The sequence below is a fragment of the Silene latifolia genome, chromosome 3 (assembly GCF_048544455.1).
Source record: "Silene latifolia isolate original U9 population chromosome 3, ASM4854445v1, whole genome shotgun sequence".
Lineage (NCBI taxonomy): Eukaryota > Viridiplantae > Streptophyta > Magnoliopsida > Caryophyllales > Caryophyllaceae > Silene > Silene latifolia.
This window is the reverse complement of record NC_133528.1, coordinates 21443796-21554256: the sequence shown is the minus strand read 5'-3', so window position 1 is coordinate 21554256 and position 110461 is coordinate 21443796. Positions and strand designations below refer to the sequence as shown.

General features: G+C 35.9%; 6 protein-coding genes and 1 pseudogene across 7 annotated transcripts; 5 read left to right on the top strand and 2 right to left on the bottom strand.

Annotated features, from left to right (window-relative positions):
• Positions 1 to 2010: 2010 nt before the first annotated feature.
• Positions 2011 to 3024, top strand: LOC141648818 (uncharacterized; annotated as a pseudogene).
• A 12886-nt stretch (positions 3025 to 15910) lies between these two features.
• Positions 15911 to 24623, top strand: LOC141647373 (NAD-dependent protein deacylase SRT2). Of its 2 annotated transcripts, none has more exons than XM_074455517.1 (12): positions 15911 to 16139; positions 17549 to 17591; positions 17689 to 17920; positions 18072 to 18137; positions 19352 to 19397; positions 19851 to 20011; positions 20104 to 20233; positions 20693 to 20857; positions 23199 to 23326; positions 23624 to 23723; positions 23812 to 23921; positions 24311 to 24623. In XM_074455517.1, the coding sequence occupies exons 1-11, from the start codon at positions 16104 to 16106 to the stop codon at positions 23866 to 23868; spliced, it is 1164 nt and encodes a 387-aa protein (XP_074311618.1). In that variant the 5' UTR covers positions 15911 to 16103; the 3' UTR covers positions 23869 to 23921; positions 24311 to 24623. The 2 variants fall into 2 exon arrangements, with proteins under 2 accessions (XP_074311618.1, XP_074311619.1); XM_074455518.1 differs by lacking the exon at positions 24311 to 24623 and adding an exon at positions 24151 to 24277.
• A 3951-nt stretch (positions 24624 to 28574) lies between these two features.
• LOC141648817 (uncharacterized) lies at positions 28575 to 30440 on the top strand. The gene has a single exon (XM_074457532.1). The coding sequence runs from the start codon at positions 28575 to 28577 to the stop codon at positions 30438 to 30440; it is 1866 nt and encodes a 621-aa protein (XP_074313633.1).
• A 529-nt stretch (positions 30441 to 30969) lies between these two features.
• LOC141648816 (uncharacterized) lies at positions 30970 to 31881 on the bottom strand. Its single transcript, XM_074457531.1, has one exon. The coding sequence runs from the start codon at positions 31879 to 31881 to the stop codon at positions 30970 to 30972; it is 912 nt and encodes a 303-aa protein (XP_074313632.1).
• A 7908-nt stretch (positions 31882 to 39789) lies between these two features.
• On the top strand, positions 39790 to 55208 carry LOC141648815 (uncharacterized). Its single transcript, XM_074457530.1, has 6 exons — positions 39790 to 40020; positions 40080 to 40183; positions 54421 to 54547; positions 54636 to 54765; positions 54873 to 55030; positions 55140 to 55208. The coding sequence occupies exons 1-6, from the start codon at positions 39790 to 39792 to the stop codon at positions 55206 to 55208; spliced, it is 819 nt and encodes a 272-aa protein (XP_074313631.1).
• A 14312-nt stretch (positions 55209 to 69520) lies between these two features.
• Positions 69521 to 70864, top strand: LOC141648814 (uncharacterized). The gene has a single exon (XM_074457529.1). The coding sequence runs from the start codon at positions 69521 to 69523 to the stop codon at positions 70862 to 70864; it is 1344 nt and encodes a 447-aa protein (XP_074313630.1).
• A 26558-nt stretch (positions 70865 to 97422) lies between these two features.
• Positions 97423 to 98268, bottom strand: LOC141648813 (uncharacterized). The gene is made up of 2 exons (XM_074457528.1): positions 98068 to 98268; positions 97423 to 97923 (listed from the first exon to the last, which is right to left on the bottom strand). Exons 1-2 carry the CDS (start codon positions 98266 to 98268, stop codon positions 97423 to 97425), a joined length of 702 nt encoding a protein of 233 aa, XP_074313629.1.
• Between the last annotated feature and the right edge of the window lie 12193 nt (positions 98269 to 110461).

Genomic DNA, 110461 nt, shown 5'->3' with positions numbered 1-110461 from the left:
TGTACTTTTGCCATCTTATCATCAAAGCAACAATAAGATAACAAAATCAAATGTGTCCTATCTGATCTCATTAGTATTCAAATCATAAGAAACATATAGATTTACCCATCTAACCAACTTAATTAAATATATAGAGAATACTATATTTACACCAACTTGCCCTAGTCATATTTGTAATTTGTTGTTAATATCAATCTTAATAAATTTATTACACATTAACAATGATGAATATATTAAAAACATCCGCAAAACAATCTATCACTATTGAAAAGAGATTAAAAAAACTAAATTTACATTATATTACTGCGAAAACGCGGGTTACTCAGCAATAACCTTTTTCCGTCAGTAATTCACTGATGATTTCCTTCACCAAAGTTTGACCACCATTCGCTGACGATTATATTCAATCGTCGACGATCTCAAGTATCTTTATATACATTCGACAATGCCTAAAGCAAACTATATAATACAAGTGCTTGCCGAATTCTCCACTTTTCTTGTACTTCTCTCTTATCTCTGCATTTATTGTCCATTTGATTCCTACACACAACAAAGTAAAGATATGAGAATTGTTGAAAAATAAATCAAATAAAATAATTAGGTGAAAATAAACAAACTTTTTCATTAATTTGTTTTTGCTAGGAATGTGCTAGAATTTTTATCAATTTATTTTCTTTTATAGGTGAAATATTTTCATAACGGTAGAATATAAAAAGATTAGCACTAAATAATGATTATTAAGTGGAATAATGTGTTATAATGAAAGTGTTTAAATAAGATGAGTAATTAGTCTATTGATTATTACTTTGCCTTTTCATTTTCTATTTTTACTTTTTTTTTTAAATAAAAAATAAAAAATTGTTCAAACATGTAAATGTAGCTCGTCATGTGTCATTCTAGTAATTACTCAATCTAGGCTTTTTATGTTACTTTTCATTAATTTTTCATTAATTTGTTTTTGCTAGGAATATGCTAGAATATTATCAATTTATTTTACTTTATAGGTGAAATTTTTTCATAACGGTAGAATATAAAAAGATTATCACTAAATAATGATTATTAAGTGGAATAATGCATGGTAAATGAAAGTGTTTAAAGAAGATGAATAATTAGTCTATTGATTACTACTTTACTTTTTCATTTTCTATTTTTATTTTTTTTTAAATAAAAAATAAAAAATTGATCTAACATATAAATGTTGCGCGCCGTGTGTCATTCTACTAACTACTCAATCTAGGCTTTTTATGTTATTATATAGATATCTTGAAATTATTAACTTATAGTTAATGCGTATTTTTTTATTGTAGTTTTTTTTTAGTTAATTAAATTTAAAGCTAATGGAATATGGATGGATTTTTAAAAGAAATAAGTGAATTAAATTATTGCAATATAATAATAAATTGATAATTCATGTCATTTCGTTTGCCAAGTCACATAGTTATTGTGTACGTGGCTTTTTTCATCCCATGTGGCATTGTCTACGTGGCATTTTTAGGTTAGGCTTTTAATAATATTTTATAGATTACTCTCTCTCTCTCTCTCTCTCTCTCTCTCTCTCTCTCTCTCTAAATCCCAAAATCTTTTTTTATTCTAAAATTTCGAGGGTTCTTCAATTGTCTAATCGTCTCTACTGCTCAGTTGTTCATCGACTTTTGTTCAACCGTTCACCTCATCTTCGGTCGCCGATCTGCCCTATTGGAAACATTAAAAGGAATCAGGGTATTCTAATCCTATTTTTTTGCTTCCATTTTTATTAATTTCAATTTTAGTTATTTAATATTGATTGTACCGCTGCGGACGTTTGGTGCTGCTGTTATATGATTTTCTTTTTCTTTTTCTGATTTTTAGCCTCTATTGTTAAATGCTTATTTGTTATCTTTGTTTGTGAATTATCGATTATCAATGTTGCCTAAAAAACACTTATCTGGATGTGAGAAAAGAAAAAAAAAAAACTTGTTGAGGATTTAATAAAATCACAATAAAGTGTTATTCATAAATTTATAGTTAGAAATGTTGTCACTGGAAATTTATCTCACCCAAATGAAAGTTTGCACGATTTCTATTAATGAAAATTTGCCAATTGATGTTAATGACAATAATGTTGAAAATGAGTCTAACTTGCCACATGATGTATCAATGGATGTTAATGAAGATAATGTTGGAAATGAATCTAACTTGTCAAATGATGTGCCAAATACTTTTACTGATATTTATGATCCTATAAATTGGATTAATCCTGATAACAAGACAAGAGATGTTATAGTTGAAAAGGGACCTATATGAGAATTGAATATTGACTTTCCTCTTGATGATAATAATAAAAATTTTAAATATGCTTATTTTTCTAGAAAGATGAACAATGATGAGATTAGTGATAGAAAATGGTTAGTTTATCCTAAACATGTTGACAAAGTATTTTGTTTTTGCTGCAAGTTGTATAAATCAATTACTAGTAAAAGTTTGTTGGCAAATGATGGTTTATGTGATTGGAAGCATATTAGTGAAAGACTAATGCCACGTGAAAATAGTAAGGAGCATATGAATAATATGATTATTTGGAATGAAACGAGAGTAAGGCTAGATAAGTATGAAATAACTGATAAAAACTTGCAGGAAATAATTATGAAAGAGAAAAATCGATGGAGGCAAGTATTACTTTGAATTTTTTCAGCCGTAAAGTGTCTTGCTACTCATAACTTGGCATTTAGAGGATCTAATGAAAAATTATATCAAGATAATAATGGTAATTTCTTAGGTTTGATTAAAATGATTGGTGAATTTTATGTGGTAATGCAAGATCATGTTAGACAGATTCAAAATCATGATATTCATCATCATTACCTTGGACGTAAAATTCAAAATGAACTTGTATCTCTCTTGGCTTATAATGTGAAAAGTTCTATAATCAAAATTATCAAAGAGGCAAAATATTTTTCTATAATTCTTGATTGTACTCCTGATATTTCTCATCAAGAACAAATGATTTTAATAGTACGATGCGTGAATATGTCAATGAAAAAATAAAAATTGAGTACTTTTTAGAATTTTTGGAGGTGAATGATACAATGAGATTAAGACTTTTTATTGAATTACAAAAGGTTTTAAAGTCTCTTGATCTTAATATTGATGATATAAAAGATCAAAGTTATGATAATGGTTTCAATATGAAAGGGAAGCACAAAGGCGTACAAAAACGTTTACTTGAAGTGAACCCAAGTGCATTATATATCCCTTGTACTTGTCATAATTTAAATTTTGCTCTAGTGATATGGCACATTCTTGTACTAGAGATGCTTTATTTTTTGGTGTTGTACAACGCATATATGCATTGTTTTCTAGTTCGTCAAAAAGATGAAAAATTTTGCTTGATAATGTTCCCGAACTTACTTTAAAATTTTTATCTAATACTCGTTGGGAGAGTCGAACTAAAAGTGTTAAAACTATTAGATTTCAAGCACCCGAGTTAAGGGCGGCTTTGTCAGTTTTATATTATTCGTGTGATAATGATACAATCTCAAAGAGTGAGCTGAAAGTTTGTATAATTCACCTGGGAGTTTTGATTTTTTGCTTGGCATGATTATTTGGTATGAAATTTTATTTGTCATAAACAAGGTAAGTTAGAAATTGCAATCTAAGTCCATGTGTATTGACACCACAATAGTACATGGTGAAGGTATAGTATCATATTTTGAGAAGTTTAGAGTTGATGGATTTCTTTCTTGTACTAATATTGCTAAAAATATTGCTCTTGATATGGATGTAGAATCTACACTTCCGACAAAGCGTCGCATTATTAGAAAAAAGACATTTTGATAAAACTAATGAAGAAGACCAAAATCAATCGCCTGAAGAAGTATTTAGACTTGAGTATTTTTTGGTGATTGTTGATATGACAATTACTTCTTTGAAAAGTAGATTTTAGCAACTAAAAACTTTTGAAAGTATTTTTGAATTTTTTTTATTCAAAAAAGTTAAAAGTCATTAGATGAAAATGATTTGAGAGAATGTTGTGTAACTTTTCACTATACATATACATCCGATGTTGATTTAAATGATCTTTACTCAGAATTGAAAGTTTTACAATCTACTTTGCCAAATACATTATTGTACGCCACTGAAATTCTCGAGTTTGTCAAATGTGTAGATTGTTATCCAAATGTTTTAATCGCATACATAATCTTTCTAACAGTATCGGTAACTGTGGCATCAGCCAAAAGACGTTTTTCGAAGTTAAAGTTGATTAAGGTGTTATTTGGCCTAATTTTTGTGAAATAGCTTTTACTTTCTAGAATGAGTTTTTTCATAAACTACTTTTTGAAAAAGTTGTGGTTGTTTGGCCTAAATGTAGTTTCTTAACAAATTGATGTGTTTGGCCTACTACTGCTTTTTAGTTTTTTTTTTTTTTTAGTTTCAAAAGTAGTTTTTTATCTCCCTAAATTATAGTGTTTGGCCCTGCTTCTACTTTTACAATTAGAAAAGCACTTAGAAAACTTGGTCAAACACCCACTAAATCCTACTTGAGGTCGTCAATGTCGGAAGAACGCTTGAATGTTCTTGCAATGTTGTCAATCGAGAAAGAACTTTTGGAAAATATTAATGTCGATGTTATTATTAATGATTTTGCATTTCAAAATGCTCGTAGGCAAAAAAATATATCATGTATTAATAATGACACGTGAATTTTTTGATTTAATCGAAGTAAATTTTCTAAAGGGCCCCGTTTTATTATTTTGCCGAGGGCCTTCCGCTATCATATTTCTGAAGTAAGAGTTGTTTCCACGCTTCAAATACCTAAAATCATCTACCATTTCTTGCATAAAAGTCACTCCTACTGGATCATCGGAGATATTATGACAGAAGAATATATCGGATCATTCGACGACTTTCAAAATACGTAATAGTAATGGAACTTATCTAAAAAAATCATTGAGATCAGCCTCAAATTAAAAATGAGATTAAAGAAAAAAAACACACCTAAAAACTTATTCAGATTCCATAGTGCCTAACATAAGATTACTGAACAAAGAAAAAAAAATAGAATTAAAGAGTTCTTCATCTTCGAGTGTTACTATCATAGACGATCCACTACATGACCTCTGTTCTATCCTCCGCGAATACATCCTCGATGTTGCCTTCCCTCGTTTAGTAGTTAGTTAATTGTTTCTTATTTTCCCGGGGCTTACCTATATCAAAAAAATGAACAAAGGAAAAATATAGTCAGGTTATCGATGAATTCGACTCGACAACAATACAATAATACTCACATAAAAATTGCATTGACTCGTAAAAGTACAAAGAGAGATTATGGATGTCTTGACTATTAGTGAGTCATAGTGACCTCCCATGTACCTTTCATTGTTGTAGTTGCACCAATACCACATTCGAAAATCAACACTTCGAATTTCAAAGCCACCCAAGCAAAATTCCAGGAGAAACCAGATGTTAGTAAGAAAGGAGAAAAAGGATTGTACATCGGATGTACTACATCATATTTAATGACTTTTTGAGTTTTTGTGTATTTTTTTCGAGTATTATAAAGTTTATAAATTACATTTTAGTTTTATGATGTCAAAAATCAAATCTTTTTGAACTTATATGTAATTTTTTTGAGTTATAACTTTTTGAGATTAAAGTTTAAGTAAATAAACTCAAAAACTTTAAAATAAAACTCAAAAATTTTAGATTAAAACTCAAAAACTTTATATTAATGCTCAAAAACTATAATCCACTTACTAGTAAGAAAGCTTGGCTTTGAAGCATATAAAATCGGAACAAAGACAATTGGTACAATCAATATTGGAGTCTTAAAGTGATACGGAGTATATTTGATTAAAGACAATATCAAAATAAAAAAGTAATAGGAGAAAAGGAGCACCGAAAGGAAAAATGTATACTTTGTACCAATTACTTATATTTACCATGTTCTCTGTGGAAGCAATTGAAACCAGCTAGACATAGACTTCATTTATCGAGAGAGCAGCCAAAGAATGGAAAAAAGATAACCATGTCTAATTGGTCACCATAATCATTTTCTTAGTTACGATCCCATATTCATGAAGTAGGAGTTTTTCTTATAATGGCAATTACCTGGTACTCCCATTTTTTAGGAATCCTGAAATCATTTCAGATAAACATAGAATGATAATAAGAATCATGTGGTAACCACTTGGCCAGACTATAACATGATTTGTTCATAAAACTTTCATCGACCTCAACCTCTTCTAGTTTAGTGTCACTCATCTCGTTTTATCCATGAAATCTCCAATATAAAAGAGTTTAATTTATTCATTGAAGAATTGTTTGCATATATAAATCCGCCTGTTTAACTTCAGAAAATATAAATACTAACACAAACAGTAATACAATGGCGATACTGGTACTTAGGGGTCGATCAATTCCAACAAAAGGGAAGAAGAATACCATGAATTAACTTGATAGCTCTATGCTCTAAATACTCTTATACGGAGTATGACCTTTGGTAAATATCATTTTTGCCATCGACAAATCTGTATGCCACCGAAATCTATAATAAGTTAAATGGAGTAATGAGAGCGAATAATATTGCGTGATTCCATCGTATTCGAGTTTAGCAAAGACAACATTTAATATAAAAAAAACACTACCGCAACTCCGGAAGGAATACAACATCTATATATCAGCTGGTTTGATTACGTTACACTAACTAAACCAAAACGATACCCAAAATCAGCCATATACAGCATCACTGAAAGGTTCAAGCCATTAACATAGTTAAATAAGGAATGCAATTAATTAAATTTCATCTTCTAAACAATTGCACTATTCTAAACAAATCACATCTATATATATATATATATATATATATATGTATATATATATATATATATGTATATATATATATACATATATATATATATATACATATATATATATATATATATATATGTATATATACATTCTAGACTACCGAGTATGAAAAAGATCAAATATATTAAATCGAAAAAAAGATCAACAAACATAGCGAAAAATCAAACCTCAAACTAAAACCTTCGAGAATAAAATATTATGCACCAACTTTTATTGCTCTCATCCCGAACCCGAGTTTCGCCTTCTCGACCTTAAAAATCAGAAACCATCAATTTGCTTAGATCAGAGACCATCAATTACTAAATGATTAGATTGGTAACCTTTATAATGCAAGACATTTTTTTACTTAAATAGGGAAAAGATGAAGAGGAGAATGAGTAAAGACAGAGTAAAGATGATTCTTTGCGTTGAGGAATTAAAGATGATCGAGGAGAATACGAAACGATGCTGAACCGCTGAAGTAATGGCGGGATTGGCGACTGACTACTATTATTTCTGTTGATTTTTTTTCCATCGAGTATGCGAGAAACAAGGAGATGCTTTCTTTGAGTATTGTATATATTAGTTATAGTGACACGTGGATTTGGCTGTTTTGCCTTTTAATCATATTTATAGATTTATAGATATATCGTCAAAGTATAATTATTTTACGTACTTATGTATATGACCACAATTTACTAAATTTTTGCCACGGATTATTAGTATTTTGTCATGAATATTGTTACGTTATTACTTATTAGTGTTTTGCCACGATTATTGTTATTATTGTAGTTGTTGTATCCGAATTTTTCGTCTTGTTTATTATACTTCCTCCATCCCGGTCATTTGTATATTAAAAAGTCAATTTTATATAACTTTTATAATATTTAATAATAAAATTATTATTACAAAAGCTTTATTTTAATAATAATGTCAATATAATTAATGTAAACATTAAATATGATTAGAATATTAATTTTAAATATGCTTTACATTTCTGATTAAAAAAGGCGTTAGAAATTATTTCTTGACCTTTATTCTGACCCTAACCGGACTCGAGACCCGTATCTGACCCGACCTGTATTCAACCCGACCCATATTATCTATTAGACCACGGCTATCAAACCCACCACTACCACCACCACCACCATGAAACCTACCACCACCACCACAAAACCCACTACCATTAGCTAATACGAATGCAAGTCGTCTAATCAAACAAGAACAGTAATAAGCGACCTACTCCCCAACCCCCTCCACCGTAACGACCTATGCCACATCACCTTCACCACAACCATTGACATCCCCACCACCTCCACAACCTCCAGCTCCAGTTCCAACAATACAAATCGATTACTATCGAGCTGTATTGTGGTGGGTTACAGCTGCGTGTTTTCCCCGTTTATGTCCGTTTTTACATGGTGGTTCAGATCGGTTCTTGATGCATGGCATCTGGCCGGTTGGTCGTAACGGTGAAAGTCTTGAAAACTGCCATAGGGCACCGTATGAAGAACCAAATTCAATAGGTCAATTGAAGAGGTGTTGGCCTGGTCTTACAAGACCCAATGAAGAATTTTGGATCCATGAATGAACCAAACACGGGTCCTGTTCAGGCATGAGTGTAAAAGAGTATTTTGATGCTGGTTTGGTTCTATGTAGAAGATATTCAACAAGACTTCACAACTTTCTCAGCGAATACAGTAAGTTTTTGTTTTGATTTAAGTTAAGACCTTTCATAACCTCCTTTTATTTTCAATTCTATTCTAATCGAGTGTGTAACACCCCTTTCTTACCCGGCCAAGATAATTGGGAAATGTTACAATCTCGGTTTGCCAAGGCGTTTAAATCGAAAATAAAATCAAGAAACATTTAATATAAATAAAGTATTTAATGGATTACATAACCATAAATGAATAAATGAAAGAATACAATTCACGACTACTATCTAGGTTATCTACCAACTATCCAAGTACTTGACTCCAAGCCTAAAGCGCGTCCCGTATCCCACGTAACACCAAACAATGTGTACTCAATCTGCTCCCCCATATGATCGAAAATATCATATGGATCGACACAGGCCATCCCGGAAATAGGTGACAATTACACAGAGACACAACACGCCAGTTTCAATAAATAAATAAAGTGTGACACGACTCAAAGTGTGTGAGTATGCAATATGACTATAACATGAATGAAATGCTAACAAACAACCACAACTCCGATACCGGGACACGCCCAGACGTACCCACAACCACCACGGTACCGGGACACGCCCAGAAATACCGATAACCACACTATTACCGGGACACGCCCATACATACCAATAATCACAAATAGGTACCGGGACACGCCCAGACGTACCGGATCCGAAAGCCAACCGGATCCGCTGCCAGACATCGTGTCTCAACCACACGAGTCCCTACGTAATTCAAGCCATTAATGTGCACATCTCTCTTGGAGTGGAAAGCTCCAAAAGGCGACTCAAGCGTAAGACGATCTCCCAACCGTCTTACGTCTCCTCAATAACCAAGTAACACCACCAATGATCTGCAACACAACACAATAATGACCAAACATGGAAAATGCAACACAACACCAATTATATGACTTTTCATGAACTCAATCCCAACATATCATGGATAAAACTTCCTCAAATACCAACATGTTATCCCAATCGACTCATACCTAAAAATGATGATCCAAGACACACAAATAGGCACACAAAATATTGAAACCGAGTAGGATAAACCTACCTTTTAACATTCTTCAAAATCAACTCAAATCCCGCATGATTCCGTCTCGCAAGACCGTCTTAATCCTATACAAATCATGTAATACTATCATAAATACATCCTACACTATTATACACTACAAAACCCTAATTACTCATATATACCTACTAATTACTAATTAAACAACCCAATTAACCCCCCCCCCCCCCCACACAAAAAAAAAAAAATTAGGGTTCATACTAATTAGAGAAAGATAGATCTCAACTTACAAGATGGATGAAATTAAGAACAAGGTGAGAAATTCCTTAAACCAAGCTTGAATCCCATATAAATGGTGTTTGTGAGGGTTTTAGAGAGAAGGGAGAGAGTTTGGAGAGATAAGGAAGAATATAGAATGAATGGGGATACGGGGATAAGACTTTCTTATCCCATGTTCTGATTCAGTGCCACTCGGTCGAGTGACCTTCACTCGGTCGAGTGCAACTCAATTCTCAGCAATGACCAGTTTTTGTAAAATAGCCATATCTCACTCGTTTTTTTATCATTTTGAGCGTGTGACCTATTGTTGAATCGTAAGAGAACAAGCTATCACCTCCAATTGTAATCACATCAATAACACGTCTATATCTCAAGTTATGACAGTTTTAAGACGGCCCTTCTATAAACGGACATTATAACAACTCTACTAAGTCTAGTATAGGTTATACTTGGCCCACTTTATAGTCATGCTTCACTCCCGAGTGATCTCTAGTCTGTTCTAAGGTTCTCTCTTTTCATAATTATTCCTTAATCTTCTCTCAAGTCTCATTACCGGTTCTCATGTATTCTCTCGCCGTTTTACTCTATGATAAGGTCCGTCAAGATTCTTATTGTCATTATCATTCTTATTAATCACACATGTTTATCATACTTATCTCAAGGTTCTTTGCTCAATTCTTTACTTCCTCACTTGTCGTACTCTTTCTTTCCTTAATTTCCGAATTCTTACATTCACTCCCCCTAAAAGAGAACTTCGTCCCGAAGTTCAATTGTCAAGCCTCATAATGTGCTCTCATATGAACTCAATAACTCTATAGTAAAATTCAAAAACCTTAAAACAATACCCGAAAACTTTATTATAATGCTCCAAAACTACATAATTGGTGGTTATACATCAGATGTATAATCCACTTACTGAGTATAGTGCATCCTACTCCCTATCCAATTTTTTTTTTTTTTTAAAAAAAAGAAAAAAGAACTAAATCCGTAAAATATGAAAACCACATCCCCACTACTCATTTGACTTTTCAGTTTCAACAAAACATCTCAAATACTACTATACAACCAGTTGTATAATAAGCATTGTACAACCATATACATTAATCCGAGCTTGTGTGTAATTTTTCTGAGTTTTATAAGAGTTTATTTTTTTATGTTTAAGTGTGTGAGTTCAGAAACTTTACAGCATAGCTCACATTCTTTTAAACAAAACTCGAAAACTTTATTACACAGCTCAGATTCTACACCGTACAATTGGTTGTATAATCTAGTAATTGACAAAACAGTTACCTAAAGAACAAAAAAAATCTTTTCTTCTTCATTTCAAGCCTTTCCTCCTATATTCACAACAACCAAACAATCATGCATTTGTGCTCGTTTTTAATCGGCTAATCAGGTATGTTCTAAAACTTCATTTACCCCCTAAAGTTAATTGAATTAAGTTTATGTGATTTTAATCTGCTATTCGGCTAATTAAATTAGGTGATTTTAATTTGCAGTTCGGCTAATACAACACATATATTTGTGAATATTCAACAACAAGCATGTATGATTGAAAAACCTTGTGAGTTTGTTGTTAGGTGATAAAGTACTCTTGACGTTTTTTGAATACGGCGTATAATTATTGTGAATATCAGATGTGAATATGTTACATATATGTTGTGAATATTGAGCAACTGTGAATATAAATGACAATAGGTATGAATATGTCATCAACCTATTTTTAGGTGACCAAGTATTGAGACTGATAGGTCTTTGGTGTCGGTGATTTTTCGTAAATCGACGGTTTTATTAGTGATTTGGTCAAATCGCCAAGATGCCTTGTTTAAAAAAAGTAGCAATAGTAGTGAATACAAGGTCTGATAGACCTAAGTGGCGATATGAGACAAAAATGTTTTGAATATCGCACAATTGTGATGAATGATATACGGGGTGAATATGTCATCAACGAACTGTGAATTACATGATCAAAATCTATGGGGTTTTTCTACATGGTAACCCAGTATTTTCTCTGATTTTACATGGTAACCTTCCCTTTCAAAAACACACACGGAGTAGCCCTCAACTCTATTAATACGTATTAGCATGACCTTGAAATTGTATCTCATGCATCAAGTACCTAACAGAATCTGACGTGACTAATTTAACTTTGAGTTTTTTCTACATGGTAACCTTGTATTTTAAAAAATTCTACACGATAACCCTATTTTTGTACAAAACACATACACCCGCTTACAAAAATACTCATTCAATTAATCATTTTTTTTCTCTCATTTTCACTCGATTACTGTAATACTACGGTTTTCCATGTCTATGGGTACTCTATCGAGTGGGACTTACTCTGTCGAGTAAGTAGTTTTTGACACAAAACAGCAGACTGCCTGTAGGGTACTCAATCGAGTAAGTTGGGGACTCGATTGATTAAGGGGCACTCGATCGAGTAAGTCACTTACTCGCTTACTCGATCGAGTAAGTGTGTTTTACGGGCTGAGTTTGACGGGTTTTGTTAATGATGCGAGATTAATATAAAAGGGTTTGTTATTATTTCTTAAACACTTTTTCAACATCATAAACTTTTCAAGTGACGATTAGAAGTTACGTACTTTGCTTCTCTCGCATCATTGGCAAATCCCTAAGCTACGTTCGTCGGATCATCTTGTTCTTTACATCATTGCGATCGTCGTGTTGAGGGTAATTCCTTGTATAATTTATGTTAGGTTTCGTTGAGTTTCTTTAAAACCCTAATTGGGTATTGTTTGGGGTTTTGGGTGATTTGTATGATTATGGTAGTAATTGTATGTATGCATGTGATAGGAGGAGGATTCATAGAGGAGACTTTCTGATTAGCTGCTAGACCGTCTGTGGTGTTTGCGTTCTAGGTAGGGTTTCCCTACTCAGTATTGGCTACATAAGTATTGTTGGTGATTGTTGTTGTGATTGTTGATTAATTATAATATTGGTTTGGTTTTGGTGATTGAAGTTAGTATATTGTTGATTGGTTGTGTAACTGTCTGTGATCTTCGGGATGCGTCCCTGGCTGAGTGGAGTCACTTGCGGGAGTGGCTTCACGCCCTTGATTAGCATTTTGTGGAACCCGCCACAGAAGGGATGTGCACATTAATGAACATGAGTTTATTGCTCGATGGAGATGAGCGGGGCTTAGGTGGGAACGGCTGCGGTCCTCCACTGGTGGCGATGAGTACTTGTTGCGATGGGTACTCTGGCAGGGCTACACACTTTAGTGTGTAGTCATATGTGTGGAGTTGGAGATGGAGTTGTGGAGATTGGTTTGAGCTGTTTGTGATATTGTTTCATTGTGGCTATTGTTTTTATGTGATCAGTACTGACCCCGTTAATTGTTTTAAAAAATGTGGTGATCCATTCGAGGATGGTGAGTAGTTGTTCAGCAGGTATGATGGCTTATGCGAGGGATAGCTGGGATGGAGTCACCACCGGTCTTAGAGTCTTCCGCTGTGTTTGGATTAGTTGTTTAGTCTTTTGGTTTTGAGAACAACTGTATTTCTTTTAACAGTTTTGGAGTTTGGTTGTATCACTTAAACGTTATTATCATTTAAGTATGTTTCGTTATTGTCTATTTGATTATCATTGCCTCGGGTAACCGAGATGGTGGCGTTCTCATACCTTAAGTGGTCCTGGTAAGGCACTTGGAGTATGGGAGTGTCACAATTACACCAAATACTGTCTAATATTTTACATCTCCTTCCCTTCGCTCCTAGGGGCGGTGTTTACTTTGGAATTAGAATGATCTAGTTAAGGCTTTATCAATATCGAAAGAAGATATTTCAATACTCGGTTATATGAAGGATATTGGAGGAATGTGTTTAATAGAATTATTTTTCTTCGGACGACTCACTTTATATATCTCTTTTTGTCTACAAGGTGAATAACTTAGTTTCCTCCTTGAGCTCCTCCATTTGTTGGCTGAGAGCGAGACTTTGATCGAGTGAATAGGCCTCCGACAAAAAGATGCAATGATCCATCGTTTGGGCGTTGGAAACAATTTAAATAATGAAATTAATAATATCAAGGATGTGGAGGTGGAAACAATTCGTTAACATGCATCGACCCCCCCCCCCCCCGCCAAAGATGAGCATATAAAAAACAGATAGAGTAATCGAGTGAAAATGAGAAAAAAATGACAATTGAATGAGTATTTTGTATGCGTGCGTGTTTTGTACAAAAATAGGGTTATCATGTAGAATTTTTTTAAACACAAGGTTATCATGTAGAAAAAAAATTCAAAATTAAAATAGCCACCTCACTTTTCGTGAAGTATTAACGGAATACAAGTTCAGGGTCATGTCTATACGTACTGATAAAGTTTAGGGTTACCACGTGTGTATTTTGGAAAGAGAAGGTTACCATGTAGAATTGGAAAAAAAAAAACACAAGGTTACCATGTAGAATAACCCAAATCTGTGACTATGAACGTTCGCTAGCGTGGATATGATATACATATGCTGAGAATATTAGACAAATATGAATATGCATGATACAAGGTATGAATATGTGATAAACCTTATGTGTGCGAGGTACTCAAGTTCTTTGACTAAGCTATGATAGTTATTTACGAATATGGCACCCATATTGTGTTAATATCTATCATTTGAGAATATGAATGCAGAATGATACAAGGTGTGTGGTTTGAATATGAATAGTAGGGTTTTCATGAATGAATAAGTTGAAGATTTTTAATATGATAGTTGTGTATTGTGAATATGAGATCAATTTCCATGTGAATACAACAGCTGTACCGTGTGAATATTTGATTTTTTTATGATTTATGATGCAATGTTGGTGCCAGAAACAACGATAGTGATGAAGAATGTAGAACTAAAAATGTCCGGCGCAAAACAAGAGAATATTCGATTGTGAATATGAAGTCTAATAGTACCGTTGATGTCTTAAGAGATAAAGAAGTTGTTGGGAAAAATACGAAAAAAGGATAAACGATACAATTATATACACTTTTAATTTAGTGATGATAATGATAATGTAATTTGATGAATATGTACTACCATGTAGTGTGATATTCACCATATGATAATATTGCATTGACTTTTAATTAAGTGAAAATGGTAGTGTAATTTAACGATTACGAATTATAAACTTGATAAATTCGAGTACAAATAGAAGAATTTTTTTTTGGATTTGATAGAATTTTAAATTTGATAAATCGAGTAATTTGGAAAAAAGAAAAAGAAGAAACATCCAGTGATGTAGTAGGTAGTTAATTTTGTCTTTTTTTTAACTACTATGAGTGTATAATACTACTTACTCCTGGGAGTAGGATATAATTTGCCGTTAAATAGTATGTTGATTGTTGCTCCTAGATTAACTTATTTTTAGTGTGGCTGCTGGGTAGGTGATTATCTCAAGATTGACATCAACTTGATTTTAGTAGGAAACTTTTCAATCGGAAAAACAAATACTCCGAATTAGCTAGCGCAAACGCAATGGGTGGTTTACATCCAATCTTCACTCAGGAAGGTTCCTCAGATTGTCGTATGATTATATACGTACAACTTCTAGGCTCTATCAGTGAATTCATTTTCCCCAATATTGTATTTTCGTGTTATGTGTTTGGGATTATTTGTTGGGAATTTGTTTTGGCAGAACTCAGTTCACAATTTCATTTGTGATGCTGCTGATTTAGCAAATCAGAGGATTTTTTGTTACTCATATTACCAAGAGTTGAACACATAAAAGGGAAGCAAATGAATTGAGGAGTGAGAAGTAAATGAATTTGGGAAATTTATTATATGAATTTGGGAATTTAGGGTTCCTTAATTAAATTGGGGAAAAAGTTGTGTTATTTGGGTGATTAGTTGGGGAAATTGTTGTGTTAGTGTGATTAAATGAGGACAATTTTGGTATTTCGCGTAAATCGTCACTTAACAAGTCGGAAAAGAGGAAAAATCATGCTCGGGGTTAAAATACGGTGGTGATTGGGAATATACAGTGAAGTTGAGGATTATTTGAGCAAATACGTGGTGATCATTTATAAAAAAGACAAATACGTGATGATTATTTCTAATTTTTTCAAATATATAAGGTATACTTAGTAGAAAAATGATGATAATTTTTGGCGGCTGAGAAACGGCCAACAATTGAAGATGAAATGAAATTAAAGAAGAACGTAGCAGATGTATTGTTGATATACCCAAGTAACCCAACCCCCAAATCCTTGTGAATTTCGCCCAAATTCTAAGAACCCTAAACAATAACAATTAAACCTAATTGCCATCAATCAACTGAAATCACAACATGTCTTATGCATTGCAATCTTACCATTTCCTTTCTGTGAGTTATCCTTTCTTCTTCTTTTCTAATTATTTGCCAAGAACACAGCTTTAATTCATTTCATGTATGTTAATGTGTTAATTAATTATGTTTAATCATGGGTTTCATGATTTGATTTAGTTTATTTTGTTGATTGTTATGTGGGTTCAGTAAATGTAGCATTGTAGAGTTATTAAAACCCTAATGGGTTCATATGATCTTTTGTATTTGCAATGCCTGTTGAATGTACTGATAGTTTGATTATTAAACCCTAATGCATTTCATTAATTTTATCCGGCTCCTCCTTACCTCGCAATTTGCTGGAGCCCTTGAAGTACTGGGGAAAATGTTAATGTTGTCGTTGCTTCGAACATTTGTGTCGTATTTAGAATGTTGAGCATTGTTTTTGTATCAAATATTGGTGATGGTAGTATATGCTAGTTTGAAACTATAAGAGTGTTGTGCTCTAGGGTGTGGAGATGGGTTAGCTTAGCTAAACTTAGCTTATTAGCCACTTTGCTTATCGATTTAGGTGTTTTACTAGCTCACTACTACGAAAATGCTTTTTTATACTACTCGAGTGTGGAGGTATACTGTATACACAAGGAACTTGTGATGGGAGTGGGTGATCATATCAGGATGGATTTTCTTTCTTGGAAAATAAGGGCTATTGACCTTTTGATGGTCTTACCATTGATTTAGGCTTACAGACATGTAAATTGATTTAGTGGATATCAATTTAGATGCGCATGGTTCCAAGTGAATGCTAGTAGCAGAAGATTCAATTATGGTTTTTTGTACGCCCATTGAACAGTTTTGATTGTTGGATTTTGGCTTCAGTCACTTTTATTCACTCGTTTTCAAGATTTTTATTTGGACACCATCGCATGGATTAGTTTATATACGCAATGTGGCAAGAGTTTTTATTCTGAACACCACAACTTGGCTCATTTTTACTTGTGAACTCATTACTAGGGAAAACAGTCAACTATATCTAGGGTTTTATGAAGAAATGTAAATTTTTTCACCGTCTTTTGGAAGTCATATGAGTTTTTAACTATCTTTAAAGAAGCGGTTTTTTGTTTCCCGTAGAACCAAAAACTCACATTTTCCACAGCTTTGCAACATGGTGGAATAAAGTAAATCAGATCATTAAACTTGTGCCGCTTTTATATTGCGGAGTCGTAGTCCATTTATCCAATTTTCCACGTAAATTTGTTACGGGTCATTAAAAAACAACCTTGTTATGTTTTCAAGAAACAGGTAAGATGGTGCTCCCTTATCCCTTACCCCAACCATATACGGTAGCCGTCAAGTCAATCTGATAATTTAGTTTTCGTACCTGAAAAATTGTGAAGCGATTATGTTCATGTTGAAGATTATCAATTGTATGTCTTAGCATGACTTAAAGTTGTTCTTTGAAATTTCAGAGTTTAAGGAATGGGAGAATGTTTTTCAGTCTTTCACTGGCAGGCAAGTATCCTGTTGCTGTATTTTGTTTGAATATTCATTATGGCTTTGCTGTGCTTTTCTAGTTTGACTCGGCATAATATTATGTTTCTGATCATAGACGCAGTTTCGTCAAGTAGCAAAAGATGCCTGTCATCAAATAGGGCAAGAAATTCCTTATCCTTCAAAAGGCAAGTCAGAGCTGTGCACACCACATTCCGGATGTCAGTTCCAGGAACTTCAGCTGTAAGAAAGGAAAATAAGGATTATCTTAGGGATAAAAAGATGGTTCCTGAAGCATCTCCTCCCAGCATCAAGGACATTGACCTTTTGTATCAGTTTTTTGATAAGAGGTCAGTGGCTTTCTCATATTTGTGATTTAGCGTTATATAGATACCATATTTAATAACCTAAACATGTACTGAGTGAAATCCATTAAGTATGGGCGTATGGCACTGGTAAAGATTTTTTTGTCTCACGTCATTCCTGCTGTGCAAATTGCAGCAACAAGCTAGTTGTATTAACTGGAGCAGGAATGAGTACAGAGTGTGGCATTCCAGATTATAGAAGGTGATAAGTGTTTTCTGTCTTCATTGTACTAGTTTCTTCCTATCCTTCCTTTACCTTATCCTGCTTGTTTTGGATGGAACTCTCTTTTGTTTCAAATTCCAAGGATAAGCCTGCATATTTTTGGAGCTCCTACAAAGTAAAGTGCACTGATCATGGGGTATCCAGAGTTTTTTTTTTTTTTTTTTTTTTTTTTTTTTTTTTTTTTTTTTTTTTTTTGCTCATAAGCTCTACGATTAATGCTTCTAACTTGTGTCTGTGACATCACACGCTTAAAATCTATGACCAAGTATGGCGTTAGCCGTTCTGTATATATGTTTGTAAGTCTGTAGATATAGTAGTTTCATCAAGTGAGGCACTAGCCAAAACGCCTCGGTGCACCATAAGTGCGCCTTATAGACAAGGCGCAGTACTATGGAATTTTAATATATTTGTTCCTCTCTTCATTTATTATTCGCTTCTCTTTGGCACATTATCCCTAAACCCTCCTTGAAATCCAAAAACATAAATCTTGCACAAAACAATGTCTAAAATTTACTAATTTGTTTGTAAAACTGTACCCCTCGTGTCCATAAGGCACACACCTTGCCATTTGTCACATGGGGTCCTCCTCGCCTTGGTGCACCTCGTGCCTTTTCAAACAAAGATCACAAGGGTGCTTTAAATGACAAAATGCAAAATTAGCAGAGGGTTTGTCATAATAATGAATGATCCAACTAATTGCCACGCAAGTGATGATTAATATTAACAAGAAACTTGTTAGTGTGGAAGTTGAGTTTCTGGAATGAGATTATGAATGAGCTCGTAGTATATACTAGTACATCTTCCGATACAGCATCTAAGTATGTTCGTTTAGAGAATCCTGACTTGTGCACCATCTTTATTTTCTACATTATGTGGGGAGTTCTTGGGATCTCAATCTGCGAAGGTCGCCTTATAGTAGGAGATGGATGAGTTAATATTATTAGGTGTGCATGGTTTGAGTGTTATTTCATATTTTCAGGGGTTAGACTTGTGATTTAATTTGGTTAAGGGTTGTTTTTAGAGCTTCTTTATGGGTTAAAGCTAACGGTATTCCAGTTAGGTTTGTACAATAGAATTAGGCATCTTTGTATTTTGTAATGTTACCCCATGTCCCTTTTTTACTTCATTGTTGATCTAATAACTCTTGTATATAAAAACAGAAACAAAAAATGACTCTGGATTTGTTGTTGCAGCCCTAATGGAGCATATAGTTCTGGTTTCAAACCGATGACCCACCAGGTGATCTGAAGGCATGTGCTGTTATTTGGGTACTAGAAGTTCTTGCTTGTCACATAGAAGTTCTTGCAGGTGGTTTGAACTTCTTTTGTGACTCGTTTTGAGCCTCTTTTCCCCAGCGTGTGTGTGCATAAGGAAATATGGACGTTTGTCTTATTTTAAAAGAAATTCAAACCACCTGCTGTCAGTTTTCTTGGTCTCTCTATAGCTTTAGTAGCTTAAGTGTAAGGCTAATATTGTAGTGGATGCATCCTGCACTTTGTCTGAAAGTTCTAACTGTAATCAACCTCTGATGAAGAACAGACTACGGAGATAGGCATCACGTTCAAAGCATATCTTCTGCATTTATATTGTATACTAGTTTGATATTCATTTACTATATTGTGTTTCTTTGGTTATCTTAGATATATGTATTTATGTGTTTTTCCTTTTTTGTGTATCCCTTTTTGTTAGTAGGAGTTTGTTCGCTCAGCCAAGGCCCGCAAGCGTTACTGGGCCAGAAGCTATGCTGGATGGAGACGTTTTACTGCTGCACAACCCGGTGCTGGTCATTTTGCATTAGCCGCCTTAGAAAAAGCTGGAAGGATAAGTTTTATGATAACACAAAATGTTGACAGGTATTCTGACCTTGCATTCGCATCCAATACCAAGTGTCAATCTGACAAGTTGTTTATTCAGCCATTTAGCGCGCTTATAATTTATCTTTCAGACTGCATCATCGTGCTGGCAGCAATCCTCTGGAGTTACATGGAACTGTGTACAGTGTGGGTTGTATTGAATGTGGTTTTTCAATTGGTCGGCAATCATTCCAGGACCTACTGAAGGATCTTAACCCTAAGGTTAGTTGCTTCATTTTAATGTCTTGATGGATACAGTTAGAGATGTGATTTATATACATCAAAGTTAACCTGAGATCAACATTTCATATACGGAGTACTTCAGTAATGTCTGCAAAAGGTTATATTTTATGAATTTTACCCATGTCCTCCTTTTTGGCATAAGAGGGACTAATGGATTTGTGTTTGGCTATTTCATTTATTAGTTTTTCACATTTGGTATTTATTTAATGACTTGAAAGCGATTGTCTATATCCATCCAAGTTGAGGCTGTGAGGATGAAATAATGTCCACATTAAATTATGAAAAGTTTTCTAGATAAGGACCATATTACGGAGTATATGGGAATTTTATTTTAATGGCTTGTGCTAAATTCTTCTGTTGTCAGCTTTTAGATTGACCCATATATGCCATATTATGTTCATTCTTCATGCCGACTAATATGTTGACATGTCCTTGCAGTGGGCAGAAGCACTTGATATATTGACTTTCGACAGTCCTGGGTCAGACAAAACATTTGGCATGAAGATGAGGCCCGATGGTGATCTTGACATTGATGAGAAATATTGGGAAGAAGATTTGATTATTCCTGCTTGCCCTAAATGTGATGGAGTGCTCAAGCCTGAGGTAAGATGCTTTCCATGCCAAGGAGTTGTATCCTCTTGCTAGTCACCTTCACCTGGTAGGCTGATTCCATGCTCCAGTTTTTGTGGCATGTTACATTGCCATTTTCCAGATGGATAATTTTCTCCCTCCATCTCATATGTATCGTCTTTGACTCTCGTGGTCATTCAACCGCAGCTTTTTACTGATTATGTCTCAGAAAATACAAATTAGGACTTTTAGAAATTGACAATTTTAAAGTAGTAGTTTTGGTAAATGTCACAAATCTCGCATTGTGAATTTACATATATCTGGTGAAATTATGTGTTAAAGTTTGATATCGTTCGACCATCGAAGTCAGATAGTGACAATATAAATGAGATGGAGATAATTGTTATCTTTGCTAGTTTGGTAATGTCTTTGGCAAGATCCTTGATTGTTGTTCATCATGAAGTCCTCAATTTAAAGTAGAATCTGACTTAGGCTGCCTTGAAAATTATTTTTTTATTTTTTTATTGTCACATTCAGAAGATGAGTGTGGCGGAGATGCGCATGTTGAGGTGGATGTGCGGACATACAAGGAAAGATCGGTTAAGGAATGAGGTGATTAGGGAAAAGGTAAAAGTGGCGCCAATAGAGGACAAGATGATGGAAAACCGACTAAGATGGTTTGGCCATGTGAGAAGGAGACCTATGGACGCACCAGTTAGGAGGCTGGAGACTTGGAGAACAGAAAAGGTCCCTAGAGGCAGAGGAAGACCGAGACAGACATGGTTGAGAGTGATAGAGCACGATTGAGAGTTCTGGGGCTTGAGGAGAGTATGGTGACAGAGAGGGCACAATGGAGGGAAAGGATACATGTGGATTTTTAGTATTTGATATTTTTTTGACTGATTTAGTGTTTTTGTATTTATTTGATTTAAAGAAATTTATTTATTTATTTTTCTCTCCTTTATTACACACTTTTTCAACAACCACTTTCTTATAGATTTTACCTGGTTCATTCCGGATCCTTAACTCTATTTCGGTTTTTAAAAATCGCTTTAATCTTTTCCCTCGATTTAAATTTTAAGTTTTTATAAAAAAAAGACGGAATTCGATTTTAAAACCCCTTAGTTCACCTTGACTTTACATTACATTTTCGTTCTCCCTTTTTGTTTTTCATCTTCCCTTTTTTTAGTCGCATTTTGAGGCGTGCGTTCACCCATGGACGGTTCGAAAGGATGATTCATGTCAGCCGACCCCAAATCATTTTGGGATTAAGGCTCTGATGTTGTTGTTGTTGTTGTATTTTTTTATTTTTTTGGCAACTGACAATAAAGACTGCCTTGAAAGTTGAAATATGGGATTCTGATGCATATCTTGATATAAGCGGGATTATTATCTCCAAGTTTTCGAACACATAGTAAGTACAACCACAAAGGAGGTTGGTTAGGATCAAAGTTGTAATACTAAGAATAAAGAGTAGAACAAGAAGTTGTAAAGCTAGAACTTATATTAGGAACAAGAGTTAAGAGAATTTTGATGTGAAGTGTTTTTTAATTTCAACTTAGCTTGTGTTTGTAAGGTCACAAGCCTCTCTATTTATACTACTCAAGGAGGTTACATGATAAGCATGCCACATACACTTGGCACACCTTGGTGTTACACCTGGCACTACACCTAAGACACTTTGCTAGCTTATTTATTTTACACTTAACACTTATGTAGTGCTTACACCTAGCATACATGATTAGTACAAACAATTTACCTTAATGGTAAATTTGGATTATTTATTTACATTTACATTTCCTTGTCTTATTAACCAATTTTGAAGCGCTCGCTTATCATTCCGAAGATCTTTAAGTTGCTGTAAGCCAACTAGTAATGTAAATATCAAGAGACATTTTACATTTGGTGTAGCCCAATCTGGTTTAGCTTGTGCGAAACAGTTTTGTTTGTGCTTTGAAGGCTCGCCATATGTTTTTTTTTTGGTCAAACTATCCGGTAATCCGAACCACATTGGGCCGACTAATCCGGATTTCGGGGCGTGTCCAAGGATTACGGTATTTAAACCCCTCCCAATCGCAGTTGTGGGGGATCGATCCGCAGACCTCCCTACCAAGCGCAGCCCCATGCTACCACTGCGCCAACCAACGATTGGTTGAAGGCTCGCCATATGTGACATGCAGTATTTTTGAAGTCATTGAAGTACTAAACAAAACATCATTGTGTTCTGAGACACTGGGATATGAAATCATTGGTGTAAAACTAGGGATGAAACCAGTTCTTTTTTCATTGGTGGGGAGGGGGAGGGGGGTGTTCTCACTTCAAAATGGATTATATTTGTAGTTCTCTCTTTTTAACGTCGTTTTTCGTTTTGAAGGTTGTCTTCTTTGGAGACAATGTTCCGAAGGATCAAGCTGATAGAGCAATGGAAGCTGCAAAAACTTGTGATGCTTTTCTAGTTGTTGGATCATCTGTGATGACGATGTCTGCCTTCAGATTGGTTAGGTACTACTGGTTCTATATCCGGGTACAACTTAACTAGCTTAGAAAGAATGACATAGTTTTTCCCGTTATATATGACCTAGTTTTATAATGGCTAAACTTGTTTTCTATAGGAATTATTTTTCTGAAATTTAGTTATCTAAAATTGACCCTTTACGGAACTTCAATCAATTTCTCTGGTCTTTTCTGAATTTTTCAAAAGAAACTAGGCGAAAATATAGAGAACTCGCTCTTAACATCATTACTCTTAAAGCAATCAATTGAATGAAAAGATAAGTGGGTTCCATATGGATATTGCAGAGCGGCTCATGAGGCAGGTGCAGCTACAGCAATTATAAACATCGGTCAAACTAGGGCAGATGGTATTGTGCCCTTGAAGATTAGTGCTCGGTGTGGCGAGGTATTGTTAATTCCAATATTATCACTGATTATCCTCACACTTCATTTGCAAGAACTACAAAATTTGTACTTGGCACTTAATCTTACAGGTACTGCCTAGATTGCTTCATACAGGATCTTTGAGCATCCCGGTTTCTCAATCATGACGCTTGGATGACTTGATACAAACATTATTTGGCTGTCAATAACCCATAATAAGGTAAGTATATCTATCCCCACTGGAATGCGAGGTCACTCTTTGTTTTCATCAAATTGCCATTATGCTTGTTCACTAGTGGATCTTTAGCATGTCGTGCAGCCGTTAGAGATTTCATTGATCTAAGGTCAATAGTATCATATAAGCTGGTTTACTCAGACTACGTTGCTAGTGTCGATCATAGCTAATTATGAAAAATCCATTGTGACATTACATCTCTACTTTCTTATAGAATGTGCCAATGTGGACATGTCGGCTAGGAGTTACTAATCGAGATGTGGTACTAATTATCTGGACAACATTAAATTGCTCTTGTGGCTCCCTTACAAAAACAAAATGATTGTGCTAATGTCGGTAATTAGCTGACAGTCGACTCCATCGTCATTTTGCAGATAAACTGTAGATCGACTTGTATATGACAGTTATGTTGATTCTGTCAACATCCTCAAGCCATTTTACTGGTGAGGCTGTATGTTGGATGCTGTACGATTTCATTAGACTAGCGAAACCCCATATGTTAAGGTTATGTATCATTATTCATTTGTATTCGTCACTCAAAACTCGTCCGTAGGACTACATATAGCAAAATGAGATTGTAATAGGTGAAAATAGTTCTTGTATTTGTTCTTACATTACAGATGTAAAGTATACATTTGTCTAAAACTGCATTCTGCATTCATTTATACAGAAAATTCCCGTATTGAATTGGAATTTCGTGTGAGTTATAGTATTCCTTAGAAATCAAATAAGCCTTATTTAAAATGACTGACCCCTGACACTAAAAAGAATGATACAGCAAAATCAAATAAAATCGTTCTTTATCGGACACAATAAATGTATACAAATCACAAAAATCGAGTAAAATATATAAGTTTAAATCTTTCTAGCAATATACGGAGTAATAGTTTCTGTACACCAACCAATCACCAATAGTCCTAAGCTCTTTGTATCGATGCTCCAATTTCTTACCTTGATTGAAGCCGGATTTAGTTGCCTGCCTTGTCTTCAAGATTTTTCTTAGTATGCAACTAACTGATTGTGACATTTTCTCAATATCGAGAAGTTGCAAGATTGTCGCCTATTCCCGAGTTTTACCCGACGTGCAGCTAAGATACCAACTGCGTTTTCCTTCGTCTGTTAAAGAATAAATCAAAATGAAGTTGCAAGATTGTCGACGGTCTATTTTAGGCCATCGACAATCTTAGCGGTGTTTCACTATCGTGGGAATGCCTCGACACTGACGATGAAGAAGATGATGAGCGTGACAAAACTTCTGGGCTCCCCTCATGTTCAACGGGGTTAGCATTGTCGGTTTCTCCTATAATCACTACCCCTCCAAAGCGAACTCGCCTTGGACCCGTTGTCTCCGTTTCTTCATTCCCAATATCACCATCATTGTCACCGTGGCCATTATCGTTACCTCCTCCAGCACCATCGCCATTGACCGTACCATCCTGAACAACGGGAACAACAGCAACATCATCCAAGTTGTTGACCACAATAGAACTCATGACAGGACCATTTTTATCACCAATATCATTATTATTATTATTATTATTATTATTATTATTATTATAATTATTATTCGGATACCCGGATCCATATGGACCAAAACAAATCATCCTGAACCCACAATAACGAGAAATAACCCGATAAAAGAAGGTAAGAAACCAAAATACCCAAGGCAAGAAAACCAAAGTGACACCAATACAAGCGAACAATGTTGTTGCTTTTGACGCAGGTTGAGTGACGTATAATAGCAAGAAGACAGCTCCGGATATCGTAAACACAAAGAGTAGGAAGGAGATGAACCATATGTAACACCCGCCTACTTTCGGGTTTTCAGGTGCCGGCATTGCCAATTTACAATACTACAATTTATGAAGAAGTTACAATGAGTTAAGATTGTGAAAATTGAATTGAATGAATGAATGAATGAAGGAATGAAGTTGTTGAGAGGTTGACTTATGTTTCAAGTAGGCATCGTGGTCTCGCATTTTCTGGTTTTTAAATTGATTTTTATTTGGATACCATTAACTCAGCAACCGTTTCCATCAGCCATGTCTTGATGTCTTAGTAACCAACATTTGGTGGGTCCCATACTTTATACTCGATTACTCTGTATTAAATCTCGGATTCAGTCTTAGAAATCGTCCAACTCGACCAGACCGGTCTTTTTTTACTGGCTGTCACTAGAATGAGGTTTGTGTCGTCTAGTTTGCAATAATGTTCAAAAATCGAACCATTATAAAACATTATTCAACACTTGAGACTCGTGCTAGTCGTTTGAAGTGGCAACTAACAGATTGAAGACTCGTATAACAAATTGCTTAATAGTGATAATCCAAAATGAACTAGATCAAGTCGATTTTCGAGAAGTCTACTCACCTATTCGTGGGGAATGGAGTGTAGCTTATAAATGTGTTTGATTGGTTGTGTCTTCAATCATTAGCTTAAGCTATTTATGTCAATACTCAATACATGCTAAACCTCACTTGTAAGCGGATCACCTAACTCTAACACGAAACAATAAGTCTTGAGTGAGACGGTTTTATACCAGGTATTGCCCACCTATAGTCCTCTTCTACTCTAATACGAAACAAGAAGTCTTGAGTAAGACGGTTTTATACAAGGCATCGCCAACCTATAGTCCTCTTCTACTCTCAATAAAGCTCTTGCTGGTCTAACCAACATCTTGTCTTGTGTATTTATGATCAACAAGGTCCAGGCCCATTAGAGCATCTCTAATGGTTAAGCAAAAGGACTTGCTTGCAAATAAAAAAGTTTGCAAGCTACTTGTTTAACCATTGGAAAGACTTTACATGTATCTTAAAGCAAATTGAAATTGAGTAGCTCCAAATCCATGGAGCTAGTAGCTCAAATGGGCCCACAAGAAAAAATCTACCAATTAAAACAACACTTAAATATTTTTAATTTTTATTTTCTAGGTAAAATAAGTAAATGTATTAATTAAAAGAGTGTTGTGGAAGGTAGTTGACATATGGTGCATTTAAGCCACCACACTAAGCTAGTAGCTTACCATTGTAGTAGTTTGTAGCTTAAAAATATTCTAGCTTGAAAATCTTATGTGGCAAAGGTAAGCTAGTAGCAACTAGCTTACCATTGTGGATGCTTAGCCCATACGAAGAACTATTGTGAACTGAATCATGGGCTCATGGCAAAGTGTTTAACCTCATAAACTGAGCAACTTTCATCAATCAGAATTGTTTTTTTCACATACAAACTTTACTTTTTCATTAACTTTCCATCAAATACCCCTCTTAGTCACAACCTAAGAAAATCAAGTCTTTATCAACGTTTTCTAAAACCTAATCTAATTGCTCCAAAAACTTGAATAATAAATTCTAATTTTTCAATTAATGAAGTAATAATTTAAGTTTTTATCAACTATTAATATTATTTATTGAGTTTTATTCAATTAATTAAATTTTATTCGTTTGTTAAAGGATGAAATTAGGGTTTGTTGAGTTTTATTTGATTAATCAAATTTGTGTTCATGAATCATGAGGGCTGGCGCGATGAATGGTGCGTTTTCGTGATGACTGAGGACGAGGGAGAAGAAGCGGGTGCAAGAGGGAAGGGGTTTGAGGAGCAGATGGCTTTCGGTGTTGCGTTGACCTCATAATGACTGGTGTTCAGATCTCATAATGTTCCACACACTGCAAAATTTCCATACATTCAATCATATGTCTATAATCAATAAGTAACATAGAATATAAAATGCCAATAAGTGAAATTATTATTAAAAAGCATAAAACATTTAAATTTATACACGCTTGTCGGATTGGAATGAGGGAGGAGAAGGGGCTGTGAGAGAGAAGAGATGAGTGACTGATATTGAGTGAGGGAGATGAGAAAAAATGACAAGTATAAAATTGTAAAGAACGTATGTAAAAGAGTAAAATCTATATGTGAAAAAGCAGAAACCTATCATATTTATTCAATTGTTTGAGTGACTCCGTTGGATCTGGACAGAATCGAGGGTCCATTGGTATCCCTAGGTTTTTGTTGAACAATGTAAATAAAGTTAGGTTGATAAGTTGATTATCGAATGTAGCCCAACATCACATATGGCGCATCACATTAGGTAAGTTTCGGATGCTCTAGTGTAACAACCCAACCAGTTTGGCGGGAAGAAATGAGCCACGTCATCAAAAGTTTGTTAAGGGGAGTCAAAGTCGGTTAAAGCAAAGTCAAAGTAGTTAATCACTATAAATAATTAGCTGAAATAATTAGTTACATTCATTCATCATAATTCTATTACAACAAAACAATTCATCTTCTCTTACAATTCTCTGTAATTCTACATTCATTGAATAGTTTACATTTGTAAGCAATTGACATTTTTAATCTTTCATTGATAATAAAACTCCATTAATTCAACATCCGAGCTTTGTTCTTCATTACTTCGAAGCTCCTGTGTTTGAATTGCCGATTTGTGACATTCTTCCGGAATTAATTCCCTGAGATTGTTACAGTTGGTATCAGAGACAGTTCATCCTGTCTTCTGTTTTACTTCCGCCATTGTTATACCTTGAAGTTCTTAAAGAGTTGAGTTGAAGCTTTGAGTTCATCCGCCATTAAAGAACAAGATTAAAGCTGGCAAAGTTAACAATTGTCCAACTACGAGCACAAATGGAGGAACGAATGAAATTGATTGAGGATTCCATGGGTATGATGAGGGAACAAAATCAGAGGATTGAGCAGCTTCTTCAGGGTTTTCAGAATAATGCAATGAATAATAGAATCAATGAGGAACCTGGAAATCGTGAAGGTATACATACAAACCCTAGAAATTTCAATTTTAACCCTAAGATTGAATTTCCCCAATTTGATGGTAAAAATGCTAGGAATTGGATTAAGAAATGCAACAGATATTTTTATTTGTGTAAAGTACCAAATAACCAAAAAGCAGACCTAGCCTCATTATATGTGATTGGAAAGGCTGAACCTTGGGTTCAATCTTATATGTCAATTAGAGCAAATGTGGATTGGAATGATTTTGCCATGGATTTGTGTATCAGATTTAAAGAAGCCATTGATAGTAATGTGGTGGAAGAATTCAATAAATTGTCACAAACTGGTTCTTTAGAGGATTATCTAGATTCATTTGAACATCTTAAAGGGTTGATGTTACAAAGAAATAGATTATTACCTGATCAGTACTTTTTAGACAGTTTTGTTGGAGGTTTAAAACCTGCTGTTAAACCCTTTGTTAAGGCTTTTAAACCTGAAACATTATCAGAAGCAGTAGAGTATGCTAGGTTGCAGGAAGAAACCATTTCTGCAACCAAGATTAACAAACCCGTGCTTGATAAACCACCTCAACCCAGACCTAATTACACCAATTTTCAGACACAGTACAGACCAGGCCAAACTTACCAGAAAAATGACCCTAAAAATACCCCTGCAGGCCACAACTATCAAAAACAAAACACCCAAATGACCCCTTATAGACCTAACTACAGAAACAGACCCCCCTTGCCTGTAGATGTAGAAGAAAGAAGGAGGAAGAACCTTTGTTTTTATTGTGATGAACAATACACTGCAGGACATGTGTGTAAAGGGAAATTGTATAAGATTCAGGTGATCCCAATTGAGGAATATGAGGACACTGAGGGAGAAAGTGAGGAGATGGAAGAAGAGTGTGAAATGAATATAGAACCTAACATCACTGAAGGAGTAGTGGAGGAACAACCCTTGATTTCTTTAAATGCTATGGCTGGACATAACTCTTTTCAGACCATGAGGGTGACAGGGAAGGTGAGAACACATTCAGTGCACATTTTAATAGATTCGGGGAGTACTCATAATTTCTTGGATGAAGGAGTTGCAAGAAAATTAGGGTGTAGGTTGGTGAATACTTGCCCATTGGAAGTTAGTGTAGCAAATGGAGACAAAATCATTACAACCAAAATGTGTAAGAAATTCACTTGGAAGTTGCATGATGTGGAATTCTTTACTGATGTGATGATTGTGCCTCTAGGAGGGTGTGAGATGGTTCTAGGAGTACAATGGTTGGCTTCTTTGGGACCAGTAAGTTGGGATTTTGACAAGTTAAGAATATATTTTAATTTTAGAGGGACAAAGGTGGTGTTGAGGGGAATTAAAAAGGGAGAGTTACAGTGGATAAGGGGTGATAAACTGTCCCAAGCATGTAAGGGAGGACAGCTATTTGCCTTAGATGTGCAGTACAAGGAGGAAGAAGGAATTGGAGAGGAAGTTAACAGCATTCCTGAGTGCATTAAGGCTGTGTTGGGTGAATTTACTGATGTTTTTGCTGAACCAGATTCCCTACCCCCTCACAGAAGTCATGATCATAAAATCCATTTAAATCCTGGAACCTTACCAATCAATGTGAGACCATATAGATACCCCATCATTCAAAAGAATGCTATTGAACAAATAACCAAAGAAATGTTGGACAGTGGAGTTGTGAGGCATAGCCAGAGTCCTTTCTCCTGCCCTGTGGTTTTGGTTAAAAAGAAGGATGGATCATAGAGACTGTGTGTTGATTATAGAGAGTTGAATAAAAATACAGTGAAAGACAAATTTCCAATTCCTATAATAGATGAGCTTTTAGATGAATTACATGGTTCTACTGTTTTTTCTAAAATAGACTTTAGAGCTGGCTATTGGCAGATAAGAATGCATTCTGAAGATGTTCAAAAAACTGCTTTTAGGACACATGAGGGGCATTATGAGTTTCTAGTAATGCCATTTGGTCTTACTAATGCTCCTTCCACTTTTCAAAGCTTAATGAATGAAATTTTCAGACCACATTTGAGGAAGTTTATTCTAGTATTCTTTGATGACATCTTAATATACAGTCCAAATATTCAAACCCATAAAGAGCATTTAAGAGTGACCCTGAATATTTTGAGGCAAAATACTTTTTTTTTTTTTTTTTGGTTTAAATGTAAGTAATATATTAAAACTTTTCCCAAGGGGAAAAAAATCACCAATTACAACCTACCATTTATTCCTCCTTATATGTATTCAGGAGAACAAAACAAAAAAAACAAGACTATTACATTAATCCTCTAGATATGCACCACTCCCTATCATTTTGCGACATATGATAATATTGATATTTTAGCAATGCTAGTCTGCCATCTTCGATAACTGTTTTAACTAGAAAACTTGGGTGTATCACCTTGTACTCCACACGGCAAGCATTACGAGCGAACCAAATATGATAATGCATAGCAATCACCAACGAGCATAAGAGCTTCCTCAGGAATCCAGAGCAATGCCTGATCTTCATCATTTGTTCAGTGGACCCAAAACCATTGCCCAATGCGCCAATCCATGCCCGCATCCTTTCATAACATCTGCGAGTATAACTACATTTTTCAATCAAATGAGCATGATCCTCATCATGCGTTCCACACAAGTAACAAGTCATACGATCAGTGATACCCATTTTATGCAGCCTATCCATAGTAAGGAGCCTGCCATGTTTGATAAGCCACGCATTGAAGACATGTTTGGGAGTGTTAAGTCTACTCCAGACACTGCTGAACCATGGTACTTTCGTCAGATTATCTTGCCTCAACCAATTATATCCATTCCCAATGGAATAATGACCATTCTGAAGCTGCCATTGTCCATTCCTGTAACCTGATGCAAATTTATCCTTCACCATGCATACCTGTCGCCATGCCCAGGAACTGTTAGCATTTGGCTGGTAGTCAAACCACTCTCTCCCCTTCAAATAGATCTTATCAATCCATTTAATCCAGAGAAGGTCCTTCTTTGAAGCTATCCACCATACTAATTTCCCCACAGCTGCAATATTCCAAATCCTGCTGTCTATGACACCCAAACCACCAGCCTTAGTAGGAAGGCAAATAATCTTCCAAGAGACAAGAGGTGCCTTAGAGTAGCTTTCAGATCCCTCCCATAGGAAATTTCTGCATAGAGCTTGTATCCTATCCATCACTCCTGCCGGTAGCACAAAGATTTGTGCCCAGTAATTATGTAAAGTGGCCAGGACAGATTTAACCAGGCAAAATACTTTGTATGCCAAAGAAAGCAAATGTTCTTTTGGAGTCCCTAGAGTTGATTATTTAGGACATGTTATCTCTGCACAAGGAGTTGCTACTGACCCTTCTAAGGTCAAAGGAATGATGAATTGGCCTGTACCAAGGAATATCAAAGAATTAAGAGGTTTTCTAGGCTTGACTGGTTATTATAGAAAATTTGTGAGGAATTATGGCCTCATAAGCAAGCCTTTGACAAATCTGTTGAAGAAAAATGGTTTCAACTGGAGTGAGGAGGCTACTGAAGCTTTTGAGACACTGAAAACAGCTATGAGTCAGGCTCCAGTCCTGGCATTACCTGATTTTTCTGAAATGTTTATGGTAGAAACTGATGCCTCTGATTTAGGCATTGGAGCAGTGTTGTCTCAGAGGGGACATCCCATAGCTTTCCTTAGCAAGGCTCTTGCCCTTAAACACAGATCCTTGTCTACTTATGAGAAGAAGTTACTAGCTATGGTGATGGCAGTGGATAAATGGAGACCCTATCTAATTGGAAGGCACTTTGTGGTGAAGACTGACCATTTCAGTCTGAAATACTTGCTAGAACAGAAGATTACAAGTTCATTTCAGGCTAAATGTTTACCTAAATTCTTGGGCCTGGATTATGAAGTGGTGTACAGAAAAGGGAAGGAAAATGTAGTGGCAGATGCTTTATCTAGGGTAACAGGAGGGGAACTCATGAACATGGTCATTACGCAAATCAGGTCTGATCTGATGCACAGAGTTCAGGAAAGTTGGAAATTAGAGGAGTGCCAACAACTCATACAATCACTTGTTGCTGGCTCAGTTTCTCACAGTAAGTATAAATGGGAGAATGATCAGCTTTATAGAAAGGGGAAGCTAGTTGTGGGCCCTGACACATCTCTAAGGCAAGAATTATTGGCCTTATTGCATGAAACAGCAGTGGGAGGTCATTCAGGAGTGCATGGAACTTATATGAGAATCTCTGCAATTTTTTACTGGAAAGGCATGAAGAAGGAGATTAGAAGTTTAATAAGACAATGTAGGGTATGCCAGCAAAACAAACCTCTACAACAAGCACCTGCTGGGTTATTGCAACCTCTCCCTATTCCTGAAGCAATTTGGGTAAATATATCAATGGATTTCATTGAAGGCCTTCCTAAGTCACATGGGAAAGACACTATACTGGTAATAGTGGACAGACTCAGTAAGAATGCTCATTTTTTGCTGCTGTCTCACCCTTTTGATGCTGTGACAGTGGCCAAGGTCTATTTTGAACAAGTATTCAGGTTACATGGCGTGCCAAAGACCATTACCAGTGACAGAGACAAGGTGTTTTTGAGTAAGTTTTGGCAAGAACTGTTCAAAATGTTACAGGTGGAATTACTGCTGTCTACTGCTTACCATCCTCAGACAGATGGTCAAACAGAGATTGTGAACAAATGTTTGGAGACATATCTAAGGTGTATGACTGGTGAAAGGCCTAAAGATTGGGCAAATTGGATTCCCCTTGCTGAATGGTGGTACAACAGTAATTTTCATTCAGCTATTGGCACTACTCCTTTTGAAGTGGTCTATGGACAGCCTCCCCATATCCACATCCCTTACTTTAGTGGAGATTGTTCAGTAGCAGCTGTGGACAAGAGCTTAGCAGCCAGGGAAGAGTGTATAAACATGCTGAAGTTTCATCTCAAGAGGGCTCAAGATAGGATGAAACAACAAAGTGACAGACACAGATCAGACAAGCAGTTTGCTGTAGATGACTGGGTGTATGTGAAATTGCCGCCTTACAGACAACAATCATTGGTATATAGACCTTATCACAAATTGGCTCCCAAATACTTTGGTCCTTTTCAAGTGATAGCAAGACAAGGAGAAGTGGCTTATGTGCTTAAATTGCCTGCTCATGCCAAAATTCATCCAGTTTTTCATATCTCTCAGCTGAAGAAACATCATGGACCTCTTCCTGTAACAGTATCAATTCCTGAAATGGACAGCAACATGCAGATACAGGCTGAGCCTATTGCTGTGCTGGAAAGAAAGATGATGAAGAAGGGAAACAGGGCTGTGGTATATGTTCTGATCCACTGGTCTAATGGATCTGAAAATGATGCTACTTGGGAATCATATGAAGAAATTGAAAAGAGGTTTCCTGAGTTCAATTTAAATGGAACTTGAGGTCAAGTTTTTGAAAGGAGGATGGATTGTAACAACCCAACCAGTTTGGCGGGAAGAAATGAGCCACGTCATCAAAAGTTTGTTAAGGGGAGTCAAAGTCGGTTAAAGCAAAGTCAAAGTAGTTAATCACTATAAATAATTAGCTGAAATAATTAGTTACATTCATTCATCATAATTCTGTTATAACAAAACAATTCATCTTCTCTTACAATTCTCTGTAATTCTACATTCATTGAATAATTTACATTTGTAAGCAATTGACATTTGTAATCTTTCATTGATAATAAAACTCCATTAATTCAACATCCGAGCTTTGTTCTCCATTACTTCGAAGCTCCTGTGTTTGAATTGCTGATTTGTGACATTCTTCCGGAATTAATTCCCTGAGATTGTTACATCTAGTTTTCTTACACTCACGCTCAATTGTCAGGTTAGCCAAACATTGATCAAGTCAGATCAAATTTCTTAAACCATGTTTTGGAAGTTGCATATTGCTTGTATTATAATTTGAAGTAGTTTAACCTAGTTGGCCATATCTAGGGTGACCATACCAGCGAGCTAGGTACGTTTTCTTAAGGATTTTGCTGGCAGGCTGAATATTAAACACTGTGTTCTACTTATTGATAAGGTAATTGCAAGAATTAGGGGATTTGGTGCAAAAAACAATTATACAATGGCAGGTTAATTATTGTCCTCTCTTTTTTGACATCCTTATATAGTTATTGGGCTACTATTTTTGTGATTCCCAAGGATATTCTAAGGAGAATTGATGCCATATGTAGAAATTACCTTTGGGATTGATCCAATGAGTATATTAGATCCCTTATATGGTTAGTTGGAAAAAGGTTTGTGCACCAAAAAATGGAGGTGGTCTGGGCATGCGATATGTGGAACATAGCAACCATAGGAAAATTGGTTTGGTGGATTTATTTCAAACTTGACAGCCTGTTGGTCAAATAGATAAGCCACATGGACATAAAAGATGAAGACTGGCCTTCCTATACTCCCTGACACTTCTTGGTTTTGGAAGGCTATTTGTAAGGTTAAATATAAATTTGCTCGGGGGTATTCTACTAGCCAACTGATCCCTCAGAATCTATACAATATAGTTTAAAAGACTATATAAAACATTAAATTTTATTCCATGAGCCATTTTTATAATTAATTTGTATTTTGTATTTGATTATATAATATTTGCTTAGTGACAAATTACAATACAATATTGACATCTTGACGGATAATTCTTACTAAAAAAACACACATTGAATGATAATTGAGTTAGCGCCCCGCCAAAAAAAAAGTAAAAGCCTATTTGGGGAGGTGTATATCAATTATAAATAATTTTCTATAATAAAAAAAATACCACATGAACACCGAAACTTTGACTATTTCTAATATAACACTGTTTATTTTGAATGAGACCATTACAAGTAACTAAATTACCCTAGAAAGTAATATTTACAACTTTTTGGGATCAACTTAAAAATAGTTAAGTATTTGTGATTTCGAAATTGAGAAAATATCATACAAAAGAACGGTCTCACAAAAAAAAGATTTTTATGTGGAATTTATAACATAATCAACACAAATATTTATTATAATATTTATGTCATAATAATGAAAAAAATGATGCTCAAAAGTCATGAACTTTGCTCCATATTTATGTCTATATTAAATTTGAAAATAATGAAAATGGATGTTCAAAAGTCATAAAAAATATCCTCAATTTTTTATATATTTTTGATGAATGACAAAATTTGTGAGACAAAAAAATCTAAAACATTAAATACAAATAGCATAACAAACATTAAAATTTGGCCTTTTTAATTTGTAGATAAATTTAACAACAATTAAAAATCAAATAAAATTCATACTAAATTTTAAATTTCTACTTTATTGTTAGAATATTCTAAGCAACACATAAATATCACATAATTCTAATTTTACGCCGTTTATAAAATAATAAAGAGAATTTATAAAGATTAACGGCAAATAATAAAATACTTAACATTAAACATTGACCTTTTAATTTTTCAAACTATAATAGGTTAAACGACAAATAAAAATTTACATCACTCTAATTTTAAACTGTTTATATGTGCAATTCTCTCTTAAATCTTATTGCAATAAACTTGCTCAATTTCATTAATTTGATATATATATAAATCTCTAAATATAATTTATTAATAAAAAACAAGGCAAAATATCTGCCATCTTTTAGTTTTGTAAGATAACTCCCTAAATAATTCTCATGCAATATGAATTTTTTTTAAAATAAAAATAAAATATTAAAGCAAACCTTTTACATTTTATTTCTCCGTACTCTATATTTATGTCTATATTAAATTTACTAATAATAAAAAGTAATGCTCAAAAGTCATAAACCTTTGCTACATATTTATGTATATACAGTATTAAATTTGATAATAATAAAAAGAGACGCCAAAAGTCATAAAACACATCCTCATTTGGCTATAAATATTTGATGGAAGACAATATTTGTGAGCCAAAATAAGCCAATATCCTATTGCCCCCATCGCCAAAAGAATTGTAACTATGTGTCAATAATTGTTCTTATCATTTTATCAGCATCAAGGTAAGTGTATTAAGGTTTTAAATTAATAATTTATTTATTTATTTTTAAGTTCCATTGGTTATGAATTATTCTTCACATTTTTAACCTTCTCATATATGTTGTTTTGTTCCATTTAGGGCCTATCAAAATTTGTGGATTTGTGATATTCAAAGGTAAATACACTTACATTTTTATGATTCAATGCCCTCTTTTTTTCATTATTTATGGGAAAACTTAAATTATTAACGATAAGGTTAATATTAAATAAATCAAATTCCAATATTTTTTTGTTGTTAATCACTCAATGGGTTTTTGTTTTTGTTTTTGTAGGGATATTTCATTGGAGAAAGAAGACTATATGAAGAAGAAAATACTAGAATTGCATAAATAAATACTCCCTCCATTCCACTCAATACTATATTATAAACTAACTACAAGATTGACAACACGAATTGAATATGAATGACTAATTGTTTTTAGGTTCATAATTTTTTTTTAGGATTTCATAAACTTTCAAAAGTATGTTTTATTTGGGTATGTGTTGCTTTTTTATTCATTATTTTTCCTTTGAATAATAGATCTCATAGAATGAAATTGGAGTTGCGAGAATCTCAATCTTATTAACAAGTTAGACAAAGAAATCTATTGACATGGATAAGGGCTAAATGTAAATTATTATCTAATATTTATGCATACATGTCATATTATCTATCTAAGTATATATACAAAACATATAATGAGATTGCAATGAAATTTGTAGTAGGCTACTATATATTTAACTCATTTTATCATTTACGCAAAAATTTAAAATTTAGAATTTTTGACAAATTGATATAGATGATATACTAAGACTATGATTTATTAAACTTCATAACTATGTTACTATAAAAAAAAATATAATTTATGAGAATTAAAATATTGAGAATATAAAACCTATAATCATATATGTTTTAAACTCCTTACATTGTGAGATTTATCATTTTCAAAAAAAAAAAAGAAAAAAAAAAGAGAAAATAATTCAACATTATGCATTGATTTGTCCTTTCATCTTCACTTACTAACTTTATTTATCCTAAATGACAAAAGGACGTTAAAACTTTCACATAGAAATTTTAGTACAAAATATATACAATGTAATTAAAACGTAACCTTAATTTTTTTTTTACATGGGTGCCATGAATTACTAAACTCATTGATGATTTGAAGGTATTTTTTGTTTTTTTTTAAAACCAAATGTTATTAGTATATTAATCAAAACAACAACTAAAGTACAATATATAGTCTATAAATAATATAAAAGGCAAGCTTATAGTATAATAACACACCATTTACTTTTTGGAGAGTTCTAAGCAAACCATGTCATCACCTATTATTTAGAAAAAAGAAAAAAAAGATGAATTTCATAATTAAATTTTAAACTGAGTTAAACACCAATAGTATAATTGTTAAATTTTTCAATATCTATATCAAAGAAACCGTGTATAAACTATTTTGTAATAACACAATCATCAAATTTGGCTTTTCATTCTAAAAGTAAAACTAAATAGTCATTAAACATCAAAATAAATACTAATTAAATTTTGGAATTTTATTATTATAAAAAATTGGCTGACAAAATCATCATTTATTTTTTTCAACGTTTATATTTCTCACGTATTCTTTCAAAACAATGTTAACCATTCAATCTATTATGAATTATAGTTCGTGAATAAAAATATAGAAGTTTTTATTTTGAAATTTTTCTTTTATGTTGAATCATTACATAAATCAACTGTTTTAAATGAAATAATAATAAAAGGTAGAAAAATGACTGACACGAATGAAGTATAATAAAAAAAATAGAAAACAATAACAACAATAATCGTTGTAAAAACACTAACAAATGTAGCAATATCCGTGGCAAAATACTAATAATCGTGGGCAAAAGTTTAGTAAATTGTGGTCATATACATAACAATAAATATATGCGTATTGATTAATATTTTTTTCCTTACGAGTCTATTTTGTCCTTAAGGTCCAGTGCGATCGCAAATTCGGGTTTGCATGATACTATCGACAACATAGCTAGTCTCATGAATTTCATGGGTATGTGATTAGGGTTTTGTTGTTTATTGATGTAGTGTGTTAATCATGTTTGGATTCTTATATGTTCTTGTTTCCTTAGATGACTGTTACTGGCCGCATGAAGAAGAATGATCTTTCCAAAATGAGGAGACTTGCTGAGAAGTCTGTTACTTGCATTCTATGTGATCCCTGGAGGAAAATTTCATCCAACTCCCTAAAGCATCACGCGAGGGTATTTTTCATTCATGATGTTAAATTGGTTACTTCCTAAATTAAATAGTAAATGATTTTTTTTAATTTTTTTGTTTGTTTGGTAGATCGATCACTCTGACCAGGAGTACAAGATCTGTGGGGAAGTCTAGGTGCTCCAAGCTCGTTTACCTGATCAGGGATGGATATAAGTGTGAGAAAAAGACTTCAACTACTGCTTTCACCTCCACAGCTGCTCCTAGCACATCTGCCAGTGCTTTCTGTAGCTTTGAAAGTTTGGTAATTCGTTGAAAAGATTTTGAAATCTCATTTTGCACGGTGTTTAAAGAAGCAACCCCTAGTTTCTTGGAATAAGAAATACAAAAGCACACTTTTACCAACTGGTTGATTGTCATAGAGGCTCTTCTGCTAATGTTGGAATTATAGAAAATAAATCTCCTTGATTTTAACTCAATGTAAAGTTTGTTAGGCAGTTATAAGTTTGTTACACTCTTTGTATATAAATACATGAGACCCCTTGTAAATTAAATTAATTAATTCATTCAATATAATACGCCCTTATTTACCTTTGCTTCTTTCTCTGGAATTCTCCAGAATTCTCTGCAACTCTCTATTCAAGCTTCATACATACAGCAATGGCGATCTCAATTTCTTACTCATCTTCATCAAACTTTCATGGTATCAGAGCAGGAAACTGCTTCTGATTACTTCGTTCTTTCCGCTGCTCGATTTTTACCTTAAAATTCAACCATTTTCGTTTTCATTTTTTTTTTCAAAACCCTAAAAAAAAAATCGCAAAACCTAAAATCGCAAAAACATGCCGAATTCTGATTCGATTGCTGATGATACTTTTCAGACTACTAATTCCGATCTGATTCTAACAAAACTCGTCTCAAATGTCTTCGACGGAACTTCTTTCAATGGCTGGAAGCGTGGAATGCTGATTGCTCTTTCAACGAAGAACAAGCTAGGGTTCGTCGATGGAAGTGTTCCAAAACCTGCTGCAAATTCTGCAAATTCCAAGGCTTGGCAACGATGTAACGATCTGGTTTTCTCATAGATTCTGCACTCTTGTTCTGACGAAATTTCTGCATCAATCATGTACAGCGATTCCGCCAAAACAGCATGGGATTAATTGGAAGAACGTTTTGGTCAATCAAATGGAGCACAATTGTATGGAACTCAGAAGAAACTTTCAGATTTTGCGCAAGGTACTGATAATATCACAACCTATTTTACTAAGATCAAGCAAGTTTGGGATGAAATTGATGCGATGAAATTGAATCCTCCTTGTTCTTGCAACTGTACTTGTGGTGTGAGTGCTAAGCAAAAGAAATTCAAGCAAGATCAAAGAGTAGTTCAGTTTTTAATGGGACTCAATAAATCATATTATGTGATTAGAGGCACGATATTGATGCAAAATCCTCTACCTTCCCTTGGTAATGTGTATAATACCCTGATTCAAGAAGAAAAACAGTGCGAAATTCAGAATGCTACACATTTTCACCGAGTTTATGTGATATAAAAGTAAGGAATTGTCGAGATGTATGATACTATCGTGAGGATTTGAGTTAACGGTTACATAGGAGTTCCAGGACGACATGATAATCATGAGTTTCGAGAAATTAAGTAAAAAAACGTTGGGTAAAGAAGTTGTACGATATGAGATCCTGGTGGTGAGTCGAGTGACGATACAATTAAGGATGGAATTGGAAATAGTGTTGAGGTGATTTTTGCTGATGTATTTGATGTTCGATATTTGGGATGATAACCAAATATAGGAAAGAAACTGTGATGTTTAGAGATGAGTGTAAGAAGTTTGATGTACGAACGGTGGTAGTGTGGAGGTGTTGTCACTGGTGGTTAAGGGTGATGATAAATAGGAAGAATGACAATTCTAAAGAGGTTGATTTTGTAGAGACCGAACTGATATATATGGTTGTAAGGAAGTATAAGATATGGTTAGATGGGGCGGGTACTAATAGTTGAATAGTAATGGTATGGTTATATTTGGCATGAGGTGATGGTTATGCGAATGGGAGAATGTTATGAGGGGCATACGAGTTAAGCTCGGGTGAAAGGTAACCTTTATCAGGTGGTAACTTACGTGATCAGGATTGACTAGTTGGATGTCATTATGGGTCTAAGATGTATATAAATGTTGGTGTGAGGTTCTGACCTCACGAGAAGCGGTATTGTGTGATAGTTATAAAGTTGTTATCTGAATGCTCTGTAATATATATGTGGGATACGGTAAACTTAATGGAATGATGATCAAAAGTGATAGTTTGGGTGGTCTGACATGACTGGTTATACTTGCATGTGTATTCATGATATATGTTTATTCCGTGAAAAGGTATGGATGGTATGCATGAGATTCTTGTCTGTTTATTCCGTATAATATATGGTGTTGTGATCTAGTAAAGCAGTCTTGAGTAAGTTTCATTGTCCGGAAAGTTATTCCGAGTCAGTGCTTATGGGAATTGTATGTAGTTGTGATGTCTATTTATGTGGTTGTTGTGCCTCGGGTGGTGATCCGGGCACGGTACTTAGTGTTGTGATGCGGGTATTTTCGCACTGCGGTGTGGCTGTGGGTGGCGGTGTTGCGATGCCGTCACTGGTTGTGGTGGAGTAGGCGGGATGATTATGATATGAGTTTCGAAAGTACATACCAGTTATACGTAGATTATTGTTTTGTTTGATGTTGCTTCCTGTGAGTTTCGGTTGTACAGATAGACAGTTGTTTTGTTTATTGATGTTTCTTACCAGTTTAAGTTCGGGAATGAGGGTAGAGTATGATATGAAAGAAGTTGTATATGTTTTCGTTTTTGTCATGGTATAATAATATTTTGTTTATAGGCCACAGTTGTGAGAAGTTGTTATAGTAATTTTGATCTTGTTTTAAGACGAGGAATCGATAGTCATAGTCATACCAAGTAATTTGTGAAGCATGTGCTGTACTGATATGGACACTGCAGGTGGTTCATAATCAGATTTTGGGACAGCGAGAGTAGGGTGTTGGGAACTAGTGTCATGTTAAGTTATGTGTGAGTTTTGCGGTAGTGAAAGAAAAGAACTTGAGGATCTAGTGTGAGTGTATGTAATAATTGTGGATCGTGAGTTATGAGTATGGAGATAGGTGCAGGTATAGAGGATTATGTCGTTTTGTCATTTATAGGGAACAATTGAAGTTTTGGTTAAGCTAAAGATTTTGAGGTATAGGTTAGGGGGTGTGACGAGTGAATTGAAGTATGAGAATTGTTTAAGTAAGAGAGCCTTAGATATATGCATGGCGAGTGTTTAGATTTTAGGTGGTTATCTTTGACATGTGGTGGTGATAAGGATAATCAGAAGATATAGCTAGGATTTTGTATTAGTGAGTTACGAGGACGTAACATTTATCTTAAGAGGAGTAGGATGCGATAAAAGAGATTTTGATGGTTGTGCATATGGTAGTATATTTGGAAGTAGAGTGTTGGTGTAGCAGAAAGGACCGTGCTTGTAGTAGTTCGATGTTTAGGAAGGGGAGAATGTTTCAATAGTGTTGACAGTTGGATGATGATGTTATGAGTGTAAGTAAACTTCGAGGACGAAGTTCCTTTTAAGGGTGGTAGAATGTAATATTCCGTTTGATGTTATGAGTATCTTGATATTGGATTATCTAGTGGATGATATGTTACGGAGCTAGCAGCGTTTGTGTTGGTAGTGTATGGAGTTAGTGTCGAGAGAGATATAATATAGTTGATACGATATCGTGAGACATGTTGTGGAGGTAGGCGTGGTTGGTGGAGTTGGTGTTAAGAGCTCATGTTTTATAGGATGAGGTTTTGTTTTGAGTTCTTAGTTGCGTTGTTGTGTTTTATGTATGGGTTGAACTTCGGGGACAAAGTTCTTTTTAAGGAGGGAAGACTGTAATACTACGGTTTTATGAGTTTATGGGTACTCTATCGAGTGGGGCTTACTCTGTCGAGTAAGTATGTTTTGAGTTACGAAACAGGAGTCTGCATGTAGGGTGCTCGATCGAGTAGCCTTGGCACTCGATCGAGTATGAGACTTACTCGATCAAGTAGCTCGGTTTACGGATAATGTTTTATCGGGTTTTGTTAATAATGCGAATTAGTATATATAACTTTATGTCATCTTTCCTAAACATTTTTATAAACCTAATACACTCAAAATGGAGATTGCAAATTACGTTCTTCGCATTGTTCGCATTATTGGCAAATCCCGGGGTTAGAGAGGCCGGATTTCGTTGTTCTTTGCATCCTTGTGATACTTGCGTCAAGGGTAAGTCTTACGTACCATTTTTATAGCGTTTGGGTAGTTTTGGTTAAACCCTAATTTTGGGAATTGGGGATTTTATGGTTGTATTGTTGTGATAGTGATTGTATGATTATGTGTATAGGAGGAGGGTTCGTAGAAGAAAGGTTTTAAGACAACTGCTTGATCGTCTGAGTTGTGATTGCTTTTCAGGTAGGGTCTCCCTACTCAGTATTAGTTACATGATGTGTGTGGTGATTGTGCTGTAGATAGTAATTGTTGATTGTTTCAGACGGTTGTGATATTGTATTGTTGATTGTTTCAGACGGTTGTGATATTGTATTGTTGGAAGTTTCAGACGGTTGTTGAGGTTGTGTTGTGATTATCTTGTTTAACCGTCTGTGATCTTCGGGTGCGTCCCTGGTGAGTGGAGTCACTTGCGGGAGTGGCTTCACGCCCTTGATTCGCCTTACATGGAACCCGCCACGAAGGGATGTGCACATTAAGGAACATGGGTTTATCGCTCGGATGAGATGAGCGGGGCTTAGGTGGGAACGGCTGCGGTCCCCCACTGGCGGTGTGGAGTATCTGTTGCGATGGGTACTCTGGCAGGGCTACACACTTTAGTGTGTAGTCAGTTGTGCGAAGATTGATTATGGAGGCCGGGGTTTGATGTGGCAATTGAACTGGTTGGCATTTGTTTTATCGTGATTTGTATTGTGTAATTAGTACTGACCCCGTTTAAATGTTTTAAAAACTGTAGTGATCCATTCGGGGATGGTGAGCAGTTATTGACCAGGTATGATATGACGCATATGGGATAGCTGGGATGAGTCATCACTTGCAGTTAGAAGAGTCTTCCGCTGTGTCAGACGATGTCCTTTAGTTGTTCGGTTTTATTAGTAGACAGTTTTGGTTTGGTTGTATTCCTTTTGACAGTTTTGGTTTGAGACATGTAATCACTTAAATTATATTTACTTTTAAAGTACGTTTCTTTATTGTCTTATGATTATCATTGCCTCGGGTAACCGAGATGGTAGCACTTACATGCCTTAAGTGGTCCTGGTAAGGCATTTGGAGTATGAGGGTGTTACAAAGTGGTATCAGAGCGACGATCCTGAAACCTGTAACCAATTAACCTAATGAACATAGGGAGTCAAATTAAAATGAACCGGGGTAGAAGTTGTAGGAGCTAATGCAAAGACTTGGGAGACGTTCTAAAGTCGCGAACTCGCCCTACAATTTTGAACCGGTCACCATGGGATATGAGTCGGGATCACTATGTGTTTATCTTGTAAATTGTGTACCTATATGGTGATGTATGGCATGAATCAGTGGATGTATGTATGTGGAGAATGGGGAATGCGTAGAAAAGATGGTGATGATGTGATTTCGTAAGTTATTGATTGAAAGCATGATAGTTGTTTTACGAGATGGCATTATAGAAATACGGAAATGAATTTTGTTTGGGTTGAGTTATACATAAAGTTATGTATATATATATGTGTGGTTCGTAGTGTTGTACGAGTTTATATGGCTGAAAGTTTGAGTAAGAGCATGAGTAATTGGTGGAAAAAGATGAATAATTGTTGCATGATAATATGATTTATGATTAAGCATGTTATATGATGGAAGTTATTTTATAATGTTGTTATGCTAGTAACATGTGAATAGGATACTTGATGTCAGATAATTGTGATTTTGTTTACGTAAAGTTATATAATAAAAACATGTGAGTAATATGTGATTGGTAAGTTGAATGATATATGTGCATTGAGTTATTTGTTGCTTGACTTTTGAAGATAGTAACATGTGGTTAGGGATACTGGTTTTATGAGCATTGAATTGTTTTTGTCTACCTTGTTGTTGTTTAAGTTGTTTAGAAGTAAAATCAAGTAGTTATGTTTTATGATTATAGAGAGGTTGTCTTTAAACTGTTATAACTTGAGATTTATATATGATTTTGATGTGATTCTAATTGGAGGTGATAGCTTGTTCTTTTATGATTCTAACGATAGGTCGCACGCCCAAAACGACCAAGAAACGAGTGAGTTACGACCGTTTTATGAAAACTGGACAGTGCTGAGAAATGCGTAGGGTACTCGATCGAGTGGCCCTCACTCGATCGAGTACACCTCTTGGTACTCGATCGAGTAGCCCTTACTCGATCGAGTAGCCCTGATAATTTGTTTTACATGCTTCTGACCTTCACCTACTCGATCGAGTAAGTCACTTACTCGATTGAGTGGCCAGTACTCGATCTAGTGACCCATGTTTCGGGTCATATGCTTATCTTTTGAATTCGTTGCATATTATGTTTAATTCAAAGGTGTTATTTTGCTTCTTTATGCATTATTTTACATGTATATTGGTCCTGATGCGTAAGTTACCCAATCTTATGATGTAAGGAGTGGCTCTTGTGGTGAGTATGAGTTTGGTGGGGAGGACATGAGTTATATGTGGTTGTGATAGATAGTGGAAAAAGAAAAGAAAGATTGTTAAGGCTTATTGAGGCATGGAGCATGTTTGAGATGACATGAGTGATATGATTTTGTGTTGAGTAATGTAAAAGTAAGTAAATATGGGCAAGGGATGATGTGAGTCTAAGGAACGTGAGAATGAAAAGATCGAAAGGAAGGATGTGGATGGTGGCAACTTGAGATGTGTAAGGAATTATGGAGGGAGATGGTTAGGAATTGTGTGGGTTAAGAATATATGTAGTGAAAGGTCGTTTTAGAGGAATTGAGAAGAGTGGTATATAATGAACTTAATGGAGACATGTCGCGACGTGGATTTGCATATAGGGAGTGGGTTCGGGAACTTGTGTTATCAAGAGGTGAAACTAATGTGTGATTTCCTTGGGTAAGTAAAGTTGTGAAATGAGTTTTGGGATTCAAAAAAAAAAAAAAAGGTGATTGGAGATCAGTGTGAGTGATAGCATGAGACGGTCTGGACTGGTTGGTGATAAGTGTGAGTGACGACATGATAAGAGAGGATCCGTGGTAAGAAAGAGGGAGATGATACTTATATGAAATAATGAGAGGGGAGTTTTGGAGCAATGAGAAGGTAACCGGGGCACTAAAGAGTTAGGTAGAAGTAATAAGGAGTTGATTGGTTAATTGATTTTGTCGAGTGTAAAAGAAAAGAATGAGGGAAGTAAAACTAGGAAAATGTTCACCGAGTTTATGTGATATAAAAGTAAGGAATCGTCGAGATGTATGATACTATCGTGAGGATTTGAGTTAACGGTTACATAGGAGTTCCAGGACGACATGATAATCATGAGTTTCGAGGAATTAAGTAAAGAAAAAGTTGGGTAAAGAAGTTGCACGATATGAGATCTTGGTGGTGAGTCGAGTGACGATACAATTAAGGATGAAATTGGAAATAGTGTTGAGGTGATTTTTGCTGATGTATTTGATGTTCGATATTTGGGATGATAACCAAAGATAGGAAAGAAACTGTGATGTTTAGAGATGAGTGTAAGAAGTTTGATGTACGAACGGTGGTAGTGTGGAGGTGTTGTCACTAGTGGTTAAGGGTGATGATAAATTGGAAGAATGGCAATTCTAAAGAGGTTGATTTTGTAGAGACCGAATTGATATGTATGGTTGTAAGGAAGTATAAGATGTGGTTAGATGGGGCGGGTACTAATAGTTGAATAGTAATGGTATGGTTATATTTGGCATGAGGTGATGGTTATGCGAATGGGAGAATGTTATGAGGGGCATATGAGTTAAGCTCGGGTGAAAGGTAACCTTTATCAGGTGGTAACTTACGTGATCAGGATTGACTAGTTGGATGTCATTATGGGTCTAAGATGTATATAAATGTTGGTGTGAGGTTCTGACCTCACGAGAAACGGTATTGTGTGATAGTTATAAAGTTGTTATCTGAATGCTCTGTAATATCTATGTGGGATACGGTAAACTTAATGGAATGATGATCAAAAGTGATAGTTTGGGTGGTCTGACATGACTGGTTATACTTGCATGTGTATTCATGATATATGTTTATTCCGTGAAAAGGTATGGATGGTATGCATGAGATTCTTGTCTGTTTATTCCGTATAATATATGGTGTTAAGATCTAGTAAAGCAGTCTTGAGTAAGTTTCATTGTCCGGAAAGTTATTCTGAGTCAGTGCTTATGGGAATTGTATGTAGTTGTGATGTCTATTTATGTGGTTGTTATGCCTCGGGTGGTGATCCGGGCACGATACTTAGTGTTGTGATGCGGGTATTTTCGCACTGCGGTGTGGCTGTGGGTGGCAGTGTTGCGATGCCGTCACTTGTTGTGGTGGAGTAGGCGGGATGATTATGATATGAGTTTCGAAAGTACATACCAGTTATACGTAGATTGTTGTTTTGTTTGATGTTGCTTCCTGTGAGTTTCGGTTGTACAGATAGACAGTTGTTTTGTTTATTGATGTTTCTTACCAGTTTAAGTTCGGGAATGAGAGTAGAGTATGATATGAAAGAAGTTGTATATGTTTTCGTTGTTGTCATGGTATAATAATATTTTGTTGATAGGCCATAGTTGTGAGAAGTTGTTATAGTAATTTTGATCTTGTTTTAAGACGAGGAATCGATAGTCATAGTCATACCAAGTAATTTGTGAAGCATGTGCTGTACTGATATGGACGCTGCAGGTGGTTCATAATCAGATTTTGGGACAGTGAGAGAAGGGTGTTGGGAACTAGTGTCATGTTAAGTTATGTGTGAGTTTTGCGGTAGTGAAAGAAAAGAACTTGAGGATCTAGTGTGAGTGTATGTAATAATTGTGGATCGTGAGTTATGAGTATGGAGATAGGTGCAAGTATAGAGGATTATGTCGTTTTGTCAGTTATAGGGAACAATTGAAGTTTGGTTAAACTAAAGATTTTGAGGTATAGGTTAGGGGGTGTGACGAGTGAATTGAAGTATGAGAATTGTTTAAGTAAGAGAGCCTTATATATATGCATGGCGAGTGTTTAGATTTTAGGTGGTTATCTTTGACATGCGGTGGTGATGAGGATAATGAGAAGATATAGCTAGGATTTAGTATTAGTGAGTTACGAGGACGTAACATTTATCTTAAGAGGAGTAGGATGCGATAAAAGAGATTTTGATGGTTGTTCATATGGTAGTATATTTGGAAGTAGAGTGTTGGTGTAGCATAAAGGACCGTGCTTATAGTAGTTCGATGTTTAGGAAGGGGAGAATATTTCAATAGTGTTGACAGTTGGATGATGATGTTATGAGTGTGAGTAAACTTCAAGGACGAAGTTCCTTTTAAGGGTGGTAGAATGTAACATTCCGTTTGATGTTATGAGTATCTTGATATTGGATTATCTAGTGGATGATATATTACGGAGCTAGCAGCGTTTGTGTTGGTAGTGTATGGAGTTAGTGTCGAGAGAGAGATAATATAGTTTATACGATATCGTGAGACAAGTTGTGGAGGTAGGCGTGGTTGGTGGAGTTGGTGTTAAGAGCTCATGTTTTATAGGATGAGGTTTTGTTTTGAGTTCTTAGTTGCGTTGTTGTGTTTTATGTATGGGTTGAACTTCGGGGACGAAGTTCTTTTTAAGGAGGGAAGACTGTAATACTACGGTTTTATGAGTCTATGGGTACTCTATCGAGTGGGGCTTACTCTGTCGAGTAAGTACGTTTTGAGTTACGAAACAGAAGTCTGCCTGTAGGGTGCTCGATCGAGTAGCCTTGGCACTCAATCGAGTAAGTGGCACTCGATCGAGTACGAGACTTACTCGATCGAGCAGCTCGGTTTACGGGTAATGTTTTATCGGGTTTTGTTAATAATGCGAATTAGTATATATAACTTTCCGTCATCTTTCCTAAACATTTTTATAAACCTAATACACTCAAAAAGGAGATTGCAAATTACGTTCTTCACATTGTTCGCATTATTGGCAAATCCCGGGGTTAGAGAGGTCGGATTTCATTGTTCTTTGCATCCTTGTGATCCTTGCGTCAAGGGTAAGTCTTACGTACCATTTTTATAGCGTTTGGGTAGTTTTGGTTAAACCTTAATTTTGGGAATTGGGGATTTTATGGTTGTATTGTTGTGATAGTGATTGTATGATTATGTGTATAGGAGGAGGGTTCGTAGAAGAAAGGTTTTGAGACAGCTGCTTGATCGTCTGAGTTGTGATTGCTTTTCAGGTAGAGTTTCCCTACTCAGTATTAGTTACATGATGTGTGTGGTGATTGTGCTGTAGATAGTAATTGTTGATTGTTTCAGACGGTTGTGATATTGTATTGTTGATTGTTTCAGACGGTTGTGATTTTATATTGTTGGAAGTTTCAGACGGTTTTTGAGGTTGTGTTGTGATTACTGTTTAACAGTCTGTGATCTTCGGGGTGCGTCCCTGGCTGAGTGGAGTCACTTGCGGGAGTGGCTTCACGCCCTTGATTCGCATTCTGTGGAATCCGCCACAGAAGGGATGTGCACATTAAGGAACATGGGTTTATCGCTCGGATGAGATGAGCGAGGCTTAGGTGGGAACGACTGCGGTCCCCCACTGGCGGTGTGGAGTATCTGTTGCGATGGATACTCTGGTAAAGCTACAAACTTTAGTGTGTAGTCAGTTGTGTGGAGATTGATTATGGAGACTGGGGTTTGATGTGGCAATTGAACTGGTTGGCATTTGTTTTATCGTGATTTGTATTGTGTAATTAGTACTGACCCCGTTTAAATGTTTTAAAAACTGTCACTACAAAAAAAACTAAAACAGGCGACCGAAATTTGGCGACTGATATATTTAGTCGCCAAATTGGCGACTGATTTTCAAATTGGCGACTGAAATCAGTCGCCAATTTGGCGACTGTCTTTTTTAAAAAGGGAATCAAACTTGGCGACCGAGATTTTAATTTTGGCGACTGATTAATGTGTAGTCGCCAATTTGGCGACTGAATTTCAGTCGCCAAATTGAATTTCAGTCGCCAATTTTTTTAGTAGAAACCAGGCTGTCATTTTTTAAAAAGCGAATCAATTTGGCGACCGAGTTTTAAAATTTGGCGACTACACATATATCAGTCGCCAAATTTGGCGACTGCAGTTCGGTCGCCAAAGGGCTAATCAGTCGCCAATTTTTTTTATAGAAAACAGGAACTCCTCTCTCCTGCTTTACTCTTTCGAAACAAAAAAAAAAAAAAAAGGGGAAAGCGATGGGCGATTAGCGGCGACAACAACCACAAAAACAAACCACCACCACTTCCACCACTTCCACCACCGTGACCACCATTCTCATTGCCTCCATCACTCTTTAATTAGGTGAGTTTTTTTTTGTTTAATTTCAGTTTAATTAGTTTAATTTGTTAGATTAATTTGTAGTTAGTTTGATTAATTTGTGGTTAGTTTGTTAGATTTATTTGTAGTTAGTATGTTAGATTAATTTGTAGTTAGATTTAGTTTAATTTGTGTTTGAATTAAAAGGGAATGATTAAGGGGGTTTGTGTTTAGGTTTAGGGTTATGGGTGGGGGTTTGGTCGGCCGTGGGTGGCGGTGGGGGAAGTGTGGCGGTGGGGGAAGGGTGGCGGTGGTCCGTCTCATTATTATTATTATTAGTATTAGTATTAGTATTATTATTATTATTAGTATTAGTATTATTATTATTATTGTTATTATTATTAGTATTAGTATTATTATTATTATTAGTATTATTATTATTATTGTTATTATTATTATTATCGTTATTATTATTATTATTATTATTATTATTATTATTACTAATTAAACCGCCTTATTATTATTAATGTTAAGCTAAGTGAAACCGTCCTTTGCATTAATGGAATTAGCTAAGTGGAACCGTCTTTTGGATTAAGAGAAATTATCTATTAGCTAAGTAGAACCTTCTTTAGGACTTGATTTTGATAAATTTAGTTTGATAATTCATGTGATTGATGAATTGAGGTAGAATAACCTTGTTATTTTTGTTTTTCTTTTCTCTTTTCGGGGTTGTCACCACTAGCTAGGCACCACCGTGCGCGGTAGTCGTTGTTGCTTCTTGTTTTCTTTTCATTTTTGCTTTTACTTGATTAGGTAACCTCCTCTTACCAAGCTACTTTTTAAATTTACTAATTTTAGTTCAAATTATGTTACGGACTTTAGGATAGAAGCCTTTACTATGTGGTTGAATTGGGCTATTGATTGACTTAATTAATTTAGTACTTGATTGTGTTGTTGTTTGATTTGATGTTGACTTAGTACCCGTTCAAGAATTACTCATTAGGAGTAATTCTTGAATAGTCCCCATTTTGGGATCGTTTTTGTACGCTTCAAGTCATTTAGGTAGTAAACACGTACTTGTGATTTATTAATGAGGAATGAGTTTGGTGGCGATCCCTTTAATGTTCTCCGAATACATGTATATGTGTATTTGGAGAATCAAGGGAATTGTCTGCCAATTTTTCCTCATTAATAAATTACAAGTGTGTTTGCTAGTGACTTGAACCGTACATTGACGGGTTTAGGTTGGAGTGATAAGGACCCCATTCGAAGATGGATTACTTATTGACAATATTTATATATTGTTTTCATATGTTTATTGTATAATGTGGAGTATAATGTTTAAATTTTGTATTTAATATTATTGTTATTTTTTAAAAATGTTTAAATTTCTTTGGGGTCTTCTTTAGATTAAAATGAAGAGATTGGAACGTTCATGGATGTATGAAGGAAGATTAGACCATTCCAATAAGAAAAGACGTCCTACCGCTAGATTTATAAAGGGTGTTAGCGAGTTTATTGAATTTGCTAAACAACAAGATGAATATGACTTGGTAGACAAAAAACTTAGGTGCCCTTGTGCCAAATGCAAAAACCTGAAATACCAGCTTGACATTGTAGTAGAAGAACATCTCATTATAAACGGGTTTAAGCCAAATTATTACAATTGGATTTCACATGGAGAAGCATATTCTCCAATTCATGAACAAACTCACACCCAACAAATACAAAATGATGAGAACCCATATAGAGAGATGGTTGTTGATGCTATGGATTCCACTCTCGACAAAGCTAAGAGAAAAGTATTGTGTGAGTGGTTACAAAATTTGAAGTTTCCTGATGGGTATGCATCAGATTTTAGTCGATGTGTTGATCTTAAGAAGCTGAAGTTGCAAGGCTTGAAAAGTCATGATTGTCATGTATTCATGGAGCGATTATTACCCGTTGCTTTGAAACACCTCGTGCCGACAAACGTTTGGAATGCAGTTGTTGAGATTAGTCAATTCTTCCGAGATTTATGTGCCTCTTCAATATGTGTTGATGACATGATTCGTCTAGAAGAGCAAATACCACAGATATTGTGTAAGCTTGAAATGATCTTTCCTCCTGCATTTTTTAACTCCATGGAGCATCTACCGGTTCATTTGCCATATGAAGCCAAAGTTGGGGGACCCGTCCAATATAGGTGGATGTATCCATTTGAAAGGTAATTAAGATAACGTATCTACTTTTAAATTAAAATTAATAATAATAACTAATCTATTTATTATATGTTAACTTTATTATTAATAAAACTCATCATTAACTTTTATAGGTTTCTTAATCATTTGAAGAAAAAATTGGTAATAAAGCTAGGGTGGAAGGTTCTATATGCAATGCTTATTTAACGGAAGAGATTGCAAACTTTTGTTCTCTTTACTTTGAAAAACATATAGAAACCAAAGCAAAAAACTTGAATGTTGAGAAACCGGATGAAGTAGACGGAAGTTTACCAGAATTTTTTCAAACTCAAGATGATGAAGGGTGTTCATCAAAGGGGCAAACACGATATTTGGATGATAAAGAGTATAATCGTGCCCACCTTTACGTGCTATCTAATTGTGACCTCTTGGAGCCATACGAAACACGGTTTGTTAATGATTTCATTCAGAGGAATCCTAATATAAGTAAGGATGATGTTTGGGACAAACATGAGGACCAATTTCCATCATGGTTTCAAAAACATGTAATTGAGTTGAATATTCAAGATGATTTGATAAGAAGTTTGGCTTTTGGTCCTTCAAAAATGGTAAGAACGTGGAATCGATACTCGGTTAATGGGTTTAATTTTCAAACATTCAACCACGGTAAAGGTAAGGCTAGGTGCAATTGGGGGTTACTATTTCTTCTCTTGATGACAACGAATACTATGGTATAGTTGAAGATATCTTTGAAATTAGTTATAGTGGACGTGACCGAGCTTATAAAACTGTCTTATTCAAGGTTGACTGGAAGGATAATTCTGTGGCTGGAATGAGAGTACATGAACAATACAAGCTTGTAGAAGTGAATCGTACTAGAACATACTCTAAGTATGATCCATTTATACTTGCACATCAGGCTCATCAAGTGTATTTTGCTACTTATCCAAGCACAACAAATGATAGAAATCAAAATGCGTGGTGTGCAATCTTTAAGACAAAGGCACGGTCACAAGTTGATACAACTTTTTTCCAAGAAGAAAACGTTTCAAATGAAACGCTTTTGTCTCCACCCGATGAAATCAACTATGAGCATGAGAATAAAGATGGTGAAGACATGGAAGAGGAAGAATTTTATGATGTGGAAGAGAGACTGCCGGGGGAGGATGAGGCGGAGGAGGAGGAGGAGAGAAGGGAAGAAGAGGAGGAGAGGAGGGGGGAAGATGAGGTGAGGAGGAGAAGGGAGGAGGAGAAAAGGAGGAAGGACGAGGGGTTTGGAGATGAAGATGATTATGATGATGATGATGACGATGAGGAAGAGGATGAGAATGAGGACGAGGGGTTTGAAGATGAAGATGATTAAATTGGTATAATTTTGTATTCCTCAAGAGTAAATTATTAAAATTTACAAGTCTGTATAATTTTCATTTATCATTATTTGTGTTAATTTTTATTTGTATTACTGCAGATGGCTGGAGCAGGTCGAGGTAGGAAGCGTGGAGGCGGCTCAGGAGGAGGACGGAGTACGCGTCCGGAGGAGGAGGAGGAGTTTGTGCAGGAGGATCCGATGCAGACAGACGGTGAGGGTGAGGAGACTGACGCTACCGACGACCCACCACGGGTGCCGATACGGTACACTTCGGATCATAAGATGATTCTTGAGCCGGCGGGATTATGGTAAGTTTTATTCTTTATTAGTCTACTATTTTGTTTTTTTTTTTATTTTTTATTTTTTAAATAATAATTGTTTGTAATTTTACATGTTCAAAATAAATGCAGGTTTATGGACGATTGCGTGGTACGAGGTGTCACGAAAAGCACGAAGACTAATTTCGTGGGTCCAATTCCGACATCGTGGACACAAGCTTCTCCTGCACAAAGAGATGCGTGGTTCAATAACTTTCGGGTATATATTTTCAGTATTTCTTTGTTTTAATAACCAAGGTTATACTTTTATAAATACTAATATGAAATTTTGTCGCTTTTTTTTGTAGCAAGCATATGCTTGGTCACCGTCTCAAGAACGGAATGTCCGTATCAGGTACGAGGAAGTCGGTACTCGACGATATCGGGACGTGATTTGGAAGGTAGTTAGGCGCCCAAAGGAACCAGAGAACATGAAAGGTAATTAATTAACTTGTTTTGTTATTTGTATTAATTAGTATATACTCTCTTATATTATAAATAATATCAGTAACTTATTAGTTATGATTTCATATGTGTAATTGCAGGTGACAAGTATGAAGGCTTAATAAAGCATACCAAAACTCCCGCTTTTCAGAAGAAGTCTAAGCAAGCATCCCTCAACAAAAGAGGAGGAAAGGAAGACGCCGTGAACGAGCCTACTCATTACGCGGGTTCACGATCGTTCTGGAATCGTATGTTGGGGGTAAGTTTGTCTATTATTTGACACTTTTTTTTTGTTTTCAATGCAACATGTTTATTTTATGTTAGATTTTTTGTTGATTTTCTAACATGTATGTTTTTTTTTCATTCAGAGAGGAAAGAAGAAGTCACAGCCGATTGCGACGGTGCAGAACTGTTTTACGACACGCATTCCGGGTTGACCACAAAGGGGTTAGAACTTGGACTAAGCCAAAAGACAAGCAATTATATGTAAGTTTCCGTAACACTTAATTTTTGTTAATTTACTCTCTTTTAAAATGTCGTATATAAGGTGGTTACCATATTAACTTACAACCATTTGTTTAATATTGTAGGAAGCATTTGAACAAGAAAAAGCCGCCAATCCAGAAACTCCGGATAATGACATATGGTTTAAGTTGGTGGATGGCTTCAAGAAAGGGAACGTGTATGGTACCGGAAGTTCAACACCGGCTTTCTATGAGAAAACGCGTAGGAGATCGACTTCAACAATTCCCAGCAACACGTATCAACCGGGAATTATTAGTCAACTTCAAGGTCAACTAAGAGAGCGTGATGAACGTGATGCCAAACGTGATGAAGAATTGCGCCAAATGAAGGAAAGAATGGCAATGTTTGAGACTTGGTGGCAAGGTTGTAACCCCGGAACTCGACCCAACTACGATCCAAATGATCCGCATGGTCCACATGGGGGGAGTGGAGCCGGTGTTGGCTTCCAAGTAGGATGATTTTAGCATGTAAGCTTGTAAAACTTGAACTTTAGACTTGAACATTAGAATCGCTTAGCATGTAAAACTTTCATTTTCAATATATGAAATGAAGTTTGAGAAAATGGGAGGTGTTGGGTTGAAATGTATGGTGTTGTGTGTGTTGAAATTTGGGATGTATGGTGTTGTGGAACATCGTTTTTATGCGGTCGTAAATATTTGGCTAGCAATGAAAACGAAAAAACCACCAAAACATACGGTGGTTTTAGCGATCGATTTGTAAAATGGCGACTGAAATAGCAGTCGCCAAATTGGCGACTGATTTGTAAGATGGTCGCCATTTTGGCGACTGATTTGTAATGTGGTCGCCATTTTGGCGACTGAATTGCAGTCGCTAAATTCCAATTCAGTCGCCAAATTTGGTCAGCCAAACTGGCTACGTCACCCAAAAAAGGCGACTGAATTGGCATTTGGCGACTGCAATTCAGTCGCCAAAATGGCGACTACCTTTAATCAGTCGCCAATTTGGCGACTACCCTATCAGTCGCCATTTTTGATATTTGGCGACTGATTTGGCAGTCGCCAAATTTGGCGACCGACTTTAGTCGCCAAAGCTAGAAAAGGCGACTAAGGTCCGCGACTGACCTTTGGCGACTGAATTCAGTCGCCAAATTGATTTTGGCGACTGATTTCAGTCGCCAAAATCAGTCGCCTGTTTTAATTCTTTTTGTAGTGTGTGGTAATCCATTCGAGGATGGTGAGCAGTTATTGACCAGGTATGATATGACGCATATGGGATAGCTGGGATGAGTCATCACTTGCAGTTAGAAGAGTCTTCCGCTGTGTCAGACGATGTCCTTTAGTTGTTCGGTTTTATTAGTAGACAGTTTTGGTTTGGTTGTATTCCTTTTGACAGTTTTGGTTTGAGACATGTAATCACTTAAATTATATTTACTTTTAAAGTACGTTTCTTTATTGTCTTATGATTATCATTGTCTCGGGTAACCGATATGGTAGCACTTCCATGCCTTAAGTGGTCCTGGTAAGGCACTTGGAGTATGAGGGTATTACATGGGAAGTCTGCTCAATCTCAATCTCAGGATCCTCCTATGCCTTCTACATCTGTTGCTGCTAATTTTGCTACGAATCAATGACAGGATAATTCTGATGCTAATTTTGTTGGTAATACATCTACCCCTTTCAATTCTGTTGCTTATAATGATACATGGATTCTTGATAGTGGAGCAAGCAATCATATGTGTTCAAACTTGAAATTATTTTCTGACATAAGGACAGTTCCTCATCCATATTCTATTGCCCTTCCCAATGGTCATTCTGCCACCGTAAGCTCTGTAGGTACAGTCCCCATCACACCTGACATATCTCTGCTTAATGTACTTTATGTTCCTTGTTTCAAGTTCAACCTATTATCCATAGCCAAATTAGCCAAACAATTGCAAACCACAATCAGTTTTACACCTGAACTTTGTTCTATGCAGGGCTCTTCCCTCAAGAAGCCTCTGATACTTGGTAGAACACATATGGATCTCTATCTTCTGCAATCTTCACTCAAGCCAAATTCTCCTTTTACTTCAAATAATTATAGTTCTAATTCTGTTGTAATAGATTCTACTATTCTTTGGCATAATAGACTAGGTCATCTTCCATTGTATAAACTCAGAAAATTTCTTTTTTGTAATGTTTCTGAAATAAATGAACATGAGTTGCTTTCTTGTTCCATTTGTGCCAAATCTAGGCAACACAGATTGCCCTTTTCTTTGAGTAATATCAGTACCTCTGCTGTTTTTCAATTAATCCACATTGCTCTATGGGGACCATATCATATACAAACTTACAAGGGTTATAAATACTTTCTTACCATAGTGGATGACTACACTAGAACCACTTGGACTCATCTACTCTCTACCAAAAGCAATGCTTTCAATATAATTGAATCCTTTATTGCATTAGCTCATACTCAATTCAACAAGAAAATACAAATCATCAGATCCGATAATGCCTTAGAACTAGGCTCCAGCTCATTCATCATGGATTATTTCTTAAAGAATGGCATTTTACACCAAACATCTTGTGTTCACACACCACAACAAAATGGTGTTGTGGAGAGGAAGCACAAGCATCTTCTTGAAACTACTAGAGCTTTGATTTTTCAGTCTAAATTACCAGAAAAATTCCGGGGAGATTGTGTTTTAACTGCCACCTACATCATTAATAGACTACCAACCAAAATTCTTAATTTCAAATCTCCTTATTCTCTCCTCTTTCACAAAGAACTTGATTTATCTCACATGAGAAGTTTTATTTGCCTTTGCTATGCTTCATCTCCAAAACCAGGAAGACACAAATTTGCCCCAAGAGCCATTCCTTGTCTTTTTCTTGGTTATCCATATGGCAAGAAAGCATACAAGCTCCTAAATTTAGATAATAATCCGATTTTCACTTCTAGAGATCACTACAAGGATAACACGGAATAGTGACGGACGAATCCGTCACTATATAGCATTTCCCGTCACAAAAAGCGGGTTTGTGACGGATTACCCGTCACAAACCGGCGTCACTGTATATGGTCACAAAAAGCGGGTTTGTGACGGCATTTCCGTCACAAATTCATCTGGGGACGGATTTTTGACGGATTATCCGTCACAAATTTTATCTCAAGTGCCACGTGTAACCCGTCACAAAAATAGAAGTTTGTGACGGCTAATCCGTCACAAGTTTCTGAATTTGTGACGGATAGTCCGTCACATATTTTGTCACAATATTCTTGTTTGTGACGGATTGTCCATTTCAAATGGAGGTTTTGTGACGGATGGTCCGTTGCAAATTGATGTTTTGTGACGGAAAGTCCGTCACAAATAGAGGAAACTTGTGACGGATTTGTGACGGCTAATCCGTCACATACTGAAGCAACATTTTTAAAAAACCAGCAGATTTGCTGCTGGCCACAATGCACGTAGCATTGTTTCAGTAAAACCTGCAATATACCACAACCCCGTCGACCGCAAAGCGGGAACCAATCAACAATACGTTTTAACTAACACCAACACCGAATCATAGAGATAAAGGTTGTCTTTTATAATAAAATCTAACATAATTAAGTTAGTGGTTTACATAAACATCATCAAATCTACCAAGATTCAAGATTTGATTTTTATTTAAGAAACTAAGAGTTTACCTAATTAATAGAGGTGACGTGCTGACTACCAAATGGATGACCGTCATCCGTGAAATCGTCTCTACGAAATGGAGGCGGGCCACCTGAGCACGTAGGGGGGGGGGGGGGGGAGTCCATCCATACTTCTCGAACAAGAACGCCTCCATGCTATATCCTTTGTGCTTTTGGGTCATCATCTCTCCCTCCATCCTACCGATTTGCTGTCGCAATTGTGAATTTTCCATTGTGACTCGAGAAAGCAAACTAGGTGAGTAAGAAGAAACCGAGTGACGGGCAATCCTATTAGCGGGAGGATCGTACAACTCTGGTGCCGTTGATCCCATACCCTACACGCGCATCTTCTCATTATAGCCTCCACTGGCAGTATAGTAGGACTCGTTCGGATCTGGTTCGAGTCCCTTAGGCATTGGCTGGTTCATAAGTCGACGGTAACCAACCTGAAAAAGTAATAAGTAGGAAAAAAAGTGTTAGTTAAAATTTAAATTAAATAATACCTTACTAATTTATAAAATAACATAAGAAGGCTAATTAAATCGATTTTTTCTAATTAAAGAAACTTACATCGGTCTCTTCTGCTCGAGGGTTAATCCAGTTGCCATGCTTATCTTTCTTGGACTTCTCCATGAGCTTTTACGGTGTGGCTTCAAAGACTCGAAAAAAATTATATGAAAAAAATATTACTCCGTATTATAGATCGATAATCGTTAATTCTTTGTTATGAGAAAACTAAGTTATGAAATACACTAAAAATAAATACTTAAATGAATAAGAAATTTTATAAATTTGGGAACTCAAATGTACTTACCAATTCCTTAAAAGCCAAAACTGCATTCTTCCTTCCGAGAGTGTGGGTTGCTAATGCTTTTCCATCTTTCGATCCCGACCTTCTACTTACCTTATTTATTTCCGAGTTTTAGCAAATTCGGGATTCTCTATTGGCCTTTTCTTCAATTTCTCCCAATTTGTGACAGTAAGCCACTCCGGCTTTTTCTTTGCGGTGACGGCATGGGCGATACACTGGGTAATACGCCTCTTGATCCGGCTCTCCCACTCAGTCCTAAGGGGATATCCTGGTTCGTCGGCCCGAACACTACCCTGAAATTAAAAAAAATGAATTGTTATTAGTAGATAAATAAATTTAATTATATTATTAAAGAATAAAAATATTATTAAAGAATTAACTTATTATTAGAATAAAAATATTAGTAAAGAATTAACCTCAAAAAATTGCCACATCCTCTCTCGCTGCTCATGAGTCATATCACTCCAATTGGTGACGTACTCCACGTACGTATGAGTGAATGACTTGGTCAAATATTCGCGGATCGGCTTGTCCTCCCACCTTGAAATAAATGACATATATTAGATCAGGTGATTTAAAATGAAATTATTAAAGAAAAAATTGCAAAATATTACCTATTATAGTTGATATTTTTCAAAATGTCACATATTATACATATATTTTCAAAGTATAATATATAGGATTTTGAAAAATATTGACTATAATGGGTAGTTTTTTGAAATGCGTCATTATTTAAATAATATACAAGAAAGTCAATAAAAAATAAAAAGGGAAAGCATTACTTACCAGGATCCTCTGGCAGGATCCTGTGATAGAACAACTCGCATGTCCTCCCGCATTTGCTGCTGCTCGCTCTTTGGTGTGGTCATAGCTGCGCTCCTCTACCTCCTGCTCCTCCTCCTCCCGGTCACGTCGTGCACGACTACCACCTCCAAACATCCGTCTCATTATGCCACGACCTACCATAATTACTAACTATAAACATTCCAAATTGTTAGTCAAATATGTGATACATAACGCAATATATGTCTAAATCACACAAGAAAGTCAACAAAAATAAATCACACAATAAATTGTCTTAAAATTAACCTTAACTCAAAATAAACATCATAGTTTTACACAAATGGATTAACATTATTGTTAACCAAAAAAACTGAATAAAATTACAGCTAATCTCCATCACTATCACTATCACTACGAATTAAAAGAGCTTCATCTTCTGAAAAAAGCATTCCGACTTCGTGCACTTCTTCCTCATTTTCCCACTCTTCTCCCTCTTCTTTTTCTTCATCATTATCTTCATCCTCTTCGCCGCTTTCTATAACCACTTCGTATTCATCTTCACTCCGGATGTCTTCCACCAAAATTGGTGAAATGGAATGATCATTGACAACATCAACATCTTCTTGAAAGTCAATTTCTTTAACAGGAGCGTCGACATGTGACCTAGCCTTGATTTTAAAAACCGCAGACCATTGATTATCTTGCTTAGTGGTTGGATAAGGAGAATAACAAACTTGATCGACTTGATAGGCTAACACAAAAGGATTATGTCCACGAAGTCTCTTTGCTTGGTTTACATCTACAGGTCCGTAAACCTTATGGATATTGAGTCCTTGTGGAGAATTATCAAACCAATCACATTTAAATAATATGACCCTATAAATCCTTGGACCGGTATAATAAGGAAGCTCAATTATTTCATTTAGAATTCCATAGTAGTCCAACCCTTATGTGGAACTTACACAAACCCCATTGCTTAATGTAGCTTTCGGAATATCAACCTTCTTCTTAAAAGCACGGAATTTATAACCATTGATAGAATATCGTCTCCAAGTCCTCACCATGTTACTAGGACCCATTGCTAGAGTCTTAATTAAAGGATCCTTCAATCTATAAGCCTATTCAATAAGAAATGTTTTAACGTATTATAATTTTATCATTCTTAAATAAGTAATGTGTTAGTTGTCTATTTTAAATAAAATGTATAACTTACTTCATTTCTGAACCATTTTGTAAAACTTTTGTCATGTTTGCTCCAAACGTCATCCGACGAAACAACGTCAGGAAATGTTAGTTTGATATGTGTCTCAAACTCCCTATATCAATAACATGTTTTTGTTATATATTATTTATAATTTAAGCCAAGCATAATAATTAAGAATGAATTTAGTAAAGAAGACGTAACTTACTCTTCATAAAGCTCTAACAATTTTTCACAATTCCTTAGCACATAAAAGTGAGCTTCTTCAAACTCTTTCTCATCCAAGAATCTCTCAATACATTTCCCGGTTGTAGTTCCCATGTCATCATTAAATAACGTGGGTAGGTTTGAATTTAGATGGTATTCTAAATTCAAACCAACATCCAAGTCTTTCGCTTTTGTGTCAATATGATCTTCAAAATATAAAGAACAGAAATTGGAAATTTCCTCTAACAAAAAAGCGTTGCATATGGAACCTTCCACACGGGCTTTGTTGGTAATCTTTTTTTTCAAATGATTAAGGAACCTAAAAATATATTGAATTTGTAAATTAATAATTAGTTATTATTTTCAATCCGAAATAAATGATTAAAGGAGTAAATAAGTGATATATTACCTCTCAAATGGATACATCCATCGATATTGAACAGGTCCTCCAACTTTCGCTTCATAAGGTAAGTGAATGGGCAAATGCTCCATGGAATTGAAGAAAGATGGGGGAAATATCTTCTCTAACTTGTATATTATTTCCGCAATGTTTGACTCTAAAAGTTCCATAGATTCAACCTTAATTGTAGATGCACATAAGTCTCTAAAAAATTGGCTTATCTCCGTTATTGCATTCCAAGAAGCCGTCGGGAGTAAATGTTTCAAAGCAAAAGGTAATAAACGCTCCATAAAGACATGACAATCATGAATTTTCATCGAATGCAAGATCAACTTCACATGATCGACACACCTACTCAAATCCGAAGCATAACCATCCGGAAATTTCAAAGAACAAACCCAATCACACAAAGCCTTTTTTTCAGCAGTTGTTAAAACAAACCTAGATGTTGTAGGCCGTTTATAACAATTTTCAATAAAGTCAGCTTTACCTTTAGGTCCAAATGTAGTTTTCTTTGGTACATTCATCACCGTGTTGATAATCTGTTCAAAAAAGTTTTTCTCAATGTGCATAACATCTAAGTTGTGTCGAATCAACAACGTTTTCCAATAAGGAAGTTCCCAAAATATGCTTTGTTTCCACCAACCTTCCTTCTTGTCTTTCAATCTTTTTAATTTTTGATCAGAAGCATCAATTACTTTTGGTAAATCTTTTACCGTATCCCACACCTCGTCACCGGTTAGTTTCGCTGCGGCTATGCGGGTTTCAGTTTTCTTCTTTAAAAAATGCTTACAATTATTGCGGAAAGGATGATCAGGTTTTAAGAACTCACGGTGACAATCGAACCAAGAAACCTTGCCACTATGTTTTAGCCAAAAAGATTTATGGTCTTTTTCTTGACAAGAAGGACAAGCACGGTACCCAGTTGTAGACCAACCGGAAAGCATACCATATGCAGGGAACATTAAAACAATTCCCCTTAGTTCTCCAAATACACAATGTAGAATAAATAATTATTCCACATATGTATTTAGAGAACATTAAAGGAATCGTTACCAAACTCTTTCGTCATTAATAAATCACAAGTACGTGTTTACTACCTAAGTGACTTGAAACGTACAAAGACAGTCCCAAAACGGGGACTATTCAAGAATTGCCCCTAATGAGAAATTCTTGAACGGGTACTAGGTCGATCAACATCAAAACAAACAATAATTTGAACATCAACAATAAAAACAATGGCTACTAATTTTAAACCATTTTCTAACTTACAATTTATATTCTACTAGTATACTACTAATTTCTAACTTATATTTTTAACCAATTTACAACATTTTTGACCAATTTACAACATTTTACTAATATATTAAATTATATAACTAACATAACAATTTATAAACTATTAATATACTATAAATTTCTAACAAACATAACAATTTCTAACTTACATTTTTAACCAATTTCTAATATTCTACTAAAATATTAACTTTAACAATATCAACAACAATAATACACACAACAGCAACTATAACAACATAAACAATAACTACATCAACAAGAACAATGGCTACTATCCTAGAGTCATTAGCATAATTTAAATAATAATTAGTAATTTAAAAAGATAATTAGTAAGAAAAGATTACCTAATTAACTAAAACTGAAAATGGTGGTGGTTGATTACGGTGGCAGCGGGAATAGGTGGCGGGGGCGGCAAGAGGGTGGCGGCGGCGGCAGTCTTGACAGGTGACGGTGGTTGATGGAGTGAACAATGGTGGTGGTCGATGTTTTGGGGTAAATAATTAGGGAAATTGATTTGGGGGAAATGAGAAAGGTAAAGGGGTCGCGACTTTGTTTTATCAGAAAAAAGAAACTTGTGACGGAATAGCCGTCACAAATTCCGTCTCAATCCCGTGTTTTTGAATTTTTGTGACGGAATATCCGTCACACGTTTATAGTTTTGTGACGGAATATCCGTCACAAGTTAAATTTATTCCGTCACATGTGTACTTTTTAGATTCCCTCTGCAAGAAGTGACGTGTGTCAGCAAAAGAAAATTTGTGACGGAATATCCGTCACAAATCCGTCCCATTCCCGTGTTTTAAATTGACTCTGTGACGGATTTTCCGTCACAAGTTTACTTTTTCTTTGTAACGGAATATCCGTCACATATAGTTGACTTGTGACGGAATATCCGTTGCAAATCCTTGTTTTTGTGACGGACTTTCCGTCACAAGTTCCTCTTTTGTGACGGAGAATCCGTCACAGACTTTGGCGCCCTTGTTTTTGTTAACCCGCCAAATTCCTGTGACGGATAGTCCGTCACAAATATCAGTCCGTCACAAAGCCGTCACAAGTCTGTCACAAACCCGTGTTTTGTGACGGGATTTTCATCCGTCCCTACTGTTTCGTCACTATGCCGTTTATCCTTGTAGTGGATGTCAATTTTCATGAACACATTTTTCCATATAGCAAAACAAATTCTTCTCCATCTTCTTTTTTCATCCCATCCACCACTGACCTATTCATTCCATCTGACCTTCCTTCTGACCCACATGTCCCTTCTTCTGTCGCACCCAACACAACCACCACTGCCCCACATACTGATCCTCCTATCCCCAACCCAGTACCCACCAGACAATCTAAAAGATCTGTTCATCCTCCTTCCTACCTAAATGATTATCATTGTTCCCTTCCATCTTCTACTCTTCCTCACACTTCTGCTGCTAATTGCATCCACACTATTACTTCCCTGTGCATTCCACAAGATTCTCCCATACCTAATGTCTGTTGTCAAATGTTAACAAATTCAAGTTCAACAACACATGGTCCTTTGCTTCCCATTCAGGATCCTGTGTCTTATGAGCATGCAGTTTCTTTCCCAGAATGGCAGCAAGCCATTGCAGCTGAGTTTTCTGCTCTTGAGGCCAATAATACCTGGACAATTATCCCACTTCCCAAAGGCAAGAAATTAATTAGTTGCAAATGGGTATTCAAGGTAAAACACAAGGCTGATGGTACCATTGAAAGATATAAGGCATGCCTTGTAGTTAGGGGTTTTACACAAAAAGAGGGTGTGGATTATACTGAAATATTTTTCCCAGTGGTTAAAATGACTACTATAAGAACCTTAGTAGCTGTTGCGGTTAAAAATAAATGGACCTTAACACAACTTGATGTGAACAATGCCTTTTTACATGGCAATTTGGACGAAGAGGTGTTCATGAAACCTCCCCCTTGTTTAGATGTGTCTCACCCTTACTTGGTTTGCAAGTTGCAAAGGTCACTCTATGGGCTTAAGCAGGCCTCCAGACAATGGTACGCACGACTAAGTGATGCTCTCAGATCCAGGAGTTATGTTCAGTCATTGAATGATTACTCCCTGTTTCATAAAATTACAGCTTGTCATCACACTTTCTTGGCTGTCTATGTTGATGACATTCTATTTACTGGTGATGACATGGATGAAATGTCTTCTATTAAGGCTTTCCTCAATGATACCTTCAAAATAAAGGATTTGGGTCCCTTGCACTATTTTTTAGGCATGGAGTTTACATCAATAGATTCACGGCTTGCCATAACACAACAAAAGTTTACACAAGAATTATTGACCGAGTTTGGATGCTTTCCTCCTAAGTCCACTGTTAGTCCACTTGATACTAATGTGAAGCTCACTCCAGAAAATGGACAGCTAGTTCCTAATGCATCTGCTTATAGGAAACTTGTAGGGAAACTTAATTTCCTTACTCATACAAGGCCTGACATTTCATTCGTTGTTCAACACCTGAGCCAGTTTATGTCTTCTCCCAGAGATTCTCATTGGACTGCAGCTTTACACGTGCTGAGCTATCTATCCAAAGATACTGGTCAGGGCATTTTACTTAATAATACACCACACTTTATTCTTCAAGCTTTTTGTGATGCAGACTGGGTTGCTTGTTCCCATACTCGACGCTCTGTTAGTGGTTTCATAGTTCTCTTGGGTGGGAGTTTGATTTCCTGGAAATCAAAGAAACAACATACTGTCTCCTTGTCCTCAGCAGAGGCAGAGTACAAATCTTTGCGCCGATTAACAGCAGAATTGGCATGGTTGACAAGACTTCTCAGTGAGCTATGTGTTCCTGATGTTACTCCCGTTCCCATCAAGTGTGACAGTCAAGCTGCCATTCATAAAGCTCACAATCCAGTATTTCACGAGAGAACCAAACATATAGACTTAGACTGCCATTTCATTCGAGAAAAAATGTTGGCTGGCTTAATAAGTCTTTCTTATGTTCCTTCTAAATCTCAACCTACTGATATACTCACCAAGTCCTTGCTTGGGTACCAACATCATGAACTTCTTAGCAAGCTTAGTGTGTCTTCTACACCCTGAAGCTTGAAGGGGGGGGGGGGGGGGGGGTGTGGTTGGAATTATAGAAAATAAACCTCCTTGATTTTAACTCAATGTAAAGTTTGTTAGGCATTTAGAAGTTTGTTACACTCTTTGTATATAAATACATGAGACCCCTTGTAAATTAAATTAATTCATTCATTCAATATAATACGCCCTTATTTACTTTTGCTTCTTTCTCTGGAATTCTCCAGAATTCTCTACAACTCTCTATTCAAGCTTCATACATACAACAATGGTGATCTCAATTTCTTACTCATCTTCATCAAACTTTCAGCTAAAAGACAAGCTATTTTATTTGGGTATTATTCTGAAGACACTTGTTAATTGTGTGGTACAGGCGTACAGTTACTGAAACTCATGTGCATCTTTTCCAGCAGTGCATGTACACAAAGAGACTAATTGGGAAGTAAGCATGATTCTTAACATTAGGTTACCTCCAGCAAATGTGTTATGCTGGATTCAGGCTACGCCTTGGTCCAAAGTAAAAAAAGGTGATAGATGCAAGGATTCAAGCCATGCTTTATATCATTTGGCAGCAGAGAAATCAAACTCGAATTGAAGGAGCTATTACATATCCTGATAGAGTAAGCTCGGGAAATTAGTAGGCTGATGAAAACTCTACATTAGAATACACGTTCGTTAACTTAATCCTTGTATGTGGCTTCAACCCTTATTTATATTATGTTGCTGCTTTAGTAGTGTAGTCGAGTAAGTGATCATATAAATTTATTTTGGTAGGCACGCGACTTTAAGCCCGTCACTTTTCCTCATTTCCTTCTTCTTCATCTCCATCTTTCTCGCCAAATATTTGTTCTAATAAATATAGTTCTACATCTCAGTTAATGTATTATACAACTGGTTGTATATACAACTTATTTAATATAATTGAGCTTTATTATAAAGTTATCGAGCTATACTAACAAAATTATCGAAGTATGATACAAAGTTACAGCAAGTCTCCCTTGTGACGAGTATATCCGTCACAAGTTTGCGACGGGTCACATACTACCCACATGGGTAGATAAGACAAAAGAGAATGCTAATCCCTAGACAATTTGCTTTTGTCTTATCTCACCATGTGGGTTGTATTTGGCCCGTCGCAAGCTTGCGACGGATATGTCTGTCACAAATGAGAATTTGTGACAAAGTTGTTGAGCTTAACAGAATAATTATTAAGCTCAATAACTTTGTAAAATAGCTCAATAACTTGTAAAATAGGTCAACAACTTTGTGTAAGAGCTCAACAACTTTGAGGGGTTGTACAATGCTACTATAGAACTGGTTGTAGAATACTCCCTCCATACCACACTAATGGTAACATTGACTTTTTCACACTTGTCGAGGCACGTTTTGCAACGTAAATATCTTTAATTACACGTGTTGTTAAAAATTAAAAAAATTTGATATTCTTATAGCATTTATGACGATAAGTCAAACAAGATCTCACATGACTATATTTTGTCTTATAGATTAAGAATAATATCGAAGATTCTTTACGACCATGAATAGTGCCAAGATTCTCAATGTTACCATTGGTGTGCTATGAAGGGAGTAGTATTTGTGACCCAAAGATTAGTGCTATTTATAAAATTTTAAGATGGTTAATACGAGTCTTCATTTTCATAACTATAAAATGATCATCAATCTAGCTTGAAGATACACCCTCCATTCAACTCCAAATGGTATGTTTCTCTTTTGCGCACTATTCACAAGTAGGAAAAATCTTCACATTTTCTGCCAATATATAAGATAAAATATATTTATGTGAGATCTTGTTTTATTCGTCGTTAGGAGTACATTAAAAATATCAAACTTGTATAATTTTTACAAATGTGTAACTAAAGATATTTACGATTTAAATCATGCGTTGACAAACGTGAAAAAACAAAAATACCATTTGGAATTGAACGAAGGGAGTATAATTTAATGTATGATATTTAACTTAATTATGTATGGTATATAACTAATTAATTTAACAATAATAAACGTGAAACGGTCTCACAAATGTGAGACAGTCCTATTATATAAAATTGTCTGTCTCATTGAAGACGGACACTATCCGTCACAGGCTGAAGACGGATAGTGACCCTCTCACAAAATGCATGTGGGAGGGCAAGTGGAGGTATCCATTTCCCCACCACTTGTACTATCCACTTACATTTTGTGAGAGGGACACTATCCGTCTTTAGCTTGTGACGAATATTGTGCGTCTTCAATGAGGATTTGTGTATCTAAAAAGACAACTCGTTTATTAGCATTAAATGAATAATTTTTTTTATTTATTAAAAGTAGATTGTCTCATGTTGTAAAATCGTCTTTTTTTATAAATTATGTTAATTTTAATTAATAAGTTGTTAATAATCCTAACTTAAATAATTAAATACTTCCTCCATTTTTATTTGATGTTCACATTTGCAAATGACTCAACAACCAAGGAGAGGTGATTAGCATGAATAATTAGGCAAAAAGCAGATTTGTAAACAAGTGGGGTAAGAATTAAACAAAATCACTAATTTGCATTGGAAGTAGGAAATTGATAAAAAAAATCTGGAAATGAAGTACACACAGTACTCTTCCCGGTTTTTTACAAAAAAGGGGGGAAAAATTTCACATGAAATTTTAAAGTTCCCACCAAATTACATCCCATCACTAAAATTATAGGTTACAAATAGGCAAAAAGCTTACACTAATCTGATTGCCATTACATTTCTCAAAACACAAACCAAATTACACCCCAAATATTTTACAAGTCTCAAAAACAGTAAACCAACAACTGAAATTACACACTTCAAAACTACTTTTACAATGAAAAAACCAAATTTGACAGACGATGAGAGGCATAGAATCGTGTGTCTTCTGTTTGAGAGCTGCAAAAACAATAAACCAGAACATGGTAAGATGAATGAAGTTTCTGCCATGTTCAATGTGTCAAGAAGATGTATTCACAAAATCTGGACAGCAGCTAAAAACCAGAGGCAGGGGCATGTGCCTATTAATGTGAGGAGTAAAATAAAAGGAAAGAAGGGAAAAGAAAGAATACCTTGTCCAATTCAGGCTATCATGGCACTTGATGTCGAAAAGAGAACAACACTGAAGAGACTAGGCAAGGCAATAGGACATGCCCCATCAACATGTCATAGATGGGTAAAAGAAGGTCTTATAAAGTCTCATACAAATTCAATACATCCAGCATTGAGTAATGACCATAAAATCACCAGGTTGCATTTTGTCATTGGTAAATTAGTGTTTGATAGGATATCGAGGTGTGTCATGTTCAAGGATATGAGCCATATCATTCATATTGATGAAAAGTGGTTTTATATGACCAATCCAAAGTGTCGATACTACATTGGCAGCAATGAAGCTCTTCCTTACAGAAGTTGTAAAAGCAAGAGGTACATCACAAAGATAATGTTCTTAGCTGCTGTTTCCAGGCCAACATACAAAGAGAATGGAGAAGTTTTGTTTGATGGGAAGCCGGGTATATGGCCCTTTACTTACCAAGAACCAGCAAAAAGAAAGAGCAAGAATAGGGCAGCTGGAACAATAGTAACAAAACCAATTGAATCTATCACAAAGAAGGTGACAAAAGAAGCTTTAATCAACTTAGTGATACCAGCCATTAAACAAAAATGGCCAGCATCTGCATCAAAGGATATAAGCATACAACAAGATAATGCCAAGCCTCATATAAGTGGGAAAGATAAAGAATTCAAAGAAGCAGCCACTTCAGATGGTTTCAACATCATTTTAGAACAACAACCAGCAAACTCTTCAGATTTAAACATATTGGATTTAGGTTTCTTTAGATCCATTCAATCTTTACAAGATGAAAATCCAGCTAAGACAGTTGAAGAATTAGTGAATAATGTGACTCAAGCATATAAAGATGAAACTTTTGAAACTTTAGATAATGTTTGGCTAAGCTTGCAAGCTTGTATGGTTGAAATAATGCAAAAAAGGGGGCACAATAACTACCCACTACCACACTTGGCAAAAGCTGCACAAAGGAGGCAAGGGACACTTCCAAGAGATTTGCAAGTAAATGAAGATTTAGTGAAGGAATGCATTCAATTCTTAATTACATGTGGTATGATTTGTGAATTGGATCAACTCATGTTAGACCTAGGTATCCAAGCCCCCTTTTGAACAACCAAGAAGGTTGTTTGTTTGACAAACTATCATCAAGGCTGATTTTGACATGATAGTTTGCCAAAATCAAACATCACAAAGTGAAGGTTGTTTTATTTTATTTAGTTTAAGAAATTTGTAAGACTCCATTTTGTAAGACTCCATTTTGTGTTGTGAAGTATGTATGCAATGAACTTGGAAATGGAAAAAAATGTCACTGAACTTTACTCTCAGCATCACAGCAGCAAATGCAAAACTAAATGCAAATAAATCAAACATCAGAATCTAAATGAATGCAAGAAGGTTACTCTCAGCAAGCACATTTTCCTCATTGAGTAACTTGATCACATATAGGTGCCTCATCAAGAGAATACATGGAAACTCAGAAAATGCAAAAAGAGTGTCTCAACATGATAAGACCCTTGGTGGCATCAAATATGGATCAATAACCATATACACCTATGAACAAGGGCACTTTAACATGGGATACATGGAGCACTCTGTTTAGGAGTATATGTGTATTGTCCTTATAAGTAAGGCAACAACAATATTTAACCTCTCAGTCAAGTAAAGACCTTCACTGAGGTTAAATATGACAGCAGCAAAGGCAAGTAAAACATGACATTTTATGTTTAGTGATGACAAAGAAGGTTACTCTCAACAAGAAATTGTGCCTCATGGAGTAACATGACTACATATAAGTGCCTCATCAGGAGGAAACAAAACATGGAAACTTAACTAAATTAGAGAGTATCTCAACATGAAATTCCCCTTGGTGGCAACAAATATAGGGCAGTAACCTTAAAAGTTCAACAAGACATACACAAATGTCATGTTTAAAGCCAAATGCAGCAACGAGGGCACAAAGTAGGAAAATGGGAACATCATAGAGAATTAGGAGTAATAATAACCAAAACAGACAGAATATCCTGCATCAAAAAATCCAGCATCACCAACAGATAACCAAATACCCAACAAACTCCATAACACAGCCAGAACACATCCCACATATACTGCAGTAACGAGGGCACACAGTAGGAAAATGGGAACATCATAGAAATTTAGAAGTAACAATAACCAAAATAGACAGAATATCCTGCATCAGAAAATCCAGCATCACCAACAGATAACCAAATACCCAACAAACTCCATAACACAGCCATAACCAAATACCCAACAAAATCCGTAAATGGACATCAATTAAAAAAAAGAGTTTAAGAGATAAACCTCCTTAAGCACAGTTACTTGTTTTTCCCCAAGTATTTATCACAAAATTTCTTGAATTTCTTTGATGTTGGTGACAAATCAACATCATCAACGGCTTCCTTTGGGACAAATTCATCTTTACGTTCAAAATAAAAAGACAAAATCATCAGATATCGATTTTACAAGTACCAGTTTTAGATTTTACCTTTATTTTACAAATTCCTCTGAAATTTTACAAGTACAAACAACAACACAAATTTAAAAGACGAGTTTTAGATTTTACCTTTATTTTCAGCCTCTTTTTTTCTCTCCCGTTCTATGGCTCTCGAACAAAAAGCATTGAACTTTTTAGTACGTGGTGACAAAGACCCAGATCTACCTTCATCAACATGAATACCAACTTTCTCGTTGTAAGCAGGGACATCGTCAATAACAGAATCAGGAACAATGGTGTTTGACTCAGCACAAAACGCAGAAGTAGCCTCGGTATTATCGTCAACATCAGAGTCAAGAAGTGAACCATAACCGGAGTAGGTATCAGGTGCAACATGCCCAACACCGGGTATAAATAATAGATGATCAAGAGATTCATGGTAAGAGGGAGAAAGTGGTTGGTGTTTTGATGGATTATTTGACATAATCGCAAAAATGATCGAAGAAATATTAATTTTATGATGGATTTTATGATGAAAAATGAAGATTATAGGATGGGAGGCATTAAATGAAGGAGATGAAAGGTTAGATCTAGAGAGTGTAGAGAGAAGGAGGAGAATGCAAACGGCGGAAGAGAGTAACAATGCCTAGGGTTTTTAGTGGAATAATCTAGAAAGGGGGAGACAGATGTAGTTAATGAAGAGAAGTGGAGGAGTTATGAGGGTATTGGTCAGAAATTTTGGTGGGAAAAAAAAAATGGAGGGAGTCATTAAGATAAATAGGTTAGAGTGTAAGTAAAAATTAGATGGGCTAATTTAGGGTATTTAGTGTAAATAGGTTTTTGACCCGTGAAATTCACGGGTTTATCTGTTTTAATTTTGATATTTTTATCGTATTGTTAATATTTGTTCGAGCAATTAGTTGTTGATCCATTTAAAAATATACATCTTGAAATACATAGAAATTAGTTAGTTAATACCTTATTTCTTTGACAACTTTGGTTTATTTTTTTAAATCGAATCTTGCAAGTGACAATGTGGTAGCTACTAATTTTAAGAAACTTGACAACGGAGTAATGACAAAGACGACCCAATATTATACGTGTGCTTTACTCCGCAATATAATAAAGTGATTTTTTAAAATATTAAAAGTTGAAACCATCCGTATATAATAAATTCCGTAAGGAAAAATCTTCAATGACGCGTTATAAGATAGTAAACTCAATACCTCAGTATAATTATCTCCAAATTATTTCCAAACCTCTCCATCAATCCTCCCATAGAAATATCTTTGAAGTCTTATCACCACGTGCATACTTCAAATATTATTTACATCCGAAAAACATTTATTATATCGATAGAAAAATATTAGATACGATTCAACGGTATGGTCAGTATCTACTCCATGTATTACGAATTAAATTTTCATTTCAATTGCTCAATAATCTAAACAACTATATTCCCTAAATTCGAATTCCAAAAGATTCATAAAAATTTTTAAGTTCGTTATTACTATTTCAAGAATTTGATCCATCTCTTGTTATAATTATGTCCACGATCCTATATAAAAATAAAAAAAGTATTAAAGACTATAAAATAATCTATTCCGGTTTTGAAAAAAAAAACACATAGACTTAAAAATATACGGATTAGAATTTAGAAACCATATTATTTAATATTTATCTAAAGGTTCACTTTCGCTTCCTTTTAGTACACTTCCTTTTAGTACATGCCTTGATAATAGTTCATATGAAGTGAAAAAGAAAAATATATGTTAGAGATGATTATACTCATGAATACAGAAATACAAATTCAAGTAGGTTGATCGGGAAAGCATAATAGTAAAATTACACAACAATATACGCTTAATAACAAATTTAAAGAAATATTATAAGATCTCCATTTTGAGATCAACAATCATCTTATAATGGTTAAAAAAGCATAAACCACTTAAAAAAGTAAAGTAAATTTTATAGAAAAACAATCAAAATGTGTGAGTTGGAGAAAAGTTAAATTGGAAGAGGAAATGACATAATTAAAATGATTAATTATTGTCATGATGGTTCAAAAAGTAAATTGTGAAATTTTGAAGATTTTTCATTCAATTATTTGTAGTTATTTATTTACCATTAATTATGAGAGTAGTTTTTTTTTTTTTTTTTTTTTTAGGAAATTATGAGAGTAAGTTTATGTATTATTCCTGTTTTGACAAAAAAAAACACATAAACTTAAAAAAATACGAAGTAGAATTTAGAAATCATACTATTTAATATTTACCCGAAGGTTCACTTTCGCTTCCTTTTATTACATGCCTTGATAATAATTCATATAAAATGAAAAAGAAAAATATATGTTAGAGATGATTATACTCATGAATACAAAAATACAAATTCAAATAGGTTGATAAGGAAAGTATAATAGTAAAATTACACCACAATATACATTTAATTTAATAACAAATTAAAAGAAATATTATAAGACTTCTATTTTGAGATCAACAATCATTCATTATTTATCAGTTTCTACCTTACGTTTTTACCTTTAATTTTACCTCAGTTTCGTGCTTTTTGTATTTCTTCCCTCTTCAGATTACCCACGTGATGGTTTGCTTTATCTGCATTCACATACGTTTCATGGTGCTTTAAAGTTATATAAAAAATACATTGACCAAAAGATAAAACATCAATCTAGCAATAACTTGGCAAACGAATCAAAACATTGTCACATGTAAGTCACTTAAATTAAACCAACTGGAAAACGTGAATTCAAATATAAAGCAAACGATTCATAAAATCAACAACATAACAAATTAAAATATACTTTATTGGACACAACAACAACAACAACAACAACAACAACAACAACAACAACAACAACAAAAACAATACTCAACAATAACAACAACAACAACAACAACAATACTCAACAATAATACTCAATATAATCAAATAAATAAATTAAACCATAAAATACAATCCACAAATTAGAAACTCATGACAAATGGCATATTTTAAATAAATAAAGTGAATAGAAACTATTATAGGTATTGTAGGTTTTATAGTCATTACACAACCATAAATTCTCATATTTTAATTTAATTTTTAATTTATTTTGTGGTATTATTAAATTAGATAATTGATTGCCGAGAACATCAAGAGATGAATTAAATAGGACAAAATGTTAATAAAAATTATGGGTGTTGAGTAATATAAGGAGTTTTAATAAAATTATTAACATATTATATTAAAATAATTAATTTAATAGGAAAAACTTTTAATTAATTTGGTGTGTGTTAATTATTATGAAGAGTTTTAATAAATTTATTACCATGTTTAATTAAAAAAAATTAAATAGGAAAATGTTAATAATAGTGGGTGTTCAGTAATATGAAGAGGTTTAATTAATTTATTAACAGGTTTTATTATAAAAATTTTAAAAACACTGAATTAAATAGGAATATGTTCATAATGGTGAGTGTTTAGTAATATAAAGAGGTTTAACTAATTCCTTAACATGTTTTATTACAAAAATTTTAATTTTAATTATAAATTATGAAATTTATTAACATGTTTTTTTACAAAAATTTCGGTTAAAATTTCAATTAAAATGTCAATATTAATTATAAATTATGAAATTTGTTGTAAATTTGTAAGGGTTATATAAATTTTGGAAGACAATATATTTAATATATAAAATTAATTTAAGAATTTTGATAATACACTTTCATATTATAGATATAAGTGAATTAAATTAATTTATAGATAAATGATTTAAATTAATGTCATGTAATAATAAATTGATAATCCATGTCACATTATTAACATATTATATTAAAAAAATTAATTAAAAATAAAAAACTTTTAATTAATTTGGTGTGTGTTAAATATTATGAAGAGTTTTAATCAATTTATTACCATGTTTAATTAAAAAAAAACAATTAAATAGAAAAATGTTAATAATGGTGGGTGTTCAGTTATATGAAGAGGTTTAATTAATTTATTAACTGGTTTTATTACAAAACATTTAAAAATAATGAATTAAATAGGAATATATTAATAATGGCGAGTATTTAGTAATATGAAGAGGTTTAATTAATTCCTTAACATGTTTTATTACAAAAATTTCAATTAAAATTTCAATTTTATTTATAAATTATGAAATTTATTAACATGTTTTATTACAAAAATTTCAATTAAAATGTCAATATTAATTATAAATATGAAATATGATGTAAATTTGTAAGGGTTATATAAATTTTGGAAAACAATATATTTAATATATAAAATTAATTTAAGAAGAATGATAATATCCTTTCATATTATAGATATAAGTGAATTAAATTAATTTATAGATAAATAATTTAAATTAATGTCATGTAATAATAAATTGATAGATAATCCATGTCACATTTATTTGGGCATGTCACATTAAAAATATGCAACATGACATTTAAATATGCCACGTCACATTAAATTTTAATCTAGGTGGCTTTTTGGATCCTACGTGGCTTTGTCTAGGTGGCGTTTATTTGTCATTTTAGGTTAGCTTTTTAATTATATTTTATAGATTATATGTTGCAAAATAATACAAATACAAAATAAGAGACCATGTTTAAGTTTTCCATCTTTAATGATGCAATAAAGTAAGTCCGCATCTACGCATGAGTAATCCGCTTCCCGTTATGGCGGCATGCATTTTTGTTCGACATTTGTTACATACATCTCCACTCCTCGCCTCCTAAAATACAATTTTCAAATGTCATATTAATTGATATATTACTAAGACAAACTTATTGCGAAACCATATAATATATGGCATAACAATGATAATGATTCCGAGCTGTTAATGAGATGATAACAATGATAAACAAACGTAATATTCATTAATAACCCGTAAACTTCACCGGAAGTGACAATTACATGTCTCAAAGTAAAAAAATGTATTACATGTCGGTGGTATAGGGAATCCAAGAGTATTACTATCATGCAAACTGTGGAAATCCATCTGTACCAAAGCTCCATCGTAGTCTGTTAGGCGTCTCCTCCAATAGCCCAATGATCGGTTACAAGTTTTTTAAGCAAAAAATGCTATAGTGAAGTCAAATCAACTTAGTTAGCCTCATAAAATTTGGATGGAGGGAGTATATTACAAAGTCAATTAAGATTTGGAAACTATAAGCTGGGGCAAAATTGCAAGGCTAGATATTTTAATTACCTACTCCATATTATTGTCGTAGTAAATGGACGATGGTGCATGCCTGCATGGATACAGTAAGAGAAGGTAGGAGTAGAAATTAGTTACATTACCATCTACCATATCCATTTGCTGAATTTTTGAAAAATAGGAAGAAGTAAAAAACGGAGTATTAGTTACTTGATCTCTTCTGACGATCTATGCAATTATTCACCAACAACAATTCAAAAGTAATCACTACTAAGCATTTACAAATAAGAGTAAAGAGGGAAACACACCAAGCAATTTGGGCAATGTTTTCGGAATTTCGGCCAGTCAAGTAGCAATGGAAACATGTGTTCATCTGCCCCCTTTTAAATCACTTATGACGCTTAATAGCAATTGAATTTGAACAGTCATAAACAGTCAACAAAATGAAGTGATGTTAATGATATTGGGTGTAATAAAAAGGAGCAATGAATGAGGGAATGAATGGTGGAGTTTATAATTAACTATAGCAATTAATTAAAGCATATGGAAAGTCTAACAATTAACTATCTTATTATTTTCACTTCTGCCTCTTCATCTCTCCTTACTCCTTAGCCTAAGAAGAGCAGCGTATAAGCATATTATCAAATGTTGCGTTGAAGGATTTCTAGAGTGCCATGTGTCATGTAAAAGAAATGTTCAAACTTGCCTTTTAATAGTATTGTATAGAAGTTATAAAATTGATAAAAGTTTATGTGTTGACATTTTTATTGCAAACGTGTCATTTGCTTTGCAAATGTGGCATAGTAATTATCTGACGTGGCTTTTTACAATCACACGTGGCTTTGTTGACGTGGACTTTATGAGCCATTTTAGTTTAGGCTTTTAATAGTATTTTATAGATATGTAATGGGCATAAGGACCATTTGGTAATTTTTTAGGCCCAAAAAAAGAAATAAAGCAAATGGGAACATTATAATGGAATGGACCAAAAAGGAAAATGGGAACATCAAAGGAGAATGGAGGAAGTATAAGTTAACTTAAAGTTTTTAAACTTTTTTGAACTAAAGTTATAGGATCTAAACTTTTTTGAATTGAATTTAATTTTGCTAAATTTTTCTAAACTTATAAAGTCCGAACTGAAACTTAACTTAATTTATTAAATTTTTCTAAACTGATGATTTTAATAACAAAGCGTCTTGCTTGTGACGGGCTAATCCCGTCACAAGCTTGTGACCTCTCACAAAAAGGGAGAGGGGACAAGGTGGGGCATCCCCATGTGCTTCCCACTCACCTCTGAATGGGCATTTTGTAAGAGAAAATGGTATCCGTCACAAGCTTGTGACGGATATTACCCGTTTTCAATGAGATTTTGTGTTTTAATAAATCCTTAAAAGAGGGCTTATGGAGTTTCAAGCCGACCAAGAAAGGAGTCAGACTCATGGCAACTTGCACAAATTAAGGTTGCTATTAGGGATGTCAATGGGGCGGGGTGGGTGCGGAGGAGGGGTAACCCGTACCCGCCCCGTGAGTCTATAATGCGTACCCACACCCGCCCCGCGACCCGCGGCGGGTTGAACTTTTAAAATCCGTCCCCGCCTCGCGGGGACCCGTTGACCCGCCAAATTACCTATCTCCTCATAAACAATTTTTAAAAATATAAATCTAAAATCTAAAACATATTAGTCGAGTAGTCGTACTACTTATACAAATAAGTTTTCGCAAAATATACATTCAATTAACTAGTACACAAGTTTTTCAAACCATGAAAGAGTTTTACAAACAATGAAAGTATGAAACGCATGTCCAAAGTAAACAAAGCTGCTTGATCAAATTAACAGAGCTTCACTCATTGTTCCCTCAAATCATCTAAAGCTCCGTTAGCATTCTTACCAAGTATCATTGGTTTGGGCTTTTTATCCTCTTGTTATAATTTTCTTTTATTATTATAGTATAATTACTACTACTTATTATAGGTGGGTTGGTGATTTGGAGATGAGTGAGGCGGGTATAAGCGGAGCGGGGACATGTGGAGCGGGGCGGGCGGGGTGGGTGTGGGGCGGGGTGGGTATGGGGCGGGTTTCATGTGATACCCATCCCCGCCCCACGACCCGCGACGAATGATACTTTTGAAACCCATCCCCGCCCCATGACCCGTCAAATCATTACCCGCGCCCGCTCCAAGTGGGGCGGGTGCGGGGCGAGACCCGCCAAAACCCGCCCCACTGACATCCCTAGTTGCTATCAACCACTTTAAGTCATAATAAAGTGTGCTTTCTTGAATGATTGGGCCCAGCTAGTCCAAAGTTAAGTGTATGTAACAACATTTTAATTACGGAAAATGCACGCGGTGCCCTTGAACTTTGATGTTTTGCCCGAAATATCCAATTTTTTTATCCGGAAAACTTTGAGAGGCTATAACTCTTGTTTACGAGCCCAGAAAGTGACGATTTTTTTTTCAAATTGATTATCTTTTCGAGAACTACGACTTGAAAAAAAAAATTGTCGCGTTTGGAATTCGTGACAAAGAGAAATGGTCACTCAAAGTTTGTTCGGTAAATAAAACTTTGACGTACAAAAAATCCTAGCTACGGGATCCAAATACGACAATTTTTGTTTTCAAATCGTAGTTCTCGAAAAGATAATTGATTTGAAAAAAAAAATTATCACTTTCTGAACTCGTAGACACGGGTTATAGCCTCTTTAAATTTTCCGGAACAAAAAATTGGGTATTTCGGGCAAAAATCGAAAGTTCAAGGGCACCGCATGCATTTTCCCTTTTAATTATTCTTATATTTCACCAAAAAAAAAAAACATTTTAATCTTCCGTCCTCTCAAAGACGTCGTGCGTGCACACGAATTTCGTTTTGTATATAAGAGTAAATTTAATGGTTTAACTTAATGATAACTATACAAGAAATTGTAAGCTACGAACATTTTTAATGGACAGTTACTATATATAACTTGCTCTAATAATAATGTTAATGTTGATTTTCTTGATCTTAATGAATTCAAAGCTCATCATATTTATTATCATGTCGAATGACTAAAAATTCATGATTATAACGAGACATAAAAATGACTTAATAAAATAGATCCGATAAAATAACTCAATAAATTAAGCGTTTTATTTTTTTTATTGTGAAATTCCAATCATTCAATACAGTTATCGGGTAGTTCACGAAATAAACTCTTTATTTTGTTAATAACGGGTAAGAGTATAGGACATATCATATATGTCTAGTCACACACTCCATTATTTACAAAAACAGTTGAGACACGAAAATAAACTTAATGATAACATGGTTATCTACTTATCTTTACTATATTTGTTGTTCATTCAAGTTTCTTGCAAGTTATTCTCATGGTGACATAGTTATCTATTTATCTTTACTATCTGTTATTTAGCTCGTAAACAACAAATAATCTGAAATTACGGTAGTTATATCCTTTTTGTGTAATTACATAATGTAGATATCTCATTTCTGCACCTCCCGCAAACAATCCGATGATGATTGGGCCGCATGTTTGGTACACGGAACGATTTATGACAGTTCGTAAGTTTATCATCAAGTGATAGCTCAAACACTCTTGTCTACCTCATACTCGTCATCTACGCGCCGATACGGTCGTTTTGACAGTAATTAGAGTACATTTGGAGTCCGGGTCAAAAACCGTCTTCATTTTCTAATAACCGTTTAAAATGCCGAGTCAGAATATTCTGGAATGTTCCGGATATTTCTATTCCATATTTTCAATCTTTTAATCTCTTTGGCAAATTATATCCCGGAAATATTATATAAAATATTAAGGAAATTGAGATCAAACCGCAAATTCCATAATAAAAACGCGGAAATCTTTCTTCCGCAGAAGGAAACCACTTGGGAAAGGACGCAGCAGGTGTTGCGCCTCTTCCAAGAGACGCAGTGCCTACTGCGCCTCTTCTCCAGTTCCTTTCTGCATATTTTTCATATCTTTTCGAGATTCACTTCCAAAGTTTCTCCGAAACCCTAATTCCTCCGTGTGATTAGTATAAATAGAGACCTTCGGTCTCACAGATTTCTCACGCGAGTGTCCGCCCTTCTCTTCTCCCTTTGCATTCTAGACCACGCTCTTACTTTTTGGCGTCTACGTGTTTGAACTTTCGACCACGTAAGCTCGGATCTTTCTGAGTACCAGCTTCGTTTTGCATGACCGACCAATTTGACCAACTCCACATCAATCAACTTTAATCAATCTTGTGTGTTTTCCTCTTAGAGGGCACTTTCGTCGTACATTCAAGTCGAGCATCACTAAACGTTAACTTAGTTAATCTCGTTTCGTCAAACATGTAAGTCCGAGGGTGTAAATCCCATCTTTTATTATTGTACTTTATTTTTGTAATCATTATTGTAAGGTTTATGTCGAAAACACATTTAAAATCGATTTACAAAACCTTGTTCAAACCTTTTTTACGGATTAACAGGAGACAAACGTCGAGAAAGGACGCAGCAACTGCTGCGCCTCTCCGAAGGGACGCAGCACCTGCTGCGCCTCTTCCTGATGCTGCCGCAGTTCCTGCTTCCTTTCTTCTTCCTTCGTCTTTTGTTCGTCTGTTTGTTTTTGCTTTGCCTTTCAATTGTTCATGTTTCATTAACACGATATTTTTAGTGTAACAATTTTAACATGTAAATCATTAATAATTAATCCATCTTTTAATTCCCGACTTGAATCCCTTATAATTCATATTTGCGGGTTTTCGTCATTAAAATCAATTCGGGTTTTTAGAGGTTCGATTCATCAATATTGAGTCTCTGGAATTCATCGTTTATATATTTGCATATGTTATTTATCGTCATCATCATTAGTTCGTCATTAATAAGTTTGCATATGTTATTTATCGTCATCATCATTAGTTCGTCATTAATAAACCTAATAATCTAATGTATGTTGCATTGCATGCATATAACCTTCAACATATCGAGTATAGACGATTTTCCTTAATTATTAGTAGAGGCCGCTATCGAGGCGGGCGGGATTAGGTGTTCGATCAAAAGAGCTTCCTAATACGTACCCTAACCCCTTACTCCAAATCTCTGTGAACATCCGTGTTCATTGACATCCACGAGAGTCATTCTAGACATAGAATGCTAAGGGTAACGAGTTCTTGGTGTTCATGTCACTACTTTGTGTCTTGACATGGCACGAGGTATTCGAACGGTTTCCAATTTTCCACAATAAATTGGTGGCGACTCCACAAATGCAAAAGCTTGCTCGCTTTTCACTACCGAGCGACCCCCGTGGGCCCGCGTCCACAGTTTGGCGAATCCGCTGGGGATTAATACACTTACGTGTAGCCAAGGGTGAAACTTGAACAAGGTTAGGGAATAGTTTGTACAAGACAGTTGTCGGTTTTCATAATTCGGTCTTCCTAGACCGTTTATTCGGCCTTCCTAAGGCCCAACCCAACCCATTCGACCAATCGTCCCGTCTAGACGGTCCAAATTCTTAGTTGGGCCCAAGGATGGATAGCGATTGACGCCAACCATACCATGGTACTTACTCTTGTTTGTATCAAGGACTTTCACTACTCGAGGGAATGGACTAGGAATCGGCCTTACTCCTGTTTGGTACGAGCCTCTCCACAGACCCCGGGTTTGATTGTTCGGTATGGCAACCCACCCTTTAAGCCAAAACCCTTCTTAAATGCACTCAACATCCAATTATAATGCCTGTTCAAATGCTTGTATTATATGTGATCACCATTTCTAAACAAAACAATGACGAAATTTGTAAAAATCAAAACCTCTTTCAAAATGTGAAATTTTCGAAAATAAGGCCTAATATTAGCGCAAAACCAGTCAAAACTCTGTCCAATTATCGAGTTAAAATTCGGACCTCAAAAGCCCATTTCAAAACCTCACTTCGAGTCCACTCCTACAACTACACTATAGTTGAGTGTAACACCCCGATTTATAAAGGAGACTCTAGCAAGACATTCCCTAATAAACCAGATTGTTACCATCTCGGTTTCCCGAGGTAGTGAATAACAAATTAAACTCCAAGGCAATTTATATAATATTTTAACTTAATTATTACAAATCCTCTTTTCAACTCAAATTACAAGAACTGACATAAATAAAAGTGAAAGTCTTCTAGATGATGATCTAGCTACTAAGTCGTCTGATCCAGTGTCTCACGCCCATCAAGCTCCCGTCCTATCTCTTAAACCTGTCAAGTCTGCTCCCCATAAAACGGTTCATCACAGGTGTTCACGAATACACAGGGTCAACCACGAGGTTGAGTAGGGAAAACAATAAAACAGTAAATATGATATGCATGCTCCTCCGTCACCTCCATCTCCATCTCAACTCATATCTCATATCTCATAACCCGGACAACCCAGCCATACCGATCCCCGGTAGACTATATATATCGACCGTAGCCGATCTGCCAGCTCGCAGCTGAGGACACCAGGGCAAGTCCTGCAGAACCCGCCTGGGCCTTATCACAACATCATCATCACCGCACCACATCACCACAACATCCTCCATCTCCAATGCATATGAATGCTCAAAAGAAATGAATGCAACACAATATATATATATATATATAATGAACTGATAAATTATAAAATCATGCCGGTTACCCGATGTTGTGATATCATACTCAATACGATCAAATCAGTCAATCACCTTCCCGAATATAAATGATCACGTAAATCAACAACCAGGAATCAAGTTAACACAATTCAACAACGACGATAATAGGACAAGTGTATTTCCCTACCTCAAAGCGCCAGCAATTCCAATTAAGCAGTTTAAGCAGTCCAGAAAGTAAAGCAATGAATTTGATTATCGATCCTTCACGAATTCGTCACCTAGAACAATTATAATATTTATAATTATTAACTACTAAATATAGAAATCTCCCAAAATAGAAACTTTCCCGATATAGTAACTTTCCACTTTAACCAGTCCCGACTCAAACTCCATCTCTAATTATTTAAACGACTCGGGGATTAAATTAAATAAATTATTTAATTGACTCGGGAATAAATTAAATAACTAATGTGATAAATAAAAGATTAAACGAATTATACGATTAAGAAATACCCGAATCAAACTTTAAACAACTCCAACATCCCGACTCAAAAACCCGTCTTTAAATATTTTAATGCACTCGGGAATTAATTAATTAATTAAGCATGCGATAACTTAGCGAGTTCTAATGATTAAACAAATGACAAAACCCGTTTCGAAATCAAAACAGCCCGTCATCAACACTACCCCTTCACACGCACCCCCGCACTCCCACGCGCCACCTCACCACCGCGACAACCACCTGACCAAACCCCCACTCTGCCCCAGCCACCAACGGCCACCCCCACTAGGGTCGACTGCCGCCGGCGAGTCAAACCCAGGCCGTCAACTGGCCTGGTTCCCACCGTGCCTCACCCAAACGCCCCATGTTTAGCTCTTACCACCACCGCAACCAACAACTACCCACTGCCCAAACAACCACCATTCTACTCGCCGCCAACCCACGCACACAGACACCACAGCACCACCGTTTCGACCTCCCCCTAGTCCACGGTGGTGCCACCCAAACCTTACCCCTCTAAACTCGCCTGAAAAACCCGTATTATAACCCATTTGACCACCCCTGTCGTTGCCGCCTTTCACAGCCACCATTACCACCCAAAACCACCCTAACCACCACCAAAACACTCGTCCCTTACCACCCATTTCCCTTACCCCGACACCAACCACCCTTATCCCCTCCCTAAGACACGCAACCCCAACCAAAAACCCGACATCAAAACTAAAACAGAGGAGATGGGTTGAATGCTTACCTTTCCTGCCGCCACAACCGCCACTAGGGCCACCCATGAACGTCGACAACCTCCCCTAGATCTTCCCTGCTGCGCCATCAGCAACCACGGCCACTCTCTCTCTCTCTCTCTAGGCGTGAAATCTGATGTTTTGGTGTTGGTGAAGGAGGGAGGCGGCTTGAGGGAGGCGGGATGAGGGAGGCAGTTTAGGGTAGTGTACTATTAGGGTTAGGGTTATTAGGGTTTAGGGTAATTGGGCTGGACATGTTATTGGGCCAGCTCAAATGGGTCGAGGGTAAATTGTTTAGCTCACCTTTCGAATTCCTTATAAACCCGTCTTAATTAACTTAGCTCGATAACTTAACGTAATTCTCGACTAACAATTAACCCGACATAATTAGTAATATAAAATGTATAATAATTAATATATAATAATATCCATTTAATTTATTATATAAAAATACGGGGTATTACAGTCTTCCCCCCTTAAAATGAACTTCGTCCCGAAGTTCGCTCCCGTACCCAAACCTCAGAAGGGTATTGCATATCGTACTTATGGACGTCACGCATTTCTAACACGGTTAACACACACTTTTGACACATCAATTATCATAACAACACGGAATGTTACATTCCGCCCTCCTAAAAATAAACTTCGTCCCGAAGTTTAACTCGTCTTTACTTAACCCAACTAACTACGACTAATAACTACCTGAGAACACCAATGTATAAAAACTAAATATTCACCTGAGAACACCGTCATCTTCCATCTAAATTCTGATCTCAAACTCAAGTACTCAATAACCATGGTCTCACTGGACCGTAAACGTAACTCGGCACAAAGGCCCCACAACTCAAAACTCAATACCGGTAGTTTAACTATACTCTCCTTTTTCACCTCAACCAACTAACAGAACTAGGAATAAAACATATAGAACTCATTTGCATAGGTACCCCACAACGAAACATCACTTGATCAAAACTACAATCTACAAACAAGTGCAATATAAGCATTAAGATTTTACAATCCTACCCAACTAAAAACATGGTTACGTCCTCGTAACCTTCATTATTATAACTAAAGTTCTCAAACTACTGCTAACAACTGAAAGAGGATAAAAGATTCTTAACTCACGCTTAAGTTAACTAATCCTTACCAAAGACAATCAATATACAAACTCTCTCAAGGAAGCTACCGTTACCAATAAAAATCATTAGTAATTATTCATTTCACCAATCATTGTAATCTCATACCTTAGAAACATAGGGGATCAATCAACCTAAGAAAAGAATTAGGGTCAACACTTTGATAAATCGATTTATGAAAATTTATAACCTAATAGGTCCAGCCTGACTTTCCTTTACATACTTGTACAAATTTAGGTCAAGACACAGAATCACCAAATAAAATGAAGACAACCAGCTTCGCAGTACTTATCATCGTCGAAATATTTTAATCCTCACAACAAAAGGGTTTGGTATTTATTCATGAATGACGAAAGCACCTGGATTGGCAAATTTTTACAAACTTATTGGTCGAGTCAAACAAGCGAGTAAACAACGATATTGGGAAGTTAACATACACGACTATCATGCATAAAATTTCGTTCTTGGTATTGAATATATTTAACTGCACCCAACACAATGACATAAAAGATTAATGTATTTAACTACACCAATTTTTTTTTTTACAAATATTCGTTACCTGTCATGCTAATATCAACATACTACGTTGACACATAACTCACTTAAATCACCATATTACATTTTCTGTTTTGACATTCGTAATTAACCACAACCCACCAATTCGCTATATGAACGAACAACATGACTACATTATCCCACTACCTATGACTCCGTTCTAGTTTCATTCCTCCAGACTAGCAATTATCATGGACCCATACAACCAGACACTGGCTGGAAAACTCATTCCGAATTTATACTCACACGACAAAATTTAACTTCATTTTCAAGACTTTTACTTTCATACTGAACGGTGAATAATTTTCTTAACATGATCTTATAACAGAGCCGTCATAGAATCCACTTACAGCTTACTACGAAACCCAAAATCAGATAAACTTAATTCAATTCCTTTAAACAAAACAAGCTTAGGTGTCGACTCATATATCGTAATTTACAGGTTCATCTTGTTCATTTCAGTCCTATCTTTATTAATGAACGACTATTACCTCAATTATCAGGATTTTAGTTGCACTTCTTTACTCAGTTATATTCACGGCTCAATTAAACGTAACTATAACGACTATCATTTAAACCAATGCATATAATGTGAATCATCAAAGGGTTATCCCATTATAATTGCTAATATAATTATCATAAACAATCTTTATTAAAATATAATTGATAGTAACGACTCGAGAATATAGATATGTCAAATGTCGTGCTACAATTGTAAGAATCACTTTAGCATTTTATGACAATGTAGTACCGAACATATTCAATAAGGAATATCGACACTGTTTATTATCATGTTATAGGTTTTAGGTTTAACTGAAATAATTTAATGCAATGAAAGCAATAAGTGTAACCATAGGCACACAGACTCACATAAAGGACCTTAGAACTCAGATGACATCCTACATGTGGGAACATTTAGACATAATCATTACTACCATCCATGTATAAACATTTAAACATAATTATTGTAAATATTCATGCGAGTAATTTTAGAACAATCAAATTAACATTTAACGCCATCAATTTTACCAAGGTATGACAGTATAGTTTTATATTTATATATATATCCGACCACTATGCAAATATGATGAACACACCAGAAATATTACATCATGCCAAACATATATAAAATATGCAACAACTGGACTCGTATAAAATATTTCACCCTTGATTAAAAATCAATTTAAGCTATTCAATTTTACTCATACTATCATGCCAATAATGTTATCAACTACACTTTAATTTTTATCACTGGTTAAGATACATAACTACTGAACATGCATGCTACTATCATCATATAAGGACATTATAAATTCACATTACTACAGCTCATGAATTAGCCAAACAATTGTATGAAAATTCAACATAGAACGCACATTTTAAATGTTTTGATTTACGTTGTAACTTCCAAAAATCACGAATAAATAACCGTTCGATTAAAACTTGATTCATATTACTTTTATAAAACACGGTGAGTTAAAAACTCAGGGAAAAAGAATTAGGTTTAAAGCACAAGAATTCCGTTTTTAAAGACTTTTACAACTCAGTTGGTCCAAACAAACATGCGACAGCAATTGGTCCAAAACTTGGGTCAGTTTGCAAAACTTATTATTTAATATTGAAACATCAAGATTTTTCGTGGCTTATCAATTTGAAAACATATGCGAATTTTATGATCGATGGAGTTGGAATTATGCAAAAATTATTAATACAATTTAAATGAGGATTTTTACAAAATCGTTGGTCAGACATCACTGCACAGGAACTTCCTAACCACAGTTCACTAAAGTATTTATTACTCCTAATCCGTATATCATATAAGCATGAAACCAACGTCAAATGAACACTAACTCACGGGGCTATCTCTCGTAAATTTTTCATCCATAGGCAATAAACAGAAAAGAAATGGCAGTAAGGTCAATTAAAGAGTAACATCAAACTAAACGAGTTTCAACACTATGTCATTCATTTTCTATGTCCCAATTCTTACAACTATACTATCGATACTAATCCATCCTAACTTAAATCTCACATTGTACAATTCGTAACATCTACCCCATAGAATCCCTTCGCATCTCGATCTACTCCGTATATCTAAATCACGATTGCTATGACTATAAACATGCAATTCAACAGTGTTTCTAATTACTATCACAATACTATACTAGCATGGCTTCGGGATCACCTAACCGCATATCGCTAGACATAATAGTACTATCAACACGTCATTCAACATCCATCCAGATAAATATCATCAATTCGTAATTATTTTCACGCTCACGATTACCACAATCCAACACTTCATTGATTATCAACCTGAACACGAAAATTTATTTCTCATCTCCACAACATCATATGATCACGTCATCATTCATACAAAATACTTACCGTAACGTTGTCCTGCAGAATGGTTAGAATATATGGGTCTCAAGGTATACATCAACTCGATTATATCCAAGGTTTTCCTTCTAACTACCCCCATTCACTCAATTTATCTCGGGTTACCTGGTTCAAAACTGAGAGGGCAAAAGAGCACGCATTAAGGGCGCCTTCTTAACCGCACTGTGAGCTCCTAACAGTTTATTCCCAGGGGTTCATTTTATTTAGACACATCCTACGTTCATTGGGTTCATTGGTTTAGGCCTGAGGATCGTTCGCTCTGATACCACTTTGTAACACCCCGATTTATAAAGGAGCCTCTAGCAAGACATTCCCTAATAAACCGGATTGTTACCATCTCGGTTTCCCGAGGTAGTGAATAAAAAATTAAACTCCAAGGCAATTTATATAATATTTTAACTTAATTATTACAAATCCTCTTTTCAACTCAAATTACAAGAACTGACATAAATAAAAGTGAAAGTCTTCTAGATGATGATCTAGCTACTAAGTCGTCTGATCCAGTGTCTCACGCCCATCAAGCTCCCGTCCTATCTCTTAAACCTGTCAAGTCTGCTCCCCATAAAACGGTTCATCACAGGTGTTCACGAATACACAGGGTCAACCACGAGGTTGAGTAGGTAATACAATAAAACAGCAAAGAAATATGATATGCATGCTCCTCCGTCACCTCCATCTCCATCTCAACTCATATCTCATATCTCATAACCCGACAACCCAGCCATACCGATCCCCGGTAGACTATATATATCGACCGTAGCCGATCTCGCCACCAGTTGAGGACACCAGGGCAAGTCCTGCAGAACCCGCCTGGGCCTTATCACAACATCATCATCACCGCACCACATCACCACAACATCCTCCATCTCCAATGCATATGAATGCTCAAAAGAAATGAATGCAACACAATATATATATATATATATAATGAACTGATAAATTATAAAATCATGCCGGTTACCCGATGTTGTGATATCATACTCAATACGATCAAATCAGTCAATCACCTTCCCGAATATAAATGATCACGTAAATCAACAACCAGGAATCAAGTTAACACAATTCAACAACGACGATAATAGGACAAGTGTATTTCCCTACCTCAAAGCGCCAAAGAATTCCAATTAAGCAGTTTAAGCAGTCCAGAAAGTAAAGCAATGAATTTGATTATCGATCCTTCACGAATTCGTCACCTAGAACAATTATAATATTTATAATTATTAACTACTAAATATAGAAATCTCCCAAAATAGAAACTTTCCCGATATAGTAACTTTCCACTTTAACCAGTCCCGACTCAAACTCCATCTCTAATTATTTAAACGACTCGGGGATTAAATTAAATAAATTATTTAATTGACTCGGGAATAAATTAAATAACTAATGTGATAAATAAAAGATTAAACGAATTATACGATTAAGAAATACCCGAATCAAACTTTAAACAACTCCAACATCCCGACTCAAAAACCCGTCTTTAAATATTTTAATGCACTCTGGAATTAATTAATTAATTAAGCATGCGATAACTTAGCGAGTTCTAATGATTAAACAAATGACAAAACCCGTTTCGAAATCAAAACAGCCCGTCATCAACACTACCCCTTCACACGCACCCCCGCACTCCCACGCGCCACCTCACCACCGCGACAACCACCTGACCAAACCCCCACTCTGCCCCAGCCACCAACGGCCACCCCCACTAGGGTCGACTGCCGCCGGCGAGTCAAACCCAGGCCGTCAACTGGCCTGGTTCCCACCGTGCCTCACCCAAACGCCCCATGTTTAGCTCTTACCACCACCGCAACCAACAACTACCCACTGCCCAAACAACCACCATTCTACTCGCCGCCAACCCACCCACACAGACACCACAGCACCACCGTTTCGACCTCCCCCTAGTCCACGGTGGTGCCACCCAAAACTTACCCCTCTAAACTCGCCTGAAAAACCCGTATTATAACCCATTTGACCACCCCTGTCGTTGCCGCCTTTCACAGCCACCATTACCACCCAAAACCACCCTAACCACCACCAAAACACTCGTCCCTTACCACCCATTTCCCTTACCCCGACACCAACCACCCTTATCCCCTCCCTAAGACACGCAACCCCAACCAAAAATCCGACATCAAAACTAAAACAGAGGAGATGGGTTGAATGCTTACCTTTCCTGCCGCCACAACCGCCACTAGGGCCACCCATGAACGTCGACAACCTCCCCTAGATCTTCCCTGCTGCGCCATCAGCAACCACGGCCACTCTCTCTCTCTCTCTAGGCGTGAAATCTGATGTTTTGGTGTTGGTGAAGGAGGGAGGCGGCTTGAGGGAGGCGGGATGAGGGAGGCAGTTTAGGGTAGTGTACTATTAGGGTTAGGGTTATTAGGGTTTAGGGTAATTGGGCTGGACATGTTATTGGGCCAGCTCAAATGGGTCGAGGGTAAATTGTTTAGCTCACCTTTCGAATTCCTTATAAACCCGTCTTAATTAACTTAGCTCGATAACTTAACGTAATTCTCGACTAACAATTAACCCGACATAATTAGTAATATAAAATGTATAATAATTAATATATAATAATATCCATTTAATTTATTATATAAAAATACGGGGTATTACATTGAGTAGGACCAACATTTCAAAGCTTTCTCATTTCCGAACCTCACTTGACACAAGTGGCACACTCCCACCGCACAAGTCGAGTCTTTTCTTTGAGTAAGTGTACTAGAGTGGTCGATCGTGTTTTGATTCGTCGTCGATCTCTTGTCCATTTTCCAAGATGCCTGACACTAGCACCACAAGCAACAGTCAACCCCAGAATGGTGAGGCTCAAATCCTAGCCGCGCTCGCTCGTCTCCAAACTAGCCAAGACCAAGTGTATGATCGCCTCAACACCATTGAGGGCCGAATCGTTGCTGTAGAAACTAGGTTACCTCCTCCAGGAAGTGAAGTGCCTAATGATTTTGTGAATGAAAATCCTCCACCTTTTGTGGGAGCACAAGAAGTTAACCCTCCAGTAGATCCGACTGCAGTTGAGAAACGACTCCAATACTTGGAGGAACAACTAATGTATCTCAAAGGGGATGATATCTATAGGGAAAATAATCGCAAATATGAGGCCGTGAGCTCCAAATTGCTAACCAACTTCAACATGACGGATATCCCGAAATTCAAGGGGCACGAAAACCCTTTGAACCATATCCGAGCCTTCAAAGATTACATGTCTCTCCATAGAGAAAATCAAGACGTTCTTGATAGCGGCCGATTCTTTTAGGTAGGCTTCATAGGTTTCCCTTACGGCGTAGGTTGACCTAGTATTAGGTGTGGTGGGAGCAGCTTCGGTAAGTTAACGAAGGTTGTCGTCACCTTCCGCGGCCAAACGGAGTTGCGCATCCCAATCGACAAAGTTAGAACCATTCTTTTTAAGTTTACATCGATCCATAAAGGATCGGAGTCAAGAAGCATTGGGGAGTGGTGGAGCGTTTGCACTAGTTGATGCGGATGAAATTGGAGTCGACATTGCAAACTAATCAAATTGACTACAAAATAGAAAATGAAGGAATTATAAACATTTATCGTCTTAAAACTTATAAATATTTTTAAACAAGTTTAGCATTTATATAGTAACCTCTACCCAACTATAATAAATGATTCCGAGATCCATCTTTATACAAATATGGGTACGGGAAAACCGATACATCCCATACTTTATACAAATTTGGTGAATTAACTCTTTAATTGATTCTACTTTAGAACTCTCGGTCGATGAGATCTACACCAAGCTTGTGACCATGTTTTCGCAAGCTCCTAGGATAATCCAATATGAGGCGGCCTCTGCATTTTTCGAAATCAACATCAAAGAGGGCCAAAAGGTTAGCCCTCATGTCCTCAAATTGATTGAGCTTGTTGAGACTCTTAATATCCAAGGGGTCAACATTCCCGAACAACTCGTTATAGACCGAGTTCTACATTCCTTGAACAAAGTCAAGGCGTATGTGCAGTTTAGGGTAAACTACAATATGCAAAATATGAAGACTTCTCTCCATGAATTGCACAAATTTCTTGTGCAAGACGAGAGAGATATGGGTCTTGATGTTAGTTAAACCAAGGATGTGCTTGCCATTATCAACAAAACCAAAGGGAAATTTAAGAGGAGTGCTAGAAAGAGCAAGAAACCCACTCCTTCAAGGGAAAAGGAAAAGCAATTGAGAAAAGCTCTTCTAAAAAGGGTGCTACTTCCGAAGACAAATGCCATTATTGTAATGGCATAGGACATTGAAAGAGGAATTGCCCAAAGTATCTTGGAGATATCAAAGCTGGAAAGATTATTCCAGTAGGTAATAAATAAAATTCTCCCTATCATTTATGTTTTGAATTACAATCTCAACTTTGGTATTTGGATACAAGTTGTGAATCTTACCCCTTTTTAACTTGTTTTTTAAGGGCAACCGAGCAAAGACAAAGGCAAAGACAAGCAAGCCTAAGGAGGCTCTTCAAAGGAAGCTAGAGTAGCCGCCCATAGTAGAAGACCTATGGAATTTTGGCCTTTACATTTAATAGTCTTCCTTTTATTGTTGTATTTTGAACTTGTTGTTTTAGAACTCTTTTAATTTCCTAGTTGGACATGGAAATTAGTTTATTTCCTTTTGTTTTCAAGAACAAGAAGTTGTATTTGAATTTTAGTGGCGTGGTTTGCAACCCAAGTTACTCGGTTTATGGCAATTTTCATTCTAAAACTTGTCATTATACACCTTTCATATCAAAACATAAATTATGATTGACTTAAACTAATCATAAAAGAATTACAACGATGCGATCATTGTAATTAGTTCATAAGCCATGAATTTAATTCTCACTTATGCTTTTGTGACTTAATATCACATCTTATTTGATATAAGAAAGAATAATTATAAAGTCAAAAAGGAGTTATTTGAACTCTAAAAGGGGAAATTTTATAAACCAATTGGCTACACCACTTGTAAGACTCCATACGAGCTACGGGAGGGCTTAAGACCTTAAGATTGTATATGACATGGATATGAGTCAAATTATTTACTTTATAAGGATTAGTCTACTTTGAAGCTAGATTATAACGTCTTTACAAAAGAGTCATCCATTAAGGTTATAATATATGATATCTTCTTCCTTCACAATCATAAGTCTAAAATTGTTTGTTGCTTATAAGGCTATCTTTCGAGAAAAATAGATGTATTTTTCAAAAGATAAAGTGGGAGAAAATTAGCAACAAACATACGACTGGTTGGGAACTAGTGAGGAGACCAAAAGAAAGCATTCTTAAGTCAAACTTATGACATATGAGGAGACCAAAAGAAAGCTTTCTTAGGTAAATTTTTAGACTAGTGAGGAGACCAAAAGAAAATGTTCTTTAGATAATAAGATTATGAAGTGGTTGTATCAAGTAAATTCAATTCTATTTTACATAAGAGCCGAATAAACCAAAGTAAAATCTTGAGTTGCATAGACAGACATAAAATATGTCTACATAGCTAAGTTAACATGTAACTATGCTAAGATCCATGTTATCGTTGCTACACCTCATAATGTGTATGATCAAGTTAGATATTAAAACCAATTTTTAAATAGGTATTTAGAAAGGGGTGTGTGTGACATAAGCACAAGGTTTTAATTAACACTTGAGATTGCAATGATATTTTCAATCATATGATAAGAAGATAGTTTTCACTCAAGTCGTCGAGAAGCCATATGTATACATGGATTTGAGTGGGAGTCAAAATTGCCGTGTTTAGACATAAAATTCAGTGGAGAGATTGTCTTCCATATTGATGTCGTATCACTCATTGAGGATGACATGGTAACACTACCATCTATAAGGGACTGTTTTGGTCTTCAATTCTCAATGAAAGATGACATATTGCATTCCAAAATTCCAAATCTATTATGACATAGGGAATTTTAGATTGGCACTTAGATAAGTATCCTATATTCATAAGATTCCTTATCTTTTTAACATCAACAAGGTTGAGTAGCTTATTCATATTGATGAAAGTGGAATTACTATGATAGAGTCATAATCATTCACTGAACCTAATAAGTTGTTGATCACATGAAATCGATTGCTAATGTTTCCGCCATTAGAACGATCATGTATGCCATTATATGCACATGCCGTGATGTATCAAATTCTTGGAGCATAATAAGTCAATAACAAGTTAATTCGAATGAAGGTCTTTTGAAAGCCTTAAAGAACATCCTTTAAGAATCTTGAGGAGAATTGAGGATTCGTTCTTATGTTTGGATGATATACTAAGCTATGTGTTAAAGGGTTACACAAACTCTAGTTTCCAAACCTATAAGGATTTATCGAAATCCTAGGCTGATTTTATTGACTTAGGAGTAAGAGACTAGAAAAATGTTTTAGTTTGAACCATTGCAAGTTCTACCAACAGAATCTAAGTACATTGTGATGTGATAGTCAACATAGAGAATGAGAGTAGATCCCTCTATCAAAGACTTTATCACAAGTTATAAGGTAACAGTGGGAGCATCTTCCAAGTATAAGAGGCCAAGTCTAGTAAGAAGACTAGACATCTACTTAGATAAATTCATGTTATTAGAAATAACATTGAATGAGAGGAAATAACAATTCATAAAGTTGGAATATATGGATACATTGTATACCCACTTACTAAGCTTTTATTGCAACTTAACTAGTGTAAAATGTACTCTATAGATTATAAGATATGAAGTAGTAATAAAGTATTGACTATTCATATATGATAATCGCATTTATCGTTTAAGTTTCTTTAAACTCATCCATTGCTTTGTTATATCCAAATGGGTTGTTGAGACAATATTGAACTCCATTGAAGTGAACTGGATTGACATAGTATGCGCCCCTGGTTACTTATAGGAGGTGACGTCTCGAAGTGACTAGAGTGTGATGCGATTGATGGCAAGTTCAAGTGCCATAGGGTCATATGGGATGACTAGTCGATCACATAGACAGACTGTATGGGACACTCTGACGGGCAGTGACCGCTTATAGAGTTCTGGAAATTCATAAAGCCTGGTCATGGCAAGAGCTACTATAGTATTCTTATGAGTCGATTCTTTTGACTAGAGACTATTCGCCCAAGTTGGCACAAGTTTCTGATTGGCTTTGATTTATACTCTACGACTGTCATAACTGAAGTCAAATGAGTGTATTTTGGGTAATGATGATCTGTGGCTAAACGAAGGGAATAGTGTGATAGGAATTGTCCAGCCCCTTGTTAGGGTTGTTGAAAATCTCAGGGCCACTCGAGAAGTACTGAACTGAAAATGCGCGGCCACGCTCGGAAGGTATCTACGGTAGATAATTCCGGTCAGACAGTTACTCTCCAGATCGAGGAAACCACTCAAGATATGATCAAACGCAAGTATGACCTGCAAGACACCTTGCATTGAGTGGGAGATTGTAATAGGAAAAGAGAATTGGTGACGCACACTTGTCTCGGACAAGTGGGAGATTGTTGGAGTATGTGTCCTCAACAATAGTGCGATCACATGTTTAAATCTCAAATTAAGAATACATAAGGGATGATTAATTTATATAGTCAACTGATCAATATTAATCAGTAATGATTGGCTAACTAGAGTTTGACATTACTGTCGTTTGACAGTGGTGATCTGTTGATCCCTTAAGGTCACACCTATAGGACAATTCCCTTAATAGAATAGTTGATTAATTGTATATCGATACAAATTAATCAATTCCTTAAATTTGCACAATTAATTTGTGAGTGAGAATATTTATATCTTATTATAATTTGATTAAATAAGATTTATTTTAGTAATTAAAAGATTTTATTACTAAAATTCATTATTGTTTATGAAACAATTATAATAAGAATGAATAGTTAAACATAATTACAAAATGTTGTGAATTATATTAACATGTCCCATTTTATACTATGTAATTGTGAATTACTAGATAATTTGTTAATTGTAATTTAATTAATTTGTATAATGATATTTTTTTTTTTTTGGTAAAAGGTAAGCTTATATTAATAAGAAAACCAAAATACATCGTTCAAAGTCCACTGACTAACAAAGCCCATACATTTTCAACATTACATATAACATCAACGATTAAGGACTAAGACTGTAAAAGTAAAACAGAATTAGTCAAGTCCAATGCTGAGATCTTCTACAATGCCACGGATCATCACAGTAGGCTGCTGGACTCTCCCTTCCAATCTGCCCATATTCCTATTCCACCAGATTGCATAGATCAGTGCCAAGTAAGTAGCAGCAATCTTGTTTTTCTGCACTGGAATACTGAACCTCCTACTGGTCCACCATTCAATGAAGTCATGACTAGGCAGATGGCAACCCAGTTTAGCAGACATCAATTGAAGGCATTTCTGACTAAAGATACAGGAGAAGAAAAGATGATGGTGAGATTCAGGCAGAGTACCACATAAAGGACAAGTCTCATCCTCTATGATCCCCATTTTCTTCAACCTGTCACGAGTAAGCAATCTATTCTGTGCCACAAGCCATCCAATAAAACTATGTTTAGGTATAGCTTCCTTAACCCAGACAAACTTGGACCATACAACCTTCTTTGAAGTTGGTCCCAACCAATTATAACCCTTCCTGATGGTATAATCCTGATTATCCTATAACCACCAGTCACCAACAAAACCAGGTAATAGAATGTCCCTGATCTTGCACAACTTCCTCCATGCCCAGCTACCATTCTGATTTGGTGAATAAATCTTCCAATCAGCCTGTTTCATAAAAATAGAGTGAACCCATCTAACCCACAGATGGTCCTTCTTCTGAGCTAACCACCAAACATATTTACCCAAGGCAGCTTTGTTCCATCTGATAAGATCCTTAATCCCAAGACCTGCATAACACTTATCCTTACAAATTTGTTCCCAAGAAACTAGAGGTTTCCCTACATCATTAGCCACCCCAGTCCACAAAAAATTCCTGCAAGCTGTGGCTATTTGTTTCATAACAGTAGTTGGGAGGATGAAGATTCTAGCCCAATAGGAGTGTAAGTTAGCCAGAACTGCTTTAATGAGGACCAATCTTCCTGCATAGCTGAGTTTCCTGCATCCAAGAGCTTTGATTCTGTTGGTAACTTTCTCAACTAACTTGGAACATTCCAGCACTGACAACTTCCTTGAAGCAATGGGTATACCCAGTATAATGATATTTATTTGGTAAATATGCATTAAATTAATTAATAACATGTTACATACTACATGTGACATATTGTGTGACTAATGACAAATTGACAAAATAAAATGGAAGTCCATTTTATAGAGGAGCACCGGTTTTTGTAGAGGAAATGGGTTTATTTGTGTTTGTTAATATTGTATGGAAAACATAATAATCACTCTATATTATAGCCTTACAAACCTAGTTTTTGATAAGAGGAAAAGTAAAAAGAGTGAAGGCCATGCATTGGCCTTCCACCCCCTTCTCAACCGGCTCCCCCCTTTCTGTAATAGAGAATTGTTCTCTATATTTTTTCATTCTTGAACATATTCATTTTTCCTACCTTCTCACTTACATCTCTCTAAAATTAGTTTTAGAAACCTTAAAAATTGTTCATCTAAAATTCTAATTCAACATATAAGATTACTAGTGTAGTAATAAAGATATTATTAGAATTATTTTAAGGATACTAGTATATTAATCTAGTTAGTTAATATATTAGTTTAAGGGTTTTGTCTTGGGTGCAATTGTTAAGGAGCATCTCTACACTTGAGGTTGGAGGATCATCAATTACATTTAAGCTCAAGAACAAATAAGGAAGGTGTCCTTATTTGTGCCCTGTTTTTGAACCAACAACAATGTAAGAACCATTGTTTTCTTATTATATATCTAATTTAGTTATGCATGCATTCGATCCTTTGAACTCACTTTAAAATGTTAATTAGTTCATCATTAGAAAAGTCTAATATTAGGTATATGAACCTAACAAGAAGCTTGTCCAAAAGATGGCGTCCTAAGGTAACAGAATGGAGGAATGTAGGGATCTATCTAAACTATCCTATCAAGAGTTAATAGGAGCTCTCATGGCTCACGAAATTACTCTTGATGAGGATGACGCAGAAGTTAGTAGCAGTAAGAAATGGCCTTACAAGCTGAAACTAGTGAAAAACAAGATTCCGATCTCGAGGATGAAACAGTGTTATTTGCTAAGCATTTTAAAAAGAAATTTTTTAATCACAAACAAGGAAAAACGCCTAACAATAACACTAATAAAACCTCGAAGAAAACAACTGAGTCAAAAGGATCTTTTTCGAATCGTGGTTGCTTCAAGTGTGGGGACACTGATCATATGATTAAAGATTATCCCACCTGGAAGAAAATGAAAGATAAAAATCAAAGAGACAAAACCAAAAAGGAATTCAAACAAGTTATGATGGCCTACTGTAGGGGAGACCTCGACACAGAGGATGACGAGTCAGAAGAAGAAAAAGTTGCTAATCTATGTCTGAGCAATGTTAGTCTTGATTTAATCTCCGACAGCGACAATTAAAGTGATTACTCCAGTTCTGAGATATGCCTTGTTGGAAATTCAGATTCAGATGATGAAGAAAAGGTTAGTTATCTTGAACTTAAAAAGCAAGTTAAGAAACTATCTAAATGTTCTTTAGTTAAGTATTTTGAAGAATCTCTCGATCATTGTCGTGAACAGAGTCTAGATTTAAAAGACCTTAAGGAACAAATTCTAGACATTGCTGAGAAAAATCAACTTTTGAAAGCCAAAGCCAAAACGCTCAAATCTAAAGTTAAAGCTACTACAGCTACAACTTTAGATTCGACAAATGTTGAGATGGCCACTCTAGAGTTTAAAGTTATAGCTAATGAAGCAATAACCTCAGAGTTGAAACTGAACATTAAGCATCTTCAAGCCAAAGTTATAGCTAATGAGGCTATAACATTATAATTGAAGAAAGTCAACGAGCTTTTAAAAACTGAAGCTAAAGCTAAAGAAGTTATGATTAACGACCACAAGAAATAAATCCCCCTTCTTTCTCAGTAATTAAAAGATATGGAGGCTAGCATGTTAAAAACTAAAAAGCAACATACTGATGAAAATTTATCTTAAACAAACGATTCAATGACTTTAGTCTTGTAAAGAATTGCTCATACATGCACGAAAAGTTCATGATAAGTGGGAAAGAAGTACATAGGTCTTGAATTTCCTTACAGAACAATCTGACAATAACATGAAGATGGGCTTAGGACATGAATGTTATAGTCGTAGAGACCATGATAAATGCAAATCTACTCCTTCTGATCGTGATTTCAGAAAGAGGAAATATGTAAATCTTCCAGAATACTTGATTTGCAATTATTGTGGTCATGCGGGTCATATTCGTGAAAATTGTGTTAAGTATGTCAACGACAATAGAGATCAAATCAATTTCGTTAGAGAATGTGACGTGTCTAGTGACGAGAAGTCTGAACCAGAACCTGAATGTGAGGAAATAAAAAATAATGAGTTCAGATGGTTTTATGACATGGCTTTCGATTACCCAACAAAACCTTTGAAACCCATTAAACCAAATGTGAATCAAAAGCAGTCATCTAAACCAAGAATCCCTCATGACAATAGAAGATCTAGACAACCCTATGTCAAGACCAAAATAATTATAAGACAAGTCTGGGTTACGAAGGATCAAATATTCAGAGTCACTAACGTTAAAGGACTCAACTTAGCATGGGTACCTAAAAGTTGTATTTGATTCTTTTGCAGATTATGGTGAAAGAGAATAATCAATGGTATCTCGATAGTGGATGTTTGAGACACATGACTGGTAATAAAAATCTTTTTTTTTTCACTAGACCCTTCGATGGTGGTAAAGTTACTTTTGGAGATAACAAGAAGGGTAAGATCATTGGTGTAGGTAAAATTGGTATATCCTCTTCACACACAACTAATAATGTTTATCTGGTAAGTGGTGTTAAACATAACCTACTAAGTATCTCTCAATTATGTGACAAAGGAAATAAAGTCGTTTTTCACTCAAATGTTTGTCGTATCATAATTGAAAGTACTAGTAATGTCATTCTTGAGGGTCAACATAAGAGGAATGTGTATATGATTAATTTAAATACAGTCACTACAGATTCCTTTACGTGTATGAAAGCTACCCTAGATGATTCTTGCTTGTGGCACAAGAGGTTTGCACACATTAGTCCAACGATTTTAAAGAAACTTAAGTTATGGGATTTAGTCGAGGGTTTGCCCTCAATTAAATTCGAGCAAGAAAAGATGTGTGACTCATGTGCCCGATGCAAACAAGTAACATCTTCATTTAAACCAAAAAGAGTAGTTAGTACAGAACGTCCACTAGAATTGGTACACATGGATCTGTGTAGACCTATGAAAGTCAGAAGCCGTGGTGGATCCAGATACGTGTTTATTCTAGTCGACGACTACTCGAGGTATGTATGGCCTATCTTTCTATTTACTAAAGATGAAACTTTCGATGAGTTTGTAGTGTTAATGAAGTTTGCCCAAAACAAGTATGATAATAAGTTACTTTCAATTCGTACTGATCACGACACAGAACTTGATAATTAAGCCTTTATAGAATATTGTAGGGAGAATGGTGTAGGACATAACTTTTCTGCACCATGAATCCCACAACAAAATGGTGTCGTGGAACGTATGAATATAACACTAAAAGACATGGCTCGCACTATGCTTTTGTGCAGTGGCCTTCCGAGAAACTTTTGGACTGAAGCTATTAACACTGCATGCTATGTGCATAATTGAGCTATTATTAGACCTATTATTAAAAAGACCCCCTATGAACTCCTAAGAGGGAGAAAACCCAACATAGCGCATCTTCGTTGCTTCGGTAGTAAATGCTTTGTCCATAATAATGGGAAAAGCAAGCTAAGCAAGTTTGATCCTCGAAGCGACGAAACTGTGTTTGATGGTTATTCTAATCATAGCAAAGCGTATAGAGTATTTAATAAAAAGACCTTGTGCATAGAATAAAGTGTTCATGTTGTGTTTGATGAAGATAATGTGTTTGAACAAGCTGGACATAATGAAGAAGAAGACTTGGATGATCCTGACTTTTGCTTATCAAGGGATGACCTACCAGAAAATAATGAAGAAGCTAGTGAAGGAATCAATGATGAACTAGAAAAATCCGCAAATGATCTTGAAAAAAGAGCTGAGAAAACTGTTGATGATACTAATGTCTCCTCTCAAAACAAGAACGAGGAAACCAAAGTTATAACTGATGAAGCTATAACTTTGAATCCAAATCAAGATGAAGTAATTGAAGTTATACCAACTTCAGCTACAACCCTAGAGTCGAGCTCAGGGGGAACCAGTCTTGATTTTGAATCATTTCAGGACAGTGAGAGTTCATCTAATGATGATGAGCCTGAGAACTCCAAAAAATGGAGATACAAGAGTTCTCATCCTATGGATAATATCCTAGGAAGTTTGAAAAAGGGAGTTCAAACCAGACGAACGTTAAATAACTTCTGCTCATTTTATTCATTTCTATCTACTATAGAGCCTACCAACATCAAAGACGCACTTGTAAAATCTGACCGGATAATTGCTATGCAAGATGAGCTTCAACCGTTCGAACGCAATAAAGTCTGGCACCTAGTGTCATGGCCTACAAATCGATCTATTATTGGCACTCAATGGGTATTCAGAAATAAATTTGATGATTCAGAAGTTATAGTTCGAAACAAGGCTAGATTGGTCGTTCAAAGATATAATCAACAGGAAGGGATCGATTATAACGAGACCTTTGTACCTGTAGCAAGACTTGAGGCCATTCGTTACTTATTGCCTTTGCAGCTCATAAAGGGATAAAACTGTTCCAAATGGACGTTAAGACTGCATTTTGATGAGGGCTGTTGCAACCCTATCAAAGATAAACCCAAAAGGTCTCTAACTAATGTGGCTATGGAAGTCGGGGTCAAATCCACATAGAGGCTATTATATCTACTTGCTCAACTAAGTCTGTGATATGTCACAATTGGGGGTTTTTGGTTGGAAACTAAACTAAAACAACGATAAATAAAGAGTCTAACAGATAAGAGAAAGGGACTAGGATTGTTGGGTCACCAATTAATGCCAGATAATTGCAGCTAAGGTCACAGATCAATCACATGTATCAGTATAAGGGGTAATGAAAAGGTCCTTCCGGTCCGCTATTCACCCTAAAATACTACTAACTTAGCTTCTGCCCTCATTAGAGTATCCTAAAGAATTATAGCAGGTCTCACTCCTTCCAATCTTCCGATCTAGGTCAAAGTTTGACAAAAACAACTAGAACAATTATGCGCATTAACCGTCTAATCGTCATTAAATGCTACTTATAACAACAAAGACATGATCCTGACAACAGATCTGCAAACCTATTTAGCAACTATCATCAATTCATTGATTCCCCTAAATCCTAGCAAGGGAATTAATTATTCATAATAACTATAATGAAATTAACAATAACAATAGCGATAATTAATAACGACATGATATAAAAATGAATGAATTGAAATAGCATAAACTAAATTAAACTAAATAGATAACAACTAAGAGAAATTAAAGGAAAAGAAGCCGAAAGATGCAAAGAAATAATTAAACTAGAATAGAGAAAAGATTAGAGGTTACTGATGCGTGTATTTTATATAAGGTTTTTACCTCATTTTTACACGCATTTCTGTACTATTTACGTGGCATCTAGCTACAAATGCCCCCGAATATTCTACTTTGGTTCGTTTTATGTAAATTGCAGGAATAAACCAAAGAGGAGATAAATCAGGCCTAAACTCGTCCCATTTGCATGCATTTATGGAGAACGAGGAGCTGGAGCTTGGAACATATCACTTCGAAGACGCGTGAGCTGGTTTCGGGAGGTGTCTAGTGCCTAAACGTACCAAGATAGCTCGATCGACTACTTTTCTAGTCGATCGAATGCTTTATATGCTGAAGGTTACTCGATCGAGCAGTCCCAGTATTCAATCAAGTAGGCAATTCAAGGAGTTACTCGATCGAGTGGTTTATTTCCACTCGATCGAAAGGTTTGAAGCTGAGTTACTCGATCGAGTGGTTTATTTTCACTCGATCGAGTGGTTTGGCCTGTAATAGACTTTTTCCGCCTAATTTCGTATGGGCTTTTGTAATTAAGTTATGGATTAGGTTTAGAGGGGGATTTTCGCATACTACAAAATACAGTAGACTGCGTAACGATTCCTCATTCACTTTTCATTGGAAAAACGTCTACTGCCTCTTCATTTTTACCTTCCTTATACTCTTTTGCTACTCGGATTTGAACTTGTATTCGATATTATTATTCCCTTTTAATTCTTGTTCTTATTCTTAATAGAATTAGTGCTTTTATTTCCCCTCTTCCTTTATTTAGCAATTGCTTTTTTGTTTCCATCTTATTTTTATTATCTGTTCAATTCCTATCATTTATATGTTATTGTTGTCAATTCATTGGTGATACATAGATAATTCCCTCTTGCTAAGGCTAGGGGATCCATGATTATGAAGGAATAGTAGTTGCCATATTAGGTTAATGCTTGTGTAGTCTTTGTTGCTAATCGCTGCAGTTAATTGTATCTGTCTAATTGAGTCGACGCAATTAGACATTTTTATCATAGTAAACCTTGACCTGGACCGGATGGTTGGAAAGGGTGAGACTCGTAGCGAACATTAGGGCACTGTAGTGAGGGCGGAAGCTAAGCTATCTGTGCTTTAGGGCGAATTGAGACTGGAAGGAGATATTCACTGCTCCTCAGACCATACTTGCATTGACCTGAGACTTAGATTACTTGACTGAATGATCATGGTGAACCGTCTGTCTTAGCTGCTTTCCTTATCTGTTTAATCCTTTTTCTCTGTTTTCTCTCTCTCTCATTCTTATTAGTTTAGAACAACAACCCAATTAAAACCCCCGATTTGGTTACTGCGACGAACTTAGACAAAGCTGACATTTTCCCATCTCCCTGTGGAAATCGACCCGACTTCCCTAGCTATATTAGTTAGAGCCAGTTGGTTATTTTTGATAGGTATACGACTGCCCTGTCAAATTTTGGCGCCGTTGCCGGGGAGGTGGCGCAATTTTGTTGCTTTATTTGAGTTTGTCTCTCGCCTTAATGAATTTATTCCTTGAGACTGATCTCATTTTTGCGAAATTTTTGATTAGTCATGCAGGTTATCTGTTCTATAAGAGAACATCGTCGCACCTGCTTTGCTTTGTAAATTCTAATTGCCGGAATGCCTAATATAGCCAGCCATTCAGAGCCTAATGTGGATTCGCTTCCAAAAGGTTTCCTATTACCCACTACTGAGTCGGGAACCTTTGGAATCCATCCATCTTACATACAGCTGGTCGAGAGAAATCTCTTTAGGGGGTACCAAAGAAGATCCATGCGGGCATATAGAGTCATTTCGGTATTGCTCTACCATTCCTCTTGCTGCTGGGGTGACACAGGACAAAGTGAAGGGAGCTCTTTTTCCCTTTTCTTTAGCTGATGATGCCCGGGAATGGTTGAGGGATCTAGATAGGGAGGCAGCCGGTGTAACCGACTAGAGTTCTCTTGCTTTGGCCTTTTACAGGCGATACTTCCCACCGCAGCGCACTAATGCCTTGAGAGCTCAGATTACTTCTTTTGAGCAACTGCCTACTGAAGATTTGGATAAGGCGTGGGCGAGGTTCAAGAAGCTCGTCCGTTCTGTGCCCCACCACGGTTTCAAGCGTTGGTTCCTTTGTACTCAGTTTTACAACGGACTATATCGAAACCAGAGAGCTATTCTTGATAGTGTAACTAAGGGGAGATTCACTAAAAATGTGGAAGATGATCAAGGGTGGCGTCTTATTGAAGAGATGGCTATCCATGTTGCAGAATATAGAAATCCCCGAGGTAGTGGGCAAGTTAATGAGTTGGCAGCAGCTGCAGTGGAAAGTCCTAGCAAAAGTCTAGGTAGTTTGGAGATTACGGAAGCTATAGGTGAGAGTGCACAGGTTTGTTCAATTACTGAGCATGTGGAGTTATGTGGTAGATGTGGCATGGAAGGGCATGACCCTATTGACTGTCTGGCAAGTATAGAGCGCGTTCTCACTTATCAGTAATACAAGCAAGGGGTCCCTTTTTCTCAATTGTACGAGGAAATGAAGAATGTTTCTACTCTTTCTACGCCGACACCGCAGTCGGTCTCTCCTTCTACAAACAAGGAAATTGCCGAACTGAAATCCTTGATGTTGAACTTAACACAACAGTTTGGGGAGAAATGTAGCAAGAATGAAACTGTTATTGTGGAATTAAGAGAACAACTCGCGCAGTTAACACTCACGAAGGACCAAGCCAACCTTCTACCGATATGTGATCCAGTAAATGCTACGAATCTCCAAGGTGGCCTTATTCATGAGGGGCCACAAGTACCAGAAGACGGGGTTTTGATAGCTGGTAATGCCTCGGAAGATGATTTGGATGAGTTTTTGGACGAAATCCTTGCTGCGTGTTGTCCAGACACTCGATCGAGTGAAAATTCTACTCGATCGAGTGAAATAATCCATCCCATCACTCGATCGAATGATAATTGTAGTCGATCGAGTAGTGCTCAATTTACAGATAATCGATCGAGTGATATTCCTACTCGATCGAGTGAAATAGTTGGAGAAATCACTCGATCGAGTGAACAAAGTAATCGATCGAGCAAGCCTGAAAAAGAGATCACTCGATCGAGTGAAGAAAATGGTCGATCGAGTAAACTACAACATGAAACTACTCGATCGAGTGAGGAAAGTACTCGATCGAGTACCAGAAGCAGCGGAGATCCTATTTTGATATCTAATTCCGCTACCGTGTCATCTTCCCCTGATGTGGAGACGTCACGCACTGATAAAGATAAAGAGAAAATCGCTGGTTCACTTATTGCTACCAGAGTACCCTTTCCGAGTCGTCTGAAGGACGCGAAGGTCGAGCGACAGTACGGTAAGTTTGTGGACATTGTAAAGAACCTCCAGCTAACTGTCCCTTTTACCGAACTCGTTACCCAGGTACCTACTTACGCTAAATTTATGAAAGATATTGTGACGCGTAAGAGAGAGCTAAGTGAATTTGAGACGGTTTCATTTATGGAAGAGTCTAGTAATTTACTTTTAAATAAGGCTCCACCTAAAATGAAAGACCCGGGTTGCTTCTCTATTACCTGTGTTATAGGCAATTTAGTTATTGATAAGGCTCTTTGTGATTTAGGAGCCAGCGTCAGCGTCATGCCCCTATCTGTCTGCAAGAAATTGAATATGGGTCATCTTAAATTGACTAACATTACCCTACAGATGGCTGATAGATTTGTTAGGAGACCCTTGGGTGTCTTGGAGGGCGTGCCTGTGAAAATAGGCAAGTTATTTATACCAGTAGATTTCATTGTTTTAGACATAGCTGAGGACACCCGGACCCCAATTATCTTAGGAAGACCGTTCCTTTGTACAGATGGGGCCATTATTGATGCCAAACAAGGGTGTTTGACTCTTGCAGTAGGGGATGACGCGATCACTTTTAGCCTACCTAGCACTTTGGCTCGGCCAATGATAGAGGATACTTGTTATTCGGTTGATATTATTGACGAGTCTATTTATGACTTCTGGTCGGGTTCTTTTATGAAGGACCCACTAGAAGCTCTTATGCTTTTGGATGAGTGTGCGAGATAACCCGGATGACGATGATCTTTGTGTTGGATTTGCTTATAGATGATTTAGATGAGCATGAACTCACCGACGCTGAGGGAGAGCAAGTGGAACAGATGATCAGTACTCTTTGCTCCATTGAGGTAAAGGTGCCAGAGCGTAAGCCTTTCCCCTCTCATCTAAAATATGCTTTCTTAGATGATACTGAGCGATATCCAGTCATCGTTAGTGCTAAGCTTGATAATGATCAGCTGACCTCTTTGTTAGCTGTGCTTAAGAAAAACAGGAAAGCTTTGGGTTATTCTTTGGACGATATCAAGGGGATTAGTCCCGATATTTGTATGCACAGGATAGAGTGGAGGAAGATCACAAACCTTGCGAGACGGACATGTCAGCGCCAATTGAACTAGAAGATGCAAGATGTTGTGATGGCCGAGGTAATGAAGTCGCTCGACGCAGTATTATCTATTCTGTTGGTCATTCTAAATGGGTGAGTCCAGGTGCGGGTGGTCCCGAAGAAAGGAGGGACTATTGTGGTTAAGAATGATAAGAATGAGTTAATACCCACTCGAGTAGTGACCGGTGGGCGGATGTGTATAGATTACGAGACAAACCGAATGCCGCCACCAAGAAAGATCACTTTCCCCTTCCTTTTATTGATAAAATGGTAGAAAGGTTAGCTTCTCATAAGTTTTTCTCGCTATTTAGACGGGTATTCGTGGTTCTTTCGGATCCCTATCCACCCGCATTTATCAAGCTAAGACTACATTTACTTGTCCTCAAGGCGTGTTTGCTTATCGCAGGATGCCTTTTGGTTTATGTAATGCCCCTGCCACCTTCCAAAGGTGCATGATGGGGATATTTTCAGAGTATATTGAGTCTATTATGGAAGTTTTCATGGACGATTTCGGTGTTTATGGAAGTGATTTTTCTAACTGTCTGTCTAACCTTGATAAAGTGTTACAAATGCATTGAGGTTAATCTCGTGCTTAACTGGGAGAAGTGCCATTTCATGGTCAACGAGGGAGTTGTCTTAGGGCACTTAGTTTCTGATAGGGGAATAGAGGTTGATAAAGCAAAGGTGGAAGTGATTCAGCAATTACCACCTCCCGTTAATGTTAAGGGGGTGAGGAGTTTCCTTGGCCACGCCGGCTTTTATCGCCGGTTTATCAAGGATTTCTTGAAAATTGCTAAACCACTTACACAACTGCTACTTAAGGACGCCCCTTTTTTGTTTACTGATGAGTGTATTTCTGCTTTTCACAGGTTAAAGCAGGCTTTAGTCTCTGCGCCGATCATACAGCCTCCCGACTGGGACTTGCCGTTTGAGTTAATGTGTGATGCCAGTGACTATGCACTAGGAGCGGTGCTAGGCCAATGGAAAGACAAAGCTTTAAACGCAATCTACTATGCGAGCCGAACTCTGGATGAGGCTCAAGTGAAGTACACTACCACTGAAAAAGAGCTGCTAGCTGTAGTTTATGCCTTAGAGAAATTTCGCTCTTATTTGATTGGTTCAGAAGTTACTGTTTTTACTGACCATGCAGCTCTGAGGCATCTCCTTGCTAAGAAGGAGGCTAAACCACGGTTATTGAGATGGATACTCCTTCTCCAGAAGTTTGATTTGCAGATTAAAGATAAGAAAGGAGCTGAGAACGTTGTAGCTGATCATCTGTCGCGGCTGACGCGACAGGAAGGGGAAGATTCTCTACCTATTGATGACTCTTTCCCTGACAATACTTTATTTGCTGTATTATCGTCTATTGTTAATCAAGAGCCTTGGTATGCAGATATAGCTAACTACGTTGTCAGTGGCAAGCTGCCGCCTAACCTTTCTCATCAGCAGAGGAAGCGTTTTCTGTATAACGTTAAGCAGTATTTTTGGGACGATCCTTATTTGTTTAAGGAATGTGCAGACGGTCTCTAAAGACGGTGTATTCCGCAGTGGGAGACCAAAATAGTCCTGGAAGGCTGTCACTCCTCCTCCTATGGTGGTCACCATGGTCCATCGCGCATCGTGGCTAAGGTACTTCAGTCTGGTTTTTACTGGCCTTCTTTGTTTGCTGATGCTAAGTCTTTTGTTTCAGCTTGTGATGCTTGCCAACGATCAGGGAACATTTCAAAGAGAAATGAGATGCCACAAAATGGTATCTTAGAGGTTGAGGTTTTCGATGTCTGGGGCATTGATTTCCAAGGACCGTTCCCGTCTAGTAAAGGTAACAGGTACATTTTAGTGGCTGTAGATTATGTGTTAAAGTGGGTTGAGGCAATTGCCTCACCTCATTGTGATGTCAAGACCGTGATAAAAATGTTTAAAAAGGTCATATTTCCCCGATTTGGTGTCCCTAGGGTCGTCATTAGTGATGGGGGAATGCACTTTAAAGAAAAGAAACTAACTTCCATTCTGTTTAAAGTTGGTGTCCAACACCGGCGTGGTTTGGGGTTTCATCCCCAAACTAGTGGTCAGGTTGAGGTCTCTAATCGCGAGTTGAAAGAGATCTTGTCTAAG

What these genes read in the sequence shown, in the direction of transcription:
- LOC141647373 (XM_074455517.1), top strand. Translation starts at nt 16,104, where the DNA reads ATGTCTTATGCATTGCAATCTTACCATTTCCTTTCT. An exon ending in AATCTTACCATTTCCTTTCT is followed by an intron (nt 16,140 to 17,548) that starts GTGAGTTATCCT and finishes TTGAAATTTCAG; the next exon opens with AGTTTAAGGAATGGGAGAAT. An exon ending in TCTGCCTTCAGATTGGTTAG is followed by an intron (nt 23,327 to 23,623) that starts GTACTACTGGTT and finishes TGGATATTGCAG; the next exon opens with AGCGGCTCATGAGGCAGGTG.
- LOC141648817 (XM_074457532.1), top strand. Translation starts at nt 28,575, where the DNA reads ATGGAGGAACGAATGAAATTGATTGAGGATTCCATGGGTATGATGAGG.
- LOC141648816 (XM_074457531.1), bottom strand. Translation starts at nt 31,881, where the DNA reads ATGGATAGGATACAAGCTCTATGCAGAAATTTCCTATGGGAGGGATCT.
- LOC141648815 (XM_074457530.1), top strand. Translation starts at nt 39,790, where the DNA reads ATGCCGAATTCTGATTCGATTGCTGATGATACTTTTCAGACTACTAAT. An exon ending in GGAACCAGAGAACATGAAAG is followed by an intron (nt 54,766 to 54,872) that starts GTAATTAATTAA and finishes GTGTAATTGCAG; the next exon opens with GTGACAAGTATGAAGGCTTA. An exon ending in TCTGGAATCGTATGTTGGGG is followed by an intron (nt 55,031 to 55,139) that starts GTAAGTTTGTCT and finishes TTTTTCATTCAG; the next exon opens with AGAGGAAAGAAGAAGTCACA.
- LOC141648814 (XM_074457529.1), top strand. Translation starts at nt 69,521, where the DNA reads ATGAAAAAACCAAATTTGACAGACGATGAGAGGCATAGAATCGTGTGT.
- LOC141648813 (XM_074457528.1), bottom strand. Translation starts at nt 98,268, where the DNA reads ATGAAACAAATAGCCACAGCTTGCAGGAATTTTTTGTGGACTGGGGTG. An exon ending in AGAAGAAGGACCATCTGTGG is followed by an intron (nt 97,924 to 98,067) that starts GTTAGATGGGTT and finishes TGGTGGTTATAG; the next exon opens with GATAATCAGGATTATACCAT.